The 143,329-nt window shown below is 39.8% G+C and overlaps 3 protein-coding genes and 1 long non-coding RNA gene across 21 annotated transcripts; 3 read left to right on the top strand and 1 right to left on the bottom strand.

Moving 5' to 3' along the window:
* Positions 1–6,787: 6,787 nt before the first annotated feature.
* Positions 6,788–15,809, top strand: LOC138064714 (uncharacterized). Its single transcript, XR_011137957.1, has 3 exons — positions 6,788–6,924; positions 7,409–12,028; positions 12,561–15,809. It is a non-coding gene; the product is annotated as an uncharacterized lncRNA (long non-coding RNA).
* A 10,361-nt stretch (positions 15,810–26,170) lies between these two features.
* CAST (calpastatin) lies at positions 26,171–89,701 on the top strand. 15 transcript variants are annotated; one of them, XM_068928467.1, is made up of 30 exons: positions 26,171–26,371; positions 31,643–31,705; positions 41,564–41,635; positions 59,394–59,453; positions 62,542–62,592; positions 63,728–63,784; positions 63,912–64,028; positions 65,699–65,806; positions 66,372–66,473; positions 67,278–67,358; positions 67,459–67,512; positions 67,975–68,070; positions 68,234–68,326; positions 69,031–69,129; positions 70,313–70,396; positions 71,374–71,421; positions 73,810–73,914; positions 74,256–74,357; positions 75,558–75,659; positions 76,680–76,763; positions 77,510–77,557; positions 77,740–77,835; positions 78,399–78,497; positions 79,784–79,885; positions 81,764–81,856; positions 82,760–82,813; positions 83,249–83,338; positions 85,960–86,034; positions 87,392–87,458; positions 88,305–89,701. In XM_068928467.1, exons 1-29 carry the CDS (start codon positions 26,324–26,326, stop codon positions 87,440–87,442), a joined length of 2,334 nt encoding a protein of 777 aa, XP_068784568.1. In that variant the 5' UTR covers positions 26,171–26,323; the 3' UTR covers positions 87,443–87,458; positions 88,305–89,701. The 15 variants fall into 15 exon arrangements, with proteins under 15 accessions (XP_068784568.1, XP_068784567.1, XP_068784566.1 ...); XM_068928466.1 differs by having other exon boundaries at positions 26,175–26,371; positions 68,231–68,326; XM_068928465.1 differs by having other exon boundaries at positions 26,189–26,371; positions 85,955–86,034.
* Positions 89,702–92,434: 2,733 nt separating this feature from the next.
* Positions 92,435–107,763, bottom strand: LOC104150414 (endoplasmic reticulum aminopeptidase 1). Its single transcript, XM_068928460.1, has 19 exons — positions 107,712–107,763; positions 106,911–107,449; positions 106,216–106,354; positions 104,942–105,076; positions 104,260–104,380; positions 103,736–103,890; positions 103,067–103,180; positions 102,147–102,278; positions 101,451–101,582; positions 101,221–101,304; positions 100,651–100,808; positions 100,068–100,147; positions 99,599–99,782; positions 97,191–97,347; positions 96,915–97,099; positions 96,017–96,178; positions 94,940–95,080; positions 94,750–94,831; positions 92,435–92,789 (listed from the first exon to the last, which is right to left on the bottom strand). The coding sequence occupies exons 2-19, from the start codon at positions 107,420–107,422 to the stop codon at positions 92,643–92,645; spliced, it is 2,820 nt and encodes a 939-aa protein (XP_068784561.1). The 5' UTR covers positions 107,423–107,449; positions 107,712–107,763; the 3' UTR covers positions 92,435–92,642.
* LOC138060845 (endoplasmic reticulum aminopeptidase 2-like) lies at positions 107,747–142,147 on the top strand. Of its 4 annotated transcripts, XM_068928462.1 has the most exons (22): positions 107,747–107,919; positions 108,724–108,797; positions 110,659–110,790; positions 112,624–113,265; positions 115,165–115,303; positions 116,101–116,235; positions 117,461–117,581; positions 118,446–118,600; positions 119,947–120,060; positions 120,155–120,286; positions 121,473–121,604; positions 123,610–123,678; positions 124,844–125,022; positions 125,119–125,198; positions 126,667–126,850; positions 127,286–127,442; positions 127,734–127,918; positions 129,465–129,629; positions 130,281–130,421; positions 131,506–131,587; positions 132,424–132,572; positions 133,029–133,151. In XM_068928462.1, exons 4-21 carry the CDS (start codon positions 112,778–112,780, stop codon positions 132,568–132,570), a joined length of 2,805 nt encoding a protein of 934 aa, XP_068784563.1. In that variant the 5' UTR covers positions 107,747–107,919; positions 108,724–108,797; positions 110,659–110,790; positions 112,624–112,777; the 3' UTR covers positions 132,571–132,572; positions 133,029–133,151. The 4 variants fall into 4 exon arrangements, with proteins under 4 accessions (XP_068784563.1, XP_068784564.1, XP_068784565.1 ...); XM_068928463.1 differs by lacking the exons at positions 132,424–132,572; positions 133,029–133,151 and adding an exon at positions 141,964–142,147; XM_068928464.1 differs by lacking the exons at positions 132,424–132,572; positions 133,029–133,151 and adding an exon at positions 137,185–137,603.
* Positions 142,148–143,329: the final 1,182 nt, after the last annotated feature.

Below are 143,329 nucleotides of genomic sequence, written 5' to 3'. Positions count from 1 at the left end.
CTGTGATGTGTGACAAAGAATCATTTTCTCCTGGAATCCAAACTTACATTTGATTTGACTCCTAAAAAAGCCCACTGGTGGGTGTTGTTTTACAAAGAGATGACTGACAAAGATTTCACATCTGGGATGCACACATGCATAGCTTGGTGACAGATTTCCAAATGAGGCTATTACTAACTACCTGCAAACTTCAAAATTCAAAAACTGATTTTTGTTTTGTTCTCTTTTTGTCCCATTTTTACTTCCGGATTAAGACATAAGCATTTGCATTCTCATATGCTTTATTTGCAAAGATACAATAATTTTTTTGCCCCCATCAAAGACCGTAGTCCCGTTTTCCGTTTTACTTCATTGCTAGGATTCCAGATAATCTGTTATCTTATGGGTTTCCAGGGTCTTTGGAGAAACGGTTCATCCTTCTGATATGCAACATCAGCTCTCCCTGCTGCCATGGCTTCTAGATGTACCTTGTGCTTTCCTTTTGGGACTATTTGGGGGAATGGCTTTTCCATTCCTCCAATGGAAAGGGACTATTGAGACTTCTACTTTATATGAGGCATAAGTGAGAGCATTCAAAATCCTCCCAAAGGACAATTAAGCTTTTTTCAACTATTTTGAAACAGTTTAGGAAAAAAAAAAAAGGAGGTCCTTCTAGTTCTTGTATTGTCCACCCTGGAGAAAAATGAAGTGTGAAAGACACGTTATGCATAAACAAGGAGTATTTTAATTATATGCGCATTTTAAATTGATACCATGTTTTGGAGCAGTACTGCTGTGAAGAACGTGAATGTTCCTATAGTAAGGGAGCAAATCAGGACCAAATTTCAAACTACTCAGGTATTCATTTTTCTTTGTAGATTAATTTAATTTTGCTGCAAAATTTTATTAGAAAAGATCTAAGTGTCTTCATTTTTATGATGGACAGAAATTCAGTAACACTCAACGACCATAAAGTTCCTGTATGAAGATGAAATCAAATGAGAGAATTGATGTCATTGTGGATATCCAATAGCTGATACAGAATCAGCTCTGCTTCCCTACTCATTTTCAACAAAATATGCAATACATTCAGACGTTTTCCAGAAACAGAATGCGATGAAGCCACAATTCCACATTTAAGACAATTGCGCAGTTACAAAATTTAGAAGGTGAATGTGGAGAATTAGAATTTTTTTAACTATATCTTCAGACTATGGGTCTATATTCTCACAAATATGCAGATTCAGTCATGACAAGACAGAAGCAACAAGGGGATCTGTTTTGTTATCGTGACCTTTCCTAGGGATCTGATCTGGGTATACAATAGAGTTAGTTGGTTGTTGGGTCTCATTATCAGAGATTCAGTAATTTTTGGCCATTTTCTTAAGATGAATGAAGAAACTATGGTCCCTGGTGATTATTTGCCTTCAAAAGTGGCCAAAATGATCAGTGATGAGTTAAAGTACAGTGTGATATATGAGTTTTTAAGGAGTTCTTTCTATTCTATGAATTTGCCAGTTTCTTTTCCTGCAGCATCTCACCCTGATACTGGGGTAACCAACCAAAAAACTATCTTCAGCTGGGGGCAACCCGTGAAACGAGTGGTGTGTTCCCCGTCCAGGGGCTGTGCTCCGCAGCCAGCGCAAGGCTGCGCCGCCGGGGTTAGGGCTCAGCGCGAGCGCAGTGGCTGCGTGCCGCGGGGCGAGCGCTCGCAGAGCCCTGCACTTAGCCGGGCGCCGCGTCCCCAAAGAGCCCCAGCCAGCTGCCCGCCGCGCTGGCACCTGCAGTCCCCGTTGCCGTCCAGCCTCACGGGGCCACCTGCAAGTGTCCTACTGCACAGCCCAGCCAGGAAAGTTGGCCACCCTCATTTGGTAAGAGCAAGCACAAGTCTGGAGCCATTATATCCAACCAGTAAGTATTTTTATAAGAAGTAGTTTTTATTTCATTAAGGGCTGGATTTGTCCTGAATAAGCATGCATGGGTTTCTCTTCTCCCATAATTTGAAAATAAGTCCAAAGTAAGATGCCAGGTGTATGGCAGTGGCTCCTCTCCAGCTGTTGAGTTTTGTTCCTGCTGATGTGTCTTAGATCTTGTTTTTCTTATGATTGACACTAGGGTAAAAACTGCTTTGTAGTACAGTGCCTTTATTAACCAGATTATTCATGCTAGTTTTATTTATGCTGAAGTGGAAGGAAGTGTTCTGCTTCAGCTGCAGAGGGTCAGCAGAAGAGCCTGATGTCGCAGCTGGCCAGGACTGCCTACTTCATATGTGCGCAATTTAAAGGCGGGGTAGTGAAAGCCAAAAAGTTTGGCTGGCAGTTCTAAGAAAAAAGGCACCATGAAAAATCCTTACGTACACGTGTGTTCACTTTCATTAAAATTAATATAAGGCAAGGGAGGTATATGACTACATTCATTAATATTAATGGCAATGGAGGGTTAGGTAGATATCTTAGCTTCCCTATAAATATTACATAGAGCATCTTCTTTAACTTCCCTGAAGAACCCATGTAAAATGCAAGCAAGACGACACTGATACTGCTCTCAGACAAATGTGAAGGACGGGACTGTTTTAGCTTGCTAAAGCTGTCTGTTTTTTTCCCCAACATTACATCAATAAAATTCCCATTTGCCTGATGTAAAGCGTTCATTTCCTCGTGGGCTGTTGCCAATTATGGGAAAGAACTGATCAATAAAGCAAAATGATGGGCTTCATGAATGTTAAAAAGTCATACATAATTTACAGACTACGCTTAATTCCAGCATCCTGGAAATGAGACTGCTATAAAACCGTATAACTCTCATGTACTGCAGATACCAGGAAAAACAAGTCAAATTACTGCGTTTGGTTAAGGTATAGAAAGTATTGTCCTGATATTTTTAAAGCAATCAGGAGATACGGACGTGGACAAAGATTTATGACTGTGATTATCTTTTTGCTTGCTGACGTAAATTAGCCTTCTGGGAAACCTAAGTTATTTCTCAATATGCTCTTAATGGTCTGAGTCAGAACTGCGGATGATCTCTCTCCTACAGAGGATTTATAGTAAAAACAAAGGTGAGAGCTTCTGTTGCAAAGGACAATGGAAGTGGGAACAGAAATATTTCATGCGAGTGAGCTCATCCTCCGGCGTGTCGCAGGTGCTACTGCTAAGCAAACATGACTCTAGCCGTGCAAGCGGAGCGTTTACTTTTCCAGCTGGATCAGGCTGATGATTATTCCAATCATTGACATTATCTCTGCAAACAGGGAATTATGCCTCACACTGGCAACCTAGGATTTTGCCAAGGTAATGGATGTGTCTTTTGCATGAGCTCATCTGTACGTTACCGGCCCCATGTCAAGGGGATTGAATGACTGATGTGCTTCCACATCTCTTTTTTCTGATTGATATGCTTATCCTTCCAACTTTGCCCAGGGTCACACTTCACACAAGCCAGCACTGCAGCAGATACTAATTAGAACAAGGTTAGCAACTTCAGCAATCAGGACAACGACAGGAAAGTGGGGAGCCATAAAGCCTGAACAGTCTTGTACTCTACAGAAATCATTTCTATTATGCAGATGGTAGACCAAGAGATTTCCCCACTATTTCTGTTTCTTCGTGCTGTAACAATTCTGTGTATAAGTATGGCAAGTACTGCTGCAGCTGTGCCTGTGCAAATGGATTTATAAGACCACCACTAAATGAACTGAATAAATAAGAAAGCCTACAGAAAGTGTTCAGATATTCTTATCGTTTTACCAGTGGACATCTGTCCTTATGGCAAACATCCTGGATAGTTTGCACAGTATATAGCGCTGGCACAAAAGGAATAGCAAAGATAATAATCAGATGCCAAAGCAGAATGACAAAGCAGCACAGGGCAGCTGGGCAGTTTGCAAAGACCACGTGTGATTTATGACCTAGATGGTGCTGTCGTTTCCCTCCCAAGAGCAAACTTCTTCAGAAATGGTGCCAGGATACTTTCACAAAGCGGTTCTCTTCCACTGAATTGTCACAAATAGGCTAGAAAAGACAAATTAACTTCAGATTTTCAGGTTTTGGCTTGAAACAGACAATATGAGAGCCTCCACTCTCATTCATCGGTGTAACAAGGCTGTCTCGGGCTTTGATGCAGGAGAGCCCTCAGGCCAGCAACTCGCAGCACTTGCTCTTTTCTTCCTAGGTGGCTCCCTCAAACGCTGGTGAAGGTGCACTGCCTGCACACCAAGTAGCTTCCCTCCTACTGTGTACAAAGCTTTTATATTGAATAGACAGTAAGCATATCATGAATATTCACCCATCAGAGAGGGTGCTCCCGATGACGGTTACTAGAGTTTAACAAATAATCACTTGTGTTTATGAATGCTGGGCTCTCATTAACTGCCTTCGGATGTGCCCTTTGCCAGTCAGATGTCCCCGCCATGCTCCTCGTGTTTGCTCCACACCTTGCAGAGACTTCCCTATGCTATAGCAAGAAAGGATCCTGCGCTGCAAGTGAAGATCAAGCATGGGGCTTCTTACATTGTGCACGGACACTTTATTTGCAGTGATGCCCAGGGGTAGTGCCATGTATATCTTCAAATTGAATTAACTCTTCTGATTTATGCAATAACTTAATGAGATCTGTTCGGTAGCATATCATTTTATTGACTGCTCTTGCATTTATTTTTGTGTGAAGAAACTGTTTGGACAATTAATACTTTTGCTTGGGCTCTTGATACATTTTCATGCACTTAGATAGCAAGCTTCCATCCAGGTCCCAGCAGAATGTACTGCATATCTCAAAAGTCAGCCCTAAGGGGAATTGTGAGGAATACCCCTCTCTAGATTTTTTCTTTTGCTGAATCATTTATTGCCACCTATTTCTCAGATTAAAAAAAAAAAATAGAGACACGGTCTCCCCGCCACCTCCTACAGACTCCTTCAAACTGAGCACTACATCTTCTCTTGTTCTGCTGAATTATGCTACTATGAAATAAACATGTGGTCCACACTCCTGTCAAATATTCCCTGACAGCATTCACCCGATCTGCTAGAGGGCTGTGAAGATAACGCTGCCACGTTACCTGAGTCTTTGTGTAGTACACCGCGTGCTTCCCGTGTTAGAACTGGACCCTGCCACAGCACTGCATGGTGCCAGAAGAGAAAATGAGTCCAAAAAAAAAAAAAATCTCACTGGCCACAGTAATTGTTACTCTTCTGCCATAATTTCTCCCTATCCCTGTCTTGTTTTGAGCCAGGAATCCTGCCGCAGCAGTTGCGAGCTGACTGACCCTCCGAGGAGCAGCTGGGAGCTGGGTTTGCTGCCTCCTTGCCCCGAAGGCTCACACAGAAAGTGCCCCGGCCGCAGCGAGCGGACAGAGCCAGCGGGCTCCCAGGCGGGACGTCCTGAGCTGACCCCTGCTACTGCCCGGCCAGAGAGAGTCGGGAAGAGGAAAGAAGGCTCTGATCTTTTGTTTGCTACTGAGTCGCAAAATCAGAAAAATCAGTGACTGTAAAACGGTTCAGTCACTTCTACCTTCCAAAAATGTTCCAGTTATACTGTCACATACCGAGAGCAGAGAATATAAATCATCCTACGTTAAAAAAAAATAAAAAAACTTTCTTCAACTAATTTTCTGTAAGCATTTTTATAAGACACTAAAAATTGTACCACGCCTCAGAGACAGGCAAAGAAAATATTACAGGAAAAGTAGTTCTCATTCCTGTTGGGAGAGAGAAAGCAAAAGTTAGGGAATGAAATCGGGGAACTTCTCAAGACAATGGGAGATGTGCCATGGATTTGAGAGAGAGAGTTTCTCTTAAGGTTTTTAATCCAGCATTAAGCTAATCCAGCACATCCTTTTCGTAGTGTAAGTGTAGTTTTACTGAGGCTCGGTACTCTGTAAGACTGTGTAACTCTGTCTGAACAGTACCTGGAAAAGGTAGAAAAGGACACAGGTGTATTTTAGACGTTTGCAGCTTGACAGAGCAGAGAATAGGGTTGCGCAAGCAGGCAGGCATCTGATTGCCATTTTGCAGAAGACCCTGGGAGTTTCAAGATGATACAAATTAAATAGGCATGGAAGGGATTATGAAATAGGATTACAGGGCAGAAACATTTTCTGCACAGAGAGGAACAAATCTGAAACAAAATTGGGGCAAAAGGCACGTTAACAGAACAGCAGCAGAGCCCGGCGGCAGCGCTGGGAGGACCGTGTCAGTGGCCTGAAATACAGTGTTAAAACCCTACCTCCTGGAGTTCAAAAGCAAACCTTTCCTTGACTTCAGGGCTTCCTCTCACAGCCAGGTTCAGCAAGAAGCAAAGCCGGCTTGGTGCAAGTCATCCTCAAGACAGAGAAACTGAGTGTCATACTTTGACCAGGGCTGGCTACAACCACCGCCAGCGAGACTGCGCTGTGCTCGTGCTCACACCAACACAAAAGACGGCAGGATCTGAACCCGTATGACTGTACACCAGGCTCCTCTAACCCCCTCCACGGTGTAAGCGGCACCCCCCGAAATTCAGTTGCACTCTGTCTCTGATATCAAGATGAATTTGGCCTTTAGTGTTTGAGGGAGACTGTGGCTATACTGGCATTATAAACAGTCAGTGCTGGCTGGTGAAATTCCTTTATCTGTCTGATTTATTTTCAGACATTTGGCTGGCAATATAATGGCAGGGAAGCAAATACAGCTGCCCTTTTTTAATACAGAAGCTGTTTGCTCATCGTGCTGTCTGAACTCAAGGCTGTCGCAATCATTATGAAACTATTGTGTTCTTTGACTTGCATAAAACAGAGAAGTTCATCACGCAGCCTTCAGGACAGTTGGCCAATCTGATTAAAAACGCTCATACTCATATGGTGGCTGGTGGGAGGGTTAGGAAAGAAACCACCGTGGCAGGTTGACAGCTCACAGAGTGGCAGTAAGTGCTCTGCTAACAAGCCATGAAGGCACCCACTGATTAAAAAGAGTGGTGAGTAGAACAGATTATTCTTGCTCTCACTTAACAAATTGATGATCTTTCCAACGACATGATAGTGGGGGGGGGGGGGGCGGTTAGTAGCTTAAATCTTCCAAGATAGCATCTTCTATAAAAAATACTAATAGTTACAGGTATATTTCCACCAGCAGTCTGGAGCATTTGGGAAGTTCCAGGGCAAGTTTAAGAAAATTTTTTATAGTTTGATATCAGCTGCTCAAAATAGCCATGTCTAATAGGAGATTTTAAAAGTGGAGGAGAAGGTGTGAGGGAAATGTAACACAGGATTAGCTGTAATAGTTTAATAAAATCTTTAGGGATGAAAGAGATAAAGGTACCTTTAACAGTAGGGTGCTGTGAGGGCAGAATTTCAGGATACAGTTTATTCTGCACTACTGTTCCTATAGCCACAAAACATACATCACTCACAGACGTAATGGTGAAATTCCAGTACTCTCCAGTTGTGTTGCCTCCACAGGATAAAAATGATGATTCCTCCCTTTATGAAATAGCAACCACAGCAACAAAACTTCACAACAAAACCTGCAATGGTTAACAATGCAAAGCTGTTACAGAATAAAGATGCAGCCAAGAAAGATACAGGCAATAAAGATACAGCCAATGTAAATGGCACATCACGTAGGAAAGCCTCTGCTTCTCAAGGGAAGACAAGTTGAAAACTGATGCCAAATTTCTCATCATGATTCGAACAAAATGTCTCAAAAAGCAAGCTTGTACGAGAGAAGTTTCATCATCGTGATGTCCATTTTCTATCGGAAAGACTTCCATATTTCTGCAAGTAGTAGAAATCAGTGAACATAATTCAGCTGTTGCTCCAGGACAAAGATCGAGTTTGTGCTCCTCTGAGCGCTAAGGAGCTGTGCTTCATCATCAGGAAGCTGCTGCTTTAAGGCTTTTTTTTAAGCAAGGATGCTTCCTATTTATTTGAAGTAGCAGGGCCCCTGCAGGGTGACATATACCTTCTGCGCTCTCAGAGTTGTGGAGACTGCTAAATCTCTGGATGTAACAGCAATGCCTTTCAGTCACAGAAGCCGCCTTCTGTGATCAGTTATTTTTAAAGATGCTCAGAGTTCACGCATGATGAAAATACCAGTTTAAACCTCAGCTAAAACTTACTCAAGACAGCCAATACCCAAAGGAACCCTGGAAAGCAGCTGGATCTTGTCCAAGACACCATTTTTTGCTAAATGTATTCATTTTACTGGCTATTATTCTGTCTCAAGCAAGTCCTGGACAGTGTTTTCAGCCTGGTTTCCTGAAGAGTTAAGGCTTCAAATCTTTTGAAACTCTATTTTGAGCTTTTATTCTTAGTACGCAAGAAAGAGAACAGATCCAGTGACAGAAAGCCATATGGACTGTCCATACTAGCCAAAACTGATAGTTATTCGCTGTTGTTATAACTGTCATTGGTTGAGAGGAAAACTTCTTTCGGAGTTTGTGCTTCGTTAGGCACCGGACAGCTCTCTCCTTAGTTTCTCTCCGAAGTGGATTTTTCGATGTCTAAAAAGGCGTGAGTTGTGGCTGAAGCCTGAATGTCTGCGCTGGTATCTTCAACAGACAGGTTCTTGGGCCCTAACAAGGTGGGAGTTTCTGCTGCAGCCTTATTACAAGTCAGTACAAAAGAATCAACTTCAAGGCATAAATCTGTAGAGAAGAAAGCTTCTTTCATTCGCAGGATCGTGGAGCAACTTGGTTTACTCTGTGTTTCTGAAACTTTGTCATTGCTTTTTGTCACAGCTGTGCAGAAGGTTAGTGCTAACATGGGAAATCGACTGCTTTAGGAAAGAAACGGTGTTGTGCAGACATGAAGCAAATGCACAAAGTAAACAAAATGACAAAAAGGCACTCGCCTACCAGTTCCTCTAAGTTATCAGAGCAACAATACCTGTGAGAAAGCACATCTCACCAATCTCTGATCAGAGCATACTTCTTGAGTCAGCTTAAGTCAGCTAGCTTTCTTTTGTTCATTTGTTCTCCTCTCTGGGAGGATATGAAAACACCGGGAAAGAGCACTAACATCCTTACATATGTCTACCAACCCTTCCTTGTCCTCAGGGCATCCAAATAGTTGTAATAAAAGTCTGCAGCATGTATGAAAGATTAGATACTATTACAGTTTGAGAGAAAGTGCATGTGCTGAAAGTGCTGGCCTGAAGCCATGAAACAATATTGCTGCTGTGCCTCCACTGGCTTCCAGGTATCTCACTAGAAATGACATTTGCGCTTCCAGAGCAACCGTAAAATACTGAGAAGGAAAGAATCAGTTTCATCACTACATGCAAATACCACGTCAGTGCATTTACAAGTGGGTTGAGGAGCATTGTGGTGACAGCCACGGTCACAGTCATCAGGAGGGGCAATCTGTGTGACGCAACTGCGTGTTATCCCTCGTGTCGACAGTCTATATGGCTTTCCATCACTGCAGCTGCTCTCTTCTTCATCCACCAGGAAGACATGCTTGAAGAATGATCTCATTTCAATTATTTTGAGCTATTCGCAAAACAAACATCTTGGTAGGTTTTGGTTTAGGAGCTAATTCAATTTTTGCATTAAGGACCAATGTTGATTACATAATGACGTTTCAAGAGACAGCATTCTGCTAATGTCGTAGAGTTTGTACTCACTGAGACCAAACTTCTTTGAGGAAGAATGCCAATTTTCATTTGATTTTTGAATTCTGGTCTTTGAAATTGGATCCCTGTATTTGCACTGGATAAGTAGTTGTGATTTCCTTCCCTTTGCTATTGCATAACAGTGAGCAGACAGGTATTTCTTTTAATGGTCGCTTTAGAGAAACAATGCCGTAGAAAGTCTAAGAGGATAAAGGTAATTACCGACAAAGTATGACAAGGGTGGAGCTTGATGATGATTGTGAAAATCAAGTTATCATACACTAAGTAGAAGCTAGGCTTAATTTCCTGGCACGGTCATATGATACGGTCACAATTTTTTTTTTTACCCTGCCACATGGCTCCAGTGATCACAACTACAGATATATTGTAGTTTGTTTATCCACCTTCACAAGATACAGAGTCATGGCAGGAGACACAAACCTCTTCTGCTATACGTGGCAACTGCTGAGTATACAGCCACCGCAGCACGCCTCTCTTCACAGTAACGTAGCATCATCCTGTGGATCGCTCTCTGTTTTGCAAGAGAGCCAGTCCGGTCTCCCCTTCCTGTCCCCACTGTGATAAAGGAGATGTGAATTCGGAGATTTACCTTTTTTCAGGGATATTATTATATCAGAAGAAATAATGTTCGGTATGAAACCCAGGTGGAGGATTACTTAAGCACGTGGAAATATCAATATTGCAGATTAGAGACAGTGCAGAACTGGGGCTCTCGTGTAGGCTCCCTGCTGGCTTTTGGAAACTGTTGCTCTACATGCACAGCGCTACCCCGCTGAGCACAGCTGAAACGGCCACCAGGGCAATGGCAGCGGCTGCTGCAGGAGAGACAGCTCAGGCGGCAGCTCCTGGATACGGTGACTCTTCCACGTCGCAAGAGTGAAACTGGAAGAAAGTGCGTGCGAGAGCTGGAGAGAGCTGGGCCTCTTCAGCGGGCTGCTCCTGAGCTCCCACAAATCAGCCTGGTCCCGTGATTTTTGCCTTTCATCTCAGGCCTCCTCAGGAAGCTCCCATGCGAAGCTAAGAAGGTGCTATGCCGATCAAGAGAGAGCCTGTGAATATGCTTTTCTCTTAATTGCTACTGTCCTCAGGCCTTCAGATGCTCGGTACGATCTAAAGTAACAAAAGGAAGTGGGTTTAGCTGTCTATATTAACGAAAAGAAAAACCTATTGGAAATCTTAAGTAGCGCTTTATTATTAAGCAAGGCTATTCTGGGAATGAGAATATTAAAGGACAAATAGACTAGCACAGGGTATAACAAATGATAGTGATAATAGCAAACAGTTGCAGAAAGCCCAGGAACAAAACCCCAGGTTCTTTCACTCCATCCCTTTAAACTTTCTGCTGGAGCAGGATTAAATCTGTTGTTCGCTCCAGAGTACATACTTCAGTGGGAGGTTTTTTGTGGCAGAACACGTACGGTGGGAAAAGGCTGTGTAGGATAGTATCGAACCCCAGATTTCGATAATGGCCTCTGGAGGAGAATGGCCCCTTGCTGGGCTCGAATTCAGACGAGCGTCTGGCCTGACTTACCGAGCCAGCCCGGGGCCCAGCTGCAGGGGCCCAGCGGCCGCCGGCCCGCGAGGTGATGCTGTGATTCACCCCGGCGACGGCGGCGACGGCGAGGGAGCAGCGGCGGGGAGGCTGGTCCAGGTCCTGCCCGCTCCTGGTGGCCAGTTGCCATAGCGACAAGGCGGCTCACTCATGGCAGACGAAAAGATGACCTCGTGCTGGGCTGACACGCGGCAACTCGCTTTTCCTGCCAGCTTAAGCGCCGGTGACACCTCGCGCGGGACCGGCGAGCGCGGGAGCAGCTGTAACCTCCTCAGAAGTCACAGCACGCTCCAGGGCTCCCAGCTGCTGCCTGTCGTCGACTTTGCATTTCTGCACGCAGATGAAGGAAGAATGATAATGCGTACCAAAAGAGTTCGTTTTCCCATTCCTCCACATTAATTCCTTGCCTCCTGAAATTCAGTTAAAACAGAGAAAGAAAGAGTATACTGGCAAAGAGAAAACAGAGTTTTTCTCACAGTAAATACTACAGATTTTACACTACAAATAGGGAAAAATAGCTCCCATATCTCTCCCAGAAAGGCACTGAAGAGACTGCTCCTTTCTGATATTTGTTTTTAAAGCCTTTTATGGTGCTAACTCTTCAGCGATGGACGTTTGAAATTTTCATGTTTTATTTTTAGTGTTTTTGTTATTGTATTTTTAAGTATTGTGAATGCCATGAAAACCATCACCTGCAGAGGAGATTCACATCGAGTCTTTCAGTGCAGAACTGTCAAATTCTGTATCTGTGCAACTGGGACGTCACTGCACGTACAACACTGTCAGTGCAAACGAACGGCCGATGGAAATCGATAGAGCCACCTTCCTCAAATCCCACTCTTCCAGTCCCACGTGAAAGTCAATAAAATCACTCTGGGTATCTGGTTTGATGGTAAGCACATAATATTTTGCTACTGGGCACTGTGGGCTACACTTCCTCCTACTGCCTCCATCCTCCCCCTTGGCACCCCGATCTCTCACATCCGAGCTCTTCCCGCCAGAGGGTTGAACCTGGAGCGCCTCCCCTGTTCGTTAGCAGCTCTAATGAACCACGAGCTCCTGGCAGGGATTTAATGCCCACGGACACAGTACAGAAATGGGAGTGCGCTGTCACTGTGCTACAGGCAAGGGACAGAAATTAGAGAAATACACAGATAACAAGATTGCACATATTTTCCTGTCAGACTGTCAGATACAGCAGTGTGGAGACAACAGTGTTTGAGGGAAAGGTTTCAAAATGAACATCCATCAGTTACCAATAAAAAAAGAGGCAAAATTTCAGGAAATGTTTTCCCTTGAAGAACGAAAATGCAATCTGGGACCCGATCCTTCCCATTCAGACCAGCGTCAGGTACTTTGGGGAAAATCCTTAGTAGTGGCTTTTAAATCCATTTTTCCTTTTCCTGACTTTTTTTCCTAACCAGGAGTTATCTGTGGTTCTATTAGAACATCCGTGTCGCTTCAGTCTGCAAGCAAAGATCCCTACTATACGCATATTTTCTTGCCCCGTTATTGGTCCTTCATGATTGAGAGAACCAATATGTCCTGCTGCTTCTAGCAGATGTGCAGTCTTTAAATAGCCTCGTCTGTAAAAGCGAAGATTTCTCTCCGAAACCGTTTCTCAAAGGCTTTCTTCCACAGAGCCAGTGCCTCTCAGAATACTGCATGAGGACTGAGATAGATCACTTCACGTCACCCAGGAATAAACCTCAGCTTTGTCACTGTCTTATTCATATTTGATAGCATGAATTGCAAGCGGGCTTGTATTTGCATGTTAGATTAATTAGATGCTGTCTTCCTGGCATTGCCTGAAAAACTTTATGATGTGTCAAATTAAAATCTGCACAGATTTCTTTCATGCTCAAGATTTTTTGCAACGTATATTTAATTTTCATTTTACTGGAAATTAATTAATGCTGAGTACAGAATGGGCAGGTGACAAATGAGCTGCCTCATTAGACGGAAGGATGGCAAGCGGTGCAAAACACACATTTGTAGTGCAAGAATGCCAGTTCTACAGGTTACAAGCTGCACGCGCTGTGGCTGGATGTCAATATATAAGTGAAACCCCGCCGCTTAGGGCGCATGAAGTGGTGGCACTGGCCGGGTTAGCCTGCCGGCCCCGAGCGGGGGCTGTCATCTGAGCTGTCATTGTGAAGGAAATAGGGACATTAATGAGACACCTGTGGGACCGTTATACAAAGAGAGAAAGAACCGAACATTTTTTTTAATTACATTGTCTTTGGAGGGCCCTTGTCTCAGTCCTTCAGACAGGCTGGTCCCTGGTGAACCCCCGGCAGGAAGGGAAGGTGCCCGTCCTCATCAGCTCACCAGGTCTTCGTGGCACCAGGAGCACCAGCGAGGGTCCCTGGGGCCTGCCCAGAGGCTGCCAGAGCCCTGGCTGCTCCCTGAAACGCTCGGCATCTCTTGGTCATAGATTAAGCCTTAGCTATTTACCCTGCCTCCAAAAACATAAAAAAGAAAAAACAAAAGGAAATAGAAGAAAGCAGACAAAGCCCACGAGCTCAGTGGATGGCGTACATTTCAGCATTTCAAGAGAAAATACGGGATGAACCAACAGACTCTGCCAACATGACTTAATCTCTCTCCTGCCAGTGCTGCTCCTGTTTATAATTAGGACTAAATGCATTAAAAAAATAAAATGGGCTCTGCATTGCTGGAATTTCAGCTGTTTTCTGATGTCCTCTCATGTGTACTGGGAGAACTGCCTCTCACTATGTATCAGATTTTAATTGCAATCGGTACTGAAGTTAAAGCCCTGTAGATAAATATGTTAGCAGAAAGCATCCTCTCTAAGGAATTTTCAGCCTTGGAAACTACTCCTCTGCTTTTGGCCAGAGTTTATTCAGTTTGCTTACCTTCAAGGCATCCTGCAAGTTTGACTGATTTATCTGGACAATTCCTTAAAAACTGAGGTACACAGTGCCCAATTTTGCGATTGCAATGTTTTAATTCTCCAAGCCAGCACAAAATTACAGAAATGCACATGTGACTTTTGTAAAAAGATTTTTTTTTTTTTTTAGTACACACATGCCAAAGCACAATACAGAGGCTTACACTTCAGTCTCACCTCTGACCGCATCTCTGGCCCTTTCATTTGTAATAGTGAGCCCCACTGCTATGTTGCTATGCTTTATCAATTAATATTGAACTGAAGTCTGTGAAAAAATAGGATGCATTTGATACAGTCAGCAGCACAATTTGTTATTTCTGGGCTGTAAGGGCTACAAATCGGTAGGACAGGTAGTTTCCAAATGTACTTCTCTCCACATATCCTGAAGTTAGTCTGAATATTGACTTTTAAATCTGGCTTTAGTTTCTGCAGCAATACTGTACTATCAATACAATATTGCTGTGCCATGCCCTGGGCCCAAACTGAGAGCAGCCCTCTAATTTCCAGCCACAATATTCATGAGCACATCTGACTGAATACGTTAATATCTAATAACAGTTCACAGAAACACCGAAGCTCATTTGCACATCACTGCTGGGCTACGAAAATAGATGAAGAACCGAAAAAAAAAAACCAAAAACCCTCAAAATCCATATTTTCCCCTACAGTGAGCGAAAGCCACATCCCAGAGTTTAGCCATGCTAAATGAAATTGCATAATTTTAAGATTCTTTCCGTTCAGGTTTCATTGCCTTTTGTCCTAAAATCAAGAGAAATTATAATGAGATAAGAGATATATCGGAGCGACAGGTGGAAAGGAATCCCAAAAGGGAAGGGGGGAGGATAATTACAACTTTCTTTCAGCTCCGGAAAGGAGCGGTTTCCTAGGCAAAGCAAGACGAGCCTGTTTTGTAGACTATTACAGCCCAGTTTCTGCTGTGCTCTACCTATGCAAGTGAAGGGTGTTGCGCACGTGGAGTAGCAAAACGCGCAGCCCAAGCTCCGTCTGCAAAGGCTGCAGGTCGTCGCAAGGATCCCAGCAGGTGGCACTGCAACCTAGGGAAACCGGTTTTTTCCCTTGGGCTGGCAAGCTCCTCCCTGAGCTTGTAATTTTATACTGAACTTACAAGTGACTGAAATTTGAGACTACTTTATTTTTTGCGTTATTAGCATCGCTGCCTGCCTGCATATTTGCGCAGCAATAACATCTAATGGCCTTGTATGAAGATAAGTGGATTTTTTTTTTCTTTACTTAGCTTCGTACAGAGCTGCCCTGAGCGGTCTACAAGCCAAGCTAGCTGTGTGCTGAGGAAAAAAAAGAGGCCAAGGTTTCAGATAAAATCCTACCCTCTCTTGCCTTTATAACGTGTTTAACTCGCACGAAGGGGAAGAACAAAACACAGGCTGGCAGGGCAGAACACAGGATGAGGTAAGCTGTCAGAGGAAATGAGTCAGTGCCCGAAGGGAGAAGGGGTTCCTGAGAGACCAGGCAGTAAACACCAAATGCTGCCTTCTGACTGGCGCATCCTAACAAAAAGGAGATAACAATCGAGGCTGAACATCATGCAATACTGAAAACCTAGTGTCGGCATGGAATTTTTGTACGGAGTCATTTCAAGCGCTAGAAAGGGCTGTGTCGGTCTTGCAACATAAATTCCTCGAATCCTGTCTTTTTGCTAAATCTTTGTGTACTTCTCCGGACAGAGGAGTGCTTGAGCCTCCCAGATGTTATCACAACGTTGCATAAAAGCATTAAATCAAATTGACCAAACTAACACATAAAGTCTAGCTGATCCTGTCTTGATTTCCAGGCGTTTTCAGTCTGGAGTGGTTGAAATCAGGGTACTTCATGGACTACTTTTAAAGGATGTAAGGGGCCAGGAAAAGCCATTTTTTATACACCGAATGGCAACCTAGATATATGTTCATCTTAAAAGCGCTTGTGCTGCTGGTACAAAATTTTGGAACATCCACCAACTCAAAAAAAGCTGAAAAGTACTGCTATGAAGTTTACTGGGCAACGTTTAGGAGGGTCATAACAGACAGGCACGACTGCGAAAACAAAAGGAGATTAAAATCTGGGCCACCATACATCAGGTGAGGATATCTTGGATGGGTAGAGCAATCCCACACTGCATAACATAGTACCTCTGATGTTTCTTCGGACGGTCTCCGACCTCCTGTGCGCGTGCCCCAGGCTCCGAGGGGACGGAGCTGGCGGCAGGTCACTGCCGTACAGCACCAGCGCAGCGTGCCAGACCTCTCCCTGCCATGCCGTCGCATTGCCTTCAGAAAGTCAGTGCTAACACGACGGTGCTTGTGACCCTTCCTGCACAAAATTGCTGGGAAGACAAGGAAAAATAATGGCTATATTTTAGCTTTCGAGGACGGGTCCCATCATGTCAACAGATCTACGCAGAGGGACTCTCGTTATCTGCAAAGTCAGTATACGGAAAGGGAGGTTTCAGGCATACAGTCTCAACACTGAATATTCTCCTCTGCATAGGGTGTGAGTAATGTTTCATGCAACTCTTAAAAATCTGGTCTGCAACACTGTGCTCTGTAAACAAGCCCAAGCACTGCTATTACGAAGCAGAGGAGAATGTCAGGATTGTGGTCAGAGGGAAGAAATTTAACTGGCAACCACATGCCAGCTCGAGGAGCACTTCCAGCAGACCCTGGAAACCGAGCACAAGCAGCCTTTTCCCCAGCTGTACGTCGTCTTCCCGCTCTCCCTGAACCAGCGGGTCCGGGCAGAGCAACGGGGCGATCCTGCTCCTCGTGTCAGACCCGACCGTGTGCCTGCGCCATCCCAGCAGCAGCCACCGTCGCGAGTCCGCTCATCCCTCACGTGCGTGGGGAATCCCTTCCAGAGTCCCAGCTACACAGGCCATATTTAGTCTTTTCCACTGGGAGCTCTAGTCCCTGCAGGAAAGAGGATTTTCCCTCTTTGGGATGTAGGGCACGTTCAGCCCTTTGGCTTCGAGCCCCGGGCTTTGGCAGCAGCAGCAGAGAGGTGGAAGAGATATCTGCTCTGGCATCATAAGCATAGCCAGGAGCGCACTGGCACTTAACTATTATTTATTCACCAGAAATATCGGCGCACCAGCAACCTGTGGATGGCATCTCTTTTTTAGGTTTTGGCTTAGCTGGCGTATTAAAAAGAATCCAGAATCTTTTCACATCAGCCTGTAATGCTGGCACAGTTTACTGAAGTTTGGTTAAGAGGCGAACGGACTGGTGTCCTGGCTTAAATTATTTCTTCTAATTTTTCTCCGACCTGGGGGAGAAGGGACTTTTACATGCACAGATATTGGGACAAGGTTCGTATTGTCACTGCAGAAATAATCTTTTTCAGACTCAATCTAGACTTTGTTAGGGCCAGCAGGAAGGCAGTGTTTGCAGTGAGCTTTGCAGCAGGTCCCTGGCAAGCTCAAGCAACCCCATTTCCTCCGGCTGTGCCAGACTCTCAGCAGTGGAGGAGGAGCTGCCTCCTCCCGGAGCCTGGAGCAGGAGACGAGCACTTGTGTTTATATTTCTTTAAGTGCAAAGCTCTTGTCTCATGTTTTCAGGGTCTTATGGCAGGAAGCGTCTATCTTCTCACTGGAGGACATTGTTTTTGCCACGTTTAATAATCACACGTTTCTTCTTTAGATGATTACTCCACCCCCCCGAAACAACTCTGCAGTTGGCCGTGGCGTTTTAAGAACAGCGCAGAGCAGGGCAGATTTCCCAGCCCCTGTTTGGTGACTTGATGACTCAGAGCAGAGGTACGAAGTGACTAATAAACTTCGAGCTTTGTAACCCAATGGGCGCAAGGGTGGGGGGAGCCATTTACTTCCGAACGCAAGTTACAGCCAGGCCCAGCTCCTCTGCGAGGAGGTTTCTCTCCTGTTTGCTGAAGTTCAGGTTCTGGAAACCAGCGCATTACCCGAGCACCCCACGTTTCGGCTGGGGAAGAGGCCCGGGGACGGCCTCCTCGGCCTCAGCCGCAGCGGGTGTGCGGGCAGGCTCGGCCACGGCGGTGTCAGCAGAGCCGCTCTGGGCACCGTAGGGCTGTCCTGGACCGGCTCATCTCACCCAGCACCTCTGCGATGCACTGAGCAAATCCATTTCTTCGGCGCGCTTGTGCTCAGACTTTACTGCTCTGCTATCCTCCTGTTGCTGGAAATAACCGGATTTTTGCAACGTTCGGGGCTGTGTCTCGGACGGGCCAGCCCTGATGAGTACGAAACGCAGGCTCCAGCACGTCTGCTGTCAGAGCACCCGTGCGTACATCCTTGACCTGCGTTTGTCAGCGCTGCCGCGCGTTTGCGAGCGGAGTTGGCGTCACACGCGCCGGGGGTGGCCGGCACGCTCTGTGCGTAGCGGCCAAGGGCACCTGGGCGGCTGAGTCCCGCTTCCCGGCTGCATGGTCACGGCCCGGAGGGGAACGGCAGCACACCCAGCTAGAGCTGCAAGCCCATTGCCAGGCTCAGCATGACTGTCCGGGCTGTATGGCTCCGTGAGCCTGGCTCTGAGACGTAGCACAACTTCTTCTGGGGCGAAATCACCTGTTTGGGGGTTTGTAATTTCAAATCCTCGTTTACACCATTTTGTTTTATTGTAATGCAGCAATACTTAGGATCTTTATAAATAAAAATTATTACTAATTTTAACAGTAGAAGGACAACATTAGATAGCATTACGCATCACCTAAAAGAGACAAGAATTGTATTATTTAAGATTAATCGTTACGGATTCTACATCTCTTTAAATCTCTCTCTCTTGAATGTTAGTTCAATTTGCTTTCATTTTTTAATTATTAAAAATGTATATTGCCTTCAAAATAGCATACAGCTGCAAAATATTTTTCACATTACCCATTTTTCCCTTCAGAACAATCCTAGCTTCTTTGTTTTCTCCATTTTGGAAACAGAGGAAAGAAGTTCCTGCAAAATAGCGCTACAGTTTTCCACAAAACATTTCTTTACCGGTCTTCACTTACTTATTTACACTGGCTCCCTACTCACTGTTCCGATTGGAAGTCACACTTTTTAAAAGGCACTAAGCATAGTAACAAACTAAGAAAAGACTGAGACATGTGAGCTTCAATCCCATCCAGAGTAAGCATTCTCCAGTGATGAAAAATTTGAAGTGTGCAACTGGGCAAATGTCAGAGCAGGGAAGTAATGGCAGTAAAGTGGCAGATGGCTGTAACGGATCCAGGAACACTACATGGTAAGCAGAACTAATATTTGGAGACATGGCTATTAATACAGCTTTGAACATGTTTCATTTCCAGGTGAGGCACTGGTTAACCAAGTACACGTGAGATGAACCAGATAGCAACAAGACTGCTAGATGCACAGCAATACCCACTCAGCCCGATCAAACCATTCCTACATGGTTCAGCACTGTGACGCTTTATTTAAGGAGCGGCATTGTCTGCTTTATCCCCATCTCCAAGAGATGTTCCTGTGATCAGAACTATGTTTGACAAAGATATTTTTCTGTCTCTAGAATGCAGTCCATAAAGTATTATTACTCTGTCTGTATTTAAGATCTGTATAACATACACATAAATATGTGTGTGTGCATAGAAGTACATTTTGCACACAGAATTATTCCATTACGCGTGAAAGCCGCTGTTAGGTTTCCACGGTCTGCACACCAGAGCGGACAAGTTATGTAACTACTTTTTTCATTGTTGGTATAACCATGTTTGTAAGCTTTATGATCAGAAAAGAAATGTGGTGCGATTGAAAGGACTGCACATAAATCAAATTCAGGGTCAATTCCCTTCTCTGCTATAAGCATCATTTAGTCCTTCTGTGCCTCAGTTTACCAGGCAGAAGCCTTTCCCTCCCCCCAGAAAAGTGATAGTAAATTGAAAGCCTGAGGGACGTCAGTTCTATCCTAACAGATGCTATGTCCCTGTAGGAAAGGTAGATGGTCAGTTCACAAGAGCTGCCTAATTTCCTTTCTCTCGTCAGGAATTTGTTTGCCACAGGTTTTTCATATCCTGTCACAGGTGCTGAGTGAAATACTATGGAAATACTTTTGTAATTGCCGGCATCTTATTTTATAGCCAGCTGTTGAAAATATATTAGAAGAAGAACCATTAGAGGCCAGCAAACACAGTGTCAGCAAAGACTTTTTAAAACACTAACAGAAAGCAGAAAAAATACTTAGCAAGGTTGGCAAAAGAGCATTTTGTGTTTTCTAACCAGCGGTAGCATCCTGCTCACACAGATGTACTCTTCCAGCAGTAGGCTCCGACACGATCCCATGGAGCAGGCACCAAAATGATGGTCTTCTGCGGTCTCAAAAGAGTCGGGGTCACCTTGTGCCACTTGTGTCACTAGTCGCTACACGTAATGTCCAAGGGCTCACACTGTGGCTACTCAGCAGCTAAGTGGAGGTGGGTGGAAGAGCTACTTTCCTCTCTTTTCTGATCACTGCCTAGCCCTAGAGATTTTCTGAAGTTTCTATCAAAATTCTGTCTTAAGTTTAATGTTTTCTTGTGTAAATTCAGAGTAAATTCATCATCCTTGTTAGTGCTGTTTTGCTTTAAATGATTATTCTTTAATCTTTAGACATTCATGTTTTATTTTAGCTGGGAATCATGGGAATATTGATTAGTGATACAGTGCATTATACCATAGACTTGTACAAAATAGTTGAGAGAGAGATATACATACATACACATATGTATAAAACCTTCCAGTGTTATTCTTATTTTTGCTTTTGGATTAGTCATAAACTATACTTTCATCTGTTTTGGACTTCTTCAGGCCTAACTGCCTATGTATCTGCGCAAGGGTAAGAGGATGAGAAAAAGAAAACACAGAACAAAATAGATAGAAAAAGAGACAACACATATCATGACGTGTCACGTAAAACCTTGTCTTCGTTGTCCCGGGATGACCCATCAGAAGTAATACCCATAGAAATGAGTTACTGCATCTTTGCAAACCAACACAAACAATTTTTTAGTTTGCTCTGTGGAACACATTTTAGCAAATTATAGCTATTTTTCTTGACCTTTCCCCTGCAAAGTCATTTAAAGCCTCTATTAATGCCAAGAATCCCCAGATTAATTCTATCTGAAGGTAAGTTTCGTTTATTATAAAGCTGGCAAAACTCTGGCCTGGTGGAATACAATGTCAGTCCTTTCCCTCAAAAACTAAAAGTATTGAAACCAAAATTTATGGAACGTTGCTCACTGTGGTGATTAGAGATTAGTGCCATACGGCACTGAAAGGAATGCTGCTACTATCAAGGAAATCCTTCTTTCTATGGCAAACGGAGATAAAGAGAGAAAATGACCAGAAAGTACGTGACAGCTGTGATTTCTCACAAGGATTTTACGCTTTGCATGATATAGCATTGACACATAAACATATGTACCCTGCTAAATTCTGCATGTTGAAAATGTAAACGGTGCTTAAAAGGTATGCATTTGATCGTATTAACATGATTTTCTGTTGATTTTGAGACTTTCTAGTGCACAAAGGCTTCAAAATTTATTTCTAAACCCATAGTGTTTGCTCTGGCTCATCATATACAGAGCTCCCAAGAGTTTTCCTTATCTGAAGTTTCTAGTTATAAACTAATCTAAGCCTATACTTTGAGAATCTGAGGCAAATGCTAGTATCATTTTCATGAATGTCTTGCATTCAGCGGAGTTCCTCCAGGTCTATGAAGATCTGAAATTTCTAGTACATATATTTTGCTATAACTGTGTAATTCACTTTGCACTCAAGAGAATATACTTCATCTGAAAAAAAGGTTCTTTTTAAATAAAAGCAGCAGACAAAAATGAGCTGCAGGTTAGCCGCTCCTACATAGTTAAAATGTTTGACATTCACAGGGGGTAACGCCTAGCTCATCATACTATACTTCCCTTTGGACTTCACTTTTGAGTCATAGCCCTGTACATGTATACCTGTATCTATACCAAATCCACAGAAACACCTGTGATTTGCTAAAAGCCATATTTGTACTGAAACAAATAAATGCCATGAGGAATACTTTCCTAAACTGTTTCCAAATCAGTCAACAGAACTGTATTGGGGATATCGTGGTCTCATCCTAGTTGTCTTGAACCTCTGCTGACCCCTCAGACTGACAGCACAGGCTGGTTTCCCCAGGAGAAACAGGCTGCAGAGAAAAGAAAGGATGAAAGATAGGGGGGTGAAGTCCTGTATGATGAAAGTTACAACAGATGATTTTTTCATTGATGATCACACGTGACGCATTCTGCTGAAGCTTTAGGATTTTATGTGAAATGCTCTATTTCAGTGTAATGTCCTTCAAAACTTTGGATAAATAAAAACTTTTGTATGCATCATCCAAACTTAACTCCATTAATGATGACATTTTAAAGTTAATTTTTTGAATTAACACCCAGCTCAGGACTTACTGATTTACAAAAAAAAAAAAAACAAAAAACCAAAGACAACCGTGGAATCAACTGTAATTTCTTCTTGGCTAGTTTCAGAGGTAGGGATGTCCGTTTGCAGAAAGGAAATTTCTGTTCAGCAGCAGGATGGAGTCTGGTGTGGAATCTTTCAGCCCCATTGATGAGGGCTAGATAAATGGAAAGGACATATAATTTATATAATAAAAGAGAAGATGTTTATAACATATACAAATGTATGTGTATAGACACATATGGAGAGAAATCATTCTTGTTCAATAATAAAGATTTGAAACATTGCTTAACGGTACAAGGATGTTATCAAACTACTTGCCCTTATCAAGAAATAGGATTTCTATAGCCGAAAACACCACTTTGCATTTACTGGACACTGTGTGAACAGAAGCAGTAGAAGAATATATGAAACGTACTTGCCCATCTCAGTTACTGCTGGCATGTTAAAACAGGGCGGGATCACAGGCATCAAGCGAAAAAGTAAATCCTGTTTGGGAAAGGAAATAAGAGCTGAGACCAAAGAAAGTCTTCTGCAATCATTTACGACACTTCAGAAGGATTGTTTCAGGGAACCCGTGCCCTGCAGGGACACCTGGAGACAAAAAGACAAAAAAGAGATGTTTTATGAGTGTGACACCAGCACGGGACAATGCCAATGTCTCAAGTGTTGTGGCTCCTAAGCTGTGGCTTACTGAGTACTCTGCTTTCCCACTTTCTAAACACAGACATATAAAATTTGCAGCGCTGCTGAGCACATATTAGATCTTAGCTGCTCATAAGTCAAGGACTAAGGTTAACAAACAATATTCCTGACGGGCTGTAAAATCTGATGGGCAAAACTACTCGACTACATGGCTGTTCACAGAGCCATTTTGCCAGTACTGACCAAAGTGCATGACTTGCAGTCACCAGAGTGCATGACTTGCTGTCCATAAGAAAGTGAGATTTTGTTTTCAGTAGAAAGAGAATAGAAAGAAAAATCATGCCAAGAGCTTCTTGGTAAACTAAAGAGATTAAACAGAACTTGCTTAACTGGTCTTGCAACCGTATCTTCCTCTCTTCATATTTTTTAAAACTACCACAGGTAGAAATCTAATTATAGAAGAGATTTTATATTCTGTTTTGTAAATTTGGTGAGTGACTCATAAATTTGCGGTACTATTATGCAAGTGATAGTAATAAAATATGCATACTCGGCAAAAATTTCTGCTGACCCTGCCAGAATTTTGGGCATCTTTTTATTCAGAGATATTTGACATCAACTGGAGCTGTTCAGAGGCTGAGTATGGTAGGGAAAAGATAAGTCTGTGATTCTGAGTACAGATTTTAGACTCCCAATACCTTGAATTAAATATAAGTGTACCCATGAAAAATATCTCTAAACGACTATTAAAAGCATCAAAATTGTTTCTGAATGCTTATTTACATTATGCACACTATTATCACAGTGAGTAGCTTGTGCTCCTGATGTTGCCACCTGTCATTGCTCCAGCTGACTTTCACTGGACCAATCTGGACTGGACTATCAGTTGTCTCTCGCATCTGTCTGTGTTTCTGATCAGTTTGGTGCAGTACTCCTCTCCACACGGCAGGTAAAACCTCAGCGGGCACGAGGGAGTTTGTTCACTTCTGTATGACAATTGCAGATGCTGCGAGGGAGCGAGCAGAAAATGCAACAGAAAACCAGTGACTTAGAAATTACACACCCGTACAGTACTGAAAGCTGTAGGAAAAGCATATATTTTCCTCAAGTGAGCAAATTGGTGTTTAGCCCTGCGGTAGTTCAAGAGCTGACTCATGCACCAGTCAGCTGTGATCACTTCTGCTGGAGGAACAAGTACCTGATTTTAATCCCCTGGTAAATGTGTGGTGTCTACATCATCTACATCTAAAACGAACACAAACTAATTAAGTATAAAGTCATGTGGAAATTGCCAATAAACAATGTTTTTTTAAAGAGATCTGGAAGATCTAGAAGAGACTTCTAATAGCAAATCCTTTCACCCCCCCCCCCCCCAAACCAAGCACTCCTCTTGACAGGAGCTCAGTCACTGTCCAAAACCTTGCAGAGGCATGCAGCACTTGCAGGAACTGGGTTACGTGCCTGAGAGGCGCTCCTCCTTCCTCCGCCTGCAGCCTAGGAATGCAATCCTATCTGTTAGACCTGTCAGAGCAACCCCGGATAAAATAATATGCAAAAGACTGGTGTAAAAGTAATACATTAAACATGTTCCTCACCTTTACTTCCCCCAGAGCATCTTGCCTGTATGTCTGATAGGCCAGTCCTATGTAACTGCTTTATACATTCACAGGCTTAGCTAAGGACTTAAAATGTTAGGCACCTGACCCTTAGAGTGGGACGCAAAATTCATAGCTGTCATGGGCTTAATCACTTCAAAGGCTAGCTAAAAAATCTGCACAGAGCTAGCCAAAAGGCATGTTAGGCAAACGATGTGTCCCAACCTTGCCTCCTCTCTGGGGGTTAAAGCCATCCCCAAGGCTTCTAGGGACTCACCTTGGCCCCCCCAAGGTCTATGTCTAATTCAGTGTATAGATAATTATTGCATTTTGAACCTCCTTTCACTGAAAGTTCATTTCATGTTATTAATTGCATCATTTTTGCTACAATATTTGAAGGATATTTACTATACATTAATCCTAGCTTGTTTATTCACTGAGAAGGTCTTCGAGAAGGAGGGTCTTCACTGGAAAGTCTTAAATGGTCAATTTTCCATTTCAGCTATACATCCCTATGAACAGGACTTGGCCAAACCAAGTCAAGCCTTTCACCCAGGCCCACGATAACACCGTTCATATTCACAAAGAATTTTCCAGCACCTGATCTGGCCCATTTAGTCAGGCTTAACCTCCCAGCAGCTTTGACTGACCGTTAATTATTCCTGCTGTATTTGGAAGAGCTGACCGTACATCTTGGGCACCTCATCCGTATAAGCAGTCACATGGATTTGGACGTTTAGAACTTACTCTCAAAACAAAAAAAGCAGACATTGAAAGCTTTTGGATTTAATAACCTGAGTTGCAGTAAATGCTGAATATATGGGTTAAAAAACCCCTCAGGATATGTGACAGACTTCAGAACTGAGACTACTTCATTCGAAGGGAAAGTTATATGCAATTTTAGGGTTTGGGGAAGGCAAGGCTTAAATGCTGAAGGAGCCTGAGCTAGAGGAACAGGTAGGTACCTGGAGATACTGCTGGCCTTGGCTCAAAGAAGGCAGACAGCCTTGGAGGAGCGTCCCACATCCCGAGGGGGATGCCCAGAGGGTAACGGGGAAGGGCTCCAAGCATCGCTTTGGGATCAGATGTCCAAAGCTTTTCAGGGGAACTGGGGAAAGGCTGAGGGACTGACTTTCGCGAGGAAAGAAGTTTTCTTTTAGTACTTCCGCTTGCAGCTTAATCTAGGAAAGTGCCTATATTTTTCCACAAAGCTTAGGGGGAGGGGGAAGGAGCCCAGCTTGTGTTGGACCAGATGTGCCGTTTTTTCAGGAGTCACATTCACGGGGCAGAGAACAGCCCTCAGAGGAGTACGGGATCACTTCTCCGAGCAGCAGCGTTGCAGCCACCCGACGGCGACCGCGCTGCCGCCGGGCACCGGCCCAACCCCGGCGGCCGGCCCGGCCCGGCCCGGCCCGGCCCGGCCCAGCGCGGCGCGGCCCAGCGCGGGGGGAGCTCCCCACCCGCCCGCAGGAAGAGGAGGGATCGGTCGGGCCGCGCCCGGCGCTGGCTGCGGGCGCAGCGAGAGAACCGCTTCACGGGGGCAGCGCGGCGCCCCGCTTCTCGCAGCGGAGCCGCACGGGCCCCGCCGCCAGGCCAGGCGCGAAGCAAGCGGCCGCCATGTCGCAGCCGGGCCGAGGGGCGCCGCCGCCCCCCGCCGCCCGGCCGGTAGGTTGGCGCTGGGCGTTGGCGGGGGACGGGACGGGACGGGACGGCTCCGCGCCCAGGGCCGGCGGCGGGCCGGCTCCCGCGGCTGGCGCCGGGGCTCGGGCGAGGGGGGCCCGGCCCGGCTTGGTGGGGGCCGGGGCCGCCGCCGCCCCCAGGGCGCGCCGAGGCCCCTCGGCGGGCGCGGCGCTGGGCAGGGCGGGGCGGGGCGCGGGGCCGCTCCCGCCGCGGCGGCGCCGCCCCCGGGCGGGCCGGGCAGGGCAGGGCAAGGCAGGGCCGGGCCGGGCCGGGCGGTCTGCGAGGACGAGCGGGCGGCGGCCATGGCGTTCGCGCGCTGGTGGTACGCGATGGTAAATATGGGGGGCGCCGCCGGGAGCGGGGCCGGGGCGCCGCTGGGGGCTGCGGCGGTGGGAGGCGCGCGGAGCGTTGCCCTCGGTGTTAAAAGCTAGTGAGGGGAGGGCTGGGGGGGCCTGGGTGCGGGTGGGGCCGGCCGCCCTCGGCGGGGGGGGGGGCCGGGGCCGCCCTGGCAGTTCGCGTGTTGCGCGTGGGCTGCCGTGAATTCCCCGTGAAGTCCTTCTCGCGGGAGGTAAGCCGCGCTGAGAGCCAGGCTTTCCCCTGCTTGCTGCCGCTTTTCCTACTCTTGTGAGGAGTGCGGGCTTCCCAGCTGGCAGAACTTCATACGGTTCAAATACGGCGATTTGCAACATAAGGCTTAACCTGTATTGGGTTGTTTCTGCTTTGGAAAAAGTTCCGCAGCGGCCTCTCTTTTCCGGAGCGTGCTCTCGGCTGCAGGTAGTTGATGGCGTTGCCGGGAATAGTTGTAGCTGGCTGGATACTTGAGAAGGAAACCGCCGCGCTTTGATGGCTTTGGTGGTTTAGCTGACCTTACGTTACTGCTCATTACTGTGCCTGAACCTGCAATTGCCTAAAACGCCTTCTTTCTACTTTAGTCGTATGAGGAAGCAGCTTGTCTTTCTGGAGAACAGTTTAAGAAAAGGTAGCGTTCTGTTAAAGTTTTAGAGAAGGTCTGCGTTACGCAAGGTGACTTTCACAGGAAGCGTTATGTTAAGGTGTTTGCCAACTGTCTGTTCTCAGGTAGATGGATCTCTGGAATTTCTGTTCATGCTTTTAGAGTGCTCTAAGTGGCTTTGATACATAGTTACTAACGTGTTTCAGTGTCATTCACAGTATTAAGTCAAATCAGTTATACAATATAGTGGAGGTGGCACAAAGTTGCAAACAAGAAAGTTTAGGAATTGCAGCATTAAACGATAACAGGAATATTAAAAACCTTTGTAGTCCTGGGTCATTGAATCAGAAGTGTAAAAAGATACTAAACCTCACTATATACTTCCAGGTTAGAAAACCATTCCTCCGCATGCTCTACTGGAAATCAGTCTTTATAACCATTTGCACCAGAATATCACCTGCTAACCTCTGGTAACCCCATACGAGGCTGGAGTCCTCTTTTGCCCTGTCCTGGACCTGTATCACGCAGGGCAACTTCTGTCTGGAAGACCTTATGCTCTGAACAGGAATAAGCAAAGCAGAAAATGTATGGAGAGAAGAAGAGGGGGGGAAAAAAAAGAAACATGCAAAAGAGATGAATTAGTTGTTCTGCCAGTGTGTTTCCTGGGTGGTGCATTTAAAGCAGAACGTGATTGCTGTAAGAAGAATCTAATTTTCACCTGCACATTCCTTACACATCTTGTCAAGTTCCTTGACACATCTCTCCATCTTGCTGTTTTCAGAAAAGCGTCACAGATATTGCAGGTCTTTTTCCCCACTTCATCTAAGAACAAGGGTCAGATTCCTATCCAGCGTAAAATGATATGCCTCCTTTATTATCTGTCGTGCTATGTTATTTGATGTTAGCTAAGAATCTGGCAAGTAGATTTGCCTTCTTACCCAGTTACTGAATGTGTCATCGCTGCAGTCCTCCAAGATGCCATGTAATGGCTCTGAACCAAAGGCGCATTAATGCTGATGTGACTCTGGAGGCCCAGAAAGACTTTGAGTCTTGTCTTGAAGCAAGACCTTTAGCTAGGGTCTGATTTTTGCAAGTGCAAAGTGAAAATGCAGTTGTGAGTTCAATTATTAATATTTTACCCCGTCCTTTTCATATAGGTCATGAATTTTCTAACTTATGAATGCTCTTTGTATCAGAAATTACAGATATAGCTATAAAATGATGGTCATGCATTTTTGTACACTGTAGAAGATGATGAAGATCTTAAGATAATCTTTCTTGTTTATCATACTTCTTCTTTGTTTATTTTGAGATAGATTTTATGAAGATATTCTGATTCCAAATAAAGTTATGGCTGGTTTAGCTTGCTGTGTTATTGGTTAATAAAATGGGAAAATATTTTGGGGCAACTTAATTTTCCAACGACCGTAAGAAACAGTTGTTAATTAGTTAGTAGTTGTTAACAGTAACTTTCCGTAGCCACTCAAACATCTGAGAATAGGGATTCATCTCTGCTCTGTTGTGTTAAGTGAAGAAAGGAGATGATTTTTGGACCTATTTATTTCTCTACTGCTTTGTGGGTTGAGTGGCAGGAGATAAAGTTAGCTAACCCTTTAAAGCAATAAGTTTCTGTAGCATTTTTTTACATGGATATAAGGAGAAAGTGATGATCCGTATATCACTGCACTATCTTCAACTGGAATGTCTTCAAGCACATCAAACAGACAGCCTAGGAAAACAGTACAGTTGAATGCACATAGTAAAACTAAAAGAAAAAAAAGTTATTTGTCTCTAATTTGTTTTAGTTACAGCAGTACAGGAGAAAAGTTTCAAAAATTCCTTTTAACAAAACCCTAACAATTCAGGTTTTTAAAATGGGTTGGGGCATCAATCGGATACTTAAGCTGATAGGTTTTAATTTTAAAAATACAACTCTCATATTCCAATTTTTCCTCTTCAGAGGCAAAACAAGCCACTTAAGCTGTTTTTTCAGGTAGTAGGTGAACTCATTCACAGCCCCATAAAAGCACTTTCAGTACAGACAAAATTGAACTAGTTTTCTGTGCTTTTTACTGGGATAGTAAAAGCATACCACACGCATACCAATAAAAGCAATGTTAGCAAAAGTTTTTTTGCTGACAAAACAGTAAATGTACTAGAGCCCCGCTGTAAGTTTCAGGAAGTTGAGCTCCTACTCAATAAAACTCTGTTATCTAGTCCCCTAGTCCTAAACGGATATTCTCAGCATCACAGCGCTCTAAAAGCCAAGTGCTACCCTGAAACCAGTCATGCAGGTCTTATTGTTATCTATGTAGAGAGCATTTAGTTTGTGTATAATTGTGAAAGTGTATCGCACGTAATGATAAGATTTCACTGGCTTGCCCGATGGGCTATTTATTTTCACGAAAGCTGGCTAATGATGCAAGCATGCCTTTCTGTACACGATCTGTATTTTTTTGGTTTTATTTGTTTCCTTAGTTTGGGCATAGTTATAAAAGCAGTAATGCCAATTTAAGTCCAAAATGACAAAATAAATGTGCGCGCTCTCTCTCTCTTGCGTGCTCTCTCTCTTCTTTTTTTTTTTTTTTTTTAAATCAAGTCACAGTTTAAAGAGTTTCATACCTCAGTTCCTCCCTGATCTCTCTAGCTCCATGCTCTTCGCGCTAGGCATGCCACATATTTACCATGGCTAATCAAGCGTTATCCTTCCTCCCTGAGTTTGTCGCCTGGTTTCCATACAGAGGAAACCCAGCCTAGAGTGGAGCCGCAGTATCAACAGGAGCCCCGTCCTAGGACTGAAGTGAGGCACATGCTGTGTCCCAGCAGATGGATGGAGCTCAAAGCATCCCCCTCTTGGGTTCAATGCACATACATTTGGAAATCAAATGTTTGCAGTTTTTGCTCCAGAAGCCTATGCCAAATAGCATTTAGAATAATGAGACTTTGACTTAAAATCCAAATACCATTAACAGTTGGAACAAAGCACATACGTCCAGATCAAAGTATTTGTTGATCCAAAGTCAGTTGGAGTCAGGGAGCTGTATAATAACATCAAGCACCAGTAGTCTCTAGCATCAGATAGTAAAGCAGTCTAGGAATGTATTATCTCACTTGAAAGTTGGCCATCCTGAGGAGATAATGTATTAAAGTACAACTTCCTCATATACCTTTGGGGTAGCTCACACTGGCTCCGCGCTGCTTTTAAGCAGCTCATTCTTAAAATAAGAGAAGAGACCCTCTAGTCAAAAAAACAAAACAAAACAAAACCAAAAAAAAGCCATAAACTATTTAGCAAGAGAAGCAGCTAACCTTTTGTAGGCCAGTATGCACCCTTACAATCCCACGTGGGTGGGAGAGGTGGCTTTTTCTTTGGCCGTTCTTTCTTTTCTGTATCAGAGATACTAGGGTAATAGCTATATTGTGTTGCCATTAAGAGTCATTGTAAAATCTATAGCCTCTTTCTTTGTTATAAAGACTAAACAACATATTTTTGGAAAAGATTTTTTGAGGGACCCAATGCAGCACTTTTTACAGATCTACAGAGTAAAGCTTGCAAGATCTGAATGCCAGTGTGCGTGCTGAATGAACTGTGTCTTCCTGTATGTTGCTGCGTGCTGGGGACAAAAGGGATTTGCTTCAGATTAGGTGAAAGCAAGAAGCTTAATATTTCAAATGGAATGAAAGATAGAGGCGGCTTGGGGAATCTAGTGGAACTGGGTGCCCTAATGTGCCTCTGTGCTGGAATCGTTACAGAGGTTATGTTAGGATTATGTTTTATATCTCAACAATATAATTCTAGAAATCATGATAACAGCTCTCCTCCAGGTAAGGAGGGCTGGGCATAGTGAGAATTTGGCCAGAACGTTTCCGAGGACAGTTCATATGCTGGAGTGGATGCTCGTGATTGCATGAGTCATGTTGGTCTCTCTGGGAGACCTGTTTGATTTCTGCTGAAATCTGTGAGACTGACAGTGTTACTGAGGCAAGTATCTGTTAGAGAGCATTGTGCTGATGAAGAATGAGTGATAAGCTTAAGCATCTTCCAGAACTGTTCACATGAACAACCGTGTTAACTATACTGCCGTGAAAGACACTACTTTCCAAGCATGATTTCACTTCAAGTTATCCATCAGATCATTCAGAAGGTCTGTAATTGGTTAGTGAGAAAGCTTATATCATTCCATTCTCTCATATCATAGTAGGTGAAATGGATCATACATGCAGTAAGATATTTGGGAATCTCTCTACACAGAAAATATAATGTAAGATCTTAATAAGTACACGTTTATTTTCTATACTTACAGCGTGGTGACAAGAAGACCAGTGGAGCTTCTGGATCAGGAGAGAAAAAAGCAGGAGCAGCAGAGGTAAATTCAGGTGTTTCATCATATTAAGAAGAAAAGTTGGTAATGAATTCCCGCATATGCAGATTTTTTTTTCTTCTGATGACAAAGTGATTGATGGTTTTCAGATAATTGATAACTGTAGTCACATACAGTTCATTCCAGAAACGCGTAGTTCTTTCTTGTGCAGTTTAGCAGCCTAATGGAAACATTTCTTTTATCTGCACCTCCTTTCACTAAAGGTTTCCTGTCAATATCAATGGAAATTCAGAATCTCAGGGAATGGGTCTATTCTGCAGTACAATTGCACTTTGTTATACATGTTATACATTTGATGGTACTGTGTTTTTGGTCATCTGGAAGCAAGGATGAAGTGGAACGTGCTGTGGCTCTTCCCACCTTGTCTGCATGCTGGCTTTTCTCCAAAAGGGAAAATTCCTATGTGGATGGTGCACGTGTGGGCCATCTTCTGACACACTTGCAAATGTGTGGTCGATGTTGTATTTTAGAAAAATACTTATCTATGAAGTATTCTTCTTCATCAGGAATTAGTATTTGTAGTTCAAGTGTTCCTGCTGGGCTCTAACTTTGACATGCAGTTTTGTAGCCTGACTCTAGTGGCTGTTAACAATCAGAAGCTGTAGGGATTGTGGACAGATAATGTTAGGAACAGTACTTACTCTGAAGGGTCACCCCTTTCCCAGCAACCCCAAGCCATGGACCTCCATTCATTAGCCACCAGGTGCGTCCTTGTGTGCTACCGGGAGTCAGGCTTGTGGTGCAAAGAGACTGTGCTGTCCAGGTCAGGAAGCAAGCACTGCAGGCAAGCGCCAGTACTGATCATTTGCTTCCCAACAGCTTCTGCGACTGCTAGCAGGAACAGTACTTTCCTGTGGAAGGTAGACAGCAGATTCAGAAATAGCATAACTAATAGACACGTCGATTATTAACTCTCTGCTTGCTGGCTTTAAATGTCAATTATTGAGATACGGGAAGCCAGAAATAGGTGCACCTGATGCTTTGCTCATATTGCAAGCTATTATTTGGAAAATAGCTTTGTCTGAGCTATATATTTAACTCCGAAGCTATAGTATACTTAACTCCTGTGCAAATCAAGGCCAATGAACACTTACATTACATTACATTTCTCTGAGGTAGGTGATTAAAGCAATTACCTTTCTTTCCTGGCCAATTATCAAGAAAGGCTTGTCTAGCCTGGGAATTCAGTTCTTCTTTCTTCTCTAGACAGTTGAGTTTTTCCTTAGCGTTGTTCTTTATCTTCTTAACTTAATGCTAAATTCCTTGTCTGCATGTTGTCACTCTTAATATAGAAATGCCGATCTTCTGTGGAAACGGTGGGAGTTGAAGCCTGCAATTTGGCTTGTGGAGTTACTATTCCTGACCTCACATTGAGAAGATCTGTGTCTAGCTATCAAAAGACTGTTATTAAGTTTATTGTTGTGATGCTTCTACCTTTTAATTTTTGAGCCCTGAAAATAGAGTGTGTGTGTTTTCTCTTGAGGAGTTCTCAGTATATTTGACTTTTCAGGTTTTTTTGCTTGTAATTGGCTTGACAGTGTTTAAAAGTGGAAGTAGATGAAAACACTTTTCCATAGGCTGGTTAAATGGCACCAGCTCTACCACTATTGGTTACAAATCCAGAACTCTCCAATTCCCTAAGTAATTGAAGTAGCAATTAATGATCTTTGCACTATTTTTCCAAGAGTCACCAATAGTTTAAAAGTCTGAGATAATTTTTGTTATCCTGGAGTATCAAATTTCTGAAGCAGAGAGTTATAATATGTCTGCAGAGGACTGCAGGCAGCCATGTCCAGAATACTTTGTTCTGGGTGCGCCTGTCACTATCAGAAAAGTTTTGGTAATGCATTATGAAAATGATCAGGAATTTGAAGATCTTATACCGAAGGGAAGCTTTTAAAAGCCTGTATGTTCATAGTTTAGAACTAGAGATGAGCCTGTCTTTCAGATGTTTAGGATATATAAATCCTCAAGGAGGGAGAGAAAAGGAGTAAAGCTTAGAAAAGTAAAGGTAGGACTGATTAGGCTGACAAAAATATGAGTAGGAGACAGGCATTAGCCAGAACATCAAGGAGAACTCGAAATGCATGCTATTGAGGTGTGAAATAGGCTTCTAAAGAAGCTTACGGAAGCCTTTCCTTCTTGGAGACTTACAGCTAGATTAGGAAAAAACACAGCAGGTTTACTATAAGTAGAAATTCTACTTTGGTAAGACATTATCTTGCATAGAGCTACAAGGAGATTAAATGGCTCAATAATACTTTTCTGTTTCTAGCATCATAGTACGATAAAATGATGCATGAAAAGAGTTAGGAATTACAATTTGAAGATAAGCTTTTTAATAACACTGTAGTTTTGGAATCATGTATAATCTCTGCAGGGTGCATGTGCACTTTATCTATGACTACATACCTACAGACTTTTTATACAAGTTTATAAGACCTTTTCTGTGGGGAGTAATTTTACTTTTTAACTTTCCAATGTTTTAGTGCTTATCTCTCATATTGTACAAAACATTGTGTAAAGCAGATGAGCAACGTGATTTGAAGGACGTAGATAAAATTGGGAGGAGAGGAGGAGCTGAAGCACAGGGCTGGAACTGGCTTACTTAAGGTGATCCAACAGTTCAGTGGGAAAGAAAAGAAACCAGGTTACCAAGTCCCAGGCTGGTGCAAACAGTGGTGGGATGCGTAGCTTCCTCAAAGCTTAGAGGGGAAATTCTGAACCCATTGAAGTCAGGGAATGTTCCCTTTTGAACTGTAGAGAAGGCTTTTCTTCCCGGACACTGTATAGTTTAGCGGGCAGCTAATGCCTACTCCTCACTTAAAAATGAAGCTTTTGAAATCCATTTTACTTTAGTACATTGACATGGCTGGAATCACGCAGCTAAAGTGTACTGAATGGCTGACTGGAAGAGGTAGCAAGCAGGTGAGTTCAGCAGCAGTATCCAGTAGCCTCTGTTCTGCTTGGTGGCTGTCCTGCCTGGGAAGTAGATGCGCACAGTCCTTCCCTCCTCCTTCTCTTACCAAGGGTCCACACTTACCTTTTTTGCTCAGTAGCCAAAAGCATATATATATTAAAAAAAAAAAAAGTTTACCACAGTATTGCAGGTTCTAGTTGATCCCTTTCTTCCTTCTGAAATGCTAAATTTAGTGTTTCAGTTTCCTAAAACAAAAACTAAGATGTGGCCCTAGAGCTACGTTGCCATTTTATTGTGACTCTACTCCTTTGTAGTAGCCAATGGCAGTTACCTGGGAGCACTTTGGTTACACTGCTGCTCGGTATCGCTATGTCTAGCGCACTAGAGAGGTACTGGAACAGTTTGCTCAGAACAAATCACTCAGAGTCTGGTATCCTGCTTTACAGGGCCGTACTTCCCTTGGAAAGACCGATTCCCTCTGCTTGATTACTCTTTGCATGTTATCAAAGGAAAGAGATACTGTACTTAAATCCAGTTTGCCTCATTCCGGCTGTGCTACTCAAGCTTCAAAAGTGGAGAGATTCAGGGATCTAGTTGCCACAGGGACAGGTCAGCTTTAGATTGAGAGATGCATAATCTGTGAGTGTAACGATGAGCAGCTGAATGTACAGCTGTAAATGATGTCTTGTACGAATATGCAAAAGATTTTATAAAGGGAATGACGGACTATTACAACTTAAGCGTGTTAGAACATGTAATTATAAGGAAGATGAAGGCAGTTCTTTATTGACACAGTTTAAAGAGGATGTGTGTGTGTTATGGGCATGTCATGCACTGCCCAAGGACAAAGGTTCAAGTCATAAGGGCGTATACCTTAACTCTTCCTGTCTTGATTTTCAGAACTTTAAACTCATTTGGACCCACTGAGATTCTAAATCTGCTTTAATGAAATATTTTTATTGCTTGTGTGCATGTAGTAGATGTTAACAGAAAAGAAATGATTCTTGTTCAAATTGGTAGTTGCTCATGCACTTAAAGCTGTTGCATATGTTCCAGGGGTGCACCTGGAACCCAGTATAAATGCGTAATGTGCTGCAGTTTTCCCATATACATCCTTCTCTTTGCTTAGTGTGTTTTGACATTATGGTCCTGAGTCCGGATGTTTGCAGCGTGCCATTGCAAAGTGGGTGAGCATAAGAAACTGCAGACTTCCTTTCCTTCCCTCCCAATATTCCAAGGTTTTGACGATTTTGCATGTGAAGTGTTAGCTCATGTGAGACCACTGATGTTCTTTATCCTCATCTCGACATCATCTTCAGCTTTCATGTGCCTTTCCACCAGTTTCAGCTCACTCTAAGCTTCATATTCCGCCAAGGAGGCATTTCAGAATAAAAGATCAAATTCAAGGGAATATGGAACAAATTCACTGAAGAGAAGCCCAAGGCAATTTATAAAATACCTTGAAATTTAGAAGTCCCTGAGTGACAAAATGTTTCAATCTCTGAGACTATTTGGGAGGTGTATAACCTTAATCCCTTTTATAATTGCTTGTTTACATCTTTTTTATCTTTTTATATCCACTGTTGGCTACTCTTGGAGACAGGGAAATGGGATAGGTGAACCTTTGGCCTGACCCAGTAAGGCACTTCTTGCTTGATAAGAGAAGGTTGCGCCTTGTCTGTTACCCTTTGCCACTTTGCACATATATAATAAGTGGGAGCTTCCCGGAGAGTCTCACGTTGCAGTCGCTGGTGGTGTGAAGTGTGTGCTGAGCCAGGCACTCCCTCTTCCTCGCCCCATTTAAATTCGTTAGTCTGCTGGCATCCGCCAGGCCTCTTCGTAGTGCCCTTGCCCTTCTGAACTTGCCCCGGCCGTTGGCAGAGGGTGGCAGGGTATGGGGCTCTGGTGGCATCCGAGTCAGAGGAGACCACAGAGGTCCCAAGTGCAAGCCTTCTGCTTGCTGTGGAAGTCAAGCAGTGTTTCAGCAGTGGAAGATAGCACGTGGTCCTGCTGTTCTGTTATTGCAAACTGATGTCAGTGTTGCCCTTTCAGAGGGCTGCTTTGGGGAGAGAAGGGGTGGCAAAAAAAAGTGGAACTTTTTTTTTTTAATGGGAGTCTGGGCTCAACTGGTTAAAGTACTAGTCCTAATCCTGCCCTAATCTTCCATGAAGCATACTGAAGTGCTAGGCAGTCGTGATTCATTTTGTGGATTTCGGAGTAAGGCTGTTTGGGTTTTAGATACAGTCTTGAGCTTTCATTTTAATAATATTTTAAATATTTTCATTTTAATAATATTTTGGAACAAGACAGGATAACTTTGAAGTGTATGCGTTAAACATAACGCTTGTAGGAGAAACAGGGGATAGGGTAGAATTCAGCTGGCGGCTGTTATTCAGATTAGTTAATTGTAGAAATATTAAGTTGCACTGTACTTAAAAATACATAAATATGACAATGCCCATTGCAGGTTGAAGTGTACTTCAGTACCTAATTACATGTATAAATTGTAGTTTTGATGCCAACCAAACACTCCCATTGGGCGTGATTATATGGTTAACATGTGCATATAGAAAGCTCCAAGACACTCCTACTGTGTTTTGAAATGATTCATATGATTGGATTTAATCCTGCTTGCGTTATTAACTGCACATAATTTTGAAAGAGCTATTGTCTTTCTGCTATCATAGAGTGAAATACTAAGTGGAGCTTATATAGCAGTCTAAAAATCTCGTCTGTGCATCACCAAGGTGTCAGAATGTAAAAATGCTGTACTAAAAGTAAAACAAGGCTATATATGCTAGAAACTTGAAGCCTCAGCTTAGAATGGGACCGGATATGATATGAAACAAGACCGTCCCTATCAAACGCTACCATTTAGAGTCATGTTTTCAAGCAGTAAAACCAAAATATGTGCTGCTCGTTTTGCTTATTATCCTTTATTGCAGGAAATACGTTCTTTATTTTGGAAGGATGATGGGGACAATTGGTGTTGAAATGTTACTATCCTTTTAGAATTGATTCTTCGCTCTAACACTTAACTTCTGGATTTCTGTGATGTTTTTTAATCCTAATGCTTGTAGTACAGGATTCCTTATCCTAAACAAACATTAGATTACTTGGAGTCCGGGAAAACAACGCCGAGTAAAAATAGTATGAGTGGTAAAGATTTGTTAGGATGCCCATTATTGGTTCCGGTTATGGAGATTTTTAAGTAGCTGTTTGATTAGAACATTTATGAGGTTGTTTTTTTTTTTCCTGTTTATTATTTGGTGACAAATTCTTTATTCTAAACTGTATTGCTGCTTTTTTGTTCTTTAGTTCTTCTCATAACCCCAAATACAGTGCTTTCCAGGTCTCAGAATGCAGCTTTGCTTCAGCAACATCCTGATTTACTGATAATAATTTGAGGTTATGTAGTGGGAGAAACACAGGCTGTTAATAAGATGCTGCAATGTTACGGGTATCGTTCTAGAAGTTCAGAATTTAATTCATCCCTCTTTTAAAAGAAATCAGTAAACAAAAGGATCAGTATCTCCCTAAAAATGTTCTGTCTGTGCACAATTACAAATGTATTCATATTTTTCATTTGATCAAAAAAGTCGCACTAAATTAGATCTCTATGTTCCTTGAATAGTTAATGAGAGAAAAAGACCTCTCTGCAGGGTGGTTTGGCTCACTGTGTGCCCTGGAGAGGAAACGTAGATACCCATCTCGTTTGCTGAAATGAGGTGAGATGAGTCCCTGCGTTTCTAACAAAGAAGGGAAGTAGCAATCTGTCTGGTGCTGAAGCTCAAGGGACATCTAGTGGCCATAGGGAGATAAGACAAATCAATAAATAGAAGAGTGAAATGTTTTTGATAAGTAAAGTGCTTCTTTGTTTGCCTCTTTTCCCCTTCCGTTTTGATTTTTCTTTGGCCCAGGTGCAATAAGTAGTTTTAAAATAACACTATTTCGGTTAACTTTTTGTGTTCGGTGTGAGTAGTTATGATGCAAGATTCTTCACGCCGGAGGAAGAATTGGAGCCTGATTGCTGGTCAAGCAGCTGTTGAATCGAAAGACTGAGGCCGAAATACTGCTTAGGGGGTAGTTGCAGGCATTTCCAGAGCAGAGATGGGGCATTCTTTCCTCATGAGATTTTCTTTGTCTTAAAAGAAAACAACTGAACTCTCTTTCTTTTCGTTGCAAAATGATAATGAACAATTAAGTGGTATAGTCCAGTAATTATGAACATTTAATCAGTATTTCTGGCCACCACTCTATTGCATTTCTTCACTGGGAAAATCTAGCAAATTTATCAAAGGGATGTTTATCTTATGTCCGCTTTATTAAACATGGGGGAATTAAAGTTCTGTTTCGAACATAGTGTTTTGCTTCTTTGTTTTAAAGCCACTGCTAATAATAAAGAGTAGACTTTGTAAGTACGTGTATGCCACAGCTTTTATTCCTTCACACGCAATTCTCGTCGGGCTGCTTGCTTCGTAAGGAAGCTGTGCTGTGGTACTTCGTTAGCTCTGTTACCAGGCTGAGGAACCTGATACAGCTGCAAGATGGTTCTTCCTCCAGCTGATTGGGGCTGAGACTGTCACCCAAAAAAAAAATTATTCCTTCTGCTTCTAGAAGGGGGTGAAGATGGGGACAGCACCGATTCGTTTGTTGGAGAAGGGGTGTGAGAGCTAGTTTGCCTGGAGGGAGCGTTGTGGGGAAGACATTGGGAAGTACCTAACATCATTATTTTAGCAAGTCTGAGAGGAGGATGAGCCTAGTAGCAGAATGTTGCTGATTTTTCTCCTTTTATAAATGTATTAAGGGGTAGGCACCAAAGAAGTTGCTTTCAAAAGCTGGCGCTGGGAACTAAAATACATAACTGTGTTTAGCCTATCATGTTTAATATCCAATAAGAATACTGTTTTGGCGGTGTAGTCTAAATGTCCACATAATTTACCTCCAGGTAGCCTTTCACTACTCCAGAGAAGAACGATTTATTTTCTGCTGCTTCTTATTATTTCTCTCTGTCCCAGCTTTATCCCTGTTTCACTTGCTAACGTTTCTGTGTTTCATGGTATTAGTCATTTTTTCCTCATATTGTTTAATTGGTTAATATAATTAGGCTTATGCTCAGAGCAAGGGTTTTTTTACTGTTTCTAGTTTAGGCTGGAAGGAAAAAAAAAGGCTCGTGCTTGAAATGTTTGCTTGTGTTGGCTGGAATCATAAAAACTACTTCTGTAAGTTATGTCAAACATACTGGAAACCAAAAGTAAGTTTTGAACACCATCTAAGTGTTATTGACAACTTCTGAACCAAAGGTTGTAATTTCAGCTGGCTGTGGCACAGACATTGAGAACCATAAAGGCAATATACTGAAGTCACATTCACAGTATTGGTGGTTCTTAAAATAGCTGTTCTCTTTGAGCATTTTTTTTCTTTTGGAAATAGAAGGGCTTATAAGTAAATAGCACTTAAATCTTGTGTTCTTTCAACAATTTAATAACTTATTTAAAAGTTGAATGCCAAGTTTTGTGGCTAATACTCACTAATGAATCTTTAATCCACTATATCAGAGAGAAAATCCAGGATGTTCTTCATCCCTGTACTGCCTCTACAAAACTGTAATACATCATGCTTCCTCACGTGCCTTTAGGAACGTTGTCACGTAGAACTAGAAAACCACTATTTTCTTAAGGGACTGGAAGAGGTGGATTATAATGGGGAAAAGGGAAAACACCATGACGTTAGTTTTTGCAGTATTATGTAGTGTCTTATTTGGATGTCACTGTTCTCAGTGTGATCAATCTTAAGCATGAAATCTTTGAGGGAAATTTCATACTTGATGCGTCAGAATCCGTGGCGTTGGGTCACATTTTTGTGATGTTAATCTTACGTACACGGGAACAGAATATGGTCCCCTGGCAAGGCTCTGACCAGAGTTTGACTATGCAGAGGAGTTCTGCTTTAATCTTGAATGTGCAGCTTTCTTTATGTAAGAGAGATTCCCTGCTGTTTTTAAAGCGACATCAGAAGGAGAACATGAGATGGCAATTAACTTAATGAAAGAGAGGCCTGAGACTACCGATCTTCTGCAGTCTCGAGTGTCTGTCTTATTGCTTGAAAGCTGGTGCTTCTGAGTCTCAATGCTAGTTTGCTTGTTGGACCTCTGAATTACTGTTCTACAGACTTTCATGCTTGCAGAGAACAGTGGATCTTCTACTTACTAGAGAAAATGAATAGGTCTCATCCGTCTGCTGCCTCCAAAAATCTAATGCTTTTTGCTCTATTTATTACTAATAGCTGATTTTTGTAGTCTTCATTAGATCTGATTTCAGCAGTCACTGAGTTGTCCCAGTGATACTTAGTGATACTTCCTAATAATGGAATTGCTTTGGTACAAAACTGGAGCCTCAAAGGACATGTAATGTTTTTGTTTCACTGGAAGTGTATTTATTAAACCAGAAAAGCCAACATTTTGCCCTGAGTTTTGTATATTTGCTTCCCTGCTTGATCTGTAATGTTAGCTTCTGCATTGTCATTTAAATTATTTCTGTGCAGCAGTAGCTTACCCGTTGTATTGTCATTGACAACTTTTTATTAAATTCTGACCCCTAAATTGTCACTTCTTATATGTGATTACTGTTGGTTTAACTGCTAATTAAAATAAGTCTCTGTGCTGCAGGAAATAGCATAGATTTATATGTACTGCTTAAAACAGTACAAAAGAACTCAGCCCATTCTGATCTTGGCAAAACTATCTGAAATAACTGCATGAATTAAAGTTATTTAGGAGGATTTATTTCTGGATGACTCGATGGTGCATAGCATGTCCTAATGGACTCCTAAGAGAATTGTTCTTTAATACAGAATTTTACTTGGCTTTTCTCTTTCTTCATCAAAAGTTCTAACATTTGTTCTCTCTTTCTTTTATTTTGCAGAAGAAATCAGCAAGTGCTAGTGTCAGTCAGCCCCCCAAAACACAGACAAGTGGAGCACCTTCTACCACCAAGGTAACGCGCAATTAAGAAAAGGGTCTCTTTTTAAAAAGGGAAGACTATATCATGTAACTTCAGCCCCTGTAATGGTATAGAAAGCAGCTGGTGTTTACCAGGATTCAGTAACACGAGGAGTGTTCTTCACGTCTTGCTAGAAATCTTAGTGAATTGAAATGAAAGACAGGCATTCAAACAGGCAGTATTGCCTTCTTGGAGAAATAGTCTTTCGATTACGCTTTTTTTTTCTTGTATTCTTTGGTAATCTCTTAATTATTTAAAAAAAAAAAAATCCAGTCTCTTAAATAGCAGTAGCAAACTTAATTTGTCTTATGGGGCTATGTTTTTTTTTTTCACCCTTGGGTATTCATGTGTTTGGATCCTGTTTATTCAGCAGGACCTGATGAGATCAAAACATCGATAACTTTCTTTGTCTGCTTTCATAGTCCCTGGCTTGGTTCGGTCATTCAGGAAGTTAGCGTTAAGAGGCATAAACATGACTCTCATGCTGTAAGTGCTGTTGATATTTCCTGAAGAGAAGGAGGGATTACAGCTTTAAGCAAGCTGAGGTCTTGGGAGGCATTGAACTAAGGGGCTGAAAATACATTTTCTTATGGTGGCTACCCGTGAACTGATGACTGTAACTGGTAATCACTGTTTTGTGTTTTTTCTACGCTTGGAGATGTCCCAGCATTTGAAGCACTGCTTTCCCTGAGAAACTTCTGTACCTCATAGATCTTATCAGCTGGAAGTGTTTCTCCTTTTGAATGGCATTTTTCACTTTCTTAATTAATTCTTTTGTAAAATAATACTCTTAAAGACACTTTTATGCTGCCTAGATAATTATTTTTCTTTCTACTCAGTGAAGAAGGACACAAAAATATGAACTCTGTCCCTTTCTTTCAATGCTTTTGTCCATCACTAAACAGATCCAGAAAATTTTTGTTGCTTTTCTTTGTTCCCTTCAGCAAGGGAACAACTTTGTCGGTGCCTTTCTGATTTCAGTTAAGCTGGAAGCGGTGCTCCCTGTGTAGTTCCATGGCAGCTGTACAGAGAAGGACTCTCTAAAGTATGTTTCTGCGTATTGGTCTCCTGCTGCATAATTCAGTGCAAGCTCACATATAGCTTGCTAACTAATATATATATCTTTAAGAGTTAGTTTTTTTCCTGTATGTTTTTTATTTCTATTATAAGCATAAGTTTCACATTAAACACCCAAGAAACATTTTTGAGTGATGTTATTAAGGATAAGAATAGTAGTGTAGTATAATGGGGGGAAAAACATAAAGTCATGTAATCATCAGGAATTGCTTTATATTAGGTTATGAAAGTCTAGGCTACATGTTTCCTCCAGTATTTGATGCTTTTCCAGTTTCTGTGACATTCCAAAATAATAAATAACAGTGAAAATTATGTATTATAAATGTATTTACCTTAGGCTGTCTACTATTGACTTTTAATCAATAGGTATTTTAAATTTAAACTTTTTATTTCCCACTTGTCCATGACTGCTTTTCTTCAATTACACCAAGTTTTCTTTTAATTATTACTTTTAATTTTAAGTCTTCTGAGATGCTATAGTGTTGTTTAAAGTAGAGTGAAATGCATAGATTCATTGCCCTGATTTTGCTGTGTGGTGGGATGGGGTCAGACAATGTGTGTATTTATATGCATATACACTTTCAGTCACTTCTGCTTTTCAAAAAACAAAAACATTTGGCTAGCTGCACTTTTTTCTGCCCCACTTTTTCTCCCTTTGATATTTCTAAAAGCTGTCTATTCACAATAAAAATTTTACAGGGATTTGAAAGGAAATATTTCTGCAACAGCCTTTTCTCTTTTGTAGCAAAAATAAATCAAATGTTTCAATACAATCAAAAACATTCCACCAGTTTTTAGATGACTTTGGGAGTATTTTTTTTTTTTCCCTGCTGTAACATTCCTGTGTTCTGAGTGTGAAATCTTGTTGGACTCCTTATGTAGTTCCTTGGTCAGTAATACTTCCTATGAACTTATCCAAGATAAGTTTCTAACTTCTTTGAAATCTGTAGCCGTTGTTGTTGTTGTTTTAAGTTGCTTGGCCTAGTACTGGTCATTCTTTTAACCTGCTCTTACTCTAGTTACTTATTTTTTACTTATGCCGAATTAAATAATCGGGGTTTATTTGCTGCCTTATGGTCTAACTCGTCATTCCTTCTGTTAGTAAATGATAATAAGTGATGTCCTTTCTTCTGCTTGGACTGTCTGTATTTCTGAGTTTAAAACCACAGAAACATAGTGTGTGATGAATGCTTGTTATTGCTTAATGCCTGACTAATACCACGTAGTTTAATTCTCCTGTAGCTATATCTTATGATGGGGAATGCTCCTAAGAGGCAGCGTTTATCTGCCTGGCTTCCTTTTTTGTTCAACAGTATATATCCAGACCACCATTCTTTGCGTCTTAAGTTTGTCCCTGTTCTCTATTGTTTTACTCTCAAGTTCCTGGCATGGCAGCTAGTACTTATGTAATGCTTCTGTTCTGTTTCCTCTTGCGGGTGTTTTACTTGGCTGTGGATGTGTGAGAAGAAAGAAGCGCTGCTTCTCTAGTCTGTTTTGTTTTATGTTTGTACTGCCTTTGTGTTTTCGTAAGGGCACCTGGAGAGTTGAATAGGCAAACCTGATGTACCCAGTTTCTGTAAAATGGAAATCTAAATGAGTAATTTAAAGATATTTAATTGAAATAGATGTGCTGGCTTCTTTCTGATGCTCTTTGCTCTTTTTGCTTTAGAACAAACTATCACAAGCCTTTCTTTTGTTTTTGATGTGAAGTTCTGGGTGACTATTATTTCATATCAGGGTATCTTCAGGGGGGCGTGTGTCTTATACAGGACTCAGTCAGATAAATGAAATGAAAAAAATTAAAATTCAAGTAATGTTATGGTAATTAGGAGTATTCATTAACTACCACGGTGTGCAAAGGAGGAGGTCATTGCTGCCCCCTGTTCTTGTATGGTAATTATATTGATACAGAATGAAGTTTTACTGCTTTTTATGTAAGAGGTTTTTGGCATTGCTCTTAATGAACAAAACTTTTCTTTTTGTTGCTGGCTTAGTGAAGTGAGCATCTTTGTCTGTAATACGCCATCTGTAACAGTGAGGCGGGGACACCGTCTGGACTCCCGGCAGGGACAGATACACAAACGCAAAGCGCACTAGGGTCGGTACTGGGCGTTTATTACCTCTGTGTCTGAGCAGGGGTTCCCCAGCGATTTCCCAATCAAGGCAATAACGGAGCGGGAGAGTCCCTGGCACCGCTGAGCTTCGGTCCAGGGTGAGGAGCGCCGGGAGGGGGCCCTATGTGAGGTTTTAATGGACTACACACATGCGCAGCAAGCATATTGAGCTCATTGCTGCTTCCGATTCAAAGCCCAGGTGCAGCGCCACACTGGCGTGGGCTCAGCCGCATGACTATGGGTCAGCATGCCCTGTTGATGCTCTTTTTCCCACGGAACGGTCTGGCTAGCTTCCATCGCCTGTCTCCTTGACACGTTTTCCCATACAACTTTCATGGATAAATTTATTGAAGGAGTACTGGGAGGATTCAACAACAGTGGAAGTTCTGTAAGAATTATTTTTATTTTAGACTTCACTAGACTTGAGTATTTTCTAAGGAGGATCTTTGATCTAAAACATTTAAGAAACTTAAGGTTACTTACTTCCAGATGTCATCCAAATTAACGCTATTTCTAAAGGGGGAATTAAGTCTGCTGTCTTGTTGTGCATTAGACAATAAAACAAGAAGAAAGGGAAGAACTTTGAGCAAAGTTACTGATATTTCTGCAGCGCACTGCAAAGTCTGTCACAAGTTTAAATATCAAGATTGTTGTTAAAGGTGGTTCCTACTGACAGTATATTGTTGGGATTTTTTCTTTGCTCCATTCCCTACTTAACTGTCATGAAATTTTTATTTTTGTGATCTTTGTACAGACACATTATTTTGAAAGAAGGCATTTCTGAATAGAAAACATCTGAAGTCATGTAGTTGATTTGGAAGAGCAGCAGAAATGCGTAAATTTATTGCTGTCTTGAAAAAGATTTAAGTGGCCCATCTGAGAACCTCTGTTTCAGGTTCTCTGTAGGCAGGGTGAACATCATGGCATGAAGATCCTCAATTTGTAGGTGCTTTGTAGCAAGACTGTGGCAAATCCTGGGGCTGTTTCCTGTGAGCTGCCCTCACAACCCTTGCCGACAGGTAAGCTTGTACTTGGAAAATACTAGAATTGCGTCAGTTACCTCTGAGAGTTGTGGAGGTTCATGCTGGTTTTGTTGGTAGCAGAGGCGCGTGGATCAGAAAGTGGAAGTCGTAGGAGTGCGGAAGCTGCCTTCTGCATGGAGCAGCTGCCGTTGTGTAAAGTTACAGGATGTAGCTTCAGTCACCAGAGAGACAATCTTTGCTTTTGAAAAGCAGGGCTGTAAAGCAAGCCTCTGGTCAGGAGACTATTGGAAAAGCCAAAAATTGTAATGGTATTAGAGTCATTTAACAAAAAAACCTGTACTTCGCTAAGAAAAACAGGATATTTTCCTTGTCAGTCTGTGTCATATCTCTGGGTGTTCTCCATCCCAACTTCCTTTCTCTGCTTGACCTTTTGTTTCTTTTTCCTTTGAGATAGAGAGGATAGAGACTGATATGAAAAAATGTTTGAAGTGTTTATTAGGGTTTTTTTTTTCATTAAAAAAGAAAAAACTCCTGGAGTACAGGTATTGATAATTTGATTGTATAAAAAATAAAATTAAAGACAAAGTCACTATTGGTATTTCAAGAAGCTTCCAATTGCGCCTTTTAAATTCTAAGTTAATATAAAGTATTTGGATTTGTTATGCTTAAAAATAGCAGTCCTGATCGGTCAAATTCTCGTAGCCTTAACTGGTGCAGCTATCTCATTTCCTTTTGATTAGTAACGTTTAGTTGCTTTGGGTGTTTGGACAATCGTGTTAGAATTTAGGGCTTTGCCCATAAACTTCTGATAAAAATACTAATCTTGTTTATGGGAAACTAACAGGTTTCTTCCCTCAGCATCAGTATTGTTAACTCAAAAGGTGGAAAATGAATACTGCTCCTTGAAAGTTAAAAGTAGCTACTTTCTTGAGTTATGCCATTGTGATGGATGTTTCTTCTGTGACTTTTGCTATGTGTCTGCACGCTGTCAGCTTGGCAGCAGTAGTGCTGAATGGGGGAATGTGAAGAAGCCACGTTCAGAAGTTAGATGGGAAGCTGAAGATGAGTTTTGTTTATTTGCACTTACGGTGGCACATCAGATACAAAGAAGTGTGCCATGTAGAGGGCAGCAGGTCCTATGTCTGCTTCTGAATCAGCAATTTTAGTTGAGCAATTTTGCTTAAATTGCCCTGCCCCAGACGCAGGCAGCAGCAGCCGGCTGTTACGGAAGTGGAGCGGCTGTACTTCCTGCTGCTGGAGGAGCGCTCTGCTCGGCACCGCTGTGTCATCACGTCAGAAAGGGGGCTGGCCGGCGCTGTGCACGAACTGCAACCATCGTCTGTACAAACACTAAAATGAAAAACAGCCTATCGTAACAGTCTTGCTGGAAGCATAAAATTCAGGTGTACCAAGTAAGTTAGCTATTCTTACTGGCTTTTCTTTCATATGGCCTCTGTTTTAGGCTTAACTTATGTTCTTGTTTTAATTCTTTTTTTTCCCCTCCTCTCTCTCTCCTGGAAATTCTGTGGGCTAAAATAACACTAGCTGCCGACTTCCAGGGCTTCTGGCGCGATCCTTTTATCTGGAGGCTTGAAGCACTCCAACTAGCTGCCTGTAATGAATTGCTTTTAAAATTATTTTAACACATTGGAAGCAGTCTTTTCAGATACTAACTGTGCCAGTATTTATCAGGTCCAGTATATATGCATTTCCAAATGTGTTTTGGAGGTTGCACCACAAGTGGTTTATGAGACATAAGCAGAGTCTGGAAGGGGAGACGGGCAAGGGGGAAGAGCAGTATATTTCAGTAGTGTCCTAGTTCTGGATTTACGTTTGGTTTTCTTTCTGCATTTCTAGCAGCCTAAACTCTCCTTGCCTCGAAACCCCCTATCGTTTTTTGAGATACAAATGCAGAGCTTAATGCGTTTGTAGCACAGAGAATATTGCATAGTCAGGGTGTGATCACCCGTAAGGACCAGCTTCTCAGTAGAAGCATGTTTAGGTATTGATACCCATATTAACAAGAAGGTTTTATTATATTTGATACCTAAAAGATGTGGCTGTATCAGATGCATACATTCCCATGGAACAAAATTGTACATTTCATACTTTAATTAAATGATCTTTTTTTTCTATAGTACTAGATATAAGATAGCTAGGTGTTATTTAGGTTATGCCACTCTTCGATTATAGTTACTGTAAAATAAAACCACTGCTCCGTTATCACAGGTGTTTTCAGTTTGATCCAAAAACAAACTGAGAAGACAAGATCATGTTCCATGTGCGATGTGATGGTATCAGTATCATCCCTCCTTCTCTTTTTCCCTTTGGAGAAAGCGATAACGATAGATTAAATCACACAAATGTTCTTGAACTTTGCGGAGGTCTCTACTGGATTCTTGATCTGTGATCTTTTTTGTTGCCTAGTTTTCCCACTGTTGTATTTGTTTGATGTCTTTTAATTGGCATAAAGCATGGATAATTATTTCTTCTACGTAAGAGAGATTGTTTTCTAGACTGAAATATTTATTACTGTCAGCCTCTTGTGTAGAATGATGGTTTTTCCTTTTTTTTGAAGAAGTGATTGATTCTGCAGGGTATAAATAACTAGCAGAAAACTCCAGTCCTGAACTTAGCGTTTCGGTGACTTGTTTTGCTTATGAGTCTCTCGGCCTGCTTTTCTCACAGTGCTAGTTAGTTCTGTATCTATGTTTGAAGTCTAGGTAAAGTTGTGTTGCGATAAAAGTAATGGCTCTGGGAGGACTGGGGATGGGGCAGAAGAGAGATTGAGAAACAAACCTCTGTCCTCGCAAAGTAAAGGACCCGCCTTTCTTTTTCCGTAAGTGCTCACTGTGTTGATCCTGATCATGCCTGCTCTTGTTGCTTTCCTGAGCTAAAAAAAAACTGGACTCGCAGAGTCCTGGGACTTCCTGCAGACTTTCTCCTGCCAAAGGGAAAAAACTAAGTATGAAGGCAGAGAGGTCGGTGGTCTTGTGAATTCCCCAGGAGCTCTGTAAGGCTCGGAAACCTGACTGCTGTTGGAAGAAACAGTCTGCGTGCCTGCCTTCCTTTAGTAGAAGTATGCCTGAACCTAACTGTAATCTTGAAATTTGTCGTCTTCAGGAAGAGACCGCTGTGAGGCGTGACAAGGCCTCATGAAGATGGAGGTTTTATATGTTTGAATTGAATGACAGTGTGCTTATTCCTGCAGAGCATGCTGAGGGCCCTGCTAAAGCAATTTTGAGAGTTCCTGAGTTAAGAGCTAATGCAGAAATATGAAATGCCTCAATCCAGCTGTTTTTAAATGGGAATAGTAAAACAGTTTTGTTTTTTTTTTTTCTAAAATGACTTTGGCATGTTTTAAAAAATAAAACTACATGAAGGTTTTATAGTGGAGATGATACTTCAAAAACAAAATTCTATTACGATGACTTGATATGGGGATTTTTGTTTGTTCTCCTATCTTATTTTCCATTCAGTTTGTTAACAAAAGCCATTGTGTAACAGTGTGCGTTATCAGTTCATACTGCTTTCCTAATAATTTCCTTTTACTTAACGTGCTGAGGGTTAAAAATCCAATCTCTGATTCAGAGTTTCTTTCACTAGGTCTTGTGACCACCAGCTGGCCATTATGAATATTGGCTGAGGAGATTATTGCAATTAAAAATAATCAGGCTCAATAACCTCAGGACTCTTTGGTTTATGCTAAAGTCCTCTTTCGCCTGACATTTTTATCTTTTTAAATTTCTCTGTAAAGAATGCTGATTCCTTTATGTTCCGTTTATGTTCCAATTCTCTTGAAGCAGAGCTTTGCATGCTCTTCCTCAATAACGCTCCAGGCCAAGCCACGCAAATCCTAGCTGAACTCAGCAGCTCTGTGTGGCATGCGGCTGGCACCCAACAGCTTGTTTTTACTAGCGTTTTCTTATCAGCTTGCCTTTGCTGCTGCAGATAGCTTTGGAACATTCTGGGGTGTAAAACAAAACACAGAAATGAAATGTTAACTGTAGGAGTTACAGCTAGGTATTAACTGTTTCTGCAGGACATTTCTGTACAGTAAAATGTAGAGCTGAGAAGAGGATTTCTGAGCTGCCTGTGAAAAGGAGAGCTCTGCTCCAGGGACCAGAATGTGAGTTACCGTAATGCTCCGTTGTGCAGAGTGGAAACCTGAGAAGAGCAGGGATAATACTGACATGCTGCTTCAAGTATTTGAATGCAACTGAATGGAAATAAAATTCCGGTATATGCCAACCTGTGGAAATTCTTGCCAGAAAACAGAAATGTTCCAAAAAGACATAATCAAAGGGCACATTTTAAGAAGAAATAAGAATGAGGAGTTTAAAACAAATTATACATGTGAAAACTCTTTTCATGTCACTTCCATATCCCCAGTGAGGAAGTTTTACCTAATGCTCAAAACCTGTGGCTTATTTGAGTATTTCTTTATGCACAGCCAAGGGAACTTTGATGTTAGGTAGGTAACCCAGACTGTGATCAGATGGGACTGCTGAGATCACTCTTTATGAAATTTGCAAGGAAAAAGGACATTTTTGACAGTGGAAAATAAGTTTGAAAATACAATGCTTTTATTTGACTGAAGCTATGAGTTTAAAAACTTTTCTAGTGAAACAAAGTCCGAATTTGATGATGGAAAGGTATAGCCTGGATCCAAAAGTAGTGCTTTGTTGCAGTCTTTGCTTTTAGCTACGTTTTATGGAAACAAAGTGTATAGCCTACCAAAGAGCTGGTCTGCATGCCTAAGGAATCTGAAGACAGCAGATGGACTCTGATATCGTTGTGTTAGTCTGTCTTTCCAGATCACTTACAACAATCACCAAACGGCCTTAAATGGGAGTTGTCTGTGTATAGGAAAGGTTATAGGGCAGAAACCATGCTAAATACTTAAGTGTAAATGGTTTCTTCTGCTCACGGATCAAACTGGACAGTCTATTTGTGTGTATGTTAAGGCTCTCCATGCTTAGATAGCGTGCGTGTTCTGTGATTGACGAGCAAACTCCATTTCTCTACTTCTCCCAGAACAAATGAACAACGAAACAAAACCAGAGCTTTAGACACAGTAGGATACACTAACAAATGAGCAGGCAGAACTTCTTCCCATCATCTGTGGGCAGTTGTCAGTTTTTCTGCCTGTCCGTAACTTCCAGAATGTAAGTAATCATCAACTGAGGTGTAGAAAGTTTAAGAAGAGGCAAATGGTACAAAAATGCGTTAAATCGGTTGTTGCTCACCCACCTTGGAGCGTTCTTTATTTAAGCAGAAAGCTGTTTCAGAGTTTAGATAGGGACATTAAGAAAATAAAACCCTACTGGTTTTAAGCTTTGGACTTGACATGGGTTGCTGCAGTCCAGAGATTTAAAAATGGACATCTAACCTAAAGGTGGTTTGGTTGGTATTAGCTTCTAGGTAGATGAAGGCTCTGTTACTCACTGTGGTAAGTTTGAGATTGATCTTGATCACACCTGGTGCTTGATAACATGTGATGCAGCATGAGCAAATTCAAATGCAAGTAGGTTATCTTAAAAACCACTGTTTAAGTGGAACCATTACTTTAAATTTGAACAATATGGTGTATCAGTTTTAATTTGTATATGGGATTTAGGGGTAAAGTTTTGCCAAGTTTTGCCAAATGTCTTTTGTCTGCTGAAACAGTATAAGTTCTATTTTAGTAAAGAAGAAAACAAGAGGTATGAATCCATGTTACGAAACTTCTCTGGCTTGATGCAATCCTCAGTAAATTTAGAAACACTTAGTGCTGTTACAAAAAAAAAAAAAAAAAGTGCTTTATGAACAAATTGCCTCTTCCATTTCCTGGTTCAGACCAGTCTCTTTAAACATCTGTTACATGTTTCTCCTTCATGAGGAAAGGTATTTGTTCATTTCCTTTGTGCTCTTTTAGCATCTCTAAATGATGGTTGACCTTACTCCTGTATGTAGATTAATATCTGTTGCAAATACTTATTCTCTTATTCTGAGTCATGAGAAAATTGCAGAAGAATGAAATTTCAGGGTTAGCCTTTTTCACAAGAGTAACCTGGGTCATCCTTTAAATTGAGGTTTACAGAGAGACTTGGCCCGATTTTACCAGTGCTGGTCTTTGTCTCTCTGATTTATTACGTATGACTTTCAGGTTCAGGAAAAAAAGCAAGAACATAAACCTACTGTTTGTTTTTAATGCTAGTATCATTCAAGGGGGCAATTTATGTGGAGTTTGAAGGTGTCAGGTGGAGGATGTGCTTCTAAAGCTCTCCTAAGATCCCACTTAAGACTGGAATGTGCTGACGAGGCTTTCCTGATGTTTGGTTTCATGCACGGGTCTCCACCGGCATTTTTGTTGCATACCAGTCCTTTCCTGGACAGCCAGCACATATGCTCTCTTGTCTTTTAGCAAGAGTCTCAGTGCACTTTCAGTTCAGCACCTAATGAAGTTACCTGTTGAGGTTTGTTTACTCCTCTTCAGAGTGTTACATATATGTTCTCTCTCTATATATGTACATATACATACATACATACGTACATATATATATAAAATGCTCTGCAGAATATTAATATATTAATGCATTCTAGTTGTACCTCAGTTTATTCTTCACATGTGCTCTGAACTGTGCGCTTGCATTTCAAAAGAGCAAATTTATTTTTGATAGTTTCTAAGGCAGGTTCTTATTTCAGAAATTATTTTTCTTACCTTTGTCAAGTTGTGGAATGTTAAACTATCCACGGATAAGAGTTTCTACAGAGTTTTAGGTTGTATTCACATCCATTGAGTTTATGAATTTCAAAAGCACAGGAAGCATCTCTAGAGAGGGGTTTTTTACTATATACATGAATATTTACAACTAAATACGTATTGAAAAATTCAGCCGCAAAAGCAAGAATTCAGCAAGCTACCTATTTAAATAATTCTTAATGCTTGAATGCTAAAACCCTGGAGGTGTGGTGGTGTTGTTGTTGTTGGCTTTTGTTTGTTTGTTTTAATGGCATTGAGCACAAAGGTGAGGGGGCTTTCCTGAGTCAGGGCTGGAATGAGCTTAGTGGTATCAAAGTAACAAAATCTAGTATAGGATTTTATGCTGAATTGGAATGTAGCTACCAAAAAACTATCCTTTAAGGTTTTTCCAGTATGTGTTTTTTGGCTTTTACTTTCTTTTCTTTAATTTATCCACTCAGCAATTGGCATGGGCAATAGGCTTTGTTTATAACATGCAACGTTTGTGGGTTGAAACACTGATAATAGGCTTCAAAAATAAAATAGGCACACCCCTCGTCACACATGGCAAAGCTGCTCGTTAGAACTTGTAATGCAGATTTTTTTTAGAAAGCGAATCATGCTGTTTACTTGTACATAGAAACTCCTCATAAAGGACAATATAGTGGTATATATTAAAAGCATATTTTAGGTAAACATGCCAGTGACTGCAGGTACTAACTGGATTCTTATATTTTAAGTTTTTATTATAAACCTTTGCAAAATCAGCTGAGAGTCTGAGATCTCCAAAAGAAATATTGCTCTTTCAGTTGATCAGTTTTCTTTCTCCTATTAAAAAGTCATTGCTTTTCTTGATGACTTAATAGCTGAGCTATTCATGTATAAGAAGCAGAGGTAGTTTCAATGTTAAATTTTTTCCAGTTTTAAATCTCTGCATACTTTAGCCACTGTGTGTATGTTTACACACACACGTGCATGTGAGCGCACACACACAAACATTTGGCTCAAATTGTGTCTTGCAGCTCCGTTTGTCATAATGGAAAATGGATGCAATTGTGTTTATGCAACATATCATAATACTGTTGGGGGGGGAACATGAATTCATTTTGAAAATTGTATATTACTTTGCTCACAGTGTTGTGAAATGCCTCAGTCCTCTGCTATTCTTGGCCCTCTTTCTACCTGTTAAAAGGCTCAGGGAGGTAAGAGTTGCATAGCTATTAAAATATACTATTATAAAGTATATAACATACCATTAAAGCAAGTGAAAGATTTAACCCATAGCAGCCATAACACCATGACAAAAGGTATTTCACGTAAGTAAATTAACCCATTTTTTTTCAATAGTACTCCCAATCTCTGTTAATCAAGGATTAGTAAGCGAGCAATTAATGTTAAGAAGCAACCATTTTTAATCACAAGTAGCAGTAGAGTAAATTGTGCCTTGAGGTACACGGCCAAAATTGAAGCAACCAAAGCCAGTTGAACATATGCATGTAAATTGGATCAAGATTATGCTTGGGCATTTTATTGTGGAAGGTCATTTTTTTATTACTTTTCTTCGTTCCGTCCCTGATATACTCTGCAAGTTAGTAATACTGAAATAATAAAACGGGTGTTAACGCTAAGGCTGAGAAGTAGTCACAACTTGTATATCAAAGGTGTGTAAGTCCAAAAGAGTAATGAAGTGGCCGTTGAGCCTGCTGTCCCAGAGGGAGCGTAGCTACATCGCTGAGCAAACGCTTGTCTCACCTGTTGCCAAAGCCGCCAGCGCTGCAGTTCATGCAGGCAGGCGCTTCCGCTGAGAGGCTAGGCTTGTAGGCACAAAAGTCTTTGAGAGCCGCATGTAGCGCTTTGCACTGCGTTTTATCCTTTTCAAGTTGGATCCTTTCCTCCAAAATGCTAGTAACGTTTCTCAGAGCGGTACTTGATATTCTGTCCTGTAACACGTTGATGAAAACATCAAATGCAGCCCAGCCTTGGAGAGATGTCTTCCGGCAAGGCCTATTGAAAGCAGGCTGAATGCACGTTTGTAATCCAGTGTCACCTAGGCCGCCTTTCCCTCGTTTATTCCCTGGTTTATTTATGAGAATAACGCCTAAAGTGCTGTGAAAAAGCTGTTACAGTAACATCACGATGTTTCCTCTCAAGACATTTTCTTATCCAGTAGGCTTGTTGCCATGTTTAAAAAATATTCCGTGTTAGGTTGTCTTTATATGCTTTATTCTTGACAAATCTGTTTACTCTTATTCTCCTGTTACCATCTAAGTGTTTATGTATTGGTTGTTTGCTAAATATTTTCAGTATCTCTTCAGTTTTTGAAGTTAGCTGACTGGTGGGTTGTTACCTGGATGCTTCTTTCTAAAGATAGGCAGTGACCTTTTGTCGTCTAATGGATTGTTTCCTCCTCAAATTTCTGAAAAGTATAGTTTTAACTGATGCTTTGAGGGTGGCTTGCTGTGCTACATGTGGTGTAGGTCCAGTGATTTTTCAGCTTTCAATACCTGAGAGCTCTCATGGAGTTCTTCACCTAATGTTTTTTTTCCAAAAGGCTTTGGCTTCCTGTTTCCTGAATAGTCGAAATTATTGTCTCTAAAGGTTCATCTTAAGGTTACTTTTTTTCTGTTTTCTTCACCTGTTGCACTTTCCCTTTTACTTCCTCATCCCCCAGGCACAAACGGTAGAATTAAATAACCGCTTTTTGCTTTTTGTTTTACTAACCCACGTTTTGCCCTTTCCCACTGTTCTCTTGACAGTTGCATAAAAGCTGCCCTGTGAATTTGACAAATAAGTTTCCAAGGGCCTTCCTTCTCTTCTGCTCAAATTAGATCCTGTGCTTTATCAGCGGACCTTCCTGGAACGTCATCCTCTAACTCACGGTCAGCAGCGTGCTGAAGTCTCACAGTCAGTTCCTATATTTGTGTGTCAGTGCCTGGGCCTGTAGCGTCGGCTGGAGGGACCGATAAGCGTACAAGCTGCGACTGGGCAGCCGTCGCGGTGCCTGTTATCTGGCAATGTTATTAGCAGAGCGGGGTAAGCGTCAGGTAGCTTGAGGAGCCTCCAGGAGTCTGGTAGATACGGCGTGCTTCCAAAATGGGCAAGCAAGTTAGCAGAGAGCTATTTCTGTCCCCTTTGGAAGGGGGACTCTTGACTACAACTGTTTATTTTAGGAGCTGTGGAGGAGTGGCCTTCTGATCCTCTTAACAGACACTGTTCACCCTCATCTGAGTTGGTGGCTGCTTTATTTTCTCTTGGTCCCAGGATAAGGCAGCAGCTGTTTTGTAGGGAAGGAGTAATTTCTGCTCTGAGCCAATCTCAGTTCTGTGGAAAAGCCCGCTCTCTTTTGGTGCCCTTTCTGGGGTGTTTTTGCGGGTCTCTTGCTGTTAGTATGTTCCCAGGTGTTTTGCCTCGTCGCACTGCCGCTCACGGAGCAATCCACCAGCAGCCGCCTCTTGGCCCAGCCAGGAGCTCCTGGGTGTCCCGTCTCAGTTGCATGGGGCTTGCGTGGAGTCCGCCAGCATCAGTACCTCTGTCTGGGCAGGAGCCACGAAGGTGCGGGCATGGGAAGGTCAAGCCTCAGCGCTAATGATGTTCATTTTTCCATCCATCGCAGGTTGTGCCCTCTGGGGCATCTGCAGCAGCCCAAGAGAAACACGGCTTTTCCTGCTAGATAGAGCATTTAGGTGATTTTCCTCTCTCACAAATTGAGAGCAAATTGAAGTCCCGTGATTCCTGCTTTTTATTTGCAAATGTAACCATTTTTGACTGGGGTTGTTTGGCCCAAATTGTGGCAGGGGTTTACCATCCCTTCATAGGAACAGGGTGTACCTCCCCCTCTTAACATCTCTCTGCAGCTTCTGGGTGAGCCATGCCTCAGGCAGTTATTATGCTCGTTCCTAGGCAACACTTCAATATTTACCTCCAAGCCTGACATGCATTCATGTGTTGCATCAGGAGACAAGACTTCATCTATTCAGACTGTCAGACTACAGCAAGTAGAGTACGCAGGGCTTTTTTTAGCAGCTACATATTGTCGGCTAACTCGCACAACCCCCCCCCCAAGGATGAAAACCAAAACAACCCACAGTAAAAGGAAATCATCCAACAGGGGCCTTACAGGAAAGTCAGATTGTTTTTATGGGCTGCGTGGTAGTTACCAAAGAAACGTTCAGACCTCTGCAGCTTGTTGTGTTGTCCGCCCGTGAGGCGTAGCGTGGTTACAGAACCGGACCCTCCTTCCTCCTTGCAGGGCTCTTTTGCGGGGGAGTCTGGACAGCCAGAGACTCTGAATATTGGGGAATTCAGGCAAAAAGTGCTCTGTAGTGAAACTAAGACATGTGTTGCCTCTGAGGGAGCCAGAAGATCAAGATAGTGCTGTGTCACCTTCTTTATCTATGAAGATCAGCTACAGTAGGAAATGCCCTGTGCCCTCCCGGTCCCTCCCTCCTGCTTCCCCTGCTGGAGTCCCCAGGAAAGATATTGTATGTTTTTTTCCCACTCTGTCAACTGTAAGTGTTTACAGGGGGGGATGGCTTGACGTTTCTTCATACTAGCTGGTGAGCAGCCATTTATTTGACTGCTCTTTGTCCTCGAACTTTTTCCTCCATGAGCATTTAAACTCATCTCTCTCCTAACTACTACTAGGTTGTAAGCATTTCACCTGGACAGCACAGAAAGAAGTAGAAGTTGGGTTTGTTTGGAGAGATTTTAACTAAGATATAGAGCTGTAAAGGTTCCTCCAGGACAGACCCGCTTCAATAAGACTGCCTTCTGAGGAACAACATTTCAGCAACCATGACAGTAACACTGTCACGGGCAGCCCGTGCTGTGGTAGAGGATCTTCGGAGGTTGTAGTGGTGCTTTTGTAGTGAAACTTTGCAAAGAATTTTTCAGCATGTTGTAAGAAAAAGGTTTGGTGGGAGGTTTTGAAGGGGAGGGAGGGAGAAGGGCTCAGATAAATTATAAATAATTCATGCCTTGCCAGATACAGTGATATGTCTTTATTAAATGAGTAGTGACTAGGATGACTAATGTGAAGAGGTGTAGAACAGATACTTGTTAGTCATCTAGAAGGAATTCAGATTAATTTAATAGGAAATTAAGAAAAGGAAAGGAAAGTCTGTTACTAGGCAGAATAAGAAAAATATGACCTTTTTGCCTGCAGATTACATGATAGCGATAGTTGAAGTATATAAAGCATACGAAGTTGAAGTATATGAAGTATATAAAAAGGTTATTAAAAATATTTGCTCCCTGTCCTGTGGGAGGCTTTATGCGTTCTGATGTGGTTTTCCTCTCCCCCCACTCCAAAAGCTCTCATCTATTATAATCAATGTATATGCATACGTGGAAGCAGAAATTATTTACTTAACAATAGTGTAGCAACTGTAGATTCTCTCCGGTATATATTTAATCATTAAAGCTCTTACAGAGACGTGCCAAAATATCAGAAAAGGCTTTATATGCTGCTCTTGCACGTGATAATTAACCATTTAGTGTAGTTCCTGTGTTATTGTTAGTCATGTTAAGGAAAGGACTGGTATTTGCAGTTCTACTGGATGTCCGTTTAACGATGCTCCACCCCCCCAACACACATACACACAAGTGACATCTGAGATTTGTATCTAGCCAGTTTCACTGTGTCAGTTCTTCTCGCAGCACAGAAGGTTGTGAAATTGTGTAAGAGCACAGAAAAAGTGTGACTACAAAACCATAAAAAATTGGCAGAAGGACCTAAAGACAGATGTACTAACTAAAAGTGCTGATATTTCTGTCCTTGGGTTTTGGACTTTGAGAGGGTGGGAAGTTATCGTCATAATAGTGTACCTTTTAAATTCTCTCTAAGTTTTATCTTAGTCTTGAGAAAGGTTTGTACTATGAAAAGTTTTGAAAATGCTGGGTGGAGCTATTTAAAAGGGCCAAGTTTCTTAAAAGTTATATTTCATGTTTAAAATGAAAAAATTTTCCTTATGGAAGTAAGATGTCACGCCAGGAACGGAAGAGTAATATTGCTTCTGAGTTCATTCAGACAATATGTATTTTAATAGAGTAAGTGGCGTGAGTAAACATCTGAGGAAAAAATCTAGAAAGAATTTGTGCTATTCATTTGAACGTAAACTGTGAGCACATTGCTGTGGTTGAGATGGCAAATACAGCTGTTGGGTTGGCTAGGCAGACAAACATTAAGCGGGAATAGAGAGGTGATATATCTGTGTAAAGTACTGATGAGACAATTAGAATATTCATTTCTGGGGTAAGAAAGATGCATTCAGAATAGAAGTAGATCATCTGCTATTCTCAGTGAGAATAACATCTCTGAAGCTGGGAAGAGTGTCGTTTGCGGCTTCTGTGCAAGGGTTGCATGATATTCTGAAGCACTGTTTGGCTTGTGTTACATAAAGATTAATTATTCCTTCTCATCTCAACGTTTTTGAGTCTGCTAATTTAGTATTAACTATTTTGTATGACAAACTAGTAAATCCAAGAACCCAGTTTCTTTAAAAAGAAATTTGAAATGTCTAAGAATCTGGCTCAGAAAGCATAGGTGCTTCAGAAGAAGAGCAGGATATATGTATATTTCAATACTTGATATGAAATCTGCTTTCAGTTCATGTCAGAGAAGAGAATGCTGTAATAAGATATATGGGGATCATGCTGTAGAAAATCTACAGAAATGTATTGTAGAAATACAGGCAAGGCAGAAGATCTAAAATGGTAACTCTTATTTTTCAGTAATAATCAATTCTTTATTTTTAGTTGGATATCTAATGAATTCAAGTTGCTTACAGTTGCTTAATATAAGTTATTTGTAAGAAAGGTGAAATTTAACTCGGCTTTTCCTTTTTCTTCTTCAGAAACAGTCCCCCTCTGCTGATGCATCAAAAACACGTGTTATGGAGTCATCTGAAACAAAGGTATGATTTTCTAAGAAACTCATTTTTCAATTAAGCACAAACATGGAAAGCAAGGGAATTTCTTGTTTTTAAGACTTTGATACTGACTCACTTTGTTACTTTGCATATTTCTTATCTGCAGCTTAATTTCTGCTTTGAAAAATACCTGAGAAAAGTGCTAGCTAGAGTACTTGGATTTTATGAAAACAGTACTAATTGTAATTTTAATTCAGTCACACTTTGTGACATTCATATAGCCCTCCTCCTAGTGTAATTACAGGGTTATTTCATATATTTGAAGAATTCAGGGCAAGTTTCAGCTTTTAGTGTATGTACAATCTCATCTTCTGAGTCATACATCTGCGCCTGCCTGTCAGCTTCCTTTCATTTGTCCTTTACACTTGTTTTGTCTTGTTTAATGACTATAACTTCTTCAGTGTAGAAGCTGTATCATCAGTGCCTGTACTTTGTGTTAGAGCAGATTCGTAAACCTCGCTTATGCCTCTGCTGCCTAACTCTGTTATGTAAGGAGAGGAGCAATGATTCTATCCCTCCCTTGTTCTTTCATTTTCCATAACCATAATAGTGAAACCAACAACAATACTGAATATCAAACTGGATCAGCAAGGAGTTGTGCGGTGGTAAAGCTTAGGACTTGATTGCACCTTGTGTTTGTATGAATAAAAAGTATGTGTGTAATTGTAGAGCAGCGGGGTTGGAAGGGGCCTCTGGAGGTCACCTGGTTCAGCCCTCTCTCACTCTTCTAACCACCACTGTATTCTTGTTTGAGTATATCTGCAAATATCTTCTTTCAGAACTAATAGCTACAGAAGGCCAATGTATTTAATTCGTATAACCCCTTTTCTGCACACATGCACACAATATGTAAGACTTACACAGCAATTGCTCTGTAAGTATTGCACATATGAGTCCGTATATTCTGTAGCATTGTCGTAAATTTATAGAATGAGCAATTCTGTAGATTTTTAAAAGCTCTACAAGAATAACAAATAACACCTAACCTACTCAGTAAAATACACTAAGTAGTCAATAAAATAATACTTATAATATATGAAAATAATGGCATGTAGTTGCTGATAAATGGTGTTTCATGCTGTAGGACATTACACCATTAAAATGTTAACCTCTTAGCCCTGGAGTCATTAGTCGTGAGCTAATAATCTTCGATTACAATTTTTGTCGTGCTGCTTCACATTGACGCCTTCCCTGTCAGCCCACCACAGTTTGGAAATAAATTAGTGAAATGGTATGTTTCTTGAGGCTCATTCTCTCGCTTCTGTGGCATTTTTTTTGTGCTCTAGCTGCCAACTAAGGACATCTCATGTCTAATTGGCTTCTTGCTTTAGTTGATGTATAAATGTAGCCAATGTTTTCAAGCTAAAAACTGAAAATTTAGGATTACCTTTTTAGATGTAGGATTAAGTAGAGTACAGGTACACATACAGATGCGTGTGTCTTTGAATTAACCGTATGGTAAGCATATATGTGCGGGAGTCATACATAAAATGTGACTGAACCTGAGAAGTACCGTGTTTTATTCAGGGCTCACATGAAGAGAAAATCCAAAGGAGGGAACCTGGGAGGTTAAGCAATTTTCTTTTCTATTATTATTATGTTTTCAGTTTGCAGGCTAGGAAATTTTTGGCCTCTGTCTCTAGTAAGAGATTGCTTTTTTTGTGCTGAATGTTATGTGATGTTGCGTTCTTCGCTATGGTCTTCAGCTTCAGGGCCTTTGCCCAGCTTACGCCTGAGTATCTACACTTTTGTGTTCAGGATTTCACAACCAAGTGTCTGTGGTTTTATGTTTGAATGGGAATACTGGCATAATAAATGGTAAACGGTTTAGGAAATTGTTGTGTGTAGTCAGCTAGCAAATATAAGCTGGATATATATCTAAACAGCAGTTAATGTTTGGCAGCTGGTATGAGAAAAACTTACCAAACTGCAATAAACAGATTTCATTTTTAAATTACAGTCAAGTTGGACTTCTGTTGTTTCTTCACTGACTGTTAATAGGTGATTGAAAAAAAAATCTGCGTTGTTTGTCTCTCAGCAATTTTAGATATGTTCAGCGTGTCGTGCAGGTTTCTGTCTGTGGCCCCATATTTCCTAAGTGGAGTCTGAAACCCCCCTTGCTGTGTGTGTACGCCATGCAATGTAACGTGGTGCTAGTGTCCGTAGTTGGTACTAGAGGAACGTAGCGATGCCATTACCAAAGGGGGAAAGGCCCTGAGATCGAGTAGCACTGCTACAATTTACACTGCTTTCCATACTGAGCTGTTACACCCCTGGGGGGCTCTGCCCTGTGGCTGTTACCCATCTCCGTGGGCACTGGCTTGGGAGTGTGTGTTTGTACGTGGATATACATCTCTCTATATTTACCTTTAGAGTCTTTCCACCTAGTGCTGTTTCTAGCCGTAATAGATTAAATCACAGTCTGAGTGTGTGTTTTCCCCGGTGATTCTGCAGGTGGAACTGCTGAGGCGCGTGCCTTAGTCAGCAGCCGTCTTTCGGAGTCCCCACATGACTTTCCAATAGCGGCTTTGGCTCTTCTAGTGTTAATCATAGCACAGTAAAAATAGAAACAGCAAAAAGTTAATAAGATATGGGGAAGAGTCTGCCATTTTCATGTTTCTTTTTTCTTATCAAATATAACAATCCTTTTGTTTTTCAGTCTTTGTCCTTACATGTTTCTGCTAGGATTACTGTATTGTTTGCTGGACTTTGACTTGAGGTGAATCTTAAGAATAGGTTTTCATGATGTGGCTGCAAAAGTTTTTCAGGGGTTTGTTACATTTAAAATCCTCCTCTCCTTCTTTTCACTCCTTAAGTTAAATATTTATGAGGTAGATGTGTGTGCATGCGCATGTGCACATTTGACTACTCTTAGAGCACCTGGATGGAGTTATGTGCCGGTCTTGTAAACTGCCAGAATCAAAGCGTTATATATTAGTTGTGTAATACATGTGCTCACAGGTATGAATCTGTCTGATATAAAGATGTTCCTCTTTTAATAAATCGACCCCTTAAAAAATAACCAAGTTAACCAAGTGTATTGATCTCTGTGTGTACACTGTTTCTCTTTCAGCCCACACCAACACCCAAAACAGGACCTGGAAAAACTGCACAGTCAACCAAGGTAAGTACTTATCGTTCACCTTTGAGTTGCTGTACTTTGTTTTTTGACTAACTTTGAAATGACAAGCTAAATCCTTTGTTGCTACTGTGCCACGTGAAACTGCTGCGTGAGTAGAGAGAAACATGCCTGCGGAAGAGTACAGGAGCTGGCAGGTGGGGAGATGTATTTTGGGAGAATAGCCAGTGTGCATTAGCGCTTTGCAACTGGCTTTTAAGGCTTTTAAGAAGCCTTCCGGTAACCGGTTTTAAATCCAGCTCATGCTTAGTCAGGGTAAGTGCAGGTAGGAAGAGCTGGAGAAAGCTGGTTTTTGGATTTTTTCTGGATAGTTGACCTGGGACATGATGTGGAATTTACTCAGACGTCAGTTGCAAGCTCTGGGCTTTTCCTCTGTCATTTACTGTCATACTGGCAAAAACCTCTCCAAACCCAAAGCACCAAAACAGAGGTATTTCAGTCTTAATTTGCAGAAGGGTGGGGGGAGGTAATTGTGTAGGGAGCCATGGTTTCACCAGAGTGTATAAGAAGAGTTGATTCCCGTTTTGTTTTTGGCCAGCTGATAACATAATTTAAAATACAATTAAGGATAAGTGACTGGTAGAAAGTACCATAAGCATGTTTTTCCTTCTCATACGGTATGTAGCAATAGCTGTACATGTGCCAGCTTCTCTAGCCAAATGTAAACCGTGCCTTTGCCTGCAAATATAGTTTGAAAGAGAAATTATCACTGTCTCCTCTAAAGCTGCATGTGTGTGCCAGGGAGGGAGGGATGTACGTAGCTGACTAAAAATAAAGTAATAAAAGAACTCCGTTAAAAGACCCTCTCATTTTCACGGTACGGCTGTAGTGATACAGCCTTGGTTTTTACCTTTTCTGTTAAAGTAAGCCCTATGTAGATAAATGTTTAAAGGATTGTCCACTTCAGAGTGTATATTCTAGGCAGGAAGTGCACCTTCCTTTCTGTAGCCTGAGTTTACTGAATTTCCCTAGATGACAGGGAATATTATTTCCTATGTAATGACTTCTAGTCAGACAGACAGTGTATTTGTAGCTATATTTACTGAACTAGTCTAAATCCGATTCCTTTGCGTTGAGTGGTGGTAAGGGTAAATGATCTCAAATTTTTATTAAATGACAGCCTACAGACTCTCAGACTAAACAGCCAGCTGAAGGGAAGCAAAAGGAAACCAGTGATGTAAGTTATATAATTTTTTTCTTGGGGGGTTTCTTGTGGTGTTTTTCTTCCTTCTCTTTTGTTAAAAACAAATGAATAAATAATAGCCCAAAAATTATCTAGCAGCAATATATTTATCTCTAAACAGGGAAAAAGCCAAATAGGACCTTCTGTGACAACAGCTTCTAAACCAAATAATACGGGAAAAGGAACCACAAGCCAAACTGATCAACTTCCGCAACCAACTTCCATAGAAACAGCAAAGGTATAGTAGAAGTAGCAATCCAGTTGTTGTTATTTATGTTATTACAGGAGATAGAAATCTAAATCAAAATTCTTTTATGCTGAATATTGTAAAACAGGACTGGGCCGCAAAAACCACAATGTAGAAAAACTCTGAAACTCTGCTGTTTTTTAAATGTGTGTACGACAACCCTCCTTTGTACTGCTCCAAAATTTGGGACTTCAGAAACTTCAGATTTTGCCTACTGCTTAGGTAGAACAGTGAATATACCAATTCCAGCTTACCCATGATGGCATTAATGGATAAGCATCAGCTGCATGGCAGTTGATGTTGGTAGTTTGCGCTAGTTGTTTGCTGATGCTGATGTGCATCCACCTTTTGTCGTCTTTGCACATCTATTTTTATTGACTAGCGCATTCTGGCTGTTAGCCAAATAAGTCACATTAAGTTTCTTCTTTCAGTTACAGGCCTACTTAAGCCTGTGCCTGTGTGCTATGTGTTTGGGGCTTCTCTGTCATTCATGCAAGCTTTTTGCAAGTTCCTTGCAACTACTTAGGCAATGTTGTTGATTCTTTGCAGTTTTTCCTCTGCCCTTTCACTGCTGAAAGGTGAGCGGATAGGACCTGCCAGTCAGTCAGGTGAACGGATTTTTGTATGAGCGCTGCCACAGTGGAACTCCTTTATCTATGGAGTGTTTTGGGCATGTTTTGTAGTAGCAATGTCTGTTCCAAACGTGGAAGGTCAGCAGGCTAGCTAGTTTGCAGTGGCAGCCCATCCTCCCTGACTGCAACACTGGAGAAAACTAGGAAGAGAAAGGTTAGGGAAAAGGAGGGGGGAGATGTCACTTGAGAGGGGTGAGCAGGGCAAAAAGCTGGAGGAAAAAAGTGTAGCAGAGTCAGAATGTGGACCTTTTGGAAATCTGGTCTTCGTGTGTCTGGGTAACAAGGCCACAGTGACATGGAGGACTCCTGCAGCCCTCCTACAACTCAGGTCTCTTTGCAGTAAATGAGAATGTCCGTAATAGAAAAATCTGCTTTCTGTCCTGCTGTTGCTCCTAGCATGCACCTAACTCCCTGAAGCAAAAAGTAGGCAGTTTCATTCTACCTATTTGAGCTGTGTCAGTGGCTGATTTTAATGGTGTATTGAGAACTACTACTACTATTGGGAAGCTTCAAAGAAATTCAGGTGTAAGTCAAAGCTTTCTAAAGAGGCTTGGAAAGGGCCTCGTAATCGTTTTGGACTGCAGACTTCTTTTACTGGCAAAGTAAAGAAAGAGGTGAAGTTGTTAAAATTGCACGCTTTTTTTCCACAGCAATATCACACTGGAAACAGGGTATATCTACATAGTATTCCCGGTAGATGGTGAGCTCACTCTACCCAAGCTTCTGGAAGCTATGCAGGTTTATTAGCCTGTTGCTGGGTCTAAAAAAAATATATGCAGCCTCTGAGTTGGACTCCTTAGCTTGGGCTTGGTATCATCAAGCAAAGTGCAGCTACCCATCTTCCAGGCCGCTCAACCAGTAGGTAGAACTAGCCTTTATCTGCTTTTTGTGGAAATGTAGATGAACAGGGACAACAGATACATACATACCTGACTGAATGTCTCTGTTTTACTTAGTTCTGTCTCTAGAATTTTTAACATAAGATCATTTAATAATGCTGTCTTATATCTTTTTTTCTTATTTCCCCAGCCTAAGTCTGAAAATAAGCCCGTATCAGGTGGGGCAAATGTTGCAGGTGCAGTTGGTGCCGATGCTGTTGCAAGTATGGCTGCTGGAGCTGATAAGCCAAGCACTGAGGTAAATAAATAAAACGGCCCAGACAAGTCCTTCACTGGTAAAAATGTCTATCTGTAACGCTTCACTTTCAGCAGCAGTTTCGTCCGTTTTGCAGCATAAAGAAACTAAACTGGCAATTGCTGAAGTATTCCTCTGTAGTAGTTATGTATAGTGGTACTAGTTATGTACTAGAATACCTAAAAGAATACTGACATGCCCTTTGTGTTTTATCTAATAGGACTTCCTTAGAACCCCTTTTTACTGCATCTAGCATTGCTGTCAACAAAAAGCTAGTTAAATTTCATCTTCAGTTCTGTTTTTGTAAACATATATATGTGTGTGTACATATATATGGATGTATGTCTAGATATATCGGCTGGTATATAAGTAGAAATAATCTTGTTACTGGCATTGAGGAAGGAGTTTAAGAAAATTCTCACTGAAAACATTTATCAAGTGTTGGACTTGTTCAGAGCAAGCTTTTGATGTTGTCTTCAGGGGCTCTCTACAGATTCTCCAGATGATTCAGATTTTGATTTTCTTTGCACAGAATGATAACTTCTATAACCCTCTGCTTATTTTTCAGCCTGCTATGGATGAGTCTGCACTGGATAGCCTAATAGATACTCTAGGTGGACCTGAAGATGATGTGCCTACTAGTCCGGTTTACACTGATCCAGAAGTTACGGTATTTTATACGTGTATATATATTTTGCCCTTTTCCCTTGTTTGCCCTTTTCCCTTTTTGCCCCGACTCATCTCTAAAATATGCGTATAGTTGCTCACTATTGCATTGATCCAGTGATTGTCACTTTGATCTACTGAGAGGCAAAATGGAGTTTGCACAGTTGCAGTGTAGCATTGTTTTTAGTAATACAGAAGTGATGTAATTACATATATATTGCAGTAGAAAACAGTGAAGTGTCAAGAAAGGTCACTGCTCTTTTCATTGACTTCTGAGCATCAGATTTACAAAAGGGAATGATGGAGGCTTAAGAGAAGGCTAAGCCTAGGAGCTTTCATTTCTACTTGCAACACAGTAAAACATTGAGAATTTGGGGAAGAATGCATACTTTTCCAAGTTTGAACATGAGAGTTACAAAAGGAAGATCAAGATTACTAGCTCAATGCAATAGTCATCCATGGTAAAAACGTCAGAATTTATAAATATTTAAAATTCAATCTAGGTAGAAATAATATAGTCCATGGTCTGAGACATTGAAATGACATATATTACTGCAGAAGGAACCTGGCTGTGGACATGCAGAGTTTTGCTAGATGGCATCTACTTTTGAAGCTGGTTGAGATGCATGTTCATGCCACTAGGTTCTGAAAGACACTATCTGATCATGCTCCAAGACTGGCCTTCTGACCTACCCAATCCTCACGTTTTCTTTCCAGAAGTATCACTGTAGATAGCTCTACATTAGAAACAATAAGTTGTTCAATAAACAGAAGTACAAAAATATTAATGTGTGCATTTTTTTCATAGGAAGATATTTCTTCAAGATACTTAGAAGAACTGGGTAAACGGGAAGGTAGTCTCCCTCCAGAGTATGTTAAATTGTTGAAGGTTAGTGAAGTGAGCAAAATAATTATTTGTGCTTATTTTCTTCTTTTTTTTTTTTTATATTGTTGTTTCACATTCACCGCAAAACTAATTCTTATTTTAGAGCAAAGGGAACAGCAAAGATGGATTCCCACCAAAAATAGATGAACGATCTGAAGTAAGACTTTTTTTTTTTTTTATATTGCAGTTTATTGAAAATAAGCCAATGTTATCATTGGATTCCTGGGAAAATTAAAAAATCTTCTGTCATCAAAAGTTCCAGGAAGTGGGAGAGGGCTCTGAGGTTGCCAAATAACATAAAAACTGATTTAAAAAAAAAAAAAGTAGAATTTAACCCATTTTTTAAAATGAAGAAATAGAAACTTTCAGGGTACTGACTGAAGCTGAAACAATTAAATCAAATACTTGTTGAGATTTTGGGTATAATAGTGGTAAGGTAGGCAATAGTAGCTATGCATGCAGGAGTCTCTTGGTAATGTCTCTAGCAAAGTGTACCTGAATTTCTGTACTTTGCAAGATCATTCTGTAAGCCAGTTCACACTCAGATTTTAAACTGAATTTGACCGCATTGATACTTGAGTTTTAATAACTGTAGCCTGGTTTGCAATTTCTTGGTCAGAAACCAATGACAGATGATGAGCTTGCAGATGCCCTATCATCTGATTTTACCTGTAGCACTGCTTCTACTGAAGAGAAGAAGACAACGGTGACAGAGGTATTGATGCTTTTTTGCCATTGCAAGCCTTTATTGCTGTAAAATATTGTCATTATTATCTTAATATTTTACTTTAAAATTATCTTGACAATTTTCCTTTTTTCTTTCTTTTTAAAAACTTCCCTGTAATTACATCTCTCATTTTGCCTGTGTATAAAAGAAGCCAAGGAAGGAAGGAGAGATTGTACAAGCAGAGGCAGCAAACTCGGTCAAAAGCTCCGCTCCTCCTAAGGAGAAGAAAACAAAATCAAAAGAGGTATAGATACTCTGTCTTTGGCTAGTTAACTTCTAATTAAAATTTCACATGCTGTAAACACATTGCATGCTGTATGTGTGCCTGATCTTGTAAAGATGCTCATCATCCTCATTTTCAGTTGAAAATCCATTTTATCCTAGGCAGTATTGGAGTAATAGGAATTGCTGCTTCTCAGACTGCAAGGAGAGTGTTCTGCATCTGAAACATCTTGCCTTAATGGGTCAGATAATTCCGCTTCAGGAGTCCTCTCCAGGGATAACTGTTGTTGTTCTTGTGAATGGAGCAACAGAGCATTAAAATTAATGTGTTTTCTCAGCTATGTGAGGCTTTTTAAAAACGTGGATGTGATTTCATTTTCTCATATTTTACAAATCTTCCCTTTTTCCTTTCTAGAGAGAGAATATGAGCTTGTAATTTCTAGGCTTGCCAATTCAAAAAATATGGCAGTTGTATTATGCAATACTGCTCTTTCTGCTTTTTCTCTCTCCTTAAGAGGAGACTTATTTTAACGTGCTGATTTTGTCACAGAATTGCCATATGCTGCGATCTGATGTTAAGAAAATCAGGTGAAACCAAGCAGAAATGACTCATATGGTGGTGGCTGTTTGCATGAGCATCGTATACAGCATGAAAGATACATGTAAGGTAAAGCCTGTGTCATTTTATGGCAATAACAAAATGATTTACACTTTTCTTAATTACAGGAAATTAAAGATGATGCAATGGAAGCTCTTCTTGATACTCTTGGTGAACCGGAACCTGAACCTGAAGAAGATCTTAGCACTGTTGTAGAGGTGTCAGAGGTATACGCTTTATTTATTCGTTTTTAAAGCATTTTTCAGAATCCCCCGTGGAATTTTGGTTCCTTTCTGCTAGATACCATACAAATGTGTAAAATAATAATTAAAAAAAAAAGTGACTTAGATACGAAAGTTCTAAGAAATGTCTCAGTCTAAAGTGATTAAGAAAATCAAGAAAGTAACAAATACAGGTAGGAGAGAAGATAGACAGATGTTCTGGATAATCATCTATCCTTTTTAGATTACACATGCCTATGGACATACACCTTCCTCTGTGTTTGCTTTAGTTTCTCTGTTATTTCCCAAGCATGGGGTACAATTTGTAACAGGCTTTTCTTTCGTATGTTTACTGTTTGTTTGTTTGTTTGTTTTTTTTAATAGCCTTTTTGCTTTTTGGTGAGAGTTCTCCTTTTCCTGTCAAACCCCGTTATTTTTCTAATTTGGCTGTGGTCTTTCCCTCTGTCTCCTCAGGCATCTTTTTTTTCAACATTTTGAACAGTAGCCCTATCTTTGCATGTTAAACTCTGGCTTTTTAGTTTAGTCTTGTTTAACTCTGCCTATAACGCTGCCGGACTAGTCTCACTGTTTTTCCTCCTGTCCTTACTTACAGCTCAGAGTAGGCAAATGACAGGGGCGAAAGGGGAAAATCAGTTGCTGCTGAAGGAAGATGCTGGAGCTCAGTTTTGACCAAAAAAAAGAGTATTTGCAGTGCAGATTCAGTCAATCTGGGCCTTCAGATAATTTAGTGGATGCATCGCTTCATGAAGGAGGTCCAGAGAATGAAAATCTGTGTATCGGTAGCCTCTGGTAGACAAAAGATCCAGCATTACAGCTTATGTAGTCAGAGTGATGTTAGGCAAGGAAAGCTGAGGACTTTGTGTATCCCAAAAAGTCCAGAAGTAACAGCCATGAAGTTACAACTCTAAACAGTATCTGCAGTGGTTTAGAATTTAAAATTATACAACTGTATTTATGCATTGTGTTGATCTTTAAACAATGATTACTTTACCAGAGAAATTTGGCATTAATAAATTGAGGGATTTGAGTATCTTTGATGTGTATAAATAACCTGATGCTAGTACTTCTTCAAATAGTAGGCAGAATAATCCTGATAAGGAAGTTGAGTGTGTTTTAAATTTTCCTTTGGATTGATCTAAGTGAATGTTTTTGTGCTTCCTTTTTTCAGGTAAAAGCTAAAGAGAAAAAAGAAGAAAAGGTAGGAGAACGAGATGATACAATACCTCCAGAATACAGGTTAACACCAGAATTGGTAAGTTTTTCATCTTTCCATTGCCCTGTGAATAGGGAACTGTCTCCTTCACCCTTTCTGGACAAGGATAGGGGTCATATGTACATAAACGGTAGAATTATTCAATCTGCAGCTTTCCCTTTTTGGTGATTTCTGTATCTCTAGATTCTTTCCCTTCCTTTGTCGGGAATAACTTGATTTATCAGATATCATTAGCAAATATCAGGTCTTCCTGATAGGAATGAGTTCCCGCATTCCTTCTCCAAGAATGGTGTGATTTATTTCTTAGACTAACCCTCAGTTTATATCTCTTTTTAGAAATGTTGTTGGGTATCCTTTTGTGAGGTAGCCTTGAAACACTATTTTAAAGTGGGATGAAAATTACACTCATTTTTACAAATAGTCACTTGGAACGACGGAGACTTGTTCAGGGTTAGCAAAAACAATAATAGAACCTAGATCTATTTTCTATGCAATTCTGTTTAGTTTACAGAAGTGAAAGTTTTTGCCATGGTTATTAGCCTTATTGATGTTAACAAAGTTGCTATATAACTGGCTGGAGCTGAATGTTGACATTGTTTTGAATGGAGCAGTTTTACTTCTCTGTTTGAGATGTCAAGACTGCCTGACTGCAGACCTGGGATTTAATCCTGTTTTAGTTCACGTGCAAAAGTTTGTCTTTGGTACTCAAAGCCTGTTTTAACTACTGGATTTATTCCTAACGTATATTGATACTGTGTTGTGCTAAAGGAGAAATACGGTAATGAACAGTGTTTCAGTCTCTTGGCACGTTTGTATCATGCTCGCATTACAATTGTTTTCTGATCCGCTTACCAGGCCATGTAGGAATTCCCTCTGTGCAGGGGGGCTCCTGTTACTGCGTCAGTGATTCCATCTTGTGTGCCTCACTTATATTATTATGCTGGTGACTGTCGTGTATAGCACTTTCTTATAACGATGGAAAGATATCAACCATATTTATATTTTTTTATTTTCAGGATAAAGATGGAAAACCAATAGTACCAAAACCTGAAGAAAAACCTAAGGTTAGAAAACTGACAGTATTGTAGGAGTGTGAATAGGTACCCTCTTTTCTCCCTCTCTGTCATCACTTGTCTCTGCACACTTATGTAAGTCTCTTAATCTTTTTATATGTTTACTTCTTTGCACAAAGCCCAGTGCTCTCAAGTGCCAAGTGGAAGTTTGTTTTACTGACATTCACAGATGGTGATTAGAGAGCTCATAGTAAGAAAAAGAAATTACTCGGACATTACAGACTTACGGAGAAGACTGTTAATGCAAAGAAAAATGAGAAGTTGGGGTAGGGTTCCCTGTAGAAGTCTGCTGGAACTGTCAAAAGAAAGAGAGAAATGAGACAAGGAAGTCTATAGTTTTCTTGACCGTTTCCTCTCGTTAAGTCATCAGATGATAATTAACACAACTGGAAAGAAGGAAAAATCTGCTGTGGACCTTTTCCTAATCACAGAGAACGACTTGGATTTTGCCAGAAGTATCTCCGTTGTGGCCCAGAAAGTGCAAAATACGTTGACAGAGAGAGTTGTAAAGGTTAATTAAAGATACACAGGAAGAAAGCAAAAATTAGGAAAAGGAGCTGTGCACTGAAGAGATGAAAGGATTCACTTTGGGAAATACTTTGAGTTGAGGAGTGCTACCAAAATATCTGGCTTGGGACTGGAAAAGTACAAGTAACCTCTGTTCTTCTGAAACAAGCATGAAGGTCAGGCCAAATCTAAGTGAGAATGAGATTGTGCCTTTTTAACAGAAATATGAAGTCATCTGAAATATGGAGAAACGCAAAGGCAATGATGAAAAGACTTTAGGTCTCTATAAATTGGTGTCTGTCAGATCTTAGACATTTAATCATCTGGATGGGTGATGTATGAGACACTGCACAGAAGAACACCTGCCAAACATGTCGTAAGGGAAAAAAAGAGGGAGCAGTTATGCTCTGAGGGAAGCAGACGCTAGTGTTAAATGATAAGCCCTCCAGTTTCACAGGGAGGCAGAGAGAGAGGATACATCCATGGTTTTGGTTTTTTTTTTTTAAAAAAAAAAAAAAAGTCTCCAGAAGAGGAACATAGCATGAGTTCAAGGGGGCTGGTTCCTAGTTTGAGTAACGTCAAATACAAAATCAAAACAGGAGGTGAGCTCAGAACTGTGAGTTCTTGAACCAAAAGAAATAAGCGATTAGCAGGAGAATAAATATTCCCATACTTTTCTAGCCAGTATCAGTCTGAGACACAAACGTAATGGAATATTTGTTCTATAAGTGAATCACAGGGGTATCTTAAGAAATACATTGAAGGATTTTTCTCTGCACTAGTCCTCCATTTATAATTTGAGGAAGGCAGTTTTGAGCAAGATGTGTTTGCCAGTATTCCTGTGGTATCATCAGTAACTGAAAGCTGTGAAGTCAAAAGTGAAATAAAAAGGTTATGTCAGTAGTTGCAAAACCTTCAGTCACTTGTCATTTCTTTGTCAGTCCCTGGTGAATAAACATTTCTTCATCCTTATGATTTCAGCTAGAGCTTCTGTTCATTTAGGCTTCCGTTCTACATGCTTTTAAGTAAATGCAGTGAGATTACTTTTGTGAGTAAAGCTGTTAGGCCAAAAAAATTTTTGGTTTAGTGGTTTAATGAGCAACTCAGTAGTCGTGAAGAGTGGGGCTTCGTGTGAGACTTTTTATAAATACTTAGGGGTCTTGAGAGATGATGGAGGAAAAGTGTGAGGGGGAAATGTTAAGAGACTCTCCTTAGGAATGACATTTTACATATTATGAATTTATTCAAGTAGGCTGTGCCTAGCAAGTGAATGGAGATCCCCGCTAGAAAAGACTTAAACATTTAGATGTAGACATTAGTCTAAAGGGTCACAGGAGCATCAGCAATAGGTCATAGAATAGGGAAATACAACTGCAGTTTATTCACCATTTCCTGAAACATTTGCAGTAGAAACCATCGAGCGGCAGCAGTCACTGCACACACTACAAGAACTTTCGGATGCCTTTGCCCCCGAGAGGAATGGTACTTCTGTTGAAAAAAGGAAAAACAATATTAAATGGGAGAATTCTGATGGTGCTACTTCCCACTACCTATGTGTACTTTATACTTGAAGTGTTATAATTATATGATACTGTTTGTAGTAAATATAAGCCAATAAATTTTAGGGAGGTTTTTTTCTAATGAAAAAGTCACATTTTCCTTTTCGCTAGCCTTGTAAGGAGTATGTTTTTCCTAATTTTATGCACTGTGGAATTCATTCTGTTTGTTCTCTGTAACCGCGAAAGGTTGTTTCTGTATAGGCCACAAAAGTTTGTCTACTCTCTGAAAAGTTAAAGTATAATTCTTAGGAAAAAAAATAAATTAAAAAAAAAAGCAGTGAGTCCCCCATGCTACATATGTCCTTTTTTGCAGCCTTTGAGTGAATCTGATCTTGCTGATGAATTTTCAAAAGATTTTGCCCGCCCTGTACAGCCTGCAGCAGAGTCCAAACCGTCGAAGCCCAGCAGCATGTCTGAAGTATGTCTCTCCTGTTCGGTAAAAATGCTGACGCTGATAATTTTGCTAAGACTGGATAATGTTACTGCTGTTTCAGGAAAAATATTTTCTTTTCTTTCTTCTGTTTCTGTGTGTGTGTGGTTTTTTTTGTTTTATTTCTTTTCTATTGCCTTCAGTGGAATGTGGAATATTTCAGTTATTACTTGTGTTGAAAACTCTGCTTGGCATTTAATATTTAATTCCAGGGCTTCTAGCTAGGCTTCTAGGCCTTCTTTTTCTTTTTGTGCTTTATTTAAAAAGCTGTTCAACAGGTACGTTTATTAGCACAGTCAATAAAATGCAATGCATTTGTTCTGTTTCAGAAGCCTTCAGCTCCTGTGCCTGCAAAAACTATTAAGGATGAAGTAGTTCCTCGTGCCACAGCTTGCACTGTGCAGTCTTCAGCTCCATCAGCTGTTTCTTCAGTGAGTAGTTAGCAGCCTCAGCGGGTGCTAAAGGAAAACTCAGTGCTTTATTTATACAATGATAATAGCATGTTGTCAAGGGGTTTATTTCAGTAATGCATATTCTTCCTCTGTAGAGTTAACCGCATAATAGATCCCTGCAACACAACACATTGGCACTTCTTGCAATAAAAAAAAAAAGTGATAAAAATTATAATGACTTGATGCTCAACATTTTGAATATTTTCCATCTAGCTAAGGAGATAGAAGTGGTTTTTTGCTTTACATTGCATGAACTACCTATTGAACCACCTGGGAGCTACATTTGCTGTATGTCTCAAGAATTACTGAGATATTTGTTCCAGGGAGGTTTTTTGAATGAAGCTAATGTGTGAAAGGGAACTTGGTACCTGTAGTTCTACCGTTCTTACTGGTTTCAGACAGAACAAGGGAACAGCTTGTTGCAGAACCTGATTGTTAAAGAATTAAGTGAATTTAGCATAATTAAAGCCAATCTGCATCAGTCTGTGATTGGGAGGAGTAAATAAAGATCATCAGAACACTATTAAATTGGGTACTTGATAGAATAGGTCCACAATATATTTTTTAGTCTAAGCAGGTGTCCTTCATTTGAGATACAGGCCACAGTTACAGGGTTGAAACTGGGGAGCCAGCTCACCAGCCTGGGTAGTTGGGTGACCCCTTCAGGTTCCTCGGGCGAGTTCTTTAGCCTGGCGGTTCCCAGCACAGGCTGAGTGCTTTCCAAATAACATGGTATCAGTCAAATACCAACTGAACGCAGAAGATCTATGACCTTCTTAATAGAGGAAGTCAGAGTGACAGTTGTCATGGTCTCTTCTAGCCTTTTAATCCTATAAAAGAGATGCTGTTTGCCAACTTAGTAAATACTGCAGTAGAAGACGAATTCTACCTGTAATTGCCCTACTTAACCTTGCAGGAGGTTTTAGCAGTAAATGAGTCTCTGGAAAGAGAGCATTTACAGAGCAAACCCCTTTCAAAGTTCCCTTATACCTTGAACCGAGCAGATACCAAGTACGTGAAGACAACCGGGGAAAGAGGCATTACAGTTTTTTATTTCTCCACGTTTACCTTACTTAATGTGTGACTGAAGGTGATAGTATTTCTTTATGAACATGTCGCTTCAGCTGCAGCTGAATTCCAAACCAGGAGTCCTGTTTGACTGTGTCAATACCCTTACAGGTTGGTCATGAGGCAGATGAAGCTTTGGAAGCCTTGTCTAGTAGTCTAGGAAAGAGGGAGCCTGACCCAGAAGAGAAGAAACCTGCTGTGGATAAAGTTAAGGTAGAAAAATAATCCAACCTCACAAAAAATACCTTGTTAATGTAGTTATCTTCAGTGTTGTTGTATTTGCTCAGGCTGAACAATTTAGAGATAATTTTTTCACTACTTTAAAACAAAATTTACTCATGAAACCAACTGTGTTCTGCTTAGAAAGTACTTGCAGAATTTGCACAGAGTGCATTTTCTTTATTGTTTTTCTCATTGTAATACATGATCTCAGCCTCTGAAAATTACGTCTGCTTAGTGCCTTAGTGCTGAGGCAAAGCAGAACTAAAATGCACATTAGAAATAGCACATAGTTTAGCCCTTTTTCAAAAGCAACCAAATTTATGAGTTGCGTAAATCAGGGCTGGTTTATAAGTGTTTGTTTTTTTCATTGACTATAATTTTAACAGGGAGCCCTATGTAAGTTACTGAAATAGCTTTATTCTGTCTTGTGGGATGCTGTTTAAACAATCTGAATGCTTCCCTTTGCCACTGCAGGCCATGAGCCAGATGGTATCGAATGCAGTGAAAAAGAGAGGACAACTATTCTGGTGTGCTGGCACTCTGTCAGCAGAAAGTGTCCAAAGTTGGCTTTACTACCTTTTCTTAGTTGTCTTCCAAGGTTGTTTGTACAGGGTTAATCGTTTATGAATCCAGCTACCGTTTCCACTGTTTAGCCTTCATTTGCACACAGTCCAGATAGCTGTTGAGTGCATTTCAAAGAATTAGTGCTCGGAGATCCGGTGCTCTTTTGCTACTGGTCTGTGCTTGTCTATTTACTTAATTCTGTTGATCTTTATGGAGCTAGCTAGAACTACTCCTGATTTATGCAGAGAGAAACAGGCAGAGAAAAAACAGGTTGAGAAGCCAACCCCTTCCCAAGAGGGCTTTTTAAATTTGCTTGAGATTTTTATTTGGCAGTTAGACTGAATTAAAAAAACCTAATTAGAATCAGTAGACCAAAGACGTTCAGAGCTTGCTTGTATCCATTCCTGTTCAGTTATGGTTAACTTCTTTTTTTTTTTCCCCTCTTAGGAGAAAACCAAACAGGAAGAACGGGAAAAACTGGGTGAAGATGAAGAAACAATTCCTCCAGAGTACAGATTAAGAGAAGCAAAAGTAATTCATTACTTTCCTTTCTTCCTTCAGTATATATGGATGAAGCTGACGCTCCATTTCATTATTGAATGTTGGTGTTTACTTCAGGCATTATTATAGTATATAAGCATTGGTGTTTGTAGTTTCTGAATGTCTGACATCTTTCATTAGATGCCTATATATTCATAGAAGTGGTTTAAGTAAAGATACCTACCTATAAATAATTTTGACTGAGATTAGTGCACTGGGAGTCTTTCATTAGCTTTCTGTGTTTTAGAATAACTTAATAAATTGTGATTTATTGTACCTCTTTAAAAACATTTCAAGGTGGTATTTTTACAAGCATCACCACACGACTCATTTGACATAAACAGGATGCTTAGGTATAACCAAAACTCGCACATCACCTGCCACAGCTGCCAATGTGAGAAGATTGAGCCTTTCTGGACTCTGCGTCTAGGAATATTGATATAAAGCTGGAAGTTGGGAATTTATGTATCAATAATGCCATTTCTGTGGAAATTGAAACACTAAGTGGGGGAGCTCAGAATCCCACATTTCAAATTGCTTTTTGGCACTCAGCTCTATTTTTAAGTTACAGGACCTGTATTTTTGAATGACGCAGTGGATAACAGCAGTAGAGGTTACTAGTTAGATCATTTTTCTGTGTAGTAGTTACTTGTCATTCTGTGAATTCTCTCAGAATACTTGTGTTGCAGGGTCATTTAAAGACTCCCTTTTAAAGTAAGGGGCTTTATCTTTTGTAGGATAAAGACGGAAGAACGCTCTTGCCACAACCTGAAGAAAAACCTCAGGTAAATAAGTGGATATCCAGATAACTGTTTTATCAGTTGATTACTTACTCAAACGTTAGTAAGCTTTCCCAGTTTCTACTCCTAAAGTGGAGTTATACCGTAGAGTTGTTACCTCATGACTAAACTATACTTTTAATAGTTGAAAAGGCTTAAAAAACTTTTTTTTTCCTATTCAATGATAGCCTATGAGTGAAAACGATCTTTTAGAAGGTTTGACAAAAGGATTTTCCTCTTCTCCAGCCCCTTCTGCACCACTACCTACACCAACTGTAATAAAGGTGAGTATACTTGATTTCTGATGTTGTTTTATTTTCGAGTTGTGTCAATAATCTTGATTTTTCTGTTTTCCTTAAAATTTATGTAAATTTTCTTAAATAAAATTTGATAAATAAAAAGCTAAAAATAGTTTTCTTACAATAAATAAGTAAAATAGAGACCAAGACTTTAATCGTGAGGGGGAAAAAAAGATAAATTAGTTGTCTTATCTTTTTACCAGTTGCTTGCATTAATGCTGCCTAGTAGTTGAGATTTTAAAAGTGTTATTTAGGGTTATAGACAAGCTTGGTGAAATCTTACCTCCTCCTAAGTCATGTTTTTTCCCTTTGACCTCAGCTAAGCCGGGGTTTGACCCATTAGTTGAGATGGAAGATTGAACATGAGCAAACAGATACTGAATAAATGTACAGGGCTTCTCAGGAAGGGGTTTTATCTGAAACAGGCTGAGCTTCTAAGAAAAATAATATCCTAGAAATAAACTGTATGGACTTTACATTTCACGTTCATGGGATTTACTTCTTCCCTTAGCGCTCTCTACTACTACTAATGCTGTGTCTTGTTTCAGAAAACCAAAGAGGGTAAAATACCTACAGATTCCTCTGAAGTTGTCTCTGCTGCTACAGTTTTTTCAGTGCACGCAGCAGCTCCTCCAGCTTCTACCTCAGTAAGCAACACTTTTTAGTTCCAACTCAGATCTGAGTGATGAAGGGAAATGGGAGGTATGGTCAGACCAGTTTTACCAGTAGAGTGTTGCAAATTTAAATCATTTATTGATAAGACAGGCTATTGGCTGAAAAAAGCTTTCTCTGGAAAAAGAGTTTGAGATTTCATGGACATTTCATCTTCATGTTCAGCTGAATGTTAAGACTGTTTCATCTGTGTAGTCTGAATTCCATTTTATGGTGTATTTCAGTTTGCTTTTGAAAACCCATCATCTGCACTTGGAAGAAGTGCCCATCCCTATGTAGATTCCTCCAGAATTACAGAGGACCTGAGTGGATTTGTGCGTTTCATTTCTGTGGGTAGATGCGGATAATATCTACCTGCAGCTGGTTTCATTTTTGGGCAGGTTGGCCTTTTGTTGAACCATGTCATTCTTTTTGTGGTTGGCTAGTGACAGCATTTCAAAAAATGGTAGCATAGTCATTGGCATAGTGGCAAAGTCATCTCTGAAGCCTATAAAAGAATGAGTTCAAGGTTAATGGTGGAAAAGGCAGTTCCATAACCTCCTTTTCAGTAGCAGGAGGACTTTCCTAAATTGCATTAAACAATAATGTTGCATGTCTCTTCCTTTTTCTTTCTTGATTTGTGCAGTGAGAGCTCCCTCTAGTGTTTTCAATCTAATTGAGAAGGGAATAAAAGAAACTCCTCCCACCTAGGTTTTGTTCCGTTTAAGGTCCCTTTTTCTTTTTTCCTAACCAGCGTTTGAATAAAACTGGCATGAATAAGCAAAAGACCCTACATATTGAAGATAAAATATTTTAATTCAGTTTTAATTCAGTCAAATTTAACTTTAAAAAGTTTTGAATTTAAAATTTTTAAATATTATTACATTTAACTGTTAAAAATGTGAATTCAGACTGACACTTGCTTAGCAGCTAATCTGCACTGATAATGATGTTTGCAAAATGAATGGCACCTATGAAATATAACCTTCTTGTAGAACTAGTTTCATTAGATCAGTTTGGCTTATGCATAACAAAAGAAAGGCATTAGAATCAACTCTGTAACCCTTTCCTGAAATTATATGCTCTCTAGGTCTAAATAACCTGTAATTTTTTTCCAGCTATTATATGTGCTATTACCAGTGCGTTGCAATTACAGAGGCGGAGTTGATTGTTCATTGTTTGCTGAAGTTAACAGTTCATTAGTCAGTATTTATTTTAGCTTGATGAACTAAATTATTTTTACAGCCGATTTGCTTTTGCAAATATGTTTATACTTTGGTAGGGAGGAAAAGAGATGGATGAAGCCTTAGATCTCCTGTCTGATTCCTTGGGACAAAGAGAACCTGACCCTGATGAGAACAAACCAGTTGTGGATGAAGTAAAGGTAATAAAAGACGTTCTGAAATTTGTGCTGCCTGAAAGAACTGAGACATTGACTTTATTTTATAGGGATTTTTTTTTAAAAAGTAGTATACTACAGTATTCCTCATGGGAGTACATGGCACGTGATTTTCAGATATGTTTTTTTCAAGTAATCTTAGTCCTATATTAATTTTGTACCTCGTGTAGCTGTATTAATCAGTTCACTTTTGTGTTTTTTGCTTCTCAGCATACACTCTTGAATCAACTGCATTGTTTGTGAGTTTTGTGATAAATGTGGAATTAGTTAATATATCTTAGACATTTTGAGGTGATAGTTGAAATGTTAGGAGAAATTTGCAATAATTTCACTTCAGTGCCTTTCTTTCTTCCTTTGTTTCTAAAGTGAATTTTATGGTCGTCTTTTTGTGAAACTTAGTTGAATTGTATAACCTCACAAACATCTAGTTTATCAACAGACATGTTAATGTATTCAGTTTTGTTCTTTCATTTGTTTATTCCTGTTTTTTTTAATACAATCTTTCTCCTTACAGTTGTATAAAGGCCTTAATTTTAAAGCATTCCATTAAGCGTGAAAGTTGGCTATAACAATGATGTGTGTTTAGCCAAAAAGGTGGCAAATTTCTGCTCATAAGAAAATGCCAGAGAAAAGTGGATGCATCTCTGCGTAGTAGTAGTACACTATAAACAGGACTAAAGTTAAAGAACATTATTGGGGAAAAAATGACCATAAGCTGCCCATAATTACATTTTAGGGTGGGAACTGAAAGAAGATTTTTTTTTTCCCCTAATCTCAGGACAGACTTCCAGTGTGGAGATATTTTGCCTCATTATGAAAAGGCTTATATGTTATGGTTACAGTGTGGTTCCTTGCCATAGCAACTGTTCATGTGTGAGATCTCAGTGATTTCTGTGCCTCAGTGGCAGTGTAGCTGTAGGAACCCAGCTTTCTTTTTGTGTTGGTGTTTTAAAAGCATGGAAGACGCTCATACTGGATGAAATATTTCAGTTTAGAAAAAAAAAAGTTCCATAAAAGGTTGGTTTTTTACAAATACAAAAATATTCTTCAGCAACATGCTTAAAAACCTATTTGAATCTAAATCAGCTGTTATATTTGGCATGTTCCTGCTATGCTTGTCAGAAATAAAAGCAGTATAAATAGAAAAATAAACTCAGTGTGATGAATGCTGCCCTCCTTGTGGTACACAGGAGCCTGTGGTGCTCTGTCCTCTAGTAGTGTTGTGTTTGAAGCTGTCTCTGCCTCCTAAGTCTGGTAAGACGTGTAAGCCAGCCTTGATCAGTTTGGTGTTAGGTGGAGAAGTGCCTTCTCTTAGGCCACAGATGCTCAGACACATTCATGGCTAAGACATCACGAGAATGTCAGTTTTGTGTTTTAAGCTGCTGCAGTGCATGGATGAGCTGCAGTGCATGGATGAGCTTCAGTGTGGAAGTGTAGAATAATTTTTTTTTTAGTCATATTGTTGAAAAGCAGAACGGACAGTTGGCATAACTGTTTTCTTTATGTTGCGATGCTGCTGTGTATATATATTTTTAACTTATTAAAAGTGTACATCCATTGACAGCTAGTAATTTAGAAAGTTTTGTACATGTCATACACTCCTCATGGTGGAATAAATATATGGTTATTTCCAATAATTCTAAACTTTTAATTTCAAAAAATGCTTCTGTCCTCATGTATTCAAGCTTAATGAACTCTCTAATGTATTTTTTGCTAATCTTTCTAGCATTTCTACTAATTTGTCAAACTGGGATATCCTGCATAATAGAGAAGAACCTGTAACTATTGCAGTTGTTGATTAGCATCTCAAAGTACCAATAAAAGATACCAGTATTAAAGTTGTTACAAATTAAATAATTTCAGGAAAAGGCTAAATCTGAACACAGAGACAAACTTGGAGAAAGAGATGATACTATCCCACCAGACTATCAGAAACTTCTGGAGTCGGGTGGACAGGTAAGCAGAAGCTTTGTTAGTTTTTATTTAGCAATTTTACTGCAACACTAGAAATCTGTACGTATGAGCCAGTCTTGCCATCTCTGGAACTCAGAGGAGAACAGTGGAGCTGAGTAAGTGTATGAATTATATTCATGTATTAGAGTTGAGGATGTATACTTAGAATAGCTCTCCAAATCATTGTATACATTTGCTTTGAAAAGGAAAAAAGAAATGAAAGAAAAAAGGAACAGTTTTAGATTTGGGTTTGTTTGTTTCTTTTTTCTTTCTTTTTTTTTTTTCTTCTGAATTGGGCGGTCTGAACAGGTAAACACTTTAAACCAACCAATTACAATCAACCAAAGCTGGAGATTCAGCAGTAGAGATTCCAGTTAAACAGGCGCAGTGTTGTAAGCGCTCAGGAAAACCAGGTAAACAAATAGGGAGTCCCCCTTAAAAAGCTTGGCATTATAGTCTCGGGTAAACAGGAGATTTTTGTATGCTGTGGCTAATGATGCTTCTTCATTCAAAATATTTTTACATTCGGGGGCAGAGAGCGTTATTCAGATTATGAAATACTTACAGCCCTGTGGAACTGTCATTCACTCTGACGAGTCACTGACAGTGATTTAATCTTGTCCACCAAGAGGGAGCTGCAAGAAACTATTCTTCCAGTAGAAGAAGTATGATTACAAGGATAGAAAGGTGAGACCACAGACATGCAATCAAAAAAACAGATCATGAAAATAGATTATGAAGGGGCTTTGGGATAGCCACATAGCATGAGAAATGAAGAAATTAGTTCAGAAAGGTTTGATTTTTTTCTTGGTCATCTGTACATTCCAAATGTAATACGTAAGTACTTGTATGCTAAAACTAATCTGACCAGCTCAAAAGGAGGATGAAATCTTTCTCCTTTTAAAGGATCAACCGGTAGAGCCAACAGCGAAAGATGATGTGAAACCAAAGGAAAAAAAGGTAAAACTTACTATATTTTTGTGCTATATTTGTTCCATCCTATGTGCGCTGATTTTTTTTTTTTTTCCCCAAAGTGGTGTCACTGTAGACTCAAGGCATGACTTTTATAGCAAATTCTCACAAATACTGTTGAATGCAGTGGGTAATTGTAGCAGTGTGGACGGTAAATTTTTTCTTACTGGTAACTCTTCAGAATATGTACAGTTTTAGTGCATAACGTACTAGGGGTATTAAGACTCAGTATTCAAAACTTACGTGATTTGGGAACGTCAAATAGACACCTCTTTTAACATTTGCGTAGAGCTACGATATCTTTTATTAAGAAAAGGATGATTAAACTGGGCTTAAATACCTGAAAAATTAATTGGCTGTCAGGAAGTAGTGCATGTTGTATGAATCAGAAAATTGTATGTATCAGAATCATAATTATTGCAGAAGCCTACAGATGACTCTGCAGCTATTGATGCTCTATCAGGTGACTTTGATACATGTGCGAAGGCTCCTGCCACACCACAGCACTCAAAGGTAGGACATTTTCTGCCATCTTGCAAAATAAACTTTTTTTTAGCTAATCCATGAATTTTCTTTACATGTCTTTGCAATTTAGGTTTAAAGCTGGCCTCTTTGGAAGGTGCTGTCAAGATGTAATGATTGTCTGATTTTTTTTTTTTTTAATGAAAGTTTGAAGTTTCTTCTTATATACTAAATGTTTGGAGAGAAGTAGGTTTGAGATATTCAGGGTCTTTTAGAGAGGTAAGACAGGCTAGGAGATGTGAGATGAGTAGGGAATTCTGGTAACAGATTTTGTACAGATTAGAGTTAAAAAAAAAAAAAAAAAAAGAAAAGAAAAAGGAAGAGGAGAAAGACAGTTTTTAATGACTGCATGCATGCACTACCTAGGAATAGTTGTAGGCTGGAACAGAGAAGCAGTTCAAGAGGGGTTTTGCAGAGAGAAGATGACAGAGTTTGAAAAAAGAGTTCTCGATACATGTTAGGGAAAACGATAGAGTTGACAATAAAGAGGAAGCAATGGTTTGGAGAGGGGTTGTAGTGAGAAATGAAGCGTTTATTTGTCCTGCCGTCAACTTAAAAACAGCTGGCTGACTTCTGTCAGACTTCTTCCAGCAAAGTAGTGAGAAAGTGAGGCTGTATGAAATGAAGTAGCGGCGTTAGCTGCATAGATCTGGAAGCCATCGACATGAGGATGGCGTTATGCTTACATGTGTGAAAAAGGATGATTGTGCTGGAAAATGATTTAAAAGAGGAGACTGATATTTGATCCAGGTTTGGGTAGAAGCATAGAAGCACTATGAAACTTGCTTTCTGCTTGCTCTCCCTCAGCCTAGCATTTGTTGCCTTGAGCCTGGACAGGGGGAGAGGTCTTGTCTTGACTTTAAGACATCTGCTGTACCTGTTGGAACTTGGCAGAAAACTGCAGTCTTCTTTCACGATTCCTTGGCAGAGGAGCCTAGGGGCACACTACGGCAGTTTGGGGGAGTTTGGGGGATAGTGGTGCTAAAATCCTGGACTCCTTTGTTTTCTACAAGTACTCAAACTGTAATCAAGAACCAGTAACTCCTTGTTAGCCATTTGCTCCCTTGTCTTGTAAGTGACAAATTCCATTCTATGCCCAGGTCCCTTACCTACAGGGAAAAGAAATGCTAAACATCTTTTTTTCTTTTTTCTTTTTTCTTTTTTTTTTTTTGGTGGTGAATGTTTTTTTTCACTTAGCTGGTTAAAGCAGCTGCAGTTGTCTCTACCCTGCTACCAACTCCTACCAGTCAGTCCCTGCCTTATTCCTGCAATAGTCACCTGCTTGCTTCCAGCCAGTCTGCACTGGCATGTCCTGTGAGAAGAAGGAAGAAAGAAATAAGGCTTGAATTTGCCTTGTTTTTGAGCAATCCACTATACTAGTAGTCAAAACTTAATTCCCTCTGACAGACGCAGCCATGGCAGCGTAACCAGTTCCCAAGGGAATTCTGAGTAAGTTTCCTTAAGCTTATACCACAAAGCACCCAGTTACGAAAAGAGAATTACAAGTTTGTTCATACTTAAAATATTGATTATGGTCCTGTTCTGTGCTTTTATGCTTATGTTTGTTGCTCCCCTCTACCAGTAAGTTAAAAAAAAAAAAAAAAAAAAAAAGGAAAAGAAAAAGCCTTGAAACTAAAATTCAAATCAGATGCAATTCCCAGGGGGAGATGACTCCATTCCTAAATAAGCTCCTCTGACCAATCGGCATGTTCATCTATAGGAATCCATTAGCTCTTCCATAGGAAGATCTAATACCTTCTGGTTGGCATCAATTGAGGCCTTTTCTCGGTATGCCCATTTATTAATAAATAATAGGCTTACTACAAATGTTGAATTGTTGCCACATTAAAATGTTTGGGAACTGTAAAAGCCAATTTTATGGTTCACGTTCTCTCACGTAGTGTAATCGGTTAGTCTCCAAATAAATTCTGTCCCCTTTCCCTGAAAAATAGTTGCTTGGTGTATATATTTTTTTGAATTTGTTCTGAGTATCCTAGCAGTTGATGGCATTATGGCATATTTTTAATCAATACTTTCTCAGTACTGTGCACCCTGATCCCTTTAGCTACACTCTTGCATGACAGTGGTTTTTTTTTCAAAACCATCCTATTCTAGAAGGCAATTTTAGATCAGCACAGCTAGATACGGTAACTTATACCGAAAGAAAACTAATTCTGTGTCCCTCAGGTCGGGGGAGATACCCAGGTGCTAACAGTCATGGCTGGCTTTGACAGTGAATCCTGAGATGGCTCAATTAAAACATAATCTTGATATTTTTAAATACAATATAAGGGTAGTTTATTTGGTTGTGAACTTCAGAGCAAATCTTCTGGTGCAATATTATTGCTTTGTACTAAACACAATATCTGCCCAAATATATCAGCTGTATCATCTTTGTTTGCTTCCTGGTGCCCTGGTCTCCCCAATATTAAACAAAGCTCCAGATTCTAGCTTTCTTTGGATTAAGGAAGTAGTTACATGTATGTGCAATTGAACTCTCCCACCTTACAATCCACATCTAAAATAATTCGTTATGGCAGGTATCATGGAGGAGTGACCACTGTTTCTCTGATCTGTTTGTAACTGTAATTATTTTGTTCTCTGGAGTGTAGGACAAAAGTGGAAAGACCACCACCACCACTAAACCAACCCCAAAGGAGGAGAGAAAACCCAAAGATCCTAAAAAGGTATGTTCACATTACCATATGGATAGTAAGGGTTATCATGCAGTATAAATGCGAAGATGGGCAACTGGAATTTGGATTCCTATTATCTGGGTATTAGTTTGCGGAAAGTTTTATAGTAGTAAACTCAACTTGATCCATTTATGTATGTATCTGAGAGAAAAGCACCTGCCTATTTCAAGGGATTTTTAGATAAATAGGGGCTAAAAATCTTTCTTTCAAGAAAAAGTAGCTGGCATTCATGTGGCCTTCCACACAGGGGCTCTGTGTATGTTCCATGTAATGCTCGGACTCCTCGCTGTGGTATTTGCTGATCTAAGACCGTCACACTTCGCAGGCCTATGCTTGCCTCTGGACCCCATCACTTTTCCCTTCTGTTTCTTTATTCTGCAATGGTTTCTCAAATCGTTCCGTTTCTTACCTAGAAGAAACTGTTTTCTCTCCTGCAGCCACTGACGTTGTTCTCTTTTATTTCCAAAACCCTGTGTTCAGCTCTTAACACAGCGATGTTCCCTTTATGAATTAAGCATAAACATAAAATGCTATTATTTTCTACAAAACTGGAGTAGTTTGACAATTTTAAATAATAACATCCTGAAAATGACTGTTTCAACCACACTTCTCAACTTTTTATCATAATTTATTTTTAAAAATGAATAAAGCCCTACATATATTCATAAATAAGTACGAAGAATGAATCTAGTAGAAAAGGGAGGAAGTAATTTCTTTAAAAGATGCATTTAAAAAAATTAATCATGTTGCTTGCTTTTTTTTTTCTTTGTGATCTAGAAATACAGAAAATAGATTTTGGTTAAAAAATGGATTTAGGAAGAAACTTCTCCTATCAAGTTGTTCTCTCACTATCCTGAGAAATAGATGCAGATAGATGTCTGAATCAAACAATAACATATCTGCTGTAGAAATTTTGTATTTAAGTGATTGCAGTGTAGGAGTGTTTTTTTCACTATAAAATTGCTGCCCATTGCTTTTGTGTAACAACAGAGCTGTTGCGCAGTTTTCAAGGTAAAATTGGGAGATCTGGAACTCCTATTCGGAAGAGTATGGTTTTTTAAGTTCCGAACTGTGACTGGATCACTAACATAGGATAGATGATGTCAAGAAATAGGGTATGAAGAGGTCAGCCACAAACTCTGAAATAAAATAAGTGATGGAGGAACAATGAAGATAAATATGCACAAAAAGTTACAAATGCTCTTGCTAAATTATCTGTATTTCCTGGGCACATCATATTTATGTTTGAACTGTGACTTCGGATGAGTATCTGTCACTGTTTTATTTCAAAGTTTAGCTTTGTTCATAGTTTCTTACTGTCTGTCTCATGCATCTTTTTTCCCTTTAGGCAAGGGAACAGTCCTCCAGCAGCAAATCTGAGAAGCAGAAAACAAGCTAAACGTTGACGTTATCGGGTGAGATTTCTTGTCTATTCTCTGAACTACTATAAAGACAATTTACCTAAGCGTTAAAAGTTAACTCTCAGTGACACTCCTAACTAAAATGAGGAGGTGGCTCACTGAGAGAGAAAATACTTGGGATGATTTTAAACTTCATTGTAGAGAATCCTAAGCAGAAAGAGACATGCTAGTTTTTTTTTTTCTCTCTCTCGCTCTCCCCACAGTTGGTGAAGAGTTACTTCCTTTAGCTCAATTTCCTTAAGTTCATACAATTTTAAGTGTTCTAAGGCTTGTCACTCCTACTGCTTCCCCAGTAAGACCTTTATTCAGAGTAGTTAAGACCAAGTCTATTTCCACTGATTATTTTTATCTGTGGGACAGTGAGCTTGTTTCATTACTTCTCTACCAGGCTAATTTTGGAACAGTGTCCAGAACAGGTATTTAAAAAAAAAAAAAAATCACAACTAAGCTGACAGGTATAGCAGGTTTCAGTGTTCTGTTCTTGGCTTACGTATAGCCCTGTTCTATACCTTTGTTCCACTATTACTGTATATTTCTTTATATTTAGCTTGATCACATCCTTAATACAAGTGTAGGTAATTACAGTCTCTCATACTCATCACTTAGCAGTTTGCTTGACTACTTCCATGAACTGACCTTACTGTAGTATCACTTTCAAACAAGACCTAATGGCTTTTGATATTACTTCTTCCTGGATTTCTTCCTTTCTCTGAATGTCTGTGTTTCTGATAATTCTTCTCTGATCTATTCAGCAATTTTTTTCCAAGCTAATGTGCTTTATGCTTATCTTCTTTCATTTAATTTCTTAACTTTTTTTTTTTTTTTTTTTTTTGCTTCCAGGATCTTGGCACATGGTGTAAAAAGTCTTCTTTCTGCTGCGGGATAATTATTCCTGAAGAACAAAAGCTGATGCAAAAAACATGGGGTTATTCTGGGTGGTTTTTGTACAGTGGTATTTGCTGGAGGTTTTTCATATTTTCTTTTTTTCCAGTAATGGATTAAGATTTTTTTTTTTTTAGCCATTCATTTTATTGTACTGATACATTTTGAATTCTTGTAATTTTCTTCAGTTCTAGGAGGGAAAGGATGCTTTATATTTGTAAGAAATATATTTCATAAATTAATAGCAATGCCAAAAGAAAAAAATTGCAAACTTTTGCACATAATCTCTACATAGTGCCTGTAAATCTCAGAAAAGTTGATAAGTATGTGCTAGCGTTGTTAATGTTGCAGTGAAAGCATTAAGAATTCTGGAATGTAATGAGCTTGACTTATCCTCAGCTTGGCTGTATAAAGTATTTCCTCAAGGCAGTTCCTGGTAAGAAACCATAGATAGGCTGTGGATAGCTAAAGAATGAGAAACTGGTGATAGATGCCCCTGATGAAGCAGTTTATTAGAAAGATAAATTTTGGATGATGCCTTAACCATAGTTAAAACGACCAAAAAACCACTAGAAAAGAAGAAATTTTACTTTTTTACTTCCAATTGCATCTGTGCTGTTATCTCATAAGTTCAGGAGTCTCAGGACTGATCCAAATACAAATCACTATGTACCACACACCATTGTTATCACAGAAGAGGGGAAAAAAAGAAGGTACATGAGCCTTAACAGGTTAAAGAGAAACTCAGGTCGACAGCAGGACATCGTTGCACTGTTTCTAGCCCTTGCCTCTGTTCCTCTGTCAGTACTCCCAGCAGGGAGTGCAGGAATAGAGCAGAAGTTAATGCTGCAGGAACAGTGTAATATGCAGCTGGTCCTCAAGAGAGCAGGCACCAAGAGCAAGTACCCCCTAACAAAGTCTGCTACGGGTTTACAGGCTTGTGGGACCTCGGTGTGCTGAATTCCTCAGCTTTTTCCTCTGAATTACTTGTAAAACATGTTTTTGCACCTCCTTACACACATGTACTACTTCACCAGTAGTTTCCAGAGGAAGGTAATGTTAGGGATGGTATCTGTAAGGGTATCAAAATCTGACTCTAGTATATAGTATTCCAGACAGACAGCCCAAAGATTTAAGATGGAGGATAATCAGAATTTTGACTGTACTTAACAGTCTGTATTGAGAACCTGTGTCACACTAATAAAGTTTTTAGAATGTGTTATGTTTGTAATTTCTTTCATCATCTTCAGCTATTATCTGAATAGCCATTTAAAGGCAGAAGAGGAACATCTACCTTTAAAAATTATTTTTAAAATTAGCATATTAAAAGTGAATAAATGTTGTTGTGTTTTTTTTTTTTAAAAAAAGCAAAATATTTGTCATCAAGGCTCCATGAAGCCCCTTATAGTCCAGGTAAGATCTTGCTACACCTTTTTTCCCTTCACTTTGCTTTTCAACGCTCTATAGCAGTTAATTAGGACCAAATATAAATTGTTGAATCCCATCCTGTAGAGATAGGCCTAGCTTTGGCCACAAAGCAGCTAAAAGACTAAGCTATAAGTACAGGAGGAAATTACTGCTTATTGTGCTGAAAAGTTCCAATTAAATTTTATTAAAACATAATGTATACAAATGATAAACAATCCTTCTTAGGAGACAGAAGGTACATTTAGTTTTGATGGAGTTAATGAACCCTTGCCCAGCATGCCAGTAACTGGTAGAGTTCTCTGAATATACAAAAAATTCAGTGTTACATAATTCTGGTTTTCTAAACAATTTTTCTTTATGGCATACGAAGTTCTAAAATGTTAATGTCAGCTCATGCAATTCAATCAGTGAACATTACAGTGTTAAGAAAGGTGACATATCAACATGCCTGCTGTTCTAGAGAGAGGGCTGCAATGTATCCTGATATATGCTGGATAATCAATGCTTCTTCAATTAAAAAAAAAAGGGGGGGGGGAAGGGGTTTGTGGTTGGGGCAGGGGATTGTGTTGGTGGGAGTACTACTTGGCAGTTTTCCCCAAAGTTGAACAGCTGGAAAAACTGCAACTGAAAATGAAGGAGTTAGTTATAGTAGAAAACAGCAACGTTACTGCTTGCAATAGCAACAGAAAAGAATAAGCAGATGGGAAGAGTGACACACAACTGAAATACTGTATCCAGAACTCTGTAAACGGTGTTTTTTGTGAAATTGCTTTTTCAGTTTGCTCTGAAAATGTTTTAAAGAATACAGCAGTCAACAATACCTGAAATACTGGGTCTTCAGCTCTTCCTGTTTGGTATCAGTTACTCCAAGACTATATCATCTCTTACTTAAACTCCCCCTTCCCCCCCCCCCCCCCCCAAAAAAAAATTATTTTTTATTTTTGGTTTACCTGTGCACCTGTCTACTACTTCTGGCAACAGTCTTGTATTTTAGTAGTTCAGTGAGTTTCCAATGGCATTACAATTCAAGAAGTGATTGTAAGCTGTATTTGAAATCAGAAAACAAAACTTATAAAACAATTTCAATTATTTACCTGAATAAGGTCACAAATGCCTGTATGCTTACTTTGTGCACTGTCTATTCAGAATTCTTGTTTCCCTTAATAAGGCTGAAGGTACAAGAGTCCTAATATGAAAAAATGGATACAGCAAGCAACTGGAAACAGTATTTTCTACAATGGTAACAGCACTTTAGGTCTTCACTAGCAGAACTCAAAAGCCTTTCTGAGGTGTAACAAAATAGGCTTCAACAGCTGGGGCAAGTAGTAAGTCTAGCTGAGAGAAAAGTGAATAAGGCGCAGTCAAAAGCTTATGATTAGTTCCAGATCATGTGTTTTTTCCCTAAGTGTTTTTTCCCTAAGTTTCTGGCCGCTTGGCAGTATCAGAGAGGAAATGGAGACAGACCGGGGGGGAGGGAAACAAAACCATGGAACCATGTCATTGTAAGGGCAAAACCCCCCAAAAAGCCAGCAAGTGGATTTAGGCACACATGATAGTTACTTGGAATTTTCTTTAAAGAAAATTCTTGAAATTGTAGAGTTCCTGTAGCTAATCGAACAGAGATGGGTCACTCACAGCTTCTGGTTGGTTGTGTTGTTTTTGTGCGGTGGTTTTTTTTTTTTTTTTTTCCAACCAACAAACAAAAAAACTCCCACAACACTCCAAGATTCCAGCTCGGCTTTCTTAAGTATCTGTACCTTTTGGGGGGCCTAATAGTCATCATTTTTCTGCTTACAGTAGTTACCTTACAATCCTGATTACTGGGCTGCAGATGATAAATATGCCCCCATGATATGGAAACGGATAGAGTCATTTTTATCTGAAAGCAGGTAAAATTCAATTAGGTAAAAAAGGGCTCATTAAAAGCAGAAATATAAAAACTAAATTCTAGCTAGAACTGATTGATTAATAATCTAAAATGAGATTCCCCCCCCCCTTTTTTTTTTTTGCTTACAAATCGCATTCTGATTTCCTCAATATTAACATAAAAATAAACAGGCCTTTTCCCTGTATTAAGACCATAGGCAAGGCATTTACATCAGTAGCAAAAGTAGTAGTCCAGACTTAACTGGAACAGGGTGGGATTAAGGGGACTGAAATGTGCAGCTCACACTCTGTGTCACCTCAGCAGAGATGGAGCCACTACCGCTGCACAGCTTCCACACCATTACAACTGCCTCCAGCCCTAAAACACTACAGTAAAGCTTGCCTAAGGCAGACGTCGTCCTTATTTATTTTGAAGTCTGCAAGGTTAACTATAGTTGGTACTATTTTTAAATTCTGTGATGCTTGATCTGAGATGAATATTTATAAAAATTGTTCTCCTGCATCATAGACCAAGAGGATAAAGGCACGTGCACAGCAAAAATGTCTTTGCTACGTAACTTGTGTTCACTCCAGTATTAACTAAAGCTGCTACTTGTACCTTTGTGGGAAAGATAGAGGAAGGGTAAGCATTCACAAGTGGAAAGCTTCACTTGGTTATTTGTCTCCAAATACTTTCTGCTTTTTCAGAATAAATAAATTAATCCTAGATCTCCAGTAATCAGCCTCCCCTACCCCTTAGCTCATTGTACAGTGAACAAGTTCCTTTTTTTTTTCCTAAAACTGCGACCTAGTGAAAAGATCCATGAACAGTCTAGTTTTATTCCCAGCAAACCACAAGACTGAAATATAAAAATACTGAGAATTAGGATTAGGCTGCCTTAGAGCTCCTGCTAAAGAAATAAATTTATAAAATTCAGCTTTCTCTCCAACCCAGAGTTTTCAGTGCTTTTTCAGTTATTTTTGATAAATGTAAACAACGTTTTACAGTTTGTTGTTTTGTAGCCATGTTTTGACCTTCTCAAAATTTCTGTCCATCCACTGTATGTTGTCTTCAATGGTTTCAATAGCTTGTTGCACACAACGAAGCTGCGAACTTTTTTCCTCCAGAGAATTGAAGAATTCTTTCACCTGTTGAACAAAAATGTGAAAGAACAGTTGATGAAAAGGCAATGTGTGTTAATTCATACACAGGCAGCGCAGCAAGAAATAATTTTAATTTTGAACCCAACCTTCACTTGCTTGAGTGAGCGAAGGACAATTCTTCCTGCCCCCTCTTCTAACTAACTGCCATGAGAAGAGTTTTCTTAGAAGTTTACTTCATAATGGCTGGATCTCACAAGCAGAGAAAAGACTATGTTTAAAATTATATTTAAAATTGAATGACATTGAAAGAAAGAGAGGTAATGCTGTGTCTGCGATCTGTCTGGTTCCTGCTCATTCAGCAAACACTTGCCATCATTTAAGCCGCGCCACCTACTCCCAGGACAGCAGTTCATGCAACAGAGTTTGTATTCCCCACTCTGCTTCACGGCCACTCTGGCTCTTAGCGTACTAGTACTAACATCCCAAATGGTGAACTGCGAGGTGTGGCATGCAGCCCTTCCTGATATGGGTGAAAAGGTGGGAAAGACATGCTGTCTTGCAGCTGATTTTGGAGAGGCTTATCAAGATTTATCAAAGTTTGTATGTCTGAACTGTAAATTCAATCTGTTTGGATGAGCACCAGTAGCCTAAGTGTTTATGGTAAATCATTTTAAGACGTTTTCCCTACATGGGAAGTCTGTGCCTCATTTTAGTTTTCTACTCGAAACAACAAAACAAAATAATCCACTGTTTAGGAGGCAACTACCCTCCTCCTTTAAGCACTTGGGAATGCAGCCACTGGAAACCTGTAGGCTGATTCTCACTCCTTGAATCCACTCCATTCCCTTTAGCCACTAAAGTGCTGAAAAAATGCCTTCCTGACTTTTTTTCAAGAGGCGCTCCTAATCACAAGGCTTCATGGTGAGAATTTTATCTCAGGCATTAGTTGGTGTTAATGCTATACAGATACTTTCAAAGGACACGACGACTGTACCACTTTATAAAACTAGATAAATAAATTTTGTGAGAATTTACTTTGATGAGTATAACACAAGGTAAAAAGCACGTACAAATACTTGTACAAAGTACAAGATACAAACAGGATATAAGGAAGGGTGTCAATGTTTCATTATTATTTTTCTCTCTCAACCTTATAGTGACTCTGTCGGTGTTTAGACTTATACCTAGTCCCACAGATCCCCACGGGAGATGTAGCCACATTCTACAGAAAGGTCCCTGCATGTGCGGTACTGGACAACACGCTGCTGTTGACATACTCTGAAAGAGTTGTGGATGTCCGGAACTAAATACAAAGTAAGTAAGTACTGCTTCCTATAGTAAATACTATTGTTGCACTATTTATGCCCATGTTTTGCCCCAAACCAGGAAATTTTAGACTGCCAACAGAAGAACAAGCTTCTGAAAAGAAATTGTCAGGGATGTCCTTGGAGGGTTTTGAATTGGCACACCATCAAGCTTTGGTTTTTGGATGCTGGCAGAGAAGTTTGAGACTGTGGAAAAAGTAGACAAAATGATTACCATATATGACATCCAGGAGAGTGGAGAATTTTGCCTGTGGCAGATGATGTAGAGCACTGGTACATTTATCACTGCCATTCAGCTTTTCTCTTCTGTCCATGCTCAGTAGAAATACTTTCTTTTAAAATCATTTTCAGCATGTTTTTCTCATTACTTTGCAAAGTGGGTAGCAAATATTAATAGAAGCAGGTATACCATGGGCCCTCTGGCAGACACGCAGTAGTATTCTGCATTTAGGTCCACTGCTTAAACAAAAGCCATCTTTCTCCTTGCCACTGACATAATACTCTGCCCTAAGTAATCCATCCCATCATTGCTATAATCCTTGTCAAGAAAAGGGCAGGCTATTACCTTGATACTCCATCACTGATCATGTTTTAAGATGTTAAAATTTAATCCAAGGTTTCATTTCAGTTAAACCACAACTATTTTTAAAAATTCAGAACAGCTAATCTGAATGGCTTACCTCTGCAAGCTGCAACCTTGTTGAATATTGATTTGTCACTCCAGTGACAATCTCTGCTATGGAATGCGAACCAAGTTCAAATCTGGCAAAAAGAATCACCCATACTTAGAAAATGCATAATTTGGTTGAAGATCAAGTTCAAAAATACAAATGGGGTAGAGAGAGCATTAGAACAACCTTATGTCCTTACTTTTCTACAAGTTTCTCCCAATTTTCCTTTAAGAATGTCCAAGCTAGATGATAGCCAGATGGGTTTCTGGCAACAAACACAATAATATGTGGAAGATCCTGTGTTTTTATCATGTCACCATGCAGACCTTGATCCATTAACCTAAGAATCAATAACAGAAGTGGAAATTGTTTAGATCAGTAGATAAAACTGTCAAGTGACTATTCTCTTAGTATTTTCTGCTATTGGGCAAGTCTGCATTTCGAAAGGTCCTGGCACATCATTTCAGTTAGGTTACTTCCAACTTTTTGCAACATATTTCTTGGCCACATCCATCACTCCCGTTTACATTTACAATTACAGTTACTTAGTAGCGCTGCCTTCTGAAAATAAAGGATAAAAACAATGCTATATCTGGCTCTTATTCAAGATTTCCAAATTAACATGAACCTCTCAAACCTCCTGCCAAATATTTGTTCTGCACTAAAAGTGTTGATGGCAAATTCAGGCCTGCAAGTGCTGCTCATGACTAATGTGCCCAAACAGCACTACAATGCAAATAATATATAATATCATTACAGAACAGCTAAAGTAAATCTCCAGTGATATCTGAACACAGCTGTTATCAGTGTGCCATCCTCCAACTCCCACCAAATGGAAGACGTGAGGTTTACAGAATGCAAGGCTTGAAGGAAACACCTAAAAGCCTCAGTGGTGGTCAGCTCTCAAAAAACAGGACTACCCGAAATTTTGTAAGAAGCATACAGCATGTGTACCTATAATCAAATACAGACTTAATACAATACAGACTTAACCAAAGAAGGGTCTGTCAAGCAGTAGTAAGGTATGTGAATAGCTGTTTTATTATATTTTGCCTGAATTTGCTATTGCAAATGCTGAGTGCATTGATTCCTAGTATCAAAAACAAGAAATGGAGCACTGAGACCACTTTCTCTTCCCTTATTAATTCTGTAAAGTATTTTATAAATTCTGAAACTCAAAAGCTATGAAACAAGACTCAATAATTCTAGCTCCTGTTTCAATATTTGCATATCTTCCTCCAAACACATTTCTGTTCCTAAGTAGTACACTACTCACCACTGAAGTTTGTCATTATTTCTGCTGAGGCTGAGAGCTACTTCAATTTTATCTTTCTCTACGTTGAATGAATGCAGCCTGTATTTACTAAAGAGGAAATCCCAGCCTTCAGATGTTTGTGCTCCAATAGCGTACACTGCTGTCTTCACATCTGTTGGCAAGCTACAACAAATGGAATATCAAGTTACCCTCCATATCATATTTAAGAGTATGTGTACATGTAAAAATATAACCACGTCACTGTCACGTGTCAATTGGCAGAACAGACTATCTATTGAGAAATACTAGTCTAATAACTACAGGTATTAGACAGTGATCCCTGTTGCTGGGAAACAATGTTAAATATCTCAATCTGCATCTCAGTAAGGCTCCTGACTTGCAAATACTGGACTCATGATTCCTTTTATTTCCCCCTTATTTTTGTGTATTTCTTCCATGGATAGCTTGTTAGTAAATCCAGTCAGATACTAACATGGTCTTCTCTGGCCTTCCCAGAAAAATCTCTCATGGACCTTTTGGAGTGTGTTTTAGGGAGTTCATATCATGAACAGTAGGATGAACAAATCACGTTCACAAACAAATTCATGAACAGTAGTTGACCTATTTTTACAATAGGTATAGGGCAATCTTCAGGCATATAAATGAGGGAATACATTTCATGTGTTGTTTTCCCTTTCCAGAACATCTTTAATAAACCGAGCCGTGGAGTAACACATGATGTATGTGCTAGTTTGGGGATATAACATGTGCCGAACTGGGAAGATAAAGCCCATGAGAAACAGAATTGAAAAGATTAATTTTGGACTGCAGAAAGGACTGAAATTTAGCTCATTCAGTAAATAAACTGTAGTATCATTAACAGAATATCAGAAAGGACAGTACTAGTTACAATACAGACCTCAAAGTTCCATTGGATTTCTGCCATTTCATAAAATATTCTCGTGCTTTGTCCACACACGGCTGGTATCCACGCACACACGCAAACAGGAGGAGCGAGTGTCTGAGCATTCTCTCAGACACTGAGCCTTCATCGTTCCAAGACTGCTTGTCAATTAGGTCTTTAAATAGATTGACTATATACTCCTAAAAATAGTGTAATAATAAAGATCTGTTTTAAAGTGTGTTTTACAGGGTACAGGCGGAGTCAGAAAGTTCTAGATACTTAACATGTTACCTTTAACTGATTTTCTGTATCACCCATATCCCTCCTCTCCATGAGCTTGTATATGGGAATCAGTTCATTCATGCCTTGGAATACAGGCATGATTTGCGTTTCATGTTTCAGGTATAAAGTTAGATCAAAAGCTTTGGAAATTGACAGCTTTTTTATTCTAAGGAAGACAAGAGAAGATAAACAAGTTAGAGTCAAACTTAAAGGACTTTATTTCTGCTTATTATTTTCAGAAAACTAAATAAATGGGAAAGCCTTGAATATATTTCCAAATCCTTTTTAACTTTGCTTTCAGAAGTCAAATGTAGCTGAGCAACTACATAAGCCATGAAACCTTGTATCCGATGCAGCAAAAACCAAAAATCAATTTGAACTAAGAAACGTGCTGTGAGGGAACGATTTACAAAGATCCATTTTTTCCCCTCTTTCCCATTGCAAGGTTATCCCAGCATAACTTCTCCCTCTCTCCTCACATTTATTCTCATAGTTACAACCCAAACTGCTTCTTCACTGTCTTTGACTCACTTCTCAAACTTTCTTCTTCCTCTGCCAGGACATATCTCAATGATTTCTTCCAAGAGAAAAAGGAGAAAATGCAAGAGGACTTATTTCACTCTATTCACTTTTTTTTCATCCTTCTGGAAAACTTTTTTCCTACTTCTTCTCCCATCCGTATCTTCCTGCATGTAATTCTAATTTTGTCCTTATTCACCTCTCTCTTCTGCCTCCAAATACAAGCACGCTTTAGAGGCACAGATCTTTTAAAATGAACCACACTTGACTCAATTTGCATCATCTCTAATTGTTGCTTCTTCCTTTCATCGCTAAGCTTCTTGAACGTGCTGAGCAATCTTCCTTCAGTTGCCTCTTTTTTCTTTCAAACTGGAAAGATCTTTCTTCTGCTGTCCAAACAAAAATCTGCTAACATCTCCTTGAGAGCTGCCACCTCAAATTCATACACTCTTAATTTTATCTTCCAGCTCTCCCCACTTACCTCTTTCCTGAACTCTGGAAACTCAGATCAGTAATTAATTCAGTTCTTTTTGTCAAGACTATACATAGGTCTTGCAGATTCTTTTTGCAAAACACCTCTAAGAGACAACCTTTTCTAATGCATCCAGAGAATTCAGACTAATCATGGCCATAATCTCATCACACCTTTATTACTGTAATACCCTTGTTTCTAACTGACAGGATCTTTACAGCTGCAAAAACATAATCCTAGTCTATCACTTTACTTTGGCGTCCTTCCACTATCTTGTCCTCATTAAACACGACCTTCCCCCTGCTTTTTCAAATCTCTTCGCAGCCTTTTATCTATCATTTCATGTTGAGAATTTGACTTTTGGCCCTCGTTTGCTCTTTTTTGCTGTCTTCCATCCCTCACTTCTAGCTTTCCAAGCAAGCATGCTTGTGGGCCCCCCTCACTCCTCCTCACATTTAGGAGCAAGCTCCTCATAAACACCCAAAGCTACACTGGTGCTCTCCCTCAGGTTCCCATTTAAATATCTGCTTTGTTGTATTGTCCACAAAACACATCAGAACAGCGATGCAACTATACTGTGTTACAATTGTCTGTTGTCTTGAGCTCACTGAGCAGCCTTACCCCAGCTGCAATTATGCCACCTTCAACTGTAAGCTGAGGCAGGGACCATCTTTTGTTTTGTCTTTACACATTGGTTAATGCAATAGGTCCTTGCCCAGGACTCCTAGAAATTGCCAGAGGGAATTTTCAATAAAATCAAGTCTAGGTCAGTTTGTCTTGTGAGAAACCACCAGTAGTTTGCACCAGCACGGACAGCTTGTGTTTGTGTAGGATCTGATGTTCCTTGTACACCAAGCTTCAGATGCGGATGCAGTTCAACTGCTAAGCAGAAGCAGTGCGACATCAGAGTCAGAAGAGTTACCACAGCTTTCTTAAGAAAGCTGTAGCTTGCAAACAGTTTCTTAGTCTTTCTTGCAAGTCCTGCAATTTTGCATGAAGGACCTCTCCCCCCCCCCCCCCCCCCCCCCAAAACGAACAGCTCATCATTTTGGACAGCGCTCCTCTCTGCACTGCTTTCTTGTGAAAATGAAGCTCAGAAGTCAGAACTAAAAAGCATTTGGCACTAAATTAACATACCAAATGTTATGTTTCACAGAGAACCCTGCTCCAAGCCTCCTTTTTGAAAACAACAAATAGTGAGATTACTATGTCATCTGGTTCTGTTTCATTTACTAGATTTCGGTAACTCCACTGCAATCAAAGAGAAATTCTGGGTTTACATTGCCGGAAGCGAGAAAAGAATGTGCTCTCAGTTTACTTAAAAGATTTAATGAATAATATAGTATACATTATCAACATTTCCTGCTTCAGTGATATATACTCAGAAATGCAGAGATTGTGTCTTTTCAGACTGAGAAAATGTTACCTCACAAGCTGGAAGACATTGTTAATGAGACTTGCTCTGTCATTGCCGCTAATCACTGTACGGTTCTCTTTCAAAAGTTTAATCAGATGATCCCATCCATCATCTTCATAGTGCACAATGTAATATCCATTCATGCCAACATTGAATTTAATCCATTCTACCTTTTCTGGAAGGATGAGGACATCTACAAACAAAAACAGAACTCTTTTTATTCGCGATTCAAACACAGTGTCATATAAGAGCCAACAAAAATTCTTACTCTCATTCCAGGGATTTAAAGAAAACAGTAACATGATTTCTGAATATATTAAGAAATACTTACAGTGATGTTACTGAAATACAGATCGACAAAAAAAAGTGTGCATCTTGCACTAGCAGTTCCAGTTCCCCATGCTGCAAAAAAACCCTGCAGAGCTAAAAGGCTTGCAAATAAACTTTGAATAAATTAATCACCATAAAAGAAAATTACCTGTTTTAGTTGTCATCAAAAATCTTTGAACAGTGTCAGATTTACTGGTAATGTAGGTTAGTGGAATATGCCACAAGTACCTATTGCAAAACAGAAGTGCTTTGTTTAATGACAGAACTTTGCAAAAGCTTCTCCAACTTGGTTCAGTCTAACAGCTGAGTAAGGTCTTTTGTCTGGAGTATAACAGCAATGAGATGCTCTTACATCTCCGATTTCAGTGCAGGACCAGACGCATCTAGCTAGCTTTAATTTAGTTTGCTTGGGTGACCAGCAATAGTGACGCTGCAACCATATGAACTTTCTAGCCTAGTTCCCCCAGCGCGTCTCCTGTGCAGGTTTATTCAGCTCATCTAGATGTCCTGCCACTGTACCTTTGCGGCTACTGGTACCTCAGCTGGGTCCTGAGAGTCCAGCCACATCTACTGCCGACTCAGTACTGACCCCAAGTTACACAGAAAAAGCCTCACAACTGATCTGCTCAGGGAGGATTCCTTAAGAAACAACAGTAAAAGCTCTTATCATCTATCAAAGCCTGCCAAAGGTGGATGCCAGCTTGCATGCTGGGATTTCCCATTTTGCTTACTCTTTGGGTGAAGGAGAATCCACTCCCTTCATGTAGCGCTCCTGCTGCAAATGGACATTCTTTCCTCTCACTGTGACGGTTACCAAGGGAAAACCTTTCTGCAGTGTCCAAGTGTTCATCATTGCCCTCACATCAAGAGTCTCTCTTCTGGTCCAGTGCTGTGTTTTAGCGAGGAAAGAAGAAGATACATAAGAAAAGCAGGAAAATGAAGTACACTGACAACAGAACAGAAATGAGTATGTAAGAACTTCATAAGAGCTGCTGGGTATTTGTAAGCTTTACATAGGTGAGTTGAGACTGGAACATGGGAAATCATGTCTCTGACTTTGTCTTCCTGTAGACAATTTCATGCAGTCATCACAGCACTTTAAGTAGCACTGTTTTTCAGTCAGTCCTGGGCTCAAGGATAAGATTTCTGTTCAATCTCAGAAAGACTGGATTTCCAACAGAACTGAAGAAACCTACGCCCTCTCAAGAATCATGCTGAAGTGATAAAGAATGCTTTTGCAAGGTGCATATATCAACGCAACAGAACAGAACGCTAACAGTAGTAACAGGACAGATGCTTACTGCAGTTGAAGATGACGGTTGGTTTCTTCTGCAAAAATTATCACCTTGCAGTTCATTTTCATCAGTACCTACAGTAGGGCAGATCTGAAAAAAACATCGGTGGTCATCCTTAATTTCATAACTATAAATCATGGGCACTGGTCACAGTCTTCAGTAATATATTAAGAGAGTTCACACTGCTCATGAGAAGTTATGAAGTCTGAAAATATAAGAGACTAAAAAATACTTGCCTTTGTCATACTGTTCCACAAATCTTCATTTTTTGTATTCTGATAGCTGTATTTCTGCAGATACTGCACAAGTCCAGCTTTAAACACATCAGCAGTCATATAGTCCCTCAGCATATTTAATATACAAGATCCCTGAAAAAAGTCACAAAGCTTTTAAAAAATTTACTTCTTAGATGGCCAGATAACTCTTTGAAAAAAATTTCTAAATGCTACTAATACACATAATAGTTCACTTTTAAATGGCTCTCTGACTAAAGAATAAGCAGGCTTAATCACATAAATTGAAACAGTACTTTGGTTTTCATGATCATTATTATTAAAAACATCTCTGTTCAAGCAAACTATGTTGTTATTTTTTGAGCTTGGGTACTGAGCAGTTACTGTACAATTAAGGCACCATATAATGCTCCTATGAAAAATGCTGCTTGGTTTAAGCACCTTAAACCATAGTTTATGGCTAAATTGATACAGAACAGATAAAGGGAGTAAAAGCACCCTCATTTACAAATGGAAAAGTAATGAACCATTTCATCTCCATCCTGGAGTTTTGCACAAAGAATTATGCAAGTCAAAAGAGAAGGATATCAACACCACGTGTCAGAGATGTCTTTCGTCTCCGCTTAGGGTGAAATTGATACAATACAATTGTACAGGACAATGAGAACAACTGAAATCAACAGCAGGTACAGATTTTACCTTTTCATAAGAAACATCATCAAACATTTCTAAAATTTGAGCTGGCTCTTCCACAGGAGTAGACACAGGATGCGATGAATTTAATGCATCCACTTCCATGGCATCAAAACATTTGCCTAAGAAATAATCTTCCTAATAGGAGGCAAAAATGATAACTACTATTAAATTTTGCTTGTGACCATGGAATTCTTATTAGTTCATATGTCAGGCCCTTTCACATCATCTTCAAACTGTACAAAGAAAACAAAACATATCTTTTTATTTTTACTCCAGAGCACAAAAAAATAAATAACTAATACTGACAGCCAGGTTGTCTACAGTATTCTATACTAACTTAAATAGTCTACCTAGTAAATAACTCCAAAAGGACACCTATGCATTTTAAGAGTTTGATGACAGAGTGGTCAGAAATCATAAAACAAACTAAGGAAAAAAAAACCAAGTCAGGTGAATTTATGTACTAGCAATCCACTGTAGTGCTATGGCAATTTGAAAAATCCTGCACAGATCTGCTCACTGCATTGCTTAACTCACTTTGGCAGAACTAGTCATACCTGTAAAAATGTCATATACTGGACCAGTGCTAAAGCTTGTGGAAGGATCTAAGTGTTTTCATTATGTTTTTATATCCAACTCTATGTGATAGAAAAAAAGACAAAATCATTTCTTTGTATTTTAGGGGTGTCTGAATATTTTTAAAAAAAGAAGATTCATAGCAATCATTAACTCTCATCATCAGTTTCTGCAAATATTTACATACATTTAAATCAACATTCTTATTCTTCAGGGTTAACATCAGATCATCTTTTTATAGATAAATTAAAAAGTGATTCATAGGACAAACCTGTCTGATCTGTATCCCTACAAATTATTGGTTTTAGAAGGCAGTTATAAAAGAAAATATGGTAATTGCTGCTTACAACTCTCAGTTCTGGGTGGGTAATGCTGACTGACACGAACTCCATAAACTTTGCAAACCCTTCGTTTAACCAGAGATCATTCCACCACTCCATGGTAACCAGGTTGCCAAACCACTGAAACAAAAAATACATTTCTCACAAACGTGAACACTTCAGAAATCAAAATACACAGTTTGTTACAATAGCTGCTACCGACCTGTATGAAACTGAATTTATAGTATGTTACTGAGCTTTAAGAAACACTTATTTTAATGATACACGGTACCCTGGCTTCTTATTTCATTTCTTATTTAAACAGGCTAAATCACTGACTTCCACCAGCGTTCCATGAAACACTGTAAATGATCCATGGTTGGTAGGAGAACTACATATGAAACAGTAACATTCCAAAACATTTATGCACTTATTTTTGCGGTCTGCAATTAGTTTCAAAGGTTGACAATGGTGCAATGGTCCCAGAGCAGTGGAGCTACTGAAGTAAATACGTTTATGTCTACAGCCCTGCACATCTATGAAGCCTGCCTGGACTCCTTGCTTGAAGGAGGATACGCAGATGAAGTAGCTATTTTCAGTTTATAGCTCAAATATCCCCCTACCCACACAGGATCCATCCAGCTTGACCATTCTACCAGCCCATTCTGATCCCTTATTGTTATCCCCAATTCTCACCTGATGAGCCAGTTCATGGGCTATTAACATAGTAATCCAAAGTTTAGAGGATGCCGAGGACTTGTCAGGGTCATACAGCAATGCAGATTCCCGGTATGTGGTCAGTCCCCAGTTTTCCATAGCACTAGACTGAAAATCAGGAATGGCCGCTAAATCTAGAAATACATTAAAATACTATTAGTGCTGTTTTACTCAATAAAGAACTTGCTCACCTCATCGCACTTCAGGGATTCACTAAGGCTCCCACACACAGGCATACATATCACATACATTTCTATAACAAGATAGCAAAAATAGACTTTTTAAAAAGCTCTAGAAGGAGATTCAGGGTTTCTTAGTTATCAGTGGAGCTTTTTAACTTATTCTGCAGTTATGTGAAGCAGCCAGCAAAAAGTAAACTTTCTGTCTAAAAGCCTGTGAGCCAACCTTGGTCCCGTCCTGTTATTCTAAATTATTAATTCTGTGCAATTTTACTTTCTATTTTTGATAATGTTCTTAAACACATTAAATTATTTAACACTTACCGTGCTTAGGCAAAGGATATGGAATGCTAAAGTAATCCTCATAAAAGTCTAGAAGTTTCACTGCTGCATCCAGCGCATAATCAGCTTGGTTGATCTTGTCTGGTACTGCGAATACAGAAATCTACAGGAAACAAGCAGGCAGTATTTCAACGCCAGCATCAGAAGCTTATGAATCTGTTCTTTTCTACGTTTACTTGAATGATCATACAAAGTGACACTAGAACTATATCTAACATTTCTCATACAAGAGTTTGCAAAAGCGTGCAAAAATTTTTAGGAAAATATGATTAAAATTAGAAACACGATTTTTAAAACTTATCTGCCAGAACGATTATACCCCTACAAGGACTTCTACAATTTCCATCCCCTGCAATGTTAAAGAATCGTTCAGCTGACACAGCATTATTTCATTGCTGGTTCTCCGTTATGAAAAACGTATTTAGTTTGTATTGGATTAAATAATCTGATGTGAAACAATGTTACCAATACATGCAAGTATATAAAAAGCAAGCACATTATCAAAAACATTTGAAACTGATAAATAAATCAATTCCTTTCTCTCCTCTCGTTTCTATCAAACTTCATGATGTATCAAGCAAGTAATTTAACTGAAAAGTAAACCATATGTATTCAATACAGACTTTATTACAGACAAGCTCGCAGAAAATGAAACAAGAGTTACCTTAATCCCATGACTGGTTATTTTGCTGATGGATTTAAAATCCGAAACAATAAAGGCCACAAGGTAAGTACTCATCTTGACACTGGTATCAAAATGGTCCTCAACAAGCCATGAAGCTATATTCACAGATTTCATCTGAAAAATTAGGACACAGCTCATCGTTCAATAGCGCTATTTATTAAGACCTTGGCACCAAAAATTGCTGTGTTTCTTTTCAGTGTCATTAAGAACATTTTAAAGAGATACGGTAAGGAAATCCTCCCCACCCCTAAAACCATGCACCTGAGTAGCGTTATCCATACGATGCTGAAATTAGACAATAAGAAATATCACTCTCTGCTTCAATTTTCCTCAGTGTTTGTTAGCACATTGATAGAATTAATCCTACACAACATTAGCTGATTAAAATGAGAGAAATGAACTCCTCCAGAGACTGATTCAGCTACCTTACATATCTCTTTTTTAGGACAAAATGCATCAGCCGTTGGAGGTATCTAGAGCCTTTGGTAATGAATCTAGACTTAGAAGACGTTTAGCCATACTGAATTATAACACTTGCATCTGCTCTTTATTCATCAGTTTTATCCATTTCTCTATGAAAGAACTTAATTTTTAAACCATCTTTCAAAACGTTTTGTTCTGAATGGTACTTTGTGGTTTTTGTTGTCTCATTGTTAAGTATTATTTGGTATACAGCTAAGAAGAACTTATTCAGAATCTCTTATGCCCAAAGTAAGATCAAATGTACAAAATGTAACTAACCCTACATATGTCTTTTATATATATATATATGGAATCACCAGCAGTATTTGTAACTGTTACATGTACTGCACCTTCACTCTGAGATGTGTCTTTTTAAAATTCAGATTATCTTATTTTAAATAAAAGGAGCTGCTTAGCAGATATTTGAAGTTAATACATGTGGATCCTCTTACGTATTTATTCACATAAATGTCATCGTTCATTCTTAAAAATCTAAGTGATGCAAAAAGTTCTGTGTATGAAATAAGGGCTATGGAATCTGCATTGTGATGAATTTTCTCAAACTTCAGGTAAGAAGCGGCACCCCACATGATGCATGATGTCCTTCCTTCCTTTTCAGCCTTGTTGTCAAAACTGCCAGCAATCACACTACATAATCTAATAACAGCACCGTGGCAATGTTCAGGTCAACATTCCCATGAACAGCAATTGCCTAGATATTCTGTTCTCCTTTTACTTTCTTGTTTTAAAGGTCACAAACCAACAGCGCATCATTAAAAATATCCACTTACAATTGGCATATTGGATAGTGCAAGGTGCTTTGGTTCCCTCCTAATCTTAATTGAAAATCTGGCTTTGAAAGCTGGTTCATCGAAACACGGGAAGGCCATTCGTGCAGCTGTCGGTTCAAACTGTGTTAATGCAAGTACTCTATAATTAGACAAAAAAAATGTTTTTTAGTCACACTCCTTCATATGCACAGCGTTCACAACCTTCATGCGTGAAAAAAGAATAATTTCAAATTCACAAAATAACTATGGGTACTACCAAACATTTTTGCATGTCAAGTACAGAATTACTGTTTCTCCATCTGTGGTGGGGATCTGAGGTGGGCAATTTAAACTTCTTAACTAAACTCCCCCAGGGTGCTGTGGAATAACAGGCAATCTGTTCTGAGCTCAATGACTTCCCTGCCTCTTCCTCTCACCACACTCCAGGGGAAATCAACAGATGTCTTGGCAGATTAAGGCCAAAAATCAAGAACCTCACTACTGCCATGAAAGGATGAGAGTCTCTGTGAGATAAACAGCCAATTACAAATACAATTTGATGCAACTTGGTCTGTAAAATGGAAGAGGATCCTCAGAGAGAACAGTTTCAAACAAGGAAACAGAAGGTAAATGACAGCAAATTCTAAAAGCAGTTATGTTGCATGGTTGCATTTAATGTCACAGAAGTAACATCTATTAATTTACAAAAAAATTACCTGAGTTCTCCGTCCTGGGTTCTGTAGGTGCTTTTATAAAAGCCGTGGAAAGACTCGGAGAGATTTGCAGAGTAGTGGATGCTGACGGTGTACCTGTGCCCAGGCCGCAGTGGTTCAGCAGCAAGGAGCGCCACCTGCTCCAAGGGCTGGTGCTCCAAAACCCGCACCTCTTGCAGGGAGCGGGCACTGCCAGCCCCAGCCTGGATGGCAGCCTTGGTGATGTGCAGGCGTTTGCTGTGCAGGATGACTGAACTGGTTTGCTGGCTAACTGTAATTTCTATTTTAGCGGACCCAGAAAATGTCAGAGTGGTGAGATTAGGATGGATGAGGAGATCATAATGCACTGGGATAACGTGCTTGGGGAGCCTCGTTTTATCCCACGGAAACTGCATGTTGTTACCACCACCTTGGTCAGCGCTGGCAGAAAAGGCAGCGCGCGTCAGACCTAGCAGCGCGACCATTAGAGGCAAAAGCCGGCCTGAAAACGGCCGGGTAAAGAACAGCGCTGGCATTTTGGACTGATTGTCACAGACGATCGCCTACACAAGAAGGAAGAAGGAGTAAAGTCACCGTCATGACAAACCTAACGTCTCCTCCTCGTGGAAAACAGCTCCGCGGCAGGCCTGGCGGCACCGGGCCTCGCCGGCGGTACCGGGCCGCGGTACCGGCGCCCTCCCAGCGCCGCGGCCACGGCACGGCACGGCACGACACGGGATGGCACGAGAGGCGCCGCGCCGCGCCGGCCCCGCCGCAGGGCTCCCGCCTGCCCCGCGCCCCTCTCCCGCCCCGCGCGGTCGGTACCTGCCCGCCGCCCTCGCCGCCGCCGCCGCCGCGCCACGGATTTTCCCCCGTCGCAGAAAGCGAAAGCAAAAGCGAAAGCGGCTCTAGGGGCCTGGCCTGGCCTCGGCGCGGCCCGCAGCGGGCGGGGGACCCTCGGGACGGCCCTGCGCGGCGCGGCGACCCGCGGCGCGGTGCGCGCCCCTTCCGCCATCGCGCCGCGTCACGTCAGGTGGAGGCGCGGGGCTGAGGGGCGAGCCGGGGGCCTCGCTGCCCTTCGCCCCGCGGCGGGGCGGCGGGGCCGGGCTGCGCTGGCCGCTGCGGGCCCATGCTGAGGGCTGAGGGGCGCGGGGCTGTGGAGGGCAGAGGGAGGCGGCGGGGGCGGGGGGCGCGCGCGCGCGGCCGTTGCGACCGTTGCAGCCGTTGCGGCTGCCGGGGGGAGGGGCGGGGTTGTGTCACGGCGCGGCGTGAGCCGCCGTGTGGTGCGCGGTCCGCGCCGGCCGCCCCGGCAGCTGAGAGGCCTCGGCCTGCTGTGGGGTTCCCCCGCCGCGATGGAGTATTTTTAAGCTTAGCTTAGTGAAGTGTATACATTTTGTAAAACTCGCGCTTTTCTCTTTCTCTATTAATACAAACCGTGGGTCGTTTAGATTAGGCTGGCTTCGCTTACTAACAGGAGCTGCTTTCAGACAATTTCAGACTCAACCATGCGTAGTTATATTCGTCTGCGTGTGTGTGTGTGTTTGGGAATGAAATTTCTAGGGATTGGCCAAACCTTTGCTAGAAATACATAATTTATTAAAACATCCATGCTAGACTGTACTTCCCTTTCTCTTAATAGAAGGATAAATGATAAGTGGTTTACCATGTTTTAAAACTTGATCTCATTGATTCTTTTCAGGGCTATAGCAGTAGTTCAGGCACGCAGTCTTTGTTACTCTGAAAGGCTCAAAATATTCACTTCTAATATTTCTAAGAAAGTTTTATGCGTAGTTTTTCCTTAATTTCCTTCTTAACATGCAGCATCATTTCTTTTAAGACTTAGATACTGAACACTGTTGCAACAAGTACAGTACTTGAATAGTGCATTTGGCGGAATACATAATTGGGCAGGTAAGTAGATGCTTTTATGGTTAAAAGGTTCAAAAATAAAAAGTCTTCCAAGTTCATTGCTAACTTTGTAACTATGTTGTGTAATAAGGGATCAGAATATCTCTGGAACAGCCATTCTCACTCATGTTAAAAAAAATCCTGTGGCATTCATGTGGTGTGACTAGAAGTCTAGTGAACAATCATAAAGACTGTTGTCTTTATTTATTTATTTTTCTTGTCCCCACTCTACACAAATGCTATTGAGTCAAGAGAATGTTTGAAATGTCAGTAAGTTTCTCTGGTGTTTTGTCCGGTGTTTCTGCAGCTGTGAACTATGCTCCAGTGCCACTGTGGTCTCATAAAACATTGATGTCTGTGGCTATGTTCCGTGTACATTAAAAGATACCTGTAATGACCTCTCAGCTGTTCCTCCCATGCTCTCTCTCTCTCTCTCTCTCGTATCATCTAATTCATGCTTGTAATATATGAGGATTTTGTAGAAAACCAGTAATAATATACACCTATTAGGTTATAGAACCTCTGAAGCGCTCAAAACTTCAGGGGCGGGGCAATGGTAATAAAACTGTCAGTTTAAATGCAGCAGTTACCCAGATGCTCACGTGCCATGTAACTACGTAGTTAAAAATGGCAGGCTGACTAGGTACTAAAATAATTCCAGAAGTCAGTTCCAGAGGGCAACATCTTCCTTTTCTTCACATTCCATGTTTCCCGCTCTTAAGCATTCCATTCGTTTCTAGAGCGTTCCCAAGACCTCTGTTTTGTTTTACATTGTACCTGAAAAATGCAGCATTTATTTCTAATATGCGTTGTTTGGGTCAATGTATAAGCTGCTGTTCTTTTCCTTCCAGCTCTTGAAAAAAATGACATCAGAAAGATCATAGATATTGAGCAACTGACTTTATATTAAGATATTCCCTTCAAGAGCTGTTATGTGACTGTTTCATCAAGTAACACTTATTTAGCATCTTTTCTGGGTGCTTGTGGCTCTCCCTATTTTTTGCTGTTGTTAGTAAGGTAGTGGCACTTTATATAATATGTTGTTAGTATGATTAGGATCAGAGATCTATGCAGACAAAATGTCGGTAGCAACTGATGGCAACAGTTTCTTTAGCATTAACGTAAGAGTTGGATGTGCACTGGCTGACTGAGAAGGAACTGGACAGGAGGAACAAGTGAAGGAATGAAATAAGCAGTGTTCAATTTATTCTTTTTAAATTGGTTCTAGAATGGAAAAGGATTTATCAAATATGGAATAAGATTTTCCGTATAACTGTATTGTCATTTTTGACTGAAAAGCCTTCTATGGAAAAGTAACAATTTACAGAATAAATTTATGAAGAATGCTGCACTGAACCAATATTGATATTCTTCAGTTGTATGATTTATGGCCAACTATTCCTCTATTCCTGACTCCAGAAAGTGCCATTTATTTGAACTGTTAGGGCAATAACAAAAATCCAATGCATAAAAAGAGAAGATGAGCAGCACAAGATGATATACGTCTCTTGGGTTTTGGTAGGGTAAAAAAAAAAAAACGAAGGGAGCAGATTTTAAATCTTAGTGGGTTTGCAAGAGTTGACATGAATTTAGAATCTCTCCTATTGATTTTATACTTTGACTTTTTATGTCAGAACATCCAAGAGAGTATAAGGGACGTCAGCTCATTTCATTTTTTTTAAACAGACCCTACGTGTCAGTCCCGGGTAGTTTTAAAAGCAGACTTCCAGTGACTTTAGTCAAAAGGTGTATAACTAATGCCCAAATACGCAAATTCCATTTCAAAGGTACTTTTAAATGCAGTATTCTATACTACTTTATTTCTTAAATGCTGAAAATGATTCTTAATCTGCATCCGCAACAGGTGGCTCTTTGCATACATTTTTGATTCAAATAGAGTGGATTTGGACCAGGCAACTCAGAAGAGACTGGAAATAAAACTATAGTTCTTCATTCTTCTGATGTAAAAAAAGAAACAAGATGATAACATACTGTAGTAAGTCATGTTTACCTGTGTCTTTTTTTATATTTGGTGCATTACTGTTTTGTTGTTTTTTCCACAAATTTTTACGTAACAAAGCTTGAATGTGAGACAATTATCACAGAATAAATAAATCGGGTTTTCCATGCAGAGGATACAGTATGTAGTCTGTGATTGTTAGATCTCTCCTAAAGGGGTTGAGAACCATCTCAAAGTCCAAGGGTGGCATTCAGCCAAGTGCCAAGGGTCAGCATGATACCTGTGGAATGCCTCAAAGGCTTGGCCCTTTGAGTAAGTATACGGAGAGTTCTGTAATAAGTAGATTTCAGGAAGGCTTGATGTGAAGCCCTGAAAATGGCTTAGAGTTATGTTGGAATTGGAAGTTAAAGTATTTACTTAAATTAGTTAAATTTAAAATGGTATCTCAGGGCTTAAGGTAGGAATTTGCATAAAATTTAAAACTGAATGGGGAGGTGTGAAGTGAGTCAGCAGGAAATACTGAATCTCAAGTCCTTTTATTTAAATTCATTTAAATTAATTCTAAAATACTTCTAATAACTGAAGAACTTTACAAATGTGAAATGTGTGTAATAAGGCTTACATATGAAATACAGAAACCACAATCAGAATATTTTAACATCTGTAAAACTGGGTATAGCTTTGTTAACTTTGTTTCATATTATTTGTTTTTCTTAATTACACATAGCTCAGATTAGCTGTAAAATTTCACATTTATTGTATTGAAAAACATGTAAACCAGCAAGGTACTGAGGCTTGACATGGCTTCTGACAGTTCTGTACTATGTAACTAAATACCGTATAACTGAACTAATTGCAGGTTTTATTGTTGTCTGTAAATACATAATCTAGTATTGTTTTCTTACATAACATATCCAGCATTTGCAAAGCTACTTCAAAGAACATTTTCTGCAGTTTTGAGCTTTTTAAATCTGATCTTAAGTATATAAAATATGTTGATTCACAGGATTCTTTGCCCAATGAACCCCTCTTTTTCCTCTAACTGAACTCTGTCCTAAGTCTATCAGCCATTAATACTTCTGAGTGATCCATCTCTTAACGTTTATTTCTGAGAACTGTTACCAATTCAGAACAGAGAAGATCTGTCTGTTCACTTAGGGCACCTCTCCCAAAAGACCTGATCTCTGGAGTTTGACTTTAGTACAGATTTCAGTTCTTATCCCAGACCGTGGTCTGCAGCAGTGAGATCTTTTTTGCTGCTAAAACTAATGTGTTTCAGAGAGTTCTAATAATGTAATTTCCATGGCTGCTAAACACACACGTTTCTTCCCTTAGTTCAGAACTGAAGGAGCCTCAGCTTTCTCCTAATTATCTTTGGTTAGTTTGAAATGAACTCATGGATCATAATGCCCAATTTAGGAGCAAAAAGAAGAATAAGACCTACATGGAATTTAAAGAACGATTCTTTTTTTTTTCAGTTGTTTTTCATATTGTTTACAATAAGAACCTGTTTTTAAAAATTGTGTATTTAGCCGCTGTGACTGCAAACATATCTTTGAATTTGGAGAAGGTCTAATATATGTTTTAAATGTATGCCTAGCTCTACACAAGCACGCTTTCATATGCCATAGTGACAGCATTTATAGTTGCACACACTTTTGAGTGCTGCACAGTTTTGAAAGTTGGGTGTCTCCCCTTAAGAGTGTAGTGTATTTAAAAATGTGACACCAGGTCCCGCACAGTGATATGTGAAAATGCTGTGAATGGGCAGACTTTTTTCAGGTGCACTTATAAAAGTAAAACGAGGCCCCTCTGCAGATTCCTGGATTGCATTTGGAGCGTTCTTATTTCTTCCATTCTCTTTTTCAGGATAATCGGTCAAGGGCGTTCTCTGTTGAAGTTTTTATTTGCAGAAGATACTGAAGGAAGTTTTTATTAGCCAAACTGAAATGCTGAACAAGCAACAGAACCAAAACAGCAAAATAATTACAAAAAAACCGCGACATTTTGTTGGCTGATAGCAATGTTGTCACTACTGTATCTTTGGAGTTTGATTGGAGTTAATTATTCTCTCAATGGAGAAAGGAGCATAGCTTTTCCTGAATCAACAAATGGGCAGCCTTTTCCATGGAACCAGTTAAGGCTTCCAGGCTCAACAGTTCCAATCCGTTATGACCTTCTCATTCACCCCAACCTGACCTCATCAGTGTTCACAGGCACTGTGAAGATCGAAGTCACTGTAACACAGGAAACCAGAGCTGTAGTCTTGCACAGTAAACATTTGGAAATCACTAAAGCATTTATTGAACAAGAAAATGGAAAGGGCCAAGCAGATATTAAACAGCTACAAGTTTTAGAATATCCTCCTCATGAGCAAGTTGCCTTTCTGACTACTGAACCTCTTCAGGTGGATAAGAACTATTTCCTTTCAATTAACTATGTTGCCAGTTTTTCAGATGGCTTCTATGGGTTCTATAAAAGCACCTACAAAACTAGGGATGGTCAAACACGGTAAGCAAAGAATATAAAAGTTTTCACACAATAAGATTTCTTACATTAACGTTTGCATATGAAAGCTCTTCAAACTGGAAGTGTTAGTGTTCTGATAATGTAATATTATATTTTTTCAGCTTTTCCCAAGTTGCTTCCAAAGATGTATAGTAATAGAGGTAATAGTTTTATTTTACAGCCTGCCTGTACAGTCATAAAGCTGTAGTTGTTCACTTGTATAACACAGAAACAGCTTTTCCAGCACTTTTTGGAAAATCTCATTTTAAAAACCCTTAGTAAAAATAATATTTTTTTATTTTTTTGTTACGTAAAAAACTGTAACAGTCCAAAATAATTACTGTGTCTAAACAGAAACTGATATTTATTTACATGTGAATCATAAATTTTCATATATTACAAATGATTAAATGTATCTGTTGTAGCAAAATATGCATTATGCATATGGGTTTTTTTATGATTAATAATAATGATAGGTAGGTTATCCATGTAGGTGTTCAGAGAGAAAAAGAGAGACCAAGACAGACCAGTAGAACTAATTCTTAAATTATGTGTAGCTGATTCACTTTTCACACAAAATCTTGCCCCCTAATCTCAATGGCAATCTCTGTTACCATTGTTTAGAACATTAATACTAATTTTTTCATTTGGTTGTTGTATAAAATATGAAGTCAGATCAATGGAAATTTTACTTGCTAGTCAAGAATTGTTGAAAATTCATAAACATGGGCTCTTCTCAATCATTGTTTTACTTTTTTACCCTTCATAAGTGAGACTATAAATATGACAGTCCAAGAATTTTTCTTATGCACCTGTGTGGCTAGCTAGGCATGACCTCTCTGTCAGAGTTTAAAAGCAATTACATAAATGTTTCAAAGGCAGGAAAAGATTTAGTTATACCTGTTGCACTTCTGTTTTCTTCAGGGTTTTCTCTGCCCTTTTTTGATAATCTATTTTTGCTCTAAATCTCTCTCTTTCCCTCTCTCACAGTATCTTCAGTGCAGCTGCACTCTGGACGTGCTCTTCTTTTCCTTCTTTTCTTTACAAGTACTTCTATTTCCTTTTAGCCAGTTCTATCTGAGCTAAACATGTACTCATTCAAAACCATAGAAATAGCATGATATTTTCTTTAATCTCACAATTTATTTAATGTTTTTTATAAAATCCCTTTTACTGCTTCCCTTTCCTCATTTCCCTTGCCTTTCTGAATGATAAACTCCCCCACTCCTCCATGTTTGTAGCACAGTATGACACTATGTTTGGTTGATCCGTAGGCCCTACCACTAGAAATAAGTTCATTAATGTGATCGGATTGCATGTGACTCTATTAAACAAAAGTTGCTTCAGTAGCAGCAAGAACACCTGTTTGGGTACACATACTGCTGAAGTCGAAGCATCGAACTGAGGAATCTGGGATCTCCCTGTAGTCAGGGAAGAGGAAACGTTTTAAGAGAACGACTCAAAGTACCTAAATAAGGCATGATTTAAATCATTCTGTGGAGGAGGCCAGTTCTCTCCATCAGCTATGAAGGGAGCCAGCTGCCCAACTCAGTGAGATGCCTAATGCTGAGTGATAGATCCTCTGACTAAAATATTGCTCCATGTGTGTCACCACTTTAGCCATTTTTGAAACTGGCTCAGGAATAAAAATATCATGACCCGGACTGCTTTAGGATCAGAGGATCTGTGTATGGTGGTTTTAGGAAATTCTGACAGAAATGTGCCTACCAAATGCTTTGCAGTGCTTCATCATTGCATAGCAGTTTAGGTTTCCTCTACCCAAACAACCTTTTTTAATAGTCTTTAATTTTGATGATGATTGTGCTATGGTTTATCAGCTTGCTGTGGTGGATCAAAAAATACTTCCTTAAAAAAATGTGCGTGCTTTCTCTGTTCTTCCAGGTTGCTGGCTTCTACTCATTTTGAACCAACTGCGGCCCGCACGGCATTCCCGTGTTTTGATGAGCCATCCTTTAAAGCCAATTATACAATAAAGATTCGGAGGGAAGAGCAGCATATCGCAATATCTAATATGCCAAAGGTGATTTTTGGGGGGTTTAATCTCAACCCCTTTAACTTCCTGGCATGTCTTCTTACTGAGCCATGTAGGGTGAAGTATATAGCCGCACTATATTGTGCAAAGGACTGTTTTATGCCTGGCTTTTACACTGCCCAGTATTCTGAATATTAGAAAGCACTTACTACTTTCTAATGGATGAGAGAGAGTTAATTTCGGTCTAAATGACTGAAACTATTTTTCACATAGATTCTTCAACAATTCTTCAGTAGCGTGAAGAATTCTCTGCTGAAGTATATTGGGGATAGAATTTTTTTTTTTACCTTTAGCAGCATCTGTAGTCATGTATGCAAAGATAATCTCATTACCTGTGTTAGTAGTCAGGCCAAAAATGATCCCTTCTGGCTTTAAACTCTGCGTAATATAAACTTTACAGAATAATTGATTGTTAGCAAGGGGTAGGATATCTCTTTTTCTCCTTTACACAGTTACACAGTACTGCAGAAATATCTAATGGTCTTCTTTTGAATAACAGGAACTTTCCACAGTTACAGCCTGCAGAATAAAGATCTGCTGAACTAACTTGTCAAATCATGTTGAATTTTGTCTGTATTTGGCTTTTAACCACAGAAAAAGATTGCAAGGGAGTGAATTAAATGGTGTACCAGCACTTGTCTTCCAAAGCTCACCTTGTGTTTGTCTTCTTGTCTTCATGCTGATGGTGTCTTGAGTGCTGCTGTAGTAAAAAGTTGAAAAAAATTTTTTTAAGGTATTTTATTTAGAAGAAAAACTGAGTATAATATGTATCATTGTTTTCTTAGGTAAAGACCTTGCAACTAGGCAGCAATCTGTTTGAAGATCATTTTGCAGAGACTGTAAAAATGAGTACCTATTTGGTGGCATTCATAATTAGTGATTTCCAATCAATCAGTGGTACAACTTCATCAGGAATTGTGGTAGGTTTAAAGATGATTGACATTTATTTATAAAACTTTCAGGACAAGTCAGATGTGAAATTGTACATATCCTGCATATCAACTTCTATCAACATCTTTAGCCTTCTGTATCTGTTCTATAATAGTTTCCAAAATATTGGTCGTTTTAAGCCAAGAAATTATTACTAAGGTAAACCAGAAGTCTCCCCATTATGGAATTCTAAGTTTAAAATAGATGGGAAGAACAGCTCTGAATGTATTTGGGAACTATTGTTTAGGGGGAAGTTTACAAAGGATGAAACCAGTAAGCTCCATAAAAATGACTGTAACGTTGCTATAAATGTTAGAGAATGTCTTCTCTGCTTCATAATTTTGTGACTACAAAATCTGTAAATTTATAACTATAATCAGCTAGATGTCAGTTACTATGTTCTTTATTAAATTCCATCAGCCTGTTTCATTAACAACTGAGAGATTAAATGGTATCTTGGTATCGGAACATTCTGTTGTAAACTGCTGTCAAGGAATATTTTCAGCTGTAGCAGAAGAAAGTAATTTCCTTCCTCCTTGGCCCGAGAGGGATAGAGTATCCTGGCTACGAAGGAAAAGATGAGTTGGAAAGAATCAAGAACGTGAGAGAAAAGGAGATCACATGATAAAAATCTAAAGAAGTATAACCCTCACTTTTGATGCATGACATTATTAAAAGGGATATTCCCAAGACTTTGAAAAAAGATGAGAGGGATCTTGGTGCAAAAAATACATATATGTTCAACTGATGAGTTATCCATTTCTCCCTCCGTGTTACTCTCTCTCTGGACAGTACAGAAGGCTAAAATTTAACTACATCATTAGTATCTGTGTGTCTATCATGGTTTGTACTCAGATGAAAGAGGCTTTAAAATGCAAACCTTCTAATAATCTGTGCATAACACCTTTCCAAAGTAATCAGTTTCTTTGGTGAAAAATTTGGAGTCAAACTTGTGGTTAGAAATGCAGACTGCTATTGGGAGGTCACATAAGTGCTTGTCTGCATTACAGAAGATGGAGAATGTGAGTGGGAATGTACATGCATGTTCTTGTTTTGTAGGCATGTTCTCATTACTTTGTGGGTTCTGGAGGCATTTTTCATCTGGCTAGAGGAAGATGATGTAATTTTTCCTTTTGTTAAAAGAGACGAAAAGCTTCTCGACAACTTTTACAGGGCTATGTTTGAGCTGCTATTGAAACTCTGTTTATCTAACAGGTATCTGTATATACCAATCCAGAGAAGCTGACTCAAGCCCACTACGCACTGGAAGTTGCTGTAAAGATACTAGAATTCTATGAGCAGTATTTTGGTATCTCTTACCCACTTCCGAAACAAGGTAAAGAGTTGAAAATAGTTCGATAACTATGCCTGATAGGAAATGCAGGAGGTTATGTGTTGCTACTTGTTATTTATGCAGTATCTAGAATAAAGTCATTATTAAAAGTATGAAGATGCAATTTTTGAGTCACAGCAAACTTTCAGTCTAAAAAGACAAAACAGAGAAGAAAGATGAGGGAAGTGATAAAATAAAATATATAATTAATATTCTCTTACTCCTACTATTTTTTTTAAGATTTTTTTTCTATTTCAGAGGGTCTTGTGAATGTGTGGTCTGTGTTAGAAGTGGGACAGAGAGCAAATGACATCCTTAAGCAATAAGTTATCACAGGGATTCTTAAAAAAACTGTCATTCAAGGCCTATGACAGGTTGATGAATCCAGTAGGAATTTAACAAACAAAAGTAGTTAGAGGTTGGAGATAATCTGCTTTTGCATCTGGTAGTTTCTCTGAGAAGCAGCTGCTTCTTTTGGCAAAACTCCTGCATGTTTGTAATATACAGATACTGCACAACACAGGAAGATATTTTGCCTTTCATCATTTTTGACGGAAGGTTCACTGTGACGAGTTAACTCCTCCTTCTGTGACTGCTGGTTCCTTGAGGTTATCGAAAGTTGCTAGGTTGACTAAGCATGTTTTTAAGATAGAATTATTTACGTATTCATTGTTTTGAATGTATGGCAGTTCCTAGCCATAGTGGGCCTGAATCAGCTCCATTCCTGTTATTAGACTCACACTGAATTCAAGAGGCACTGAGCCAGAACGTTGGCGGGAATGTTTTTATTCGGTTGTTTACTAGAACTCAGCAATGATGCTGGAGTTCTACATATCAAAGTAGGTAACTGTTTTTTTTTTCCCTCAGATCTTGTTGCTGTCCCTGACTTTCAGTCAGGAGCTATGGAAAACTGGGGCCTGACTACCTACAGGGAGACTTCTCTGCTGTATGATCCAGAAGCATCTTCGGCTTCTGACAAACTTTGGGTGACCATGGTGATAGGACATGAACTGGCTCATCAGGTTGTCCGGTTTTGATAATTTGTCATACGTATTCATCAGGACCTGGCATTATATGTATTATTGGTAACAAAAACACTGATTTTGTTTTGAAGATTTATCTCTGCATCCATTGAGTCATAGCAGTTATGTAACTATAGATCATCTTTCCTTCCTGGATGATAATGAACAGTGATGAGATGAATCTAGCCTTTTCCTGTATTAGCTCAGCATACTCCTAGGGATCACAGCTCAAGCTCCTTCTTCCATCACAGTAGAAAACACAAAGCATGTACATCCGTGAAGAACTTGTCCATGAAGTACTTGTAACTTATGAGTTAGTTACTGATCAAGTGAAGCAAACTATAAATGAGAAACTTAATACCACAATTCAGGAAGTTTGATGGCTAGTGACAACTTAACAAAAATTGCACTGACACTAGAAAAGAGTTTTCTATTGATTTGTAAATTAGTGTTATTTTAAGTTTCTAGTTGGTCTACTTGGAAGTATATCTATTAGCTATCATCGCTAATAACGATCTATAATTATAAGCTATACTGTGATAGCTAATACAGATAAATAAACTATTGCAGACAGAGGTATAAATGAGCCTAAAAATAGATACTTATCTTACTAGCTACTTCTTGAAAATAGTCCCAAAGCGTATCCCTAAACTTCTGGCAAAACCCTCTGAGTCTACTCCTGATGATAGTCCCCCTGACCCTAAAAGCACGGTTTAGGTTGGTGAGTTAAATGGTGCAGGTTTGCCAGCCCTGTTCTAGATGCAGTCTAACAGCCTAATGCTTTTCCATTTGGGCACAAGGTTAGGCTCACTAGAGTAGACTCAGCTAAAATTGTTCTTTTGGTCCTTTTGGATCTGAGGTTTGTGAAGACAAATCGATTTGAGAGTTTTTTATGTCTTCCAGCACAGGTATTCCCTGTATCATCCATTTCTATTTTTGAAAATTTCAGGTGGTCTTCCTCTAGTGACTTTCTGAATACTGTACTGTACTCCAGATACTATCCTGGGGCCGGGGGGAGAAGCCAGTGCTAAGATTGATATGATAATATGCTACATAGGAAGGAGCTCTGAACACGTTTGTTCAAGGCTTTTCCTGCCTTATTTGACGGAAAAGAGTTTTTCCGTCTTGAGTGGATTTTATCTTTTGGATATTAGTTGTATGAAGTATTTTTTTTTATTCTCTTAGCAGAAAATCATTGTTCTGCACACAAACGCGTGCGTTGCATGTGCACACACACACACACACACACACACACACACACACTCTTGTTATACCCAATAAAGCCTGCTTTAAATCCTTTGTATATTCTTTAGCTGCTGCTGAATATGTATGTTGATCTGTTTTAGTGGTTTGGTAATCTAGTCACCATGGAATGGTGGAATGACCTCTGGCTCAATGAGGGGTTTGCAAGATACATGGAATTCATATCTGTTGATGCTACATATCCTGAGTTGCAAGTGGTCAGTATGACAGATTAAAATCTGTTGAATTTTGTAGTTAAAGATGCTTTTCTTGAACTAAATCTGCAAATATTGCTCTTGAAAATTTTCCCAGAATGACCATTTGTTAGATACCTGCTTTGCAGCAATGGGAAGAGATGCTATGAACTCGTCACGTCCAATATCTTCAAGAGCAGAAAACCCAGCACAGATTAAGGAAATGTTTGATACTGTTTCTTATGACAAGGTGAGTTTGTTTCATATATAAGGGTGTTTTTTCAGTTAATAGCCTTTTTTTGACTGCTAGAAATGACAACAATGACCCTGGCTTAGATACAGACAAAGTGAAAGGGAAATTTGACATGGAAATATTATTTAAAAGGTTGAGATTAAAATAGATTACATCATGATGAATTTCCAACAGGAGATGTTAAACATTCACAATTTACACTGTCACACTGTGAGCAAGCACCATTCAGGGTCACTGAAGGAAAAAAAAGATGCTAGTGGATGTGGAATTTCCATACTTACTCTGAAACATTGTAATTAAATGCTCTTATACAATAGTCAAAGTAATTAAAGTGCTTTCATTGTTTAATTTTATTCTGTATAATAGAAATAGAAAAGATACTTCTGTTAGGAGGAAGAGACTTCAAGTCTTGGCTTCAGATGTTCTAAAATATTATCTTCTTGTTTCAGATTTTCTCATTTGGTCTGTATTTATTTGTCTTGTTACCCATAATGTTATGATACGCACCAACAAATTATTCTGAATAGTTTTAATCTGTATATTAAGGAAACTAAAAAAATTAGCTAGTTGTAAAATGGTGCTGTACCTTATTGAATTTATATGGCTACATAGCTGAAGTCTTTCTGTAGCACCTTAATGAAGAACATTATTTTTTACTGGCCTGATGACATATATCTGTAAATATGAAGAAAAAAATGACTGTAAAAAATGCTTTTGAATTTAGATCTGCTGCTGCATACAGAAAAATGGTCATGCTTGCTTATATTCAGTGAGGTGGGTTTATAGCTACAACTTTCATGTTGCCTAATCAATTTTGTACTACTTCCTTAGCCTGCTTCCATTCTCACATAGTCCTTGAATTAGGCAAAGCTATTGCTAAAACCAGTTCGTCCATGCAGGAGTCAGTCTGGTATCTCTTGGATGTCCTTCTCGCAACCACAAAGCTTCATCACACAGAACTTCAATTTCAGAGCTTCCTCATAAGTGCTTTTGCTCCGTGAAAAAAAACGATGAGCATGAGATAATGCCTTGATCTCGGTTCCCGTTTATTCAACATTTGAATGGTTATTAAAATTCTCTGTTTGTTTTAGTAGCTTTGCATTGTCCTCCAGTGTAGCTCTAGCTGTTTCAGAGACACGGGAATTTACATCTTGATCTCACTGTGGTCAATCTGTGTGTGTAGGGGGCTTGTGTTCTGCATATGCTAAGGAACTTTCTGACTGAGGAGGTGTTTCGGAATGGAATAATTCGTTACTTAAAGAAACACAGCTACAAAAATGCAAAGAACAAGGACCTCTGGGACAGCTTGGCTAATGTAAGTTCCCTTCTGCTATTTTAATTGATATAATTCACAGTAGTAAACATGAGTTTGGGAATCAGCTCATTTTCTAAACAGACAGCACGCCCAAAGCCTGTGCAGTTTAAATACTGTGTAAGTTTTGTGTTGAGAATATAGGTGGTACACAAATTCTGTTCTTGAAAGCAGATTTCACCTCTCATCTTTGTTGCAATTTGTGTCACAAAAAGCTGATCAGAACGTAGTCATTGTAAACTATTACTTTGAATATTTTACTCCATGTCTCTGAAAGACATAAAATATTAAAAGTTTGAGCAGCAGATTGGCTTGGACATTGGACAGGAGAGCGTTCCAGAAGTGAACGTCACATTTACTGTGACAAATTCCTACTGAAGTTAGCACCTTGCAGGATTTGGCTGCAAGTGTGGAGCTGAGACGACAAGTAGATCCTTTCTGCTTTGTATCTGACAATATGAATTGAAACATTAAACGCAAAAAAATGAGTTAAATAGATTCAGCTCAGTCCTGTAGACTAGTAGGGCAGTAATAATCTCAATACAAGTTCTAATTCAATGGGAACCATTGCGGTGTATCAGACAGTGGATGGTTCCCATTTTGGAGAAAATAGCAATTGATGCAAGTGGTTGTTGCAGTACTGTTCATGTTTTGAATTTATTATATCATTTTATTACAAAAACCATCACACAAAGCATGGAGTGTAAACAAGGAAGCTTGTATAGTCTAGGTCTTAAGTCAAAAGCTACAAATAACAACCCTAAGATAATAAGCTAGTTTGATAGAATGAAGGTCATATAGGTCCTCCATGGATAACGGAAAGACACTGGGCCATATTGGATTAATCAAGGCTAATACAGTGACACTCATTTTAACTCATCTGATGTATCTGAGGCATCTTGAGTACATCTCCACTGGCTTAACTGAAGTAGCCCAGATTTGCTGGACTACATATGTAATAATGTAAACCTATTTGTTTTCATGAAAAGGTGAGCACCTTCACCTATTTTTTTCCATAGCCTAATCAGTAAGCGGAAATCCATCAATATATTCGATTCGTAGACAAAGTAACCTAATAACGATGTGTCACATTTGGTATATCCAAAATTCAAAGGGAAGGAGCTATTCACTGTTTGATTCTGATAGCAGACAATAACATCCATGTCATTAAAGTAAATTCAGATTTTTAAAACTTGATTTTTCATAGATATGCTTATATCTGTAGCTGATAATGTATCTAATTATAATTATCAAGACAATGGCTAGGTAGAATCAAATAAAAAAAAAAAGCTGAGCAAATATAATGCAAACAGCAAAGTATGGCAAGGCTTTATTTTCCACAAGGGCTATATTTAAAATAACAAACTAAAAGAAGAAAAAAACCTTATTGTGGTCCTCAAAATCTGTAAAACCTGTAAGGATTATGCCAAAGATTAAATTGTGTTCTAACCAATTCTGGGAAGTTTGGTTTATTAGTACTGTTAGTCTTACTCATATTAAGAAGCCTGATTCATAAAAAGTATGTTGGATTCGGTCTGCAACTAAAGTCTGCCTAAGGAATTGCAAAAGAGAAGTCAGAACACTCAAAGCTTAAATTGCTCATGAGAAAGTAGAGAAATTGGAAAAGCAGAGGCAGTTGTGAAGGCAAGATTGAGAAGAGTGGGACCAACGTTAAATGGTAATTTGATGATGACAGGCCTGAATGCTACTGAGTGTAGAAGAGTACACTTTTGAAGATGACTATTCATAATAGATAATGATCAGAAAAAGGAATATTTCATATTTTTCAGGGACAGTTTCAGCAGAAGGATTTGAAAATAAGCTGTGGGCATATAAGGAAGGGCAATAGTTCATCTTTTCAGTAATACTTACTTTAAGGGGTTCATGCAGGTTGCAGTGTTTCTTATACTCAAGAATGGTTAGCACTAAAAATGTGAAAATAGTAAAAATAGTAAAGAAAATAGTAGAAGATATTTTCAATATGACTCGTTGATCCTGTATTTTACAGACTTGTTCTGAAGAGGATTTTACTTCTGGTAAATACTGTTACAGAAAAAGTCAGGCTACTCAAAATGTAGTGAGTACATGCATTGCTTTAATTTTATTCAATTTCTCTCAAAAAGAATAGGTTGTTGCAGTTCTTTTTAATATAACCATGATCATTGATATAAATTGAGCAGATCCTTCATACTGTATATTTCATTGAAATGATAACTGCAGGGTGGAATAAAATTACAAAACTGCTCTAGAATCTGTGTCTGTAAGAAAATGGGATCTCTATCTCCAGTTGCCATATCAGTTGGGAAAACGTTGAATAAAAAACCAAACTGCATGTACTTGTTCAAGGTGAAAAAAGAAGCTCCAAGAACATAAGAATACGGATGAAACTTCAAAAACTCAATGAGGTCTACTAGTTAATTTAAGACTTCACTGAACTCTTCTGTGAAATATCATTGCTTCATAAGACTGTAGCCACAAAAAGACATTGGCAGTTGGGGTTAACTGTAGGTTTTAACGCAGGTTACACAGTACTGTCCCAGTCTGGAACATAACAGCCATTTGAAAAAAACTCAAATTAGAACAAAAACACACTTGTGTGTGTGTACATTCCTGAAACCTCAAACTGCCTTAATTATATTGCTAATGGTAACACACTGTTATAAGCAAAAGAAAATAATTTCATTTAATTGCTGCCTTTGTGCATGAGCAAAGAAAAGTCACATATTTAACCTGTAGAGCTACTCAAGTGGAAGTCCAGGGGGGAAAGCTGAAGTGAGTGTGTCATGCCATGAATTCAAAGAGATCTTGTTAGGTATGGCAGAGCGGGACAGTGCTACTTTATCTTGAAAATGTTACATGTGAGCTTTGCTGATGAAGGGCCCTCAGCCTTTTCAGAAAATCTGTAGTTCACCTTTGTCTTTTGTTTTAATTAGGAGAGACGCATAACTGTGGAGCAGAAGATGACGCCAATTCACTTCTTACTGCAATGGGTTCAGATTAATGGTTTTTTTTTTTCCTGACTTACTAGTGTAACAGAGGATAATCAGTTTTTATGTGTTACTCTCACTATATTTACTTAAGTATTTCAGGGTTTTTCTTAGATTCTGTGGAAATGACTAAAATTTTACAGCAGATGAGTGTGTTCTTTTTGATTGCTGACGCTGTCTGATAACATTATCTGAAAAGAGACAGGAAACACTGAGCAAAAAAAAAAAGTTTGTTTTGTTTTGCATTGTTCTCAGTATGACTATTACTTCAGTGAACACTTTGATGTTGCCAAGATAATGGATACCTGGACTGTGCAGAAAGGACTTCCATTGATTATTGTTGAACAAAATGGGAAGAGAATCAAAATAAGACAAGAACGCTTTCTGAAGGGCATTTTCCCAGATGATCCTCAGTGGTCCTCGATGCAAGCTGGGTAAATGCAGGGACTTTATCAGGGCATTTGTGAAAAGTATTGCAAATGTTTAAAAAACTATAGACATTTCTCATTTTGTTCCTTTCTACTTCTTAGGTTCCTGTGGTATATTCCTTTGACATACATCACAAGCCATTCCAAAAATATTGGAAGACATTTAATGAAGAATCATTCAGGTTGCAGATTAATTTATCCTGTTACCTGCTACCATGTGCTGCCCTCTTCTTATTGCTCCTGCTTACTGAATCTGGGAAAAGTAGCTGATTTTTCCATTCGGTGGCTGAGCCAGGAAAGTAACACGAGTTCTGAGTAACCTAAAAAAGTTTTGTATTCTTATGGGAACAGACATGGTCAAATGAGATCATTCATTTGGGTTTGTTTCATTTTAAAATCCTTAAGGCTAAATTTAAACTAAATTTAGTCACACGAAAATTGCATGTTTTTCACTGTTAGGCAAATTAACTTTGTTTAAAAACCGTGCTCAGTTCTACTGCATGTAACGCAGTCTTTTTAGTTTTCATTTAGACTACAGCCGCCAGAAATGCCACAGCACAACCAGCATTACAAGGAATTATAGAGCACTGCCACAGATAGAAGACTTAAAATCTTTTGCCTTCCCTATTGTCAACTGGAAATTATGGTGAATTGCTTTGGAAATTCCATACGATTCTTTCTTGGATACCATTCTAGAACAGATGCAAGTCTAGATTTTTTTTCTCATTTCAAAAGTTGTTTCTCACTAGACAAACAATTCTAAACTGCTCAAAACTGGGTTAAAGCTTTAAAAATGCCCATGTACACAAGTGCAGACATGATACTATAATTGGTGAGCATTCTTATATTCCGTATTAGGAGAACTTGGTCAAACTTTTTTCATGTAGTCCTTATCGGTGTAGAAATTTTTCCCTAAGGATGAGGCCTTGCTGGTAAGCAAAATCCTTAATACTATGGCTCTGCAAGTCTGTGAACAGGACTGGGAGGTCAAAACTCCAGGTTCTAACAAGGGCATCTTGCGCCGTAGTTTATCCATGCTGGGGACATGTTCTATTGTCTATGCCAAAACACAAATCCCTACTTCCTGGTGTGACAACACAAAAGATTTGGGTGCAGCAACATTTTCAGAAGACTGGTCCTAACAACTACATTTCAAGGGGAAGTTTAGCTTCTGAGTGGTTCCTGTGCTATAATGACATATTTGCATCATCACCAAAGACACATTAGTTAGTGTTTCTTAAGTCTGAGATACTGTATTAGCTTCGCCTGCACAAGGTAAAAAAGTCCCCTTCTTTGTGCCAAAATTTGTTCTGTGAATCGCTAAAGATGCTAATGAACCAGGTGAGTAAAATATTTCCTGCTACTTCCCTTTCTTAATCAACATGAAGCTATTTGCTTTATTGTTTGGCTACTTTAAAAAAAAAGGCTGTGAGATTAAAAAGCTCAGCTCTGTGCATATGTGTGCATCAATGTCTTTTTAAGAGACTAGTTTAATTGCTACTAATTAAAAGGACTTCAAAAGCAGTGCCTTGCAATCTTCCTGTACATTTCAGATCACTTTTTTTGACGTATAAATGCCCTGATGCATGTTAGGAAATACCACTAAGTATGTTTGTTTAATTGTTTTTAAAATGTTCTTCCTGCTGCTAGATACCATAGAATTGGAGGAAGGTATCAGCTGGGTGAAATTCAATGTGGACATGAATGGTTATTACATAGTACACTATGAGGGAAACGGATGGGACAACATTATTAAGCTATTGAATGAGAATCACACCCTCTTCAGCTACAAAGACAGAGCAAATCTGATCCACAATGCTTTTCAGCTGGTCAGGTACTACTGGTTCTTCCTTAAAACAAAAGCAAGAAGTTTGTAGCCCCCTAGATCCTGACCATGATGTCAGAGTGTCCAAAGTCTGAAGAATCTTAGGCCCTAGAAGCAGGCTTTCTTGAGGATAGTTACCTTTTCTCTGGCCAATATTTTTCATCCTCTGGTTTTTGAGAACTACTATGAATGCTAAATCTCTCTCTTAAATTCAAGACCCAGATCTACAGGTTGCTGATGCAGCCGTCCATTTCTTTGTTTCTTCCACATGAGATCTGTGTAGAGGGCAGGATGATGAGTACACAGGGAGGTTCCACTCCCATGTGTACACCACCCAGGATATTTTTCTCTTTAGATAATAAACGTTAACGACTTCAGGCCATCCCCCACCCTCTTACCATGTGTGATTAGAAAGACACTAACTCTATTTAAACTCTCTCTTAGCGCAGGCAGACTATCGCTAGACAGAGCCTTGGATCTAACGCGGTATCTCCAGCATGAGACAAGTAACATAGTACTTCTGAAAGGCCTGGGCTGTCTGGAAGTGATCTATCGCATGATGGAGAGAAGAAATATTTCTGATGTCACAGAAAGTCTGAAGGTTCATATTTGAGTCCTGAACCATGTAACATTTTATACATGCATTTACTTGATTGTTTATTTACTCATTAATGTAATCTGCATTTGTTTTTACTGATACTTTCTAGTGACAGAGAGCACATTCTCTGCACTTCAGAGAATGTGTTGTCCGTAATAAGTCCAACAATGTACATACAAAATGTAGAAATGCTGTTCTTTGAGTTGGGTTACTACTTCTACTAGAAATCCTAAATAGTCTTAATACAGCAAAAGTCATTACTTATAAATGAACACTACCATGTTCTCTCTGCAGTGGTACATTTTGCAGTATTTTAAACCAGTGATTGACAAGCAGACCTGGAGCGATGAGGGCTCTGTTTCCCAAAGAATGCTTCGTTCTGATCTTCTGGAGCTCGCATGTGACCTGCAATATCTTCCCTGTATCCAGAAGGCAAATGAGCTTTTCAGCAAGTGGATGGAAAGTGGTGCAAAGATAAGGTAAATAAGTTATTTATTTCTTACGGTTCCTTTTTGCTCAAGTTGCTTTTACTCTACCCTGAGATTTGATTTTTACAACATGGACTTCGGAAGAAAAGCAATTTCCCGTAAAATCTATGGAAGTATTTTCATTACCTGAAATGAAGCAGCATCCAAAAGCCATGTATTCTAGTGTGTGTGTTAAAATGTCGGTTTATTCAGTGTAGTTCCCTGTCCCTTGAGGTTTTCCTTGTCATTTGAGGTGCCCACATAAACGTTTTGGAATCTGTGCTGCATGAGCTAACACACCACAGTTTCTTAGCTAGGGTGCCAGATACAAGCTCTTTTTTTTAGATCTAGAATTTCTGGGTCTTTTTCTCCATTGCTGAAAACCCATGAAGAGGTGTTACATTATAGCAACACAATATAAACATGATCTGGTTGTTCCCGCCGGTTTCATTCTTTCGGTTACCTAAGTGCTCATCTTATTCTTCATCTTGCATATTGTCCTAGTTAAGAGATGGAGTCTTACTGAGTCAATCGAAAATCCTTTGTTGAAATACTACTTATCTACAAAGAATACACAAGGTCTATTATCCGGACTATAGGAAAAATATAACAGGAGGCAGTGAGTTTTATCACCATTCCAAGCAATGGCATGAAACAGTTTGTTGATCCCTACTTTCCTGTGAAGCTACTCAATGGTTCCTACTAAACGGAACTGCCATCCTCTTAAATGGTGGATGATAGTTATACTTCTTCCAGTTCCAGCAAGACTTAACCTGACCTCTGAAACTGATTCTGGTGTGGTTCGTTGTGTGAAAAGTTTTTCATAAACATAGAAGGAGCAGTGTGCCCTGAAAAACTTGCCCAGAATGAGAATACAATGCTGCACTGGGATAGGAGACTGTTGCATCCACATACTTTTGATGATTTCAAGTGAACTCCATAGAAGAGGAATATCTGTGGCCCACTGCAAGATCAGGACTTGCTGCTTCTGTGCAGTTTGTTTCTTTTCCCCATTATTTCTGAACATATGTGACAGATGTTTGTTGATCTTCTTTCATCACTGATCTGTACCTTACCAACTTCTGTCATCTATCAAAAGGAAAAGCAAATTAGTTACATCTCTTACCTTGTTCCAGGACATGGCAAGGTTCATATGCATCAAGAGATGTATTATGCAGTGCTTCCCACATCTGTTGACATTTTAGTACTGCTTGATTTGTGTTACATGTATTGGAGAATTATGACTGAGTTCAATAGTGTGCCAGATTGGGCAGAAACATAATTTCTGCAGGTGCAGGATCATCCATTGTAAAATTTCAGGGCAGAAATGCATCTATAAAGTACCTTTTTGTCATGCTAGATTAATAGCAAGACTACTTTAAAACTAGAGCATCAATCATATTTAATTTAAAAATGAGGGGAACTTCTGTACGTTACAGTGAGATAATTACTGTGGGAAGATTTACCCCCTTATACTTAACATTTTTTCCACTGTTTTTCAGCCATGAAAAATACTAAATTACAACTCCAAATGAAACTTTCTTTCTTTCCTGCTTAGTAACATTCCCTCTGATGTCCTTGGAACTGTGTACTCCGTTGGAGCAAAAACAGCTGCTGGCTGGAATTTTCTTTTGGATAGATATAAAGTGTCCATATCTGCTGCTGAACAGAGAAAGATCTACTCCGCTCTGGCAAGCAGTAAAGATGTTAGTAAATTAACAAGGTAGGAACCATTCCATATGAATTATTATTTACTTCCAGCTTGTACTGGTGCTCCATGCACTGCAGCTTGGGTCTTGTGAATCTCACTAACTTATTTCCAGTGGATACATGATCTTTGTTACTGTCTGAGACACTTTAGGGGTGAATACAGCCTGACTGCTGAGCATGAAAGGAAAAATTCTAACATGTGGAATCTCTTTAAAGGATAATAACAGATGTTATTCCTTAGTTGAGTTCTTCACTTTCATAAATATATGTTGCATTTATCTATATTTTCACTCCCAGACTTTCAGCATGATAATTGGAAAGTTTAAGAAATACAAGGAGGGAGTGAATAAGTTTCTTCAATCAGTCTCCGTTAGCTTATTCTGCTACAGAGAAATGATTCATAATTGATGGTAGATTAAGGAAAATCAGTATACCACTGCACTGAGGCCTTGAAATATCTGACTGTGCTTAGTATGTAGCTGAAAAAGACAGAAGTTAGATATAAATGTGTTCTATACGTGTAACTAATCAGTAAGTACTTCATGTTTGTACCTTAGCTGGGAGCACAATAGAGGCCTGATATTTGAAGTTTCTAAATGTATTCCCAAATGTAATTCTACAGTCTGACCTTTTCTTGCTTTTATAATGTGTTTTGATGCTATAGGTTGCTTGAACTTGGAATGGAAGGAGATATAATCAAGATTCAAGACCTGCCTTCCGTTATCTATTCAGTCAGCACAAATCCAGCTGGACAACGACTTGCATGGGACTTTGTAAAGAAAAATTGGAGCAGGCTACTAGAGAAGTTAGTATTTCTGTGGAGGGGGCAGAACCCCACTTGTGTTTACCTTGGAAACAACATAATCAGGACAAGGGTCTGAGAGTCAAGAATGACAGGCCTTAGCCTGGAGAAGCAGCTTGCTCCTTTGTGCCTCAGATTTCCATTCTGAAAAGGGAAGGTAATACTTCGCCGTCCCCACCTAATGATGGCTCAAAGGTTTATGTCACAGTGAAACAAGTGCTGACTATGGCGTTGTTAAAGTAGCACTGGCAAATATTTCTCATGTAAAAATTTCTTAACAGAAGTCGGTTACTTTTTTTTTCCCCAGTACTGTTTCAAGTTCAGCATCACTGACAGTTGCACAGAGGTGAAGTTTTAAAACTTTAAATAATTAGGAGATGAAACTTTAACCCTGAGTTGTAGAGAAATAACTTCCACGGGTATGTGCAGCAATAACAGTTTGGGGAAGCATCTTGGGAAGCAGGAAATCAGGGACAGTCCTTCCTGTTCTGTTTATGCATGATGCTGAAGATACATCACTTTTTCACTAACTCCTGAAACAGATGGTTCAGGATCCACTGGGCTACTGTTGTCTTCCCCACCCTCAAGTTGTATGTTCCTGCATCTTGTGTCAATGCTGGCAATAATGAGGTTGAAAACTAACAGAGAAAAAAAAAAAACTTTCCATTTTTGCAGTGCAGCCACACGTTCACTAGCAATAACACAAAGAAGTAAGCAGGGGTGTAAGGCTGGGGAACAGAAATGACGACAGTCTCTGTTGGCCGCGTGTGATCTTAGAGTCACATAAACTTATAGTGAGACAGTAGTTTTCCTAACCTTCTAAAAACTCCAGCAATAAGAATGCAAACAATTCTAAATAAGTTTTCCATGAAAGTCAGATGATAATGGGTGTATCTGGCTTTCAGGTGCAAAGCACTGCTGCACTCTATCCTTTCATATTCCAAGGCATGTGTGACCTAGAGACAGAACCTGTATGGCAGTCTGGAGAAGGATGAACCAGGTTGAGCGCGTGTGAACATGTAGTGCTTTCAGTGTTTTACATGTAGATAAACTTATATAACCTGTAATTTCTCTTTTTTTCCATCAGATTTCCCCTGGGATCCTTCTCTATTAGAATCATTATAGTTGGAACAACATCACAATTTTCTTCAAAACAAGAACTGGAAGAGGTTTGTCTGAATCTGAAAGTAAATGAGCATTTGGGTCAGGAAAGTGTAGCGAGAGGAAAATGGAAGGGCGTCTCTTAGCAAACCACCCAAAGACTCAAGCCAATGGAATAAGTAGGGCCCTCTGAAATTTGGAGAAATTTCTGTAGCTTAGCCTAGAATTTGACTGTCCTATCAAATTAGCTGTATGCTTAGTCTCCCTCATCATTTCTTTTCTTTCTCTTAGTATCAGTCTGTGTCTGTGCCTATCACCGTGTTCACTTTATCTCTTCCTTCAGCGTTCACTCTCATTAATTTCTCTTTCATTTTTAATTTGCACTTAGAATTTTCAAGCACAATGATATTTGTTCTTTGCACTGAAAAAAGCATTGGGAAATGGACCTGACATTTGCCAGTCATATCACCTGCTCTACTTGGATGTTAAATCTCTTCTCCCACTTTCTTGCCTGTTTAGATTTTAAATTCTTTTTGAGCAGAGACGGTATCCTCTTGTATATTAAGGATTTAGGATTATGAGCTCCTTGGGAGAGAGGTCTTTATTTACAGTTTTAAATAAGGCATATGCCTCTGCCCCATGCGTAGTCCACATAGGACATGAATTCATTTCATTCATGGTTAGAAAAGTCATCCATTTAATCCAAGCCATCAGAGCTCGTAGTTTGGGCTTTGAGGCTTCGCTGTTCAGGTCTCAGTATGTTAGCCCAGCTGGATCCTGTCACACTTTAGCCGGTTGCAGTGGTAATAGCTTTACTCATGCCTTTAAAATGGCTTGTTGTGCTTGTTTATAAGCTCCGCTTTATAAGCTGAATTTTGTTTTGTTTTTGTTTTTTCTTTAATAGGTCAAGTTATTCTTTCAGTCTGTAAAGGACGAGGTATCACAGCTGAGGGCACCTCAGATTGCACTGGAAAATATAGAAAAAAACATAAGATGGTTGGAAAGAAATGTAGCTGTATTAAGGAAGTGGCTATTAGAGAATCTTAAGTAAAGGTGCTTGAGTGAAAAATGGTGATATTTCTGAACGCAGATTTCCCCTCTTCCTTTAAAGAATTGCAGCTGATACTATACTTTACTCTTGCTAAGCGGTGGTATTTAGTTAATTAGAATGTTTCTATTTACTGATTGTTTTTCAACTTTTGGGGAAACTTGTTAATAGTACTTCATTTTGACTTTTTATGTGCTGCTGCTTAGAGCTTTAAGCCAGTTGAAAAAAATGTGTGGCTGCAGGCTCAAAATTATGTGTGTTTGTGTGCATGCCTGTTCTTGATTTCACAAAAGAATTGATACCGTCTTTGACAGTATCAAGGTAGGTTACATATATAATATGGCCTGATACTAAATTATTGCTGAGTTTGCCAGGCTTTGTGATCATGTATGTTGCTTATTATCCATAAAAGAGATTTCCTGTTTCTTACTGAGCAGCTTCCCTTACGTTTGTGTCTTTAGTGATCTGAGAAAGACAGAACAACTTCTACCAAAGACTTCTACCAAAGACTACCTTTCAAATGCTTTGAAAGGTGCATCATGGGCATTTTTGTAAAGCCTTAGAATAAACGTGCTTCTACCTCTTATTTGAGATTTCTTTAACAAGGAAATTGCAGTTTCTTCTAAAACAAATTAACTATGAGTTTGGCTTAGAGATTAAAATACTGTTTCACTGATGGCAGCTGAGAAATTGGAGTAGTATATTGCTGTATGTTAGAGAATACTGGAGACCTGATAGAACCAAAATACGGTTAAGATAGCTAACATAAAGCATCACTATCTCAGGGAAGCCAGTTTAAAGAAAACAGGGATCCTTTTGGTTGTTCCTTTAGGAGCTGAGCTTTCATGTGTGACTAGCTCGAACCCTAGAGATTGTCTCGCAGTGGATAGTAGAGACTAAGGAGTGGAGGATGGAAAGTTCCCTTGCACCATTGCTTTGCTATTTACTATCTCTGAGCTGCCTGTATTGTTGGTGGAGAGAGAAGGGTTTTCACGCTGAATTGCTCTCTCAGCTGCATAGGGGATTTTAAGAAACTTGCAAGCTAAATGACACGTTTGATGCTAAACAATGTAAATACCTTCTTGTGACCTGAACTGGAAGAAGGAGTGGCCTGAGAAGACATCTGCAGTGACCCTGAGAAAGGGGAAGCCATCTTGTTTTTCCCAGGAGGCTCAAAGCACTGGTCTGCAGTGCTCACTCAGTATGCAGTGATCAGTGCATCATGATGCATGAGGGACATTGTATTGTATGAATATGAAAACAATAGGGACCTTTCTGTCGTTCCGAGTAAGACCTCTCTTGTGAGTACCACTTAGGAGCGTTGTATTTTCAGGTCTGTTATTTTAATAAACCTTGACTGTAACACCTATCAATCTTAGTACGATTTAAGACAAATTATGTCTGAGCTTGCTACTGCAATAATGAAGAGGGGGAGGGGTGGAGGAAGATTTTCTGGCAGGCGCAAAGTACCTTCAGGATCTTTTAACCTCTGTTAGAATTGCCCATACAGGAGTTGCTTCTTGTAGCACTGGATCCTTTGGTTTTAATTGGGAGCAGAACCCACCCCCCTTTTCACCTTTGCATAATCTGGTGGGATAAATTAAGAGCAGAAAATTAATTTCAAATTCAGAGAACTCTGTTTTTGTGGAGCAAAGGAGTTTAATAGTGGACCTCATACTGAGGCAAAACTCCCGCTGAAGACAGTTACAGTCTTGACGACTTCTGTTCTGTTTGAAAGCTGCACGTCCTAACTGTCAGTGAATTACAGCGTCACGTATTAGAAAAAAATATCAGCACCATTTCTGTGTCAGAGTGGAAAGAGCAAATCCTACCTGTGCGAAGAGGAGTTCCATGTTGTTTGTATTACAGGATGCAACAAATTAAACGTTGCCCTTCTAAGTAGTAATGGGAGATGTTGCTGCATTCTGAGTCATGTTCCCTATATCCCTGTCCACCCAATATATACATGCACTGGTCCTTGCCTCTATCTCAACTATCAGTTATATCCAAACACATCTCAAACACACACGCGTATGGCCATTACTGCTGACTAGCAGTAGGACTAACTGCGTAGTAGTGGGACTAACTGATTAAAGTTGATGACTCTGGACATCATTTGTGTTCTCTTATTACATAAAACCACAATTTATCTCACCCACCGTATCAGCCATGCAGTTCCTCGACTACAGTGATTCTGCCCTTTGTAGTCCAAAAGCTTCAGGCAACAAAGCTAAGTGTTGAACGATATTGACCAAATATAGCCTGTGGAGAAATAGTGCTACTGCTAATTTTTTTTCCTTTTTTTTCTGACATTCAGTAGCATTCAGGAGCAGGCCTTTTAATTGCAGGATCCCTGGGGTATTCATATCGCCTTTTTCTTTGCACAAAGCCAAGCAAATGGCTGTCATTCAGTAAATACATTAATACACACAGTGGGATTCATGTTTTCCTTGCTTTGCAGCTTGGAGTTTTGAAGTATGTGGGTACTCAGTAGGAGTTAAGAGTTGCAACTGGAAAGAGTTTTTTCCTTTTACATGTCAATCACAGTGGACTACAGATTTCAAGAAATAAATGCTCTTGTAAACGATAGTATTTGTAAATGGACACGGGAAAAAACACTTGTGTATGACATGCCAAAATAGTTTACAAAGTCAAGCAGTTTGGGTTACCTGGGCTTTGTTTTCCATATAATGCTTGGAAAAGGCATTGAAAACAAATGGCAGGATTCAGTAATGAAACCACACATTACTGAAAGCTAGTTTGATTTTTCAAGCATAAACCAGTTAGTTATACAAGGTTATTGTCGTGACAAGCTTTACTGTAATCTCAGTGGCATATTATAATTTTTGTTCTATTTCAGGGCTGTTGGCTTGGTTGATCATTGTGTAGGGCTCTTTGCTTCATACCATCCAGGGCAGGAACAAGCACTGACTGAGTGTGTGTGGATTTAGTGTGAAAATAAATATTCATGAGCTGTACTCCAAACCATACCCGCTCTTGCAGCTGACTCTTGGAGTGAAAACAAAAGTGAAAATAGGAGTCATACCATCTAAGGCCACAGAAGCTTATCAGATACTGCAGAGTGATTGCTTGTAAAAAAAATGGGCTTTTTCTTTTCCCCTTCCAGAAACGCTGTGACCCTACAGCCACATCTTTTTAGCGAGCCCTGCCATAGAAATAACGAAGGTGGGCTGGCATGAGGGTTAAGGGGGGAGAGGAGAGGTTTATAGTTGTAGAATGTCACTTCTTTTTCAGTACTTCCAGTACAACTGCCAGTCATTTTTTGAACATTGTGATGTGTTTGGTTAGTACTGTCAATATTTCCTTCTCAGGTCTTGAGTAATCAAAAAAACAATTGCAACTGTTTAGTTATGTGGTATGTTCATTAGGCTCCAGTTTTAAACAAGCATATTAACAAAGTCATTGTTTTTTTCTCTATCTTTTCACTAGTTTTCTGAAGAGATTCACTATGTTGGTGTACCAGGGAATAGGGTAACCCTCAGCTGTGTCCTCGATATGTGAGCAGCTTGGCCACATTCAGAATCTAGCAACCCCTTGGAATTAAATATTGCCAGGAAGCCAGGAAGGGACTGAGAAATGGGATGACATAAACTTACTGCCAGATGATACAGACCACTTTAGTAGCTGCATGCTAGACAAGCTGTCAGAAACATAGCTGCAGTCAAAAACACAGCAATGTAAACACATATATGTTATATATAGATATATACATAAATATATAAACTAAAGAGCTGCCATAAAAAAATTGCATACAATTCTGAGGTCCTTTATTTCCTCAGTCTTATTCTCCAGGGAAAATAGGAAATAAGCATAAAAATGGAAGTCTTTCTCTTATTCCCAGCACATGTAATAATCTCAAATATTTGGAGCGTTTTCTATGCTACCGGCCTGCTGATCTTCAGGACGTGCTGCATACACGGTACAGATTTTTAGGACGGCTGACAGCAAAGCACTAACAGGGGTTTGAGAGGAAAGTAAAGCGAGTGGGGTTTGGTTTTTGCACCGTAATGAATTAAATGCTGTGTATGTGTTGAATTAAATGCTGCGTATGCGTATGTGTATGAGGAAGGGAAGAAGGGCTCACCATTGTATGAGCTGAAGTTTCCTTTGCTGGACCTGAAGTCCAGCAAAGTACTTGAGCATGTCTTGTTTTAGTCGTAGGCCATGCCATTAGCATTATGGCTTTATTGTATTTTCAGGCAACTACAAGAGGCAATAAAAAGGATATACTTAATTTTAAACATTTAGATAAAAATATTTAAAGATCCAGCGCTGTGTATTTTCCATATGAGTGCTTTACGAGTACTGAAAAAACCTAGTAATTGAAGCTCTGGCTACACCTATGTTAAGAAGACTCTTCCATTTTCCATCAGAGAAGAATTAATTTACTGGAATTACTGTCACCACATGATGTATTCAAAGCAAATGTTTTCAAGGCATGAGCCATCTTAGTCAGATTAAACCACATCTTCCTCCAAAGGAAAGAACTCTTCGTGTGCATTTGCAATAGCTTTTGTTGTTCTTCTTGTTTTAATTACTTTCACTTCGTTATGATCTGTCTCTTTATCCTAATCTTTCTACTTTACATTTTACCAGATCGTAGAGAAGGGAGATTGTTGTGAGAGAGAAGGCTGACTTTATTATCTTGCACAGCAATGGTCTTGGAATCACCAGTGCAGTTCTTCTGTCCAGAGACGATTTTAATGCTAGTAAATCAGAAGAAAACCCTTCAAGTTTTAGAATACTGTGTACATGAGCAAGTTGCCATGAAGGCTCCTGAAGAATGAACAACTGGCAAGTAATACCAATTTATTACTGAGTTTCATGCAAGATTGGAAGATGGGTTTGACACGTTATACAAAAGTGTTTACAATACAGTTGGTGGGAAATCAAGGCATGAGGTCTTTATAAATTGTCTAGGTTCTCATGGCATTTCTCCTGTGGAAAATTTTTAAAGAAAAGTTCAAACTGCAGCTGTTATTTTATCCTTTACACAAGGATTACAAGGGCTACAAAGATGATCAGGGGACTGGAGCACCTCTCCTATGAAGAAAGACTGCAAGAGCTGGGCCTGTTCAGCCTGGAGAAGAGAAGATTGAGAGGCGATCTCATCAGCGTGTATAAGTATCTGAAGGGGGAGTGTCAAGAGGACGAGGCCAGCCTCTTCTCCGTGGTGCCCAGCAACAGGACAAGAGGCAACGGGCAGAAACTGAACCACAGGAGGTTCTGTCTGAACCTGAGGAAAAACTTCTTCACTGGGAGGGTGACAGAGCACTGGACCAGGTTGCCCAGAGAGGCTGTGGGGTCTCCTTCGCTGGAGATATTCAAAACCCGTCTGGACGTGATCCTGGGCAGCGTGCTCTAGGTGACCCTGCTTGAGCAGGGAGGTTGGACTAGATGATCTCCAGAGGTCCCTTCCAACCTCAACCATTCTGTGATTCTGTGATTACTTAGCAAGTTTTTCCTTCTGCTCTGCAGGTCACAGGATTTTGTGGAATCCTGTAACAACTACCATTGTAATTATTCAAACAGGTACGGAGCAAGGAGTGCTCTTGATCTGGTGAGGGGCTTGATGCCAAATGAGACATTTTGCGGCGTTAAGAACTGTTAAGAGTTGAATACTGTGATTTTGTTCCTGTAGAAAGCTAATTCTTCCCTCCGTCTGGTTTTACCTAATGGAGCATCACCAGCTGTGATAATGTTACTTTTGATTTAAAGGACAAGAGGCTCCTTGAGGTCGAGTCCAGCTTTCTCTGGTGTGGCTCTGCAACAGAAGTGCAGGCTAGCTTAAGATATTCCTTTGTTAATTAAAAGCTGCAGTAAAATGTGTCATAGTAGAACCCTTAACAGATTGAAAGTTATGTTTTGGATCTGCTAGAAAGGTTTTATTTGTGGTTTGTATGTCCTGTCAATCATGCTGGCCCTGGTGTCCCACCCCCATGTTGGCAAGTCATTGGTGGGGAGCGATTGTCAGTCACGGGGAACATTCCGGAAGGGGAGCGGGCCTAGGCGCGGGTCGGCAGGCGGGCCCGCACGCTGGTGACGGATCCGGAAGGCACCAATAGGAACGCGCATCGGGACGAGGTGTGACCAATGGCAGGGTCTTGCTGCCTGCGGGCACAACGCGGTCCAGCTCTCAAGCGCCATGCGCGCGAGCTCTCGCGGGGCTTTTCGTCGTCGGCGACGCAGGGTAGAAAAAGACCAGCGAAAATCGCGAAGCCCGGCGTCGGGAGAGCCAAAGCCTGGCGGTCTTTTCCAAGGCCTGACGACGCCAAAGGCACGTTCCCCAGCTGAGGGCGGCTCTGCCGGAGGCTGCGGGACAGCCAGCGGAGGTCGTCCGCCACCATCGCCGGGTAGGTTAGGATCCCGACTTACCGCGGAGGCGTGAGTTATCCCTGTAAGGGCGAGGCGGCGCCCCCTCTCTGCTGTGGCCTGCTTAATCAGGCCTCTGGCCACGAGGCGGCACGCTCCTCCCCCCAATTTGGGATGTGGCCTGGTTATAGGTTTGAGAGCTTCACGGCACGCTGGGCGGTGGCGCCCTCTGTTGAGGGGGGCCTGCTTAGGGTACAGGTCCCCGCACCTGGAAGTGGGGCTCCCTGCTCCGGGAGCAGCCTGCTTAACTCTTCCTCCCCCCTCACTTCCGCGTGTATTCGTTGATTGTCTTCTGTACTCAAGCCTGTGTGTGTATGTATAGAGACATAATCATTTCTGTTTATTCTTACACTGAAGCTTCAGGTATGCTCTTGTAAGTAAGTTAATACCTTGTGGTGATTGTACGTTCTTATCAGTATTATTATAGTTGTTATCGTTACTGTTTATCAGTTCATTAAAATTGTTTACATATCTGTTAACCTCTACAATTATGAACTCATTTGTAAGGAGTACAGGTGCCTATGCTACTTCCCGAACCTGCTCGGTGTATGGAGCCTGCTGAATTACCTTACCAGGGCAAAATGCCTATCGACTGGTTCAGTCATTTTGCAGAGGCCTCTCGGCACAAAATGACGGACTGTTTTATTTTCTTAAAGGGTCCAATCCCAGAACTGCAAAAAAAGCTGCTGTTGTTAACAACAGGCATATAAGGCTCAGTTAATACAGCTAAACTGCTAAGGTTCTGAATAGAAGAACAAGTGTCTCTTTGACTGGCTTTATTTTTATTTAGTGTCTAGCTCACTTAAACACTGCCAATGCTTAGCAAGGTAAATAATTGCAATTTAATAACCCCATAGGACACTGATGAGGTATTAAAGTAGCAGTAGGCCTCGGTAAATAATTAACAAGGAATAATTTGTTTGTGAATTTAGCTTTTCTGCTTGTTTGTGAAATGCCTGTGTTTTTTTAATACGGTTGTTAGTTAGTCCAGTACTCATTGTGCACAGTTTTATCTGGTGACTAGTTGCTGGGTCTCTCTGGGAGTCTGCTTTGACCTGAAATGAATGACTTCTAGCTATGAAACAAGCAGTGTTAGTGATTTAACCTGTCTATGCAACAAGCCGCAGATGAATTTTCCACTAAAGTTATTGTGACCGTTGCTGGGTTAACGCAAATCTTAGCAATAAACATTTGATCCGAAATATCCTTAGTAGTCCCCAAAAGGTTCAGGAGAGATTTCCTACTATCTGTGCAGCTCTAGTCAGTAGTAGCAGTTACAGCACATCCAGTTTTGTAGCTCTCTTAAAAAGTTGGAATTACTTAGGATTACTAACGATTTGACAGTTTAGACAGTAAAGGCTGCTTTTCCCCATGTAACTGGTAGGTGGCCTGGTAAATAAATTGGACCGCATCAGTACATGTTACAATCTTGCAATGTAAATGTAGACTTTGATTGAACGTACAGACAAAATGTAAAAAGATGAGTAGCCTTTTTGGTTACTTTCAATACTTAGACTTGGATGCGAAAGCAACAACAGCCGCATGTACTGTTCGTGACTCTAAAATTCAGCAGATGTCTACATCCTTATGGAATGATGGCTTTTTTTTTTTTTTTTAATGGAAGTAAAATTCCCATCAACGTTCCTGCTGTCATTGACAGCTTAGCCTGGGTGTTGAGTGTAGGAGCAGATCCTGTGGGATGGTTCTGTCAGTTTAGTGAAAGTGTTGCATAAATACTCAGAGACTGCAGGCTAGAGCCATAAAGCTAATAAAACCAATAGTTCTGCAGACTGTAAGTTGCACGAGTAAGCATTTGCAGGATCAAGCATTTCATTATGAATTTAATGAATTTCAGTATCTTCTAAAGAATTTCAAGTAACTAGGAAACTTAAAAGGTGAATTTTTCAAATCAGTGCAATAGCCAAGCTTAAGTTACTGGAAAGCCTTTGTAAGCTTAAGCAGAGACCTGTCATCTATAGATCGTTAACTTCAACATTCCTTCAGTTAACTAAATTAGATTCATTACTCTTTTGGGACAGTCAGTACATGAGATTATGAGAGTCAGTAAATGGAATATCTTGTTTTCCGAATTGTCACTTGTTCTATTATTTCAGGAAAGCAATTTTCCTTTTTCAGTATTCCGCAGGCAATTATCTTTGTGCTGTCTCTTCTCAGGTATTTAGACCGCAGAGTTAATTAAAAGGCTTTGGGGTTTATCTGTGGTACAGATAAAAGAAGCAAAGTATGTCCTTACAAGATAAAATCTTTTGCTTTCAGGCAAATCAGGAAATTACACAAATGTGTATAAGCATGTCCTTGAAAATATGTCTTCTGTGATATGTTGTCTTTCTGTAATTGGAAGAAAACTTTCCATGGTTTGCTTTGTTCTATGCAGGACAAACATCAAACGTGATAATGTGACTGAAAGTGTTACCTGCTTGGACCACACTGACATTGATATTTAGCTTGCTTAGTTTTTGTAGGGAAAAGCTGATACCAGAATGTTTCTCATAAAATTCCAGTAGTTTTACTGCTGCATCTAATGCCTAGTGTACTTGACTCAATTTGACAAGTGACACAGTTATCTACCTGTGAAACCTCTGATTATAGCAGTCATACCCCAAATTCTTCGTACTGTAAATCAGTTCACATTCATTCTTTGCAGTACATACTGCAGTTAGTCACTAGAGAAAGCTGTAGTAGACATTCTATTCAAGAGGCGAAGTTGAAATGTGAAAGATGTAGCAGAGATTGCATTGAGGAAACAAAGTTGAAATAAACTTGCTTGGCTAAGCAAGTACATGCTGCTATTTGGTTATCTATGGATGACCTGGGTCATCTGTTTTCTTTTTCAGACAGCAATTCATACTTCTAGAATTTCTCTTCACTGCTTGCGGGCTGCTTTCCTAAAAAATATTAACCACTTACATTAGTTTTGTGTAGCTTCAGTAGACTGAAACTTGAGCTCAACTTGGTTCTTGATGTGCTTTTTTTCCCCCACAGACATGTCAAAATGAGCTTCCAGAAGTCTACCTTCAAGATGAATTACTTTGATCTGAAGAAATGCAATGTTCTGTTATCTGCACATTTTCAGAATTCTTGCGAGCTGGTAGATTGATTCCATATGTAATAACTCCAAAGTTTCTACAGAAAATACCAGGTTCCTCGTTCACTATGTAGCTGTAGAACATCATAAAAGAAGAATAGAATCAGGAAACAAACATTCAGATCCTGATCCACGTAACCTTTTTTTAAAATTCGTTTAAACCTTGGGCATGTTTGACAGCACTTCTGTTGGGCGGTGTCTTCCTTCTCTGTCTTAATGGAAAAGCTGGCCTTGGAAAAAATGTTCATCAAAACATGGAAATACCATTTGTGCTGAGGTAGGTTCAAAATCCATAGTAGCAATTATCTAGACATGAAACTGAGGGTTGTCCAGATCATATGATGGGAAAGTTCAAAGTTTCCTGGTCAAGTCTGAAGCCTTTCCAAGAATAGAAGGAGCTGGTGGAATTATGGGAATGCAGTTACTCTCATTGGTTAAAATATATGTTTGCAAATGCCAGTAGAAATAATAGACTTTCACTGTTACAGACTTTTGCCGATTTTGTTCTGGCGTTGGCATTACTTGAAAACCGTAACAAACGGTCAGGTTTGGTCCCCGTAGCAAAAGACTTGCTGTAACATTCAGCAGGGATTTCTAGTCTTCAGATCTGTCTCTTTTTTTCTAAATTAACACCTTCCAGGGTGTTAATGTAGAAAAGACCTTTGACATAAAAGGGAATGCTGCATCATGTATAAGATGAAGAGTAATTTTGGCATCAAAGTGCTTGCTTAAAAAACTTTAAATGTTTGAGTATCTTACAGAAAACCAAGGGGATTTGAACTATTGCTAGTGTTTTGATTTGTACCTAATTCAAACTGTTAGACTGGATTCCTCGTTTCCTCACATTTCCTCTGACCCTAGCACATGTTATTAGACTCTGAATTTTAATTTAGTATTTCTGTGCTATAAATATTTAACATTAACGAATCATTCTCTAGTAACCTCTTGTCTTTGAATCTTTCGTACCTTCCAGATACACTAGTTTGTTTCAACAGAGTTTCCAGATACAGAGTTTGTTTTCAAACATTTTATCTGTGTCTTTAAAAACTAGAACCTTTGCTAATGTAAGACTAAGATTTCACATAAGCCCGTGATTCTGGAAAGCATGCTTTTAAATAATACTAGATTAGTGTTGTTAAGTCATGATAGTTTGTTAATTTCTCGTCCTGTACTGTATTTCTAAGCCTCCATTCTTTCTTTTTTTTTTTTCTGTGAAATCTGGAAGGGTCAAGGATTCTCTGGAAGAATTATACAATTGTTTGA

This window comes from Struthio camelus, chromosome Z (genome assembly GCF_040807025.1).
Source record: "Struthio camelus isolate bStrCam1 chromosome Z, bStrCam1.hap1, whole genome shotgun sequence".
Lineage (NCBI taxonomy): Eukaryota > Metazoa > Chordata > Aves > Struthioniformes > Struthionidae > Struthio > Struthio camelus.
The sequence above is the reverse complement of the archived record's forward strand: the minus strand, read 5'-3'. Positions and strand labels throughout refer to the sequence as shown.

Excerpts from the sequence above, each read along its gene's own strand:
- CAST (XM_068928479.1), top strand. The coding sequence starts at position 26,324 with ATGTCGCAGCCGGGCCGAGGGGCGCCGCCGCCCCCCGCCGCCCGGCCG. Across the intron at positions 41,636-59,393 it reads GAGCACCTTCTACCACCAAG|AAACAGTCCCCCTCTGCTGA; the intron begins GTAACGCGCAAT and ends TTTCTTCTTCAG. Across the intron at positions 79,886-81,763 it reads CAGTTGTGGATGAAGTAAAG|GAAAAGGCTAAATCTGAACA; the intron begins GTAATAAAAGAC and ends AAATAATTTCAG.
- LOC104150414 (XM_068928460.1), bottom strand. The coding sequence starts at position 107,422 with ATGCCAGCGCTGTTCTTTACCCGGCCGTTTTCAGGCCGGCTTTTGCCT. Across the intron at positions 105,077-106,215 it reads CACTATCCAATATGCCAATT|ATGAAATCTGTGAATATAGC; the intron begins GTAAGTGGATAT and ends CTAATTTTTCAG. Across the intron at positions 97,100-97,190 it reads ATACAGAAAATCAGTTAAAG|GAGTATATAGTCAATCTATT; the intron begins GTAACATGTTAA and ends CACTATTTTTAG.
- LOC138060845 (XM_068928462.1), top strand. The coding sequence starts at position 112,778 with ATGTTGTCACTACTGTATCTTTGGAGTTTGATTGGAGTTAATTATTCT. Across the intron at positions 120,061-120,154 it reads CATATCCTGAGTTGCAAGTG|AATGACCATTTGTTAGATAC; the intron begins GTCAGTATGACA and ends AAATTTTCCCAG. Across the intron at positions 129,630-130,280 it reads GATGTTAGTAAATTAACAAG|GTTGCTTGAACTTGGAATGG; the intron begins GTAGGAACCATT and ends TTGATGCTATAG.